We start from the raw sequence: 133,545 nt of genomic DNA on the forward strand, positions 1-133,545 counted from the left end.
TTCATTGTGTTATTTTGGGAGTATATATTTTCTTTTATAAGAGATTCGTTCATCTCTTGAAGACCAATAACAGCGTCGTCAATATGTCGCGGGACAGAGATGTAGAACTAATCATAGCAACCTGAGATGCCCCGTATCATATTTCCTTTAAAGGATATGTGAAGATCACTGAAAATAACAGAAAATAATTCATTGTACCCTCCTTTGAGTTCAACAAATACTGTTTAGCACAAACAAACAAAAATGTATATATTTGTATCAATTTTGGGAAGATCAAAATCTAAAACGTTTTAAAAATACATGTTTTAATAAGTTTTCAGGAACAATCTTTTTTAGGGGTAAAACATTTATTCTTGACCACATGTTTTGGGTGGGCGAGGAGTTCAACAAATTCTACAAAAAAAAGATTTTAACAGATTTTGGGTCAAAAAGCATTCACTTTATTACGGAAAGGTCTGTCAACATTATTACTTCGCTTTATGTCAAAATGGCCCAGACTACTTTCTCAACAATGTCTTGAGAGAAATTGATGATGTCTTGTCAAATAAGGTTTTTCAGCAAAATAATGAATTTTCGCGGATGAAATTCATTTCCGGGTTACAAAAATGCATATATCTTTTTAAAAATAGCTGCAATCAACACAAAGCCACAAGACATTGTTGATTTGGCAGTTTTGATAAATTTGACCCACACACATGTTCTTCTTGTATTAAGACATTTCCAGGAAAGCGTAAATGCTTTTTGATTGGAAATCTGATAAAATATTATTTTGTAATAAAAAGCTCAACTCCTGATTACAGATTTTCATGTTGCATAGGATATATGAGTCTACGCCTCTTGATAGAACGTCCGGTATATGTTTGAATAACATGGTACCGACCACATACAGTGTTTGGTCGAACTCTCTGTGAGATAGAAATACTACTATTACCACTTTTACGTTTACCGCTCAGTTCAACCGAACGTGAACCACAAACGCTTAGTCATTAGCAGTATTAGAACCCCGTCTTGTTTCTTTTACCCCGTCAGTAAAAAGCCACACAACCCAAAATTGTGGATGCAGGCAAATTCAACACAATCCAGTTATCACAGGCTGCGTGTCGTGCATCAGGTTTAGGTTTGCTTCCTGCCAATGCCACTGTGCCTGAGATGCCGATATTTTCAAAGTTGCCTAAAGTTCCTAAGGATTTTCCTCCGCCTACTTTCAACGGTAAAGGTTCATGGGAAACTTTCATTGGCCGAATCGAGCGGGTAGCAAATTTCTATGGGTGGAATCCTGCTGAGAAGATTGATTATCTTGTGATGTGTATGACCGATGATGCAGGTTTATTCATCGATCGATGAAGGTCATCTCAGTTGTGCAACTATGAGCAACTCAAGGCAACTTTGACATCCAGGTATGACGAACCTAAAAACACGCTGCTTAATTCTGGCCACTTTTCATAACATATTAAGACGTGTAGGCGAAACCATCAGGCAATACGCACGCGATTTGCAGGATTTAATAGACGCCGCGTTACCCGGCTAGAATAGTGACGCAAAGATGTACATACTGACCGGTCAATTTATGAGGGGGATAGGAAGTCGTGAGAGTACGGACTATCTTAATCTGAATGTTGATTACACACGTTCTGAGGTTTGGCAAAATCTAGTTGAAAAGGCGGAAATGTTTGAATCAGTCAAAGGGAGTACTCTTCACATTAACAAGAGCCGTCGTAAGACAGCGCCGCTTTGACTTAGAATACAATAACGATGTAATAATACCAAGTTTGGTCTCTTTATGTCAAACCTAACTAAAATTATTCGATACATAAGGTGACTTTGATGCTGCCCTCCCAAACAATGGCGCAAGTCATTCAAATAATTTGGTTTCCCGTTATTAAAATGTGGTTGAGAATAAACAAATATGCCTTTCAAATGTTTTGAATGAACGGTATAATAGTTTTTTTATTAAAATCCCAACTTGCCTTTAACATTAACCTAAGTCAATCAGGGGCCGTAACTTGTATTAAGGATATGGAGTTATGTAACCTCATTGAGTGATGGGCCTGAACATTTGTGTGAAGTATTAAGTCAATTCAATGAAGCGTATAGAAGTTATTAAACAATATCCCAACCTGCCCTAAAACTTTAACCCAAGTTCCATAGTCAACCAGGGGCCATAATTTGTGTAAAGAATACTATGGAGTTATCTAACCTCATCATGTGATGGCACTGAACAACTGTGTGAAGTATTAAGTCAATTGAATGTAGGGTATTGGACTTGTATATGAAAATGCCAACTTGCTCTAAAACTTTAACCGGACGCCGACGCTGGGCGAGTAGTATAGCCCACATATTCTTCGAATAGTCGAGTTAAAAATACACAAGCTAGTCAGTATAGTGTCTCTAGCTCTTCAGCCTCCCTCCCATTTACAATTCAAAACAAACTTGCACTTCCGGTCCACCTCAGCCACAGGTACAGCTCTCTATGCAAAGCAATTTTGGAAAACACACTCAACAAAGTACAAATGCATCTAGGTTTGGTTCAGGGGTGATCTGTTTCAAATGTGACGGTCAGGGTCATATTGCCCGAAACTGTCCGTCGAATCAGAATAGCTACCATTTAAACTGTCTGTTTGAAGGTGGTAAATCATCCAATTCATCAGCCAAACCTCAGCTTGATAGGGTTAAAGATCGAATGTCCACTCAAACATGTACATTAAAAAAGAGTGTTCCGCAGTCTGATAACAGAGTTAAATTGCCTAGCTCGTCTGTAAGTGCAACATGCGACAAAGATACTAAGCAAAAAGAACACAGCGGTTCCCCTTTTCAAATAATGTTATCAAAAGTTGATTATCTTTGCCGCGCCAAAAAAACTCATGAAGTTGAAGTACAGAAAAGAAATCAGGGGTCAATTTTTGACACTTCCGGCAAGAGTTCCGGTTTCTTCCATCTAAAGATTCTAGCTGTACGGACTGCGGTAGAAGCGGTGGCCTCTGTCATCGAAAAGGCCACGAATCTGGGAGGACGAACCAGACCAGCACGGCAGCCGCGTACGCAGCGAACACTAAGTTCGTTAACGTGAAACAGTTTTCCATGTATCAATTGCGCGCCGAAGTACCACCGGGCACCAATGGCCCGTCTGCCGATGCTAGTACAGATATGGTATAACCGAAAAACATAGTTCATTAATTCATTGAATAAGGGCATAGTTGAAACGCAGACATACGGTATTTGGAACACTTTAGTTCAAGATAATTTAAAAATATGTATTTGGCGCGATGCAGAGAAAAATCTAACATATCTGAAATGGGAAACTTTAAAAAAATATATATATTGTAAATCAGGTACTGGAATGTTTGCGAATTCAGATTTATCGTGAAGGGATGAGACGATATTGTGTGTATTAACATTGTAAAGTGTGTATGTGGTGTCTGCTCAAATTTTAAGTTGATTGCTGATTTCATTCGAAGTGTGTATTTCTTAAGAACCATTTCTTAAGTTGAGGGTGTTTGGTTAATGTTGTTTTATTGGATAGGAATCCAACATATTATGTATATGCTCACGTTTAAATTCTATAAATATAGTGGGGATATTTTAAGGAACAGTTTATTTGTAACCTCAGTATGCCAGATTATTAAACTTATGTTATGATGTTATCATTTGTATCTGATGGTGCCATTATTTGTAGACTACGTCCTCATATGCATTATACTCGTGCTATTTTGTATTAGGCATACCCAGTGATATATTCCTGAATTACTTAATACCTATTGATTATGTTGTGTTTGGTATAAGTATCTATATGTTTTGGTTCATAATTGGATTGTTATACATGTAAGAGCTCTATGGTCTGATGAGATTTACAGTTGAAGAGTATTTTAGACCGAGATATTCAATTGTTTGGGTCATTGTATTAGACTATGTTATTATAGAATGATTTTCAATTATATACTTATACTGTGACATTTGTGTTTCAGGGATTGCATTTTTGTCGTTGAGATTATATGGGATTATTGTTGTTCACTTTGAGATGTTTCTTTTGTTGTGTATTGCAATGTATTTAATGCTGTATTACAGTATTACGAATATATGCATAATAGGTATCGCTTATCAGACTATGTATTGAGTCAATGCCATATTTTCATGCTGTTACGTCTATTATTTACATAATGAAGTGTACTATTCGTTAACTATAATTGATTTCCATTGACACCTATGCTGTTCGATGTGACCTTCAGGATATTAAGATAAGCTATATATAGATTATGTTAATTAGAGATTAACCTGATATTCCATTGTTGTTTTTAAAAACTTACAGTGTGGGTTCATTGGTAGATCTGTCTGTGTTTGTCTTCCAAGGAAGATACACAAAGTTCCTCCGCAGAACTTCACACCAGTTGATTTAGGGGATAAATGTCATAGATAAATTAAAAATGTATAATGGATAATCTTAAATAATATGTTTTGAATTGTTAATCTGCAATTCTTTGCTTATTAAGATGCGATGAAATATGGCCACACTAGTACATAAACGTATGATATCTGAAATGTAAGTCAGAAGTTTTGTTTATACATGCGTTACGTTTAAATCACAAATTTAAGAAGGAATTTACACTTGTTACGTTTAAGTTATAATTTGTTGTTAAATATGCAATCTATTTCAATTCATTTTCATGTTTCAATTATTATTTTTTTACAAAAGTATTAACTTTTTTGGTAGGATGGATAAATATAACGGGTCCTACCAACTCACTATAACGGAAGTCTATAGTGTAGACTGTTGGATACAAGTTACTACATTTTCCCGTGCTATAAAAGTTTATTACATTAATCTGGATTATAATAAGTATGATTTACAATTTATACTACTTTCAATTTCATATGAAGTTTCAGTCACATTTTGTCATATGATTTTATATATGAGTTTTCTGTCTGCTGTTTATTAATAACTGTGTAGGCAAATTTTGTTACTTTCAGTTTGTTCGTAAATTATTCTTTGGGAAAGGTGCTTATTTTGAAATTAAATATGAAATAGATTTCTTTAATTAGCTTATTTGGAATAAATTTTATCAATAAAATGTTTAATAATTAGCAACCTATAGGCTTGTTATAAAGTTGTTTAGCTTTGTCTTTTGGTTGATTTTATAACCAAATAATACTGTGCTACTTGTATTGATATTCATATTTCACAAACAAACTTGGATTGGTTTTTCTTTTACTTAAACACCTACTGAAATTGGAACTATTAAGATATCTGTCCTCTGACGATATCTTCATCAGTTTTTCTTTCATTGGCTATGTTAAGGTAGTGCGTGGATTCCCTAAGGGCCACTCACATTGTTTTCATATAGGTTTTCCACTTTAAAAATTGCTTATTGTACCGAAATGGGAAATTTTGATAGTAAGAAATAACTTGGGAATTTATCTTTTTTTTACTGTTGTTTGTCAATTTTTGACTCTCGACAAAATTATTTCAAACTTACAGCCTAAAGTTACATTTTAGCTTTCCTGAGCAGCTAGATGTATCTAAGGCATTTATAGTTTCATAGTTATTTTGGTTTTACAATATAACATCCATTTGAATTTAATTAACGAACTTGAATTCTTGAATAGATTGTATAAAAAATACAAACATCTGTTGTTCGTCACACCAAACCTCCCTGCCTTTGCCCTGTGTCGAACCTAAAGGTTCTTGTAACCGCCCGTGCGGCTTACTACCAATCATTGAATAAGAAGGTTCAGTTACAACTGTATTGAATTATTATTATTCAGAATGGAGGAATCATTGTGGTATTGCTACAACAACTACGATAAGAACTCATTCAGATATGCTGCGCCTGTGCTATGAAACTCCCCTTACCGAAGAATATCGCTCTAGCACAAATTTTAATCAGTTTAAAAGCTTAATGTCAAATTAGAATGGTTAAGAATGTAAATGTGTTGCATGTTCATGGGCCTAAACAAAATAGCACAGGTATAGCTTTTTTCTAATCTGAAGTTCTTGTTAGCAGCCTTCATACATGTATGTTAAATGCATGATATGTTCTATTTCTGTTTGCTTGCATTATTTTGCTGTGTTGTTTGTATTGCTCTGTATTCTTGCCATACTTTGCCTAATTGTACTCTTAAAAAAAAACACACTTGTGTCATTTACACGTTTTTTTCTTTTACTAATATTATTTAAGCTCTTTTAAACCTTTTGGTATGATAAGCATGTCTCCCATGGTTTTAATGCTGTTACTATGTGACTTTTACTCTTTTGTAGCTGCTATATATGGTAACTATATACATTTGTTAAATAGTCGGTTATAAAAGCTCATCAGAGCTTATGTTGACTGTATATCTGTCTTGCCGACTTTAAATAAGTATAATCTTATCTTTATTGTTAATGCATCATCTATAAGGGATATTTCTCTAGGAAAAGAAATATCAATGCAGTATGTAAATTCCACAATGAGATAATGTGATATATACCGGAAGAGCTTACATTCGCTGAAACTATGTTTGTACCTTTTTTTAACCAGGATCCCAACGTGTGACACAGGTGCCGGGGGGGGGGGTTGCCTTCGCAGTTCGGGATAATGGAGTGGTTTTGTTGGTGTTAATCTCCCGCAGAGCCCGCTTAAATAGACAGCTAATCTCACTTTTGGCGTATTCAGACAGATAATTTCACATTCATAACAAACATTGCCGTATTCAGAAAAAGGAAAATATCATACTTAACGCCATCTTCGCTGTAATAAAGACACAAATGCAAAGATACTGACTCCATCACTGCTGTACAGAGTATTGATATCAGGCTAACCTCAACCATTGCCGTACGCGGACACATATGTCGTCATACTCACCTCAACCATTGCAGTACTCGTATACTCACCTACACCATTGCCATACTCGTACAAAGATGACGTCATACTCACCTCCACCATTTTCGTACTCGTATACTCACCTCTACCATTACCTTACTCGTACAAAGATGACGTCATACTCATCTCTATCATTACCTTACTCGTACACAGATCACGTCATACAAGATAACTCAACTCCGCCATTGCCGTTCTCCGACACAAACTTACCTTGACAATCTAAAAGCATTGCCATACTTTGCTAAGGATTATATCAAATTCACCTTAATCAAAATCGTCCTCCGACAAAACGTGCAAGTCTTACCTTCATTATAACCGTACTCCGAAACAAATCTCATATTCAGCTCCATTATTATATCAGACTTTCATCCATTTTTGGAGTACTCAAATATATTAAATCATGATCCTCGCCATCATTGCCTTTATAAGACAAGTATTCGACATCAGACTTAACTCCGCAGTTATATGCACGTACTATGACACAACTGATATACTTACCTTCATTATTTCCTCTTTTTCAACAAGATCTCATTGACACACTCATTGGTGCAGGTCACACGCCTTTTTGATACAACAAAAGGTCGACTCTAGGTCCTTCATTTATCCGATCACCATACTACGGAAAACACAAAGCACATTTAATATTTTGTTCACTCGATTAAATGTTTTCCAGCGGTTTATCAAGATGAAACAGTGATTTGTGTCAAACTGTTTTTTATATGAAATCTACTTCGTCTTTACGTCAAAATCCCACACCAGCGCTAGTAACACTAGTCACAAAACGCTCCAGTCGTTTGCGAACTCGTTGTGCAACATGCAACGTTCAACCGTTCATTACCAAAACTGCCGGTAGATATATATTGCAACGGTGACCGTTGCGTTTACTGTTGCGCTATGAGTTCGTTCAAGCATAAAGATATATTTGAAGTGATCAGTTGTTAATGCTCTTTGTAGGCGTTTACCTTGTAGTTCCCTTGAGCAGTACATATTTGTATATATGTATAATGGCATCTTTGACCAATATATCTGAAGTAAGCGGTATATTTTAGCGATTTGATTGTATTACTTATATTTCTGTATATTCATTCACTAGTTTAGCGGCTAGTGTCATTCATTCTCGTACACGTGGATTTGGGGTAGTAAATGCTTCCGAAAATAGGTGGTGATAGAAGGAAACATCGTGAAATAGTCTGCCATCTCACACAGGGACGTACTGTTTATTATTGGCGTTTCGGTTATTATTCTACTTAAAGATCCCCCTTCAACTGATAGATCTACTTTGCATTATCAACTTTATTACAACGCCATTCTAACGAAATTACGTATTTCAAGAAAACGATATATCAACACTAAATGTTATCAAATGGCATTGTTTCAGGTTTCAATGTCATAAGATATCAGTACCAAACCAATTCCGTTCAAGTGTAACGGACTCCTAAACATGATAGGGGTCAAAAGCAGGCGTATATCAGGTTGTCAACAAATTTGGAAAGTCAACAGAATATCTTTGAACTTTTCTAAAACCAATGTTAGTAGCGTGTGTGATGTCAGCTGTTGCTGAGGGAGTCGGATCCATTCCTCCTGAAGCGCTGTTCTGAGCTGAGGAACCATTGTTGGCTGGACCGGACGAGCAAAAACAGCTTTCTGAAACATGTCCCAGGCATGCTCGATCGGGGTCATGTCGGGGGAACGAGCTTTGGGCCAGTCCATTCTCTCGATGGTAGCATTTTCCAGAAATTGGTTTGTGATGTTTGTTCTGTGTGGGCGCGCATTATCATCCATGAAAATGAAATCAGGACCGATTGCACCTGCATATGGTCGAACATGAACGTCCAGGATCTCGTTACAATAACGAACAGCCGTCAACGTTACGTTTTCAATTACGTGCAAGACTGTTTTCCCGTGCATGCTTGTTCCGGCCAATACCATAACTTAAGCCCTTGCCATAACGGTCATGTTCGGCGACACAAACTGGAGCAAAACATTCATTACGTCCCCTCCACACTCTGGAACCTCGATCTGTAAAGTCAATACAAAACTTTGAATCGTCTGTAAAAAAGCACTGTGGTCCATTTGTTTAATGTCCATCCAACGTGTTGACGTGCCCAGTCCTAACGCTCCTGGATATGGTATCGGGTCAATGGGATGCGAATTGCCGGTTGTCGTCCATCAAGCCAGCACTATGCAAACGATTTCTGATGGTTTGCGTTTAAACTCTAATGTTTGTGGCGTTCTGAAAGTCATTACGTAACGATGTGGCGTTACGAAAGCTGTTTCGTCTGGCTAAAACCGCAATGTAACGATCCTGAATGTCAGATGTAGCCTTTGCACAACCACCACCATGTCAATGTTGAGCATTTCCATTCGTTTGATAACGATTCCACGTCCTGCAAACTTCACTTTGTGACCCATTCAGGTGTTCTGCCACAGTCCTCTGAGACAACCCTGCCTCCAGCATTCCAATGCCAACATGCATTTCATCAGGAGTTAAACGTCTTCTGTTTGGCATTTTGAACACAATGTGGCGAAAAACAAGAAATGACCACATGTTTAAGTTGTTACATGTTTGCCAAAACGCCTTATTTCGTGGGAATGCAGTTTTTCGTGCCGCCCGTTCACGCGCTGGTAGCAATACAATCAAAATCATCGAACATTCTAGAGGCCTACAAAGGGATAAAACTGATGCTCTGAAATTAAATAAGCATGCTTATTTGGTTATTTTTTTACAAAAAACTTATCAAGTGGTCCTTATCAAAGTTTGAGTAGTATATATTGTAAATGTAATGCAAGCAATGCACAAATCAACTTGGAAGTCAAGATTGTTCCAGATTAAGCGTTCCATCATTTTTTTTCGTATACATCTACTTTTGAGGTTTTTACTTGGACAGTTTATTTTAAGCGCATTGTGCTATTTCTAGGCCTTGCAAATTAGTACCGATATGGACTCGTATACCTCCTGCTCATAAGCCTGGAGGTTACATCGTCTAGGAGCCTCAGGGTGGCTATGAGCCTCAGGGCTACTACCTAGAGCCCTCTAAAGTATAACCTATTATGATAACATGCTGAGGCTACTAAAGGAAAAATACCAATTATCTCTGTAGAAGACATCTATTAAAAAAGATCATAAGCTTTAAAAATCAACTCTAATACTCTCATATAAGATTTGTCACGATTAATACAATTGTTTTAATATATCAAAACAGATGAATGAATGTCGAAAACAATGGTTCTAATAAAGGAAGCCTTAGGTTTCATTTAAAAGAGGTACAGAAGACATGATATTTCTATCTTATGAGTTGTTACAAGTAGATCACAGGTAATCTTAAGCACTTACAATAATGAATTATTTTTATACATTCTTTTTCAGCTATAACATACACCGTAACAATCTTGATTTAAGTAATTAATATTGTTTTTCATAAATGCATTATTCAGTTAGTATCGATATAAACACGCCTACGCCCTGCTCAACAGCCTTTGAGTGGCTACCTCAGGGCCCTTAATATCCTTATAATCCCATACACCTTGCTCCTTAACCTAGAGGGCAGCATCGTCTAGGAGCCTCAGGGTTGCTACCTAAGGGCCCTCAATGTCCTATAAATCCCATACACCTTGCTCCTTAATCCAGATGGCAGCATCGTCTAGGAGCCTCAGGATTGCTACCTATGGGCCTTCAATGTCCTTAAAAACACATACACCCTGCTCCTTAATCCAGAGGGCAGCGTCGTCTTGGAGCCTCAGTGTGGCTTTGAGCCTCAAGGTTGCTACCTCAAATCGTATGTTTTTAATTGTTATTGAATATTTTCTAAATTCATTCTGTATTACATTGTTTTGATTGAGTCTCGTAAGGGTTACTCAGATCAGTTACTCATGACCCAGGTAATTTGTGAATGTTTTCAGGTAGGTGATTTTTTCCATGAGAATCCGAAAAAAATGTGTATTTCCACCTAAAAGTGACATTTAAGGGACCAACAGAAACCCAAAACAACGAATGTCTATTAGTGTCAGACCTCAGCACCTTCTTTCAACAAATAACATTCTCTCTATAAAACCTCAAGATTTTCTAACTCAAAACTACTTTGATCTGGAATTTCTAGGTTAAAATTGCATTTTGCATTTCAAAGTTAGAGTCTTACTTGCAATATTTTTTTACGTTGCGGTTTGTGAATCAAAACCATGGCCGCTTTCAAGAGACATCACAACAAGTATGTTTTAATAACAACGGTTTATTTTACTTACAAGCATAAGTTATTTTAAGCAAAGTAAACGACACTATGACTGAATGGTACTATTTCTGGACAATTTCCATGGCCCTTAAAGGGGCTGTTTTTTTCTTATTGGCAGAAGACTAACCCCCTCAGGACACTGTAAAACAGTGCTTGGTTGCCATCTGGAGTCAAATAAACACCGTCACGACCATAGTGGCGAGGCAATATAATCTTCTTAGTGACCCGGATGAAGTCGAGGCCTAGCTGCGCTCCCAAAGTTGCATGAGCCTTCAACACAGCCTCTTCGTGATAAATCTTTTCATCTTGGGTGAATTTGGTTTTGTCTCTTTTGAAGCCAAACCTGCGGTGTGGTACCTCGGTGACCAGTACCCTCTACTAAGATTTGAATTTCTGAAAAAAAATATTGTTTAGTTATTTAGTTAATTGACCGCGAACCTCTGTTTTCACATGATTTTATTTCTTAACTATTTTATTTAAAATTAATCTTTAAATTATGACATAACATGCGTTTTTCTATAATTTTGAAAATATATTCAATCTGATTTGTCTGCCTTGGACGGCAATATCCAGAAGGTTTCTGCAGAAATTGTCCAGAAATTGCAGACATAAGTCTTGAAGACATAGAAATATATGAATGCATGATTTGTTTGATTAATGGCTAATCTTTAAATTCGGAATTTACATCTTTAAACTCTGAAATAGCATATGTTTCTCTATAATTTTGAAAAGAGATTCAATTTGGTTTGTCTGTCGAGTCGGAAATACTGGGTTTTGCACATTAATATCTCTTGAAGACATTGAAAAATTAAAAGAAAATGCATGATTTGTTTGCATTCTAGCTAAATATCTTAATCTTAAAATTCTGAAATAGCATGAATTTTCTTTAATCTTGTAAAGAGATTGAATTTGGTTTGTCTGCCAGGGAGTTCAATGCCGGGTTTTGCCGACATTATGTCTCTTGAAGATATAAATAAAAACAAAAATAAAATGCCTGATTTGCTTAAATTCTAGCTAAATATTAAAGGCTATATTTAATAAATTCTGAAATAGCATACATTTTTCTATAATTTTGAAAAGAGATTCAATTTGGTTTGTCTGTCTGGGACGGCAATGCCTGGTTTTGCAGACATAAGTGACATGAAGACATGAAATAAAAGAAAAGCATGATTTGTTTGAAATCTAGCTAAATCTTATACCCAATCTTATAAACTCTGAAATAGCATACATTTCTCTATAATTTTGAAAATAGATTTAATTTAGTTTGTTTGTCAGGGCCGGCAATAATGTGTTTTGACCGAATTACTGACCCCATTCCATAATCATTTTTCAATTATTATTATAGTAATTACGCCCAACATATATTTAGATGTTTAATGTTAAAATAGGCATTACTTATTTTTGGTATGATATGGTATGATCTGGTTATTTTTCCGAACTTGTCCTATGGATTCTGTCCATAATCATTGTGTAAGTTTGGTAATGATCGTAAAAAAATATGCAAGTAAAACTTGGAATAATAAATGTTATGCCCCCCTTCGAAGAAGAGGTGTATATTACTTTGCACATGTCGGTCGATATGTCGGTCGGTCGGTCCGTCGGTAGACCAAAGCTTGTCCGAGTGATAACTCAACAAGTAGAGAACCCCTATTGATTTTATGGCTCATCGGGTCAAAGGTCAAGGTCACAGAGATGGTAATGGTAAAATATTTTTAAAGCTTGTCCGAGTGATAACTCGACAATGCCTAGACCTTTGGTCATCACACTTCACTTGGAGGTTTGGCCCCTATTGTTTTGGGGGATCATCAGGGCAAAAGTCAAGGTCACAATGACCTGAAATGGTAAAATTTTGTCCGAGTGATATTTCGACAATGCCTGCACCCATGGCCCTCATATTTCACTTGGAGCCAACGCCTGACCAGTAGATGCCCGTTTTATTTTGGGGCGTCATCGGGCCAAATGTCACAGTGAACTTGAATGTTAAAGGTTGTCCGAGTGAAAACTCGACAATGCCTGCACCCATGGCCCTCAAACTTGACTTGGAGGATTGGCGTGACCAGGAGATGACTCCTATTGTTTTTGGAGGTCATCGGCCATATGTCAAGGTCATATTGACCTTGAATGGTAATGTGGTCCGAGTGATAACTCGATACTGCATGCACCCATAGCCCTAATTTTCACTTGGGAGGTTGGGCCTGACCAGTAGATGACCCCTTTTATTTGGGGCGTTTCGGGCCAAAGGTCGAGGTCACAGTGACCTTGAATGGTAAAATGTTGTCTGAGTAAAAACTCGACAATGCCTGCACCCATGGCCCTCATACTTCATTTGGAGGTTGGGCCTGACCAGTAGATGATCCCCTATTATTTTGGGGCGTCATCGGAGCAAAGGTCATGGTCACAGTGACCTTGTATGGTAAAGCGTTGTCCGAGTGATAAATTAGGGTTGCATCTGACTTGTAGATGACCCCTTATGATTTAAGTGGTCATCGGGTCAAAGGTCATGGTGACAGTGACCTTGAACGAAAAAAGCTGGACTGTATGATAACTTGACAACGCCTACACCCATGGCCCTCAAACTTTACATTTATGTTTCTGGTGACAATCTGATGACTCCAACGGATTTTGAGGTCATAGGGTCAAAGGTCATAACACACTATCCTCACACTTGAATGGTCATAATCTTAAAACTGCCTTAACGGCATCCAATGTCAGTGACAAATCAGCTGACATTTCTGTCCATGCATATTTCATTCAATTGTCCATATAATCCTGACAACATGGCGCTCAGGAGGGGGGGGGGGGGCATAATGTTTGACAAACATCACTTGTTATGGGTCGTTTTACACTGATAAAGGTGAATAGCTCTAATCTGGCTGTTGAAATACTAAGACTTCGAATTGAAATAATCGTTCATTGTAAATGTTAGTTTTTGTTAAAAATAATCATGTATTTGGTTTCTAAGCAAATGTTAATTGACGCCACTAGCAGACAAACAAAATTTCAAATGAATTGTTTTCATGTAATTCGGATTAATCAAATATATATATATGAAACCGGATGCAGTTGACTTAACCAGTGTTTCTGGAAAACTAAGGCCTCGCTCTGAGATCCAGCGAATCTTAAATGTTCGCTCTCTAGAGGCTGTAAAACAATGTCTACAAAATTTTATTATTAGGTTATCTATCATTGTTCTGTACTATCCAGTATGATCTATAATATGTACCTCAGATATAACTTGCAAGTCTTACCCTAATCATAATCGTACTCCGAGACAAATGATCTTATACTCACCATCATTATGCAACAGCCAATTGTAACCACGGACCAGATACTCGCCATGATTGCCTTTAACAAACAAATATAAGACATCAGACATACCTCCACAAATATATACATGAACTATGACACAACTGATGTACTTACCTTCATAATCACCTCTTTTTCGAAAAGATCACGTTGACACACATGGATGCAGGTCACACGCCTTTTTGATACAACAAAGGGTCGTCTCTAGATCCTTCAGTTTATCCGATCACCATACTATGGAAAACACAAACCACATTTTATATTTTTTCACATGGCATTGTTTATTTTATTAAAAAAGTAACACTTTATTAAGCATTTTTTTCAGCGGTTTATCAAGTTGAAAAGTGATTTATTTGTTAAAAACTGTTTTATATGAAATGTAATTCGTCCTTACGTCAAAATCCAACATAAGCGCATGCATGGCTGAGTCCTTAGTCACAAATCTAGCCAGTCATTTGCGAACACGTTGTGCAACATGCAACGGTTAATTACAACATCGGCCGGTAAATATATTGCAACGTTAACGGTTGCGTTTACCGTTGCGCTGTGAATTCGTAAACGAATCAAGATTGAAGTGATCAGTTGTCAATGCTCTGTGAAGGCGTTCAGTTCGTAGTTCTCATGAGCAGTACATGTTTGTATATATGTATAATGACGTCTTTGACAAATATATCTGAAATAAGCTGTATATTGTACCTACTTGATTATATTACCTATATTTCTGTATAATCATCTACTTGTTTAGCGGCTTCTGTCATTCATTCTCGTACACGTAGCTTGGGGGTAGAAAATGCTTTCGGAAAGAGCAGGTGAATGAAGGAAACCTCTTGAAATAGTCTGCCATCTCACGCAGTGATGTACCGTTTATTATTGGCGTTTCGGTAATTATTCTACTCAAAAGATGATTACCCTTCAACTGATGGATCTACTTTGCCTTATCAATTTTATTAAAACACCATTCTAACGAAATGTATCAGGCTGATTTTGAATACTTTGGCAAACATGTATTGAATAGTATCATAGGTCAAAACAGCTATAGAAAAGGGAAATTTATTATAAATATAATACAAGCAATGCGCATATCAATTTGGAAGTCAAAATTGTTCAGATTAAGCGTTTCATCACTTTCTGTTGTATAAATTTACTTTGAGGTTTTACTTGGACAGTTGTCCTGTCCTGTAATTACTTGAATCACATTGTGCTATTTCTAGGCCTTGTCCTTCTTTTCTCTGTAGAAAACATCTCCTAAAATACATCATAAGCTTTTAAGATCAACTCTTATATTCCCATATAAGATTTGTCACAATTAACACAGTTGTTTTGATATATCAAAAAAAAGATGAATGAATGTCGAAAACAAAGGTTCTAATAAAGGATACCTTAGGGTTCATTTGAAAGAAAGGTGCAGCGTTGATACAAGTAGATCACCGTAAATCTTAACACTTGCAAACTAATGAACTATTTTTATACTTTTTTTCAGCTATAAAATACACCGTTATAATCTTGTTTTAAGTAATTAATATTTTTTTTTATAAATGCATTATTCAGTTAGTATCGATATGAACTCGCATACATCCTGCTAAACAGCCTTGGAGAGGTTACCTAAGGGCCCTCAATGCCCTAAAAACACAAACGCCCTGCTCCTCAATCCAGAGGGTGCATCATCTAGGAGCCTCAGGGTGGCTACTTTATGGTTCCCAGTTTCCTGCAAAATGAAAAAGATCCAATAAAACATAAGCATTACCTTTAAAGATAACATGCTGATGCTACTAGGGAAAATATGTCCATTTCAATGGCCTCAATGTAAATCCTGATGGCATCCCCATACTTTTCTCTGTAGAAGACATCTCCTAAAATACATCATAAGCTTTAAAGATCGTTCAAAAACGTTTCTGCTCCTTAAACTAGAGGGCTACATCGTATAGGAGCCTAAGGGTGGCTATTTTAAGGTTCTCCGTTTCCTGCATATCCTGGTTGCTGTTCTGAATGGACAATGTCAATACTTTACTCGTTTTGCATAACATTAATGGCAAACATAATATACTACTCAAAGTTTGCTAAGCACCAAAACTATACACATGCATACCTTATACTACATTTGAAATACAGTTTTGAAAAGTATTTATACTTTTAGATAGATGATTTATTTAATGATGTCGACAGTTTTTAAAGGATTTTTTTTGTTCTCTTTGACTTTTTAGAAGTTTAGTAGGGTGACCCTTGAAAATAAAAAAAAAATGATTGAATGTGAAATTTTGTAAATTTGCTAAAAAAAGGAATATTGTAAGCTGGTATAGGATTAATATCGGGTATGTGACCCGTTGCTGTTAATAATAGCTTCACATCGCCTCCTCATGCTCCCTATAAGGTTCCTGATGGTTCTTTATGGAATATTGTTCCATTCTTGGACCAACATAACACCAAGCTCCTGGAGACTTCTTGGTTGGACCTGACGTGCTGAAAGTCTAACCTGTAGCTCATTCCACATGTGTTAGATGGGATTGAGGTCAGGGGATCGTGCTGGCCAGTCCATACGTGTTATACCCTCTATGTACATATACCTCTGTACAATATGGGCAGTATGGGGGCGGGCATTATCGTCCATTAAAATGAACTGATCACCCTCTACACCAGCATACAATCTCACCTGGGTATCCAGGATCTCATCTCGATACCGCTGGGCAGTCAGTGTACCTTGGTTAAGGACCACGAGATCCGTGCGTCCATCCCAGCTGATCCCGCCCCAGACCATAATGGAGCCGCCGCCATAGCGATCATGTTCAGCAATGTTTGCCGCATGGAATCTCTCGCCTGGTCTCCGCCACACCCTTGCACGCCGATCGGTGTAATCAAGGCAATACCTGGACTCATCTGTGAAGAGTACATGTCGCCAATCCATTCGACGCCAACCAACATGATCCAAGGCCCAATCATATCGTGTCTGGCAGTGGTTCCGAGAAAGCGGAATGCGTATACACGCTCTTCGTGACCTAAGACCACGTTCGTGCAACCTAGATCGAATGGGTTGAGTAGAAACTCTGACCCCTGATGCATTCTGGAGGTCGGCGCGAAGCTGTGTCGCTGTCGCGAAACGACTTCTGCGAGCCTGAATAACCACAAAACGGTCTTCAGCTGCAGTTGTTGCCCTTTCTCTGCCACCAGCATGTCTCCTAAGTGGTGTACCATACTGAAGAAACCTCGCCCAGGCCCTGGTGACAACTGTATGGTGCACACCAATGGCCTCCCCTACCTGGCGATGGGTAGCCCCTTGTTCCACCATCCCAACTGCCCGCCACATTTCTCCATTTGACAAATGTCTTCTAACATTTCCGTTTTCCATAATTAACTCATACAATGTCAGATTTTTAAGTTGAAGTGAAGATTAAATACCCTACACATTTCGAGTACATGTTTTCAATGCACCTAAAAACGTGAAAACCGAGGGGTACATCATTTCCATGCCATGCACGAATGATTTACCCGTTATTGACGCTTATGTGTACACTGGTAATCATGTCAATACATCACCAAACCGTATCCAATAAGCATATCGCAAATATATTAAATGCATACTTCATAGTGGTGTGGGCATTTTTTGGTGCTTAGCAAATTTTGAGTAGTATATATTCTGAAGTAGGTATTTAATTCAAGATTCACTTTATAGACCATTAAACCATTCATCGGTGTGTATTCTTTTATGTATTGACGAAGTGATGCGGGGTTTTTCGTAACAGTTTACACATTGGAGACAAACAATTGTTTCACTGTTTGACTTGTATACATGATCATAAAATAATAATAGATGATCATGGATATATATATCGAAACTAAAAACTAAGAAGCCGTAAAATGGACCAGAAATAATAAACATAATAGAAATTGACAACATTAATATCGATTTTTGTTCTGATGTACATTTTTAAAAGTGACAGTTAACAACAACATGCCCTCTTCGGTCCTCCATCATGAATCCGAACACTATAAGGTGGTAGACACAAACAACCTTTCATATACTTATCCCATGGCATTGCCGATTGTGATTTAATAATAGTTTACTGCAGGGGTCGGTTGTCTTTTGTTTAGGTTTGAGCGACATCTGTAGGGAAGATCTGTATGCTCGTAAAATTTAGGCGGATTTGTTTTTGAAATACTAATATTTTTATTTGTGTCACCGCAGTGACGCGTGATGCCTTCATCTATGTCCCATATAATCACATATACAGGGGCCCTTGTCACTGTGTGTTGCCACATGGACGATCGGGTCGTAATGTCGACCAGTTTGATACTGGCAGAATTGGCACTGGTAACTCTTGACCCCCGTCTCTCCTGGTGTGTGTCATTAAGTCTGACTTTGTCGAAAATATTTTTGAACATTAAGCACATTCAAATTTTTTTTTCGCCGTGAACTGTGAATTTTAAATAAAAAAAAAGATAAAGTAAGCATACCTAATCTATTCACTTACACGGTTTTGTTATAATCAAATCACGTGAACATTTTTACTGCCATGAATTATGCATATGAAATATGTAGGTTATGCCAGAATACATTATTTATTCACTGGCATGGGCATGCAAGTCTGTCTTTGTATCAAATAAGTTACTACAATTCAAACGAGGGAATTCTGAGGAACTCCATCGACAATGTATCTGAAAGTTAGGTGTTTATGTAATGCAAACTAAAAAGCTATTCACCAAAACGTCGAGCTCACACATCACTGGGAAAAGAAGTACCACCCAAAATAATGGTAAAGCAAAGCCAGATATGGTTAACATGGTAAAAATTGACAACATTTACATCGATTTTGTTTTCGATGAGCATTTATAAAAGTATCTGTTAACAACAACATGCCCTCTTTATGTTTTCCATCATGTATCCGAACACCAAACATTGAGAAAGTCAAACATTTTTTATGTATCATTTCAAAGGCATTGCTGAATTTGATTATAATAACCATTACCCGTGAGGTTTGGTCGTCTTTTTTTAGATCTATATGCTCCAAAAATGTAGAAAGCAAAGAAATATTCCATTTCAATTATAAACGTTTTGGCTTTTTGTGTAGCCGTAATAACGCGGGGTGCTGAAATCTATGTTCAGTTATCATAGCATGTCCGACCTTTTTGCAAACTTTTTAGTTTATTTTACATGCACAAACTCTTTCTCGTCGCCGTGACCTGTGAATTTAAAATAAAACATATACAATGCTAGCATACATAAGATAGTCGTTAAGACGGTTTTGTTACAATTAAAACACGTGGACTCTTACTGATATGAATTATGCATATCACAAAATAGGTAATGTCAGCGTACATAATTTACTAGCATGGGCATGCATTCCGTCTTTGTCTGCAGTATGTTGCCTCAATTTATACAAAGGAATTCTGTGAAACTCCATCGACACTGCATCTGACAATGACATGTTAATGTAATGTAAACTTATATAAAGCTATCCACCAAAACGGCATGATCACAATGATAAAATAATAGATGATTTATTTTGCATTTAAAGTAAAGTTTTCCAATGGAATAACAGAGTACTGACATTACATATTAGTTCTGTTCTGTTTATATATATGGAACGGATAGATATATATCAGACAGAATCTGTTTCCTATTCCTTTATGCTGTAATTCATGTTGAATGGGGGAAACAAATGCATCGATATATATGTAAATGTATTTCTTGTAAACAATAACACGTAACATTTAATTTAAAACATAACAACACGAATGAGGAAAATAGTTTCTTCCACCCTATCTCGTTTAGATCAACTAAATCTTTAGAATAATGTTTTGGAAATATTATCTTTTTCGCACACAAATATCTGCCGCTTTCTCTAAAGATTCCGTTTATCTTTTTCCTCTGGGTGTTGAAACTCCTATGCGTAAAGTCTAAGTTCCTCGGGAAGGTACCGCGTTCTGTGATACCACAGAGGTAAACTTCTTGCACTCCAGCATTCAGGATAGCATCCCTTAGATGAGGAACATCTCCGGTAATAAGGACGATAAGGTGGGCCTGCAGGAGTTTTGGATCTGGTCGCTCCGCGGTCATTCCACCCTTTCTGAAAAACCGGACAGCAGATGGTACCTAAAAAAATGGGTACTTATAGTTACTATACAAACTGTCAATAGGTAGATCAGATGTTCATTCACGACTTCAATATACAATTGAATTTTCTCATCAATTATGGGTATGACAGTTACTTAAATCTGTTAATGTATACACACATGATCCTGAAAAATAGTGCACATGTTAACGATACAGTATGTTGGTCTTGCTATGCGGTACCAGCCTTCAAATCTCCGTCGCTGAGCTTCGAGTAGAATCCTTGACACTTTCAATATAAGGACATATAATAAAAACTCTAATTTATTATATATTCAAGCTTTAAAATACTTGAAACAGTATTGGATTGAGTTACTTTATTAATTCACGTGAGATTCCGGTAGTTTGTCAATATCATTATTATCCGTAAACTATCGGAATCCTTGTCACTTCCAGATTAAATCTCTTTACTTCATTCTATAGTCAAGCTTAAAAACACTTCAAACGGTACTGAAATTAATTTATTTTAGCATTTCACAGAAGATTCCGGTAGTTTTGTCATATCATTATCATCGGCAAACTACCGGAACACTTGTCACTTTTAGTGTTAGGAAAGGAGCATTATTAGTATTTCACTGGGTATTCAGGTAGTTTGGTTATATGTTTGAAATCGGCAATACGAGAAACTACCGGAATCTTTGTCACTTTTAGTGTATGAATATATGTTTATAATTTCCTAGTTCTATTTGATTCCATATTCCTTAAATACAGACTTATACTCATTATAGTCGTTGAATACTGACAGGAAAACTACCGGAATCCCCGTCATGTTAACTTTCAGATTATATGTACGTACATACGCTCACAATGTAATTTAATGGGTAAGGTAGGTATTTAAACACTTCCAAACATTTGAATAAATATGAAGTTTTAAATTTAAAGTTATTTCACAGGGGATTCCGGTAGATTTTCTTAACATCTACTCTGTTATCATATATAAAGGTGCCCTCGGCACAGTGTGTGGCAATACGCACGCGTAGGTCATACTTTCGGTAAGTCTGGTATTGGCAAAACTTAAATATGTAACTCACAACACCAGTCTATTTCCTGGTGTGGGCCGTCAAGTCCGACTTTGTTGCAAACATTTAAGTACATTGCACGCATACAAACTCTTCCTCGTCACCGTGGACTGTGAGTTTAAAATGAACAAATATAATGCTAGCTTACATAATATTGTAAGTGTTTTGATGGGGTGGTTGGCGCACTAGCCGGTAACGACCACGCTTGGTTCGACTCTGGGTAAACGCCGGGGATTCGAGGAAGGAAATATTCACTAAGACTGCATGTTTCCTTTATCAAGTTTTTTATATATTTAATAGTTTAAGAATAATTTTGATTGTACAATGTATATCCAAATGGTACCGGAAGGCTGATACTTGGGTGATCCCCCTATTTTGCATTCAGTTCTCCAAAGGACGACGTGTGAAGGCCCTTAATAGATTTATCTGTCAAAGACAGATTTTATAACTTCATTTAGTTCTCTTTATTGAAACAACACAATCCAAGTTTTTAATATTTATTTTGTAACAATAAACATCTGCCTAAACTTAGTTCTATAAAGTGGTGAACGCCAGTGGGTCCATCTACTACAAAAGGACAAATAGCCAAAAAGTTGAAATATTCAACTTTTTATAAGTATGCAAACAAATATACCACACAAATATTTATGAGATAGATAACCCTAGTTTGCATTTAATGCAAAAAATAGGCCTTTATTATTTGACTTAGAAATTCTGGTTAACGTTTTGCGTGCAAGCACACATAGGTTAATATCTCAGCAACTACTTGAGGTATTGCATTGAGACTTTATACAATGGTACTCAACCATCCAACCTACTAAATTAATCAAGTTAGATAACTCTAGTTTGCATTTAATGCAAAATAATTGCCCTTTATTATTCGACTTAGAAATTCTGGTTAAGGTTTTGCATTTAACCACATTTAAGTCAATATCTCGGCAAATATATCATGTATTATATTGAAACTTTAGATATGTATTCCCAACTATATAACTTACTAAATTAATGAAGTAAGGTTACACTTTTTGAATATAATGCAAATTAGGGGCCTTTATTATTTGACTTAAAAAATCTGGTTAAGGTTTTGCATGTAAGCACACATAGGTTAATATCTCAGCAATTATTTGATGGATTGCATTGAGACTTTATACAATGGTACTTAACCATCCAATCTACTTAAAAAAAACAACATGTAAGATAACTTCAGTTTGCATTAAATTAAAATAATGGCCCCTTTTTTATTCGACATAGACATTCTGGTTAAGGTTTTTTATGTAACCACTTTTAAGTCAATACCTCAGCGAATACATCATGTATTGCATAGAAACTTTACATACAGGCTCCCATCTATGTAACCTTCTTATTTGATCGAGTAGGATAACCCTATCTTTTATAATATATAATTTCTGCCCCTTTATTATGCGACTTAGATATTCAGGTTAAGGTCTTGCATGTTATAGCAAACATAGCATAAGATCTCAGCAATTATTTGATTTATTGCATTGAGACTGTATACAATGGTATTCAACCACCCAACTAAATTGAATAACCAAGTGAGATAACTGTATTTTGCAAATAATTGCCCTTTATTATTAGACTTAGAAATTCTCGTTAAAATTTTGAATGGAACCACATTTATGTTAATATCTCAGTACACCATGTATTGCATTGAAATCTAATCTAACAGTGATCCATGCATGTTTCGCCTAAACTTTTCAATCCTTACATTGAAAAGCAGCGGAATAGTCGAGCGCGCTGTCTGTGACAGCTCTTGTTTGCATTACAAAAAAAACAAAATTGATGAGTTTCCGTTTGAACGCAAGATGGCAATGCAGTATACACCAGAGCTCCGAAATTAAACTTTGTTGAATCCGGTTAAATCAAAATGCTTCTACATGTTATTTCCAATTTAGTTCAACTAGAAACAAAAGGTTAATGAACATAAAGACTTCCAAAAAAATAATTACTGAGTCATTTTATTTCTTTGTATTAGACCGATGCAAGAAAATTCATATACTCTGTATAAAATGTTTTCTATGCCAATGATGTAATCGCATGGATTGTGTACAAACTCTATGATTCTACGAGGATACAGCTTACTAAATATTGAATTACCCAAACAAACAACACATCATCCAAAGAAAATATACAATTGTACAACTAACATGACTTATTCGATACCGCGAAAATGACTTCGAGCGTGGAGAAATATCGACCCTCAAGATATCGACCCATCCGATCGAATTTTATATGAACAAACAGTAAAAAAGAATCGGTCCTTTTAATGTGGTTCGAGCCAACGAGGATATCGAGCCTTCAGATAACGAGTTTCGACGGTATTAAATAACACCTGCACAACATTGAATACTTTTTGTTTGTTTTTCTTTTATTTGCTTTAAAGTATTTATCAAAAAGTATAATTGTTTAATTGTTATTGAATATTTTCTAAAAACATTCTGTATTACATTTTGATTGAGTGTTTTGGGTATAACATTTGTGTCCAGATGTTTAAATATCCTTTGTTTTTTCAGCTAAAAATGTCAAGTAACGTTGTGTATTTCAATTACTGCATGACACTTGAGTCTCGTAAGGTTTACTCAGATTAGGAGGGGCCTCATGACCCAGGTAATTTGTAAATGTTTTCAGGTAGGTGATACTTTCCATGAGAATCCGGAAATATTGTGTATTTCCACCTAAAAGTGACAAGTAAGGGACCAACAGAACCCCAAAACAACGAATGTTTATTAGTGTCAGACGTCAACACCCAAAACTACTTTGATCCGGAATTTCTAGGTTAAAATTGCATTTTGCATTTCAAAGCTCGAGTCTTACTTGTAATATTTTTACGTTTCGGTTTGATATTCAAAACCATGGCCGCATTCAAGAGAAACAAGTAAGTTTTAATAACAAAGGTTTATTTTACTTACAAGCCTAAGTTATTTTAAGCAAAGTAAACGACAATATGATCGAATGGTACTATTTCTGGACAATTGGCATGGCCCTTAAAGGGGCTGTTTTTTTCTTATTGGCAGCAGCTTAACCCCCTCAGGACATTGTAAAACAGTGCTTGGTTGCCATCTGGCGTCAAATGAACACCGTCACGACCATAGTGGCGAGGAAATCTTAAGCTTCTTAGTGACCCGGATAAAGTCGAGGCCTAGCTGCGCTCGCAAAGTTGCATTTGCCTTCACCACAGCCTCTTCGTGACAAATATTTTCGTCTTTGGTGAATTTGGTTTTGTCTCTTTTGAAGCTCAACCTGGGTGGTGGTATCTCGGTGACCAATACCCTCTTGGCGCCGTGTTGCAGAAGCTGCTATTGGATCGTACGAATATTCGCTACAACTACTCTTGGTAAATGTAGGGAAGCCAGATTATTTCCGCCGATGTGTAGAATTACAACATCCTACTTGTTGCTTCTGTAAAAAGTCGACCCGTTATCCTGGCACAAGTGAGGCCTGGTACTCCAAGCCAGATGGTCTCGTTACCATACAGTTTGCCATCAGACTGGCCTAATTTCTCATGGCGCTCTAGATGACTAACCCACGAATTTCCAATGATTGTGTACATACTTATGTTTTAATAAGAATGATCTGTAAAAAAAATGCACAACTTAATAAACCCTAAAAAGATCATCGAACCAGTATAGTATACGTTGACTTCTATTGGTTAAACCCGTGGCCAATCAAACTTCATATTTTATATTGTGTCATAATTTCACGGTCGGTAGACCAGCGCGAATCCCTGGGCTAATCTTTTAACAGAACAGAATAGAACAACATCAACTTAGACGACTCAATGTTAGACTCAACTACAACTTTAGACAACATAACTTTAGACGAAATAATTTTAGACGAAAATAACTTTAGTCACTGCTCGCCCATTTGGGATTACCCGGTGGCGAGGGTAAAGAAACGCAAACAACAACAACAACGAGTCGTTTTAAATAACTAATATTAAGGCATAAATACTGCAAGGTATTGTCTCAACATGCATTGATCTTTGACTCTTTCATTACCATACAGCATGACCTAGTACGATCCAAACGTAGCAAATGACCAGATTATCAGATAACACTTTAGTTTCAGATCGCCCAGTTCTTAAACAGGTACATATTATAGATCTTGTTTGATAATGTCGAACAAATATAATAATAAGTTTGAATTAGTACCCAGACAAAATTCTCTGCAAAAGAAACCCCCTTAGCTGATTCTGCATTTTGCTTGCTAAACGCTATTCACAAGGCGAGCAAAACCCTTTTTGCATTTTTACAAGGACAAAACCATTTACGCCGACTTTTACAAGGCGGACAATACCCCTCATTTTTATAAGTTAAAACCCGCTACAATGAAATTTACAACGCGGACAATCTCCTTTGTTCTAACATAAAAAGTAAAACACTTTGATAATTTAATTGTACAATTAACTTCAATTAAATGTCTGTTATTGTCAGTTTCTGTGAATAGAAAGGTGTTTAAACATAATTACATGTATGCATAATAACTTTGAAATAAAAAATCATTTTTTTTGTTTATATGCTATAAACATGAAATTTGTTTATATTACTTATAAAAATGCTAAGAGGGGTTTTGACCGCCTTGTAAAAGTCAGCGTAAGTTTCTTCATGTGTGAAAGCCATCCAGCTGGCTTATGGAACGTCGGTGGTTCTACCTGTGTGCTCGCTCGTGATGAAATATTGCACGGAGGGGCACGTGACGTCATTGATTAAATAAAGTATATTATGATTTATATAACTATAAAATGTGTTCATGTTTTTAGAGAAATAGAAATCTGCAAGGGGTCATTTAGCTCAAACACACTGCACTTTTTGTGTTTTGTTCCCAGCCGAGCCACGAGGAGGCAAACCAATTTCGGCCATAATTTTGAATTTATATGGTTAGTGCCAAAAACTATGTGTAACCAATCAAAAACAACCAAAAAGAACTGAATGTAACTATAAGCTTTTCTTTAAATTCCTGCTACAATTAGATCTAAATATTGACAATATATTCAACCCTTTTGATAAGAATAGATTCAAAACCACAACCACGTCATAAGTTTCAACCCATGTGTATCTCTTTCATACTCGCTTACAAACAAGATAGATACAATATCTGTACAGGTTATGCATTTTGATGTATTTTGAAAAAATCCAGCGACTTCAATTCACGAAAACAATTACCTTTATATTTATTTAAAGAAATACAACAAAGTGCATGCAGCGACTTCAACTCACGAATACAATTACCCTTATATGTATTTTAATAAAATCCTGCAAAGTGCATGCAGCGACTTCAACTCGCGAATACAATGTGTTATAACACTATAATATTATATCCATTTGGGGGCTGCTGGGCTGGATAGGGGCATTTTTAAACGCAAGCGGATTCAAAACGGTTTGAGTACTGAGTGCAGGCATATGGTAATTCTTTTACTTTAACACTGAAACTTTGTCGACATACTGTCATTTTTAAACCGTAGTTGAAATATAATTCCTCGCGTTTTTAATGTGCTTGAAGGAAATACATAATATGATAGGAGATTCATCTTCTAAATGATAGAAAACTGGCTTTATGTTTAGATTAGATTCCGAATGGTTGATGAGCCGACCTTTCAGAGTCTTGCCAGGGTGGCATTTACATTGATCTTCATTTGCATCAATATAATACACATTACCGCAAAAATCAAATTTAAACGTGTACATATTTTGGTCAGACGTATTTTCTAAATATCTTTTATGGCCTTCTTTGAATGGCAGAAGTTCTCCGTGGTAATCACAAATAGCAGTTCCCGCCTCTATATCAGCGCTTGCTTTGAAGCCAGTACCTATAAATAGAGCGCAAAATGATTTTGTTCTTAATAAGGCGTTTTGAGTCTTTTCGGGGATTCCGTTTCATTTGGGCAATATTTTCCTCATACAATTTTATACATTCGGACAGGCGTTTTTAGAAAACCAATTTCTTAACCTCAAACTTAGAATTGACATCAGTTATTTTTTCTCGACCAACTATATCAACTCGTTCGACAGCTCTTTTTTAATAACTAATCATAGAATCGCATTTTGAATTTTTTTTACTGTAATTAACCGTTGTGCCTATTCTGAATTGTGGATTTTTCTTAACAAGTTTTGAGTACTCGTCAGCACTTGGTGTTCCGTGTCTGCTTGAATATCAGGCCAAAACATTTTTATGAATTTACTTCTGTTTTCAACCAAAGTACCATGGAATGTATTCGAACACGCAGACGAGACAGACAGTGAAGGAGATTGTGACCTAGTTGTGTTGCCCGGCAATAAACCTTCGTAGCCTGATGGGATTAGGTAAGTTGTGCCTGGTGTTTGTTCGGAAGTAGAAATTACTCTGATGGCTTAGAGAACTGTGTACAGACATTAGTTTTTCCACCAGATTTCCCAGTGACTTCTTTGTACATTGAATCGAGAGCACGAATGCCGTCATACAATTCATTTCTCCAGTCGTCCACGTATATTTTATTTGCGGTTTTTAATGAATGACTTAAAACCCCTGCAATACAGCCCTGTAGACGATCTGTAAATTGATTTTTACTGTATGGTTCAAACGCGTGTCTTATTGCCGTGGAAGAATGGTGAGGCATGATTTCTTGCTCACGAAAATCGCTCGACGCGGATCAAATAGGCTTTCCTTTCGAGTTGAGAAACAATAGGCTTTTGCTCTTTTCGTCTGCAGGTTTTGTCTTATAAAGAAGAAGCAGTTGCCATGTGCCATCATTTTCTTTAAAAGGCACTCTCGCTATGAATGTTGTGCTGGTGTTGTGTTCGTCCGTTGCTATGTAGAGACTTGGCGGATTAGAGCCTAGATTTATTTATTTTTGGTATCTTTTATCACATATCTTAATCTCGTCTAATGCCAGGTTTTCGAACGCGGACGGTCACTGACCGGACCGCAGGAAATGCAAATAGAAAAATATGTTTACAGTACTGAGATCTGTAGCGTCTGGAAAGTCTGAAGTTTCGTTAAAGAATTTTTTGGGCTTTCTTTCATGATTAGACGCGTTCTGAGCTTTAGTGTTCTTATAGTCGACAGGAGGCTTTTCAAATTCCCGTCTTCTTTCTGAAGCCGTTTATCTACTTTTCAAACCTTTAGTCCCATCAATACACGACTTATGTGCCAATTGAAACACGTCCCTTAATTTGGGCTGATTTTGAATGTTTGTACTCTCGTCCTTGATCATAGACGTGAGAGCGAAACAATACTTGTTTACTGTCTCAGAAGCTACACCTACATTCTTAAGCGCATCATAAAACTCATGTCTTCGCTTCGTATCTTACAGATTGCGCGGGTCATAATTGTCAAGATTTTTATCATTCGTAAAGAATTGCATGGTTCTCAGCATATTCTTCAGACACGCATCTTGATGTTTATCTGAATAGGACCTAGTTTTCAGCGTTAAAGAGTACCTTTTCAAATGCTCATTTGAAATTAATGCGTATGAAATTGTGGTGTTTGAAATTTGCAAACCAACTTCTTTCATTTTTTGCTGAATATCACGTTTTATTTTTAGTTAAAGCCCCAGTGGGTGAATTGTTCTTTGACTTTCTGAATCCGATATACTGGTGTCAGAATCAGATATACTTGAGTTCATTTTCTTAGCTCGCTTTGTCTTCAGTTTTTCAATACGTGCCTTAAGTCCTACTTTTTTCTCTGGTTTATATGAGGGATCAATAACATCATCGTCCTCGATCAAGAAACCGTCATCTTCTATAACTTGTGTTTGTTTAATTCTGCCAGACTTGGACCGTGTGACCAAAGGAGGCGACGCATCTGGCATTCGAACCAATGACCTAGGTGATGTGTCGGATTCTGGAGATGATATTATGACGCGTATTCGTTTTTTAGTTTTGAGTTTTTGGTGAGTCAATCTCTGTTTGTTATCAGTTACCGTATGATCTATAAGTTCACCTATATCAACGGACGTTACAAGCACGTTTCCCATTTCAAGGGGTCTAGCAGTTAATACATAGTCCTGACTATCGGAATACTCGTGCGCGTTCACATTTAAAACATTTAAATCGTTAGCAGACACTTGCTGTTGAGATAAACTCGAAACGGATGCACTTTGTGACGTTTTAGTTTGCTTACTTTCCGGAGAACCGAAATTCGGATGCTCACACCGGACACGTACTGATCATTCCCTTGACATTGCTCAATGACCAGACCTCGGGAAAGCACGTTTGCGGTTTCATACAATTCTATGTCGGACACATGCTGCTGAATGTTTTGCTCACGAATCACACAGGGTGAAAGCAACGTCTCGCTGCTACCTAGCGTTTCATTTGACACTTCTTGAGCAAATGATTCAGCGTTCTACTGAAAGTTATGGATACCTTGAAGCGTACGATTAAATTTCCCTAGGTTGTTCCATTCTTCATAAGACATTAAATCTTCAATTGAAGACACAGCCTTCTTATTGTCAACTCTTACTGGGACGCCTATTTTAACACACGAGTAAAACGCGGCAAGTCCCTACCGTATTGAGACTTAAGTTCTTTCACACTAAAGCTTGTCTGTCGTAACGAATCTACCCTAGCATTCTCCTCACTCAACAGATCACTCGCACTTTCCTAACGCACTCCCCTACAAGACACAACATGGGTATGAAACTTACCCCTTACTTCACCGCAAGAGACACACATGTGTTTCCTGAAAAGAAAGGGAAAAAACTAGTGAAGGAACACTTCTGTGTACACAACATTGATAATGCATACTTGTAACTATTGATTTAGAGGTTCTGCCGATAAGCATTGCATACATTTTGGCAAAGATTAGATATAATATTGTTAATACACATTCAAACACAGACTTGAAAATAGAAAATATTACATGAGTGTCATTTCCAACTGAATTTATTAAACGAGCTGAATACAATGATAAGATGTTAGGCCTATGTCGTGCATATTATAATTTCTATTTAACTTGTTTAAGAAATCCAACAACTAAAACTCATTTAATATTCTGTATTGACCAACGTTTATTATAAATGACGTCAACGTCAAGGCTTTATTACATTTATACTGTACGTAATATCAGTTTTGTAAGAATAATTTATATACGTAGAAAATATATGTCATGAAATATATTTCGCGGAGCTCGTGGGAAAATTCTCATGAGCTCATGGCGCGAGTGGAATGTTTAAAATATTCTGACAAAAAATCTTTATATTATGAATAATACGTTGAGATATGCAACAAATGTTAGCGTTGTGCGTGAAACAGAAGCGAGTATCTATACACGACGTGAGACGTAACGTTCCATTTCATATAATTTATTTCTGTATAATATGAAATTGTAATTAATTTTAATAAGGCCAGAGTTTTTTTTTTTTTTTTTTTTTACGTTTTACGGGAAATTTTTCAAAAAATAGCGCCAGGAGGAGGGAATAAAATTAAGAAAAAGATGTCGAAAAATGAGCATCGAGAAAAATAAATAAAAATAAGATGGATTTTCCGTATATTTTTCTTTTGTTTCGCAAACTTTTATAGAATGTATGTTTTCAAGTTGTGCACACTTGTTTTGTACTCCATACTGCCTGTTGTATAATAGATCTGTATAATAAAGTCAAAACAAGATGTCATTTTCACAAGAAGCCACAATAATGCACCAGTCAATTGTAACCATGCCCGACCCAGGTCCGGCCAATTATTGGTAAAACCTGCCCTGTGGGGACAAACTACTGGTCAAATCCCAACCTTATTCCCCCCACCCCAAGGTGAGGCCCATTCCCCATTATTTTTGGCGAAAAAACAAAACCACCACATTCACTCGGCACTGTGAGGCGACCTGGAAGATAAAATCACGGCCCATTTCTCTCGTTATCCCCTATATAACCCCGGACCTGGAGGGCCGTGGTACAATTGACTGGTGCATAATCTGGTGCATAATGCATGTTTAAGGAACTTTTTTTAACATTTGGATATTTATTTACTCCTTAAACGCCACATTATAAGTCAACTGATTTACACCAATGTAAATATATTCTTCATCTATGACTCCAAAGTATTAAACACTGCACTGTTAAATAAAAATACACATAAATTAGTATATATTTTTTATTTATATATGCATGATTTTAATATGAGCATCTATCCTTTTGTAGTTCTTCTAATAGTCACTGAAACTGGCAAAACATAAGGCATCTGGCATATTGTTTGTGTCTCAAATGTTGATTAATATCATTTCTGTTACATATATTGAGATAAACAACACATCTGAAGAAATTCAATGTCTATGATGTACAAGAAAAGAAGGTATGTAACTCAAACTTACCAGATTTCAATGTAGATTCCATTTTGTTTAGTTTCTTAATCAACATACAAACACTCCATTTTAAAATGGGTACATGAAAAGAGGAGTCAATACCCATTAAAATGGTATGCAATATGTTGGTATAAGTTCATTGTCTTTAGACAAACGAGCCAAATCCAATGTCACATTCTCGTCTATTTCTGAAGTCAGAAACTGTACAGCAAATTCTAATTCTCAGTGTATTCCCATGTAAACAGGTCTACATACAAAAATATTTAAGTGATTTTATGCTTTGGTATATAGAAAATATAACTCCGTTCCGAAATATCAAAATGCCTGATTTTAATTTTTATGAACAACAGTATTAGTCTTCAAACTCAATCCCCTTTAAAATTTCGTAAAAGGCAGCCACTTTCCTTACAAGCGCTTAGATGATGATAATAAGCAAGTTTCAAGTTTTATTTTCATCATTGCATATAATATGCATGTGATATCACAAAACAATTAAACATATTTCAGTTCGGTCGGTGGAATTACCGAAATCCCGAAATCCCCGTAAATACCGAAATCCCCTTCCATTCTCTGAGGTATATAGCGTTTAATACGCCCGGATTTACTACTTTAGTGTGTTCGAATGTTGTATGCCGTAATTGTTGGAGGTTGGAGAGGGGTGGGGAAGCCTGGTGAGGGTGGGGGTGGGGGTCGTGGTGACTAAAACCCGGGACCCCCTTTCATTTTCAAAAGTTCGTACAAAAGAAGAGTATGCGAGGAGGTTCTTACGCCGTTCCTTCAAAACTGCATCGTGTTTTAGTGGGTTGTTTGCTGTATATCTTGGTGGCTGGAGAGGGGTGGGGGAGTCGGGGTAGTTGGGGTGGGGCAGGGAGTGATTAAACCCCGGGAACCCCATTCATATTTCTAAGTACATACACAAGAGTATGCAGTATGGTTTAAAACTGTATTGTGTTTAAGCGGGTTGTATGTCGTGGTTGAGGTTGGTTGGAGAGTGGTGGGGGAGTCGGAGGAGGGGGTGGTGGCTACGAAGAAGTCTCAAATACTACTTTCACATATCTCATTTCAAATTGTAGAGGTAAGGGAGGGTAGAATCGTACCTTACCGTATACAAAAGAGTATGCGAGGGTGTGTACGCCGATATTTAATGCTTCATTTTGGTCGTCCTGTATGCCAAAGTAGTTGGTGGGTGGAGGGGGGTGGTGGAATTCGGACGAGGGGGATGGCTAAATCCCGGGAAGTCCTTTTAGTTTCATATATTTTAATGTTTTAACGACTAGCTCAATATCACATTTTATTGTGTTTGATTGCTATTCGTATTTTAAGTATATCGTATAATGAATGTTTTAAAGGTGTATTATTTGTTATTGATATTTCCTGTAATAAGTTATCCGTTTATTTCGTTGTAAAGCGCCTTTAAAGGTGTGGTTAAAAATGGTGCTGTATAAGTTAATCGATAAATAATAATTGTGTATTGTGAACAAGTTGTGTGTCGAGAAAGGTGAATAATTGGTATCAAGCGGGAGTTGATTATATTCAAAGTCAAAGTCAAACACGGTTTATTCTCTCACACCATAAACATGTCAAATGAGGTCATATACCAAAACATATATACATGGCGGCAGATATAATGTAAATTTCTAACTACAATTCATATGATATCCAATACGAGTATCGGACGGTCATTCACATGAAGCCAGAAAACATTATAGTCAAATCACAATAAGGTTGTATCAATAGTAGAAATATTACCTTTGAATCACTTGTACATAAGAAAAAGAATATCTAACAATTGTGTGCCTAATTTATACAATTGTTCTTATGTGTATAATAACGATTTGTATGTGTCTCAACTGTTATGTGGAATCGCTTGGTATGTTTCATTGCACAATCTCGCGAAGAAAGAAATGCAAATTGTACAATTTCACATAAATACCATCACTGTACCTAAATAAGAATCATCAACATATTTTAACATTTGTCATGACAATGATAGGAAAGTGTATTTAATGAATAAAGGCTTAATATAAGATTTAATATCATAAAGCATACCATTTAAATTCATACATGAAATACTCGTCTCAATATCGATATGGACATGTCATTGTGAGATATTGGTCCATGCCTGATACCTATCAGTAATGACACCCCGCTGTGACAGATTCTTATCGTGCGGTCAGTACTTGGAACCATGCTGTCACTGATGACTATAATACGATGTGTATTGAACCCCAATGACGGTCAGGTTCAACACGGGATGCTCCTGTGAACCAGAAATTAAATTTATTTACACAAAGGAGTATTAGAAGATCAACTTTAAATATTGACTTATAATTATAATAGTTTTGTTCATCCTCACCTGATGTGAATATTTTTTTTAATGTTTTTATGATTCTATTTCATATTATGTATAACCTATGTCATACCATGTGTTTGTTTATTTATTATTCATTTGTGGTTAAGAAGATGATGTACGTTGTACAAGTCTTAATAAAATATCTGTTCTGTTCTATTTACACGAAGGTAACAAGTAAGAGTACGCGGTGTATGAGAGAAGTCGGAATATTTATTTCTTAAATCAATGCAGTTCAATAGTACATTGCAATATATCAATTATATTCGTTTTGTTCTTGGTATAATAAAAGTACAATATAGATTTAGTGAATACATTTTAAGAAAAACGTTGTAAGCATTTGCTTTTAAAAAGAAAGGTGAGGAATATTTGGGGAAGAGTTGAAAGCGAATATGGATTTTAAAATTGGCTAATTAGAGTCGGAACACCTTGAGAACGTGATATGTTAAATTTCACGTGTTTGGTAAAAAGGTGTGAATTCGCAGTACCTAATGAAAGCGCTTGTTGATATATCAAAGTTAGAACCGTGTAATGAGTGTTTGTAGCAGAATTAACACCTTGGCATGGCTTGAGCACAATCGTCAGAGTGTCAGTATATATAAAGGTGTGTTCAAATATGTTGCATGTACGTTGTGTTCACTCTTGTTATTAATAATGAAGAAAGTTGCAATATTCGGGGACAGTCACGTCTGGCGACTTGGCGCATTCTGCAATGAGGACCTCAAGGTGCGTTGTTTTTTCATGTTCACTCACTATGTAAAGTGAAACCTAACTTCCTATTTAGTTAGCTTACATCGGCGATTTATACGTGTTTGTTTCTAGTTGTCATATGACGACATGCCAATATACTGTACTAAAAAGTTTTAGGATGGGCAATCTGTGAGAGTGCAGCTTGTAGACTTTTTGTAAACACCTACTGTCACGATTTAATGACTCAACCTAATTAAGCGTACTAAATATTAGGTCTGAATGTACAATTATATATTATGTATTCATATGTGATGTTTAAGCACTTTGCACACTGTGGAATGTTACAGTCATAAATTGTGTAGTAATTCTATAATTGAAAGGCCGCATATATATTCTGTTTTGTATATATTATGTTTTACTTCAATTGAGTATATACTGATGACAATTATTAAAACAATGTTGCAATGAGGTGATAATTGGAAAGAATATTACAAAGGCAACCACTGTGAAGCCATTTACAATATTAAATGTATTCTTTTAGGTGCCTATTGAGGTGCGTTTCTTTGGTGCGGGCGGGATGAAAGCTTCCAAACCTAAACCAGGACTTTTGAAACAGGTGAAGATGTACGGGGCGGACTTGGTGGTAGTGAGTTTGGGCGGCAATGATATAACAACTGCATCCGTACCGAAGGACATAGTGGCGGCGTACTTGACATTGCCTAGGACTTCTTTGACAGTGGGGTATCTACCATCCTGGTGTAGGAGATTGGGGAGCGTGGAGCATTCCGGGACGGGTTGGGGTACAGGTCTTTTGCAAGCCAGCGCGCACGAATTAACCAGTTTCTGGGAAAGAGAGAGCTCGTTGAAGTTTTGCGGCTTCCCCACATACGTTTTCCAGCCGAGTTCATGCGGGACAAAGTACATTTAAATGAGAAGGGACTGAAAAAGTTGTTTTATAGAATTAGGCCGGCAGTGTGTCTGTACATGTAATTGTGCTCGTTTCATTCGTCAATAATGTTAATTTGTATCTGTTCATGTGTTCAGCATAATAAACATTGCAGTATTGCTTCTTAAAAAACTGTTATATGCCCGATTAAACACTTTTAATCTGGAATGCAGTTTGTCTTCATTTATTGTACTTTTGCCACTGACTACAGTCAAAGCAGTTGTGCGTGCGTGCTTGCGTGCGTGCGTGCTTGCGTGCGTGCGAATCCAATTTGCCGTACAGAAAGCGAAATCCCTCAGCTTGTGATTAATAACGCGATTTATTCTAGCCAAGCGTAATCACAAAGAAGTATGGTAGTAGCAGTTTACTGCCACTAAACCGATGCACATTCCCTGCAATGTGTTGTTTTCTAAGACAGTTATATGAGCTGAATTTAAATCATGATGATTAAGAATGGGCGAATTGAGTGGGTAATCCAGCTATTACTCAAAACAAGATGACGTGTCACAAGTGTACAAATAATATGAAAGCACATTGGGGAATATAGAAATGTAATTGTACAGTTCCTGAAGTATGCGACCATTAAGGTAACACTCCCCTAATAAAACCTCCACTCGATACTCAATGCTTTAGCCTGTAGTGTTAAGCACAGGGACTTAGAATATTTTTAGGGTTTCATGATAGTGGTTCGAATCCAGCCAGAAGCACATTGCAATATTTTTTTTATTTTTTTTTGGTTTCATTACCTAACATTCCTATACAAAAGTTCAAATTGTATTTTAATTAAAAGTAATGAGATAGATGTTTACACATATTAATATATAAGCTTCTGTGACGTTTTTAAACTCGCAATTACGGCTGAAATAGATGTTTGGGATTCACCAACTTAATTTGTTAAGAATGAGACGGTTAAACATTTCGATATTTTGGCATAATGTTCTCATAAGACAATTCTTAATACTAAACTACATGAGTATTTCAAGATAGTGTTGTTTTTGTCTAAATATCGATGTTCCAATTTTAGTTAAACTTGAAATGGCCATTTAAGTACAGTATCATTATATTTGTTGCTGATGTGATCAATACTCTAAACTTCTGAAATCAAATATTTCTTCGTATAATTATTATAATATTGCAAGAAATAATAAAAAGGGACTGATCTTGTCATTCGGGAGATGGTGTGCGGTAATTCAAATTGAAATAAAAGTGCTTTTTTGACGGTAAATATCTTTTAAATTCTGATTGTGAACCCAGAAAATGATATAATTAAATAATTTAACAAGCTGATCAAAGTTTTAAATGGAGCCAATTAGTGATGTGCTCCCTCAATGTGCACTTTGTATTTTACATGTTGTTGCTGTTCTAAAACTAAGCTGTTTTTGCACCAGCGCCTTCCAACCGTAACTCACAAGATGAATAACCAGGGCCGAACATTATTTGAATTTAACGTATACCAAGGTACATAGTCATATATTACGAAGTACATTTATTTAACGTTAATTGAACGTGTCGATATATGCAACGTCTATATGTCGATATGAGTAATCGTCTATTTGGGAAACTATAATATGCAAATGATACAGTACGTCATCCAGATAGGAACATGTAGTAATGTCATTAACACTTGACAGGTGTGAAAAGGGTCAAGTCGCCACTCAATGGTAGGGCCAACACGGTAGCCTTTCCTGTGTAAAAATAACATGCCAAACTTAGTTATACTTGTCACCTGGTGTCAACAGAACGGAATCATTACATAAATACCAGGTAATTTTTTAGTAGTCTCATTCCGTGATTAAACGCACACTCTTGGATTTTCTTAGTTAAATAAGGTCTTCTTTTCTCGTGCAATTAACTTTAATTCATTTCTTTTATTTCACTTGCATGAAAGGAACAAATTCGTAAAAGATTCATAATTAACTTAAGACAGTAGCTTTTAAAATGGGTAGTAAGTGTAATTGCGTGGTGTGTTCGAACAGTTGCGTGACAGGCGTTATTCAGTGCAGCAAATGCAAAAAGTGGATGCATAGTGACTGTGTCAACATCGCAGAGGCCGAACTGCCGTCGTGGTCCACCAAGCACACGCGTTTCTTTTGTCCCAAGTGTATCTTCTCCGGAGATGAGTACAACTCGGGCAGCGCTCTACTTCGGTAAGTCATATGTAGTGTAGTAAATTTTGTTTTATTTCATGATCAATACAGAAGCATATTAATTCGATTGAGTATTAATGTATACAATGCGCAACATGTCTCAAACTTAACTGTTGAAAATGTGACTGCTAAGTACTACATTAAAGCTTTCTATGCTGAATACAAGCCTTTCTATGCTGAGTACCTGCCTTTATTTCCATAATGTAATGCTTATCATGCCTACTGCAATGCTTAGTCTGCGTATATTATACTATATACTGGGCACTATATACTCCCTTGTTTTGGTTAAATTTTCATATTTAGAAACTGGTTATGAAAAAAAGTACACTTGCTGACGAAGGATTATTGCTACGTGACTGTATTTAACTTTTGCTTCACCTGGAACGGATATGATTGTTTTTATCTGATATCGGTATTATGTTAGGTTATGTGTAATAAGCACGATGACCTTTCAAACCCGTCACTGCGCTTTATGTTCTAAGCAACCTTAGCGTAAATACTATATGGTAATACCTGCGTATATGTGTCCTTCAATGGACCACCAGACATTGCGCTGTATATCCCAAATGTCATTTTAACCCAAGTGCTAACACTTTTCACACACACGCAAAAAGGCTTAAAAAGTGACCATAACTTGCAAGATTTTTCAGATTAAATCATGAGGACATTCTATTATGAATATGTAAGAATGCATATTAGCATTGTATTGTTTTATGCAATTAAGGAATGGTATGCAGGTTGCTCACTAACATATAGGCAACACGTGTAACGTGGTCGTAAAAGCGCGGGATACGGTGCTTATTAACTTAGGTTATATTAGGTGAAAGTAACCGTTAATTGAGCTAATAGCTAAGTGGGCAATAAGGCAGGCACAATTTTGGTGAAGAAATTAGACAAACATATATTATATTTTAATGTTTTGACATATGGGTTGGGAAATATTCAGTATGCCCATTGAAATATATTAGAATGTATCCCTGCTTCGAATGTAATCTAAGGACACACGCAATACCAATTTAAACTTGTTCTACAGAAAAGTAGATGCATCATGGTCCTTAGGCTGTGAACTTCTAGAAAACGGAAGGGGACGTCAGTAGGACGGGGTTTAAATTGCTATAAGCATTTTCCTTAAATTTAAAATAAACTGATACTTTTTTGCCATGTGGTTCATGAAAAATCGCTAGCAGTTAACTAATAATAACGGAAATCGATAATTTAAGCTCCTTTTTAGTCTGTATAAATGGCACCACGTATCAAATGTGTTTCTTGCTATTATTCCAATACAAATTACCTTGTAGCCTCCGGGGCGCTGTCAGAGATGCAGAAATTAAGCAATCTTGGAGTAAAGCAGAACAGGCGGCTAAAAATGAGCGCCGATTGTTACAAACGTATTGTGTGACTCTTGCCTCTCAGCGCCGTGTTCAACCCAGCACAGACATTACCTCTACTGAAATTCTTAAATTGTATCATCCACCTATGTGGAAAGAGCGCAGGCCATTGGCAGGCACATTTAAATCCAGTCAGCGGACATTTAAATATATTAAAGACCTATGTCATGTATCAGTTTGTCTAGCTGTGCTTCGAAAACGCCTTAATTGTGCTTCTCAGTTGTGTTGTAATTATGTGTGTTAATTGTTTCGATATATATATAAGATCACCGGATATGGCGCTCGGTAAGACCAGAACATTCGTTATGTACAGGAACATCTAGATTAAATGAAACTACGTAAATGCTGATGTCGTTGCCTTCATCATGTCCAGCTACTTACGAACTAACCCCAAATTTCACTGTTTTTTACCATATCTGGTAGGGCGCCTCATATGGGAAATCATGTGACGCCGACGTACCCGAAAAAAGCGTGTTGAAAATTACCAAACGAAAATTTCCCATTATATGGAGTAACATCAAATTCATGCATAGGCGCATTCAATTGTTTGTTGTGGATTTACTGTGCGCCATTGTCCGGTACAAAAAAAAAAACAACAAAAAACATTGTCATTTTAGATGTTATGTGTTTTATTGTATGTATTTTTGTTAATATAATGTGTTTTTGAATTATGTAACATTTTGTATCATTTTTGCTCGTGCCATGCTGTGTCTACTCTGGAAAACATGTCATATACCTTTTGAAGTGCTTGCGCGTGAGTTTGTTGCTGCAGAGACCCGCCATGAATCCCATTGTAGGGAAACTTCAGTCGCACTGAGGTGGCATATCTCTCAGCGCAACTCATGTCGCAAGTGCAACTACTCCAAATTGCGTTAACCTTTTGTCGTCGTCGAAAACCATGCGCCAATAATAAGCAATAATAGCGGCTAGCTGATGTCAACATGCACTTTTATGTCAAACGATATACATGGTAAATTCAATTTTGGGGTGTACCATTTATGTCAGAGCTAGACAATCGGTGAGACCCTTTTAAGCGCGTGAGTTTGTTGCTGCAGAGACCCGCCGTGAATCCCATTGTAGGGAAACTTCAGTCTCCTTGAGGTGGCATATCTCTCAGCGCAACTCACGTCGCAAATGCAATTACTCCTTTTGTAAACGGCCAGCAATAAATACGGTTAGCTGATGTCGACTACATTTACTGGGATGGATTATTCCATAATCATTGCTTTATGATAAAATATTTCTCTATATCGCATCAACAACAAATAAATAAAAATAGTTCAGGAAAAGTTCATGAAGAGTTCGAACTTGCTCGACAACATGACATGTTACAGGCATATTTTCCTCGCGTTTCGCTTTCGAGTCTTTGAGGTACGCATGAAGTAACAACTGTACTTAAAAAATGAAAAAAGGGTGCTTATGTTTTCAGTTTATGTCCCCCTTTAGGGAAAGCTGAGGCATATGCATTGACGTGACAGTCAACAGTACTGCCAACAATGTCACACCATTATACCTATCTTTCTAGCCATGGGTTCTTTGTATGCTTTGATTGATAATTGACAGTCATTATACAACTGTTTTGTCAACTCAGTTTTACATCTTGTACATATGTTTTAATTATTTTGTTTTATACACTGAATGTTCAGGCTATCATATGTTTATTTAACTTCTATTATTATACATGCTTTACATTTGCCACAACCCTTGCGCGTTAGTGCTACATTGCTGCTGAAGAGAGACATTACATAGCTCTCTTACGTGAACTTAAAACATTGCATTTCTGTATGATTACTAACCCATTTAAATGCTGGTGTGCCTTTAAGTGAATAGTTCTAAAACGGGATATTAAGGTTTATAGAAAAATGTTTGTGAGCTAGATAGGTCTATATAACAAACAAGGTACAGTTCACGAGTACTGTCATAGTGGCAAGACGGTTGTTAATTACCTTTAATTCGAACATATCACTTTACGGTCATTCCCGTGAATGTTTCGGCAACCTAACTGTTTTCGCAGAATAGGATGATTATTTCAAAATAAGTATCGATTTCTTTCGGGATTAATTGATGAATATTTTTAACATTGCATAAGCAGTCCGTCTTAAAATAATACGAAATGAAAGTCCATAAGGGAGGGAGGTTATTTTCAATTAGACCAATTTTTTATGATTTTTTGAAGATGCTGTTGCATTTCAATGTTCTCTGAAGCTGTAGTACGTAACAAATTAGGAATGTGTTGAAACTTCTTCAACTAAATGAGGTCAGGTTTTTGGTGGGGGTGGGGGATGGGCCATGACGAGAGCGCCTCCTCGTGGTGTGGCCTGGATATGGCACGGTGAACAAGCTGTTTTTCATCTAAATTAGAAAAAAATATATATATATTATACAAATCTTTGGTCCAATTCAAGTCCACCTTCATCCTGCCATAACTGAACGCTCTCATATGGTCGAACATTAGCAATATCACTTCGCTTAAGATCATCCTCTTTCATATAATATACCACTTCGGGACATATGGCATTATAATAACCGCCTACTCAGCCCCCGAAGGTGAACAGACCTCGGCTTACGCGTCGGTCCATATACACCTTCGATGGGTAAATGGCCTGTCCTTCTTATGTCATATGGCCCTCAGTGGTGTATTATATTAAATTTCTTTAATATCGTAAACAATGACGTGCAACGTACTCTTGAACTGCATTACATTAAGAAATAAATATTCAGACTTCCGATGTTTCTTTCATACACCGCGTACTCTTACTTGTTACCTCCGTGTAAATACAAGATTTAATTTCTGGTTCACAGGAGCATTCCGTTTTGAACCAGAACGCCATTGATTGGGGTTCACTACACATCGTATTATAGTCATCAGTGACAGCATGGTTCCAGGTACTGACCTCACGATAAGAACTGTCACAGCGGGGTGTCATTTCTGATAGATAACAGACGTGGACCAATATCTCACAATGACATGTCCATATCGATATTGAGACGAGTATTGCATGTAAGTATTTAAACGGTATGCTTTACGATATAAAATATTAGATTATGTCTTTATTCATTAATAACACTTTCCTATCATGACCAATGTTAATATGATGTTGATGATTCGTATTTAGGTGCAGTGATGGTATTTAAGTGAAATTGTACAATTTGCATTTCTTTCTTCGCGAGATTGTGCAATGAAACATACCAAGCGATTCCACATAACAGTTGAGACACATACAATTCGTTATGATTGTATAATCAACTCCCGCTTGATACCAGTTATTCACCTTTCTCGACAAACAACTTGTTCACAATACACAATTAATTATTATTTATCGATTAACTTATACAGCACCATTTCTATATACACGTTCAAAGGCGCTTTCAACAATATAAACTGATAACTAATTACATGCAATATCAATACAAAAGCTATTAAACAATCAATGTACGACATATTAAAAATCAGAAAATCAATAAAAAAATATAATGTGATATCAATTGAATTACTAGTTTGAAGTTAAAACATTAAATATCAATATCTACGATAACAAAATAACTCCAGCCCGTGTAAAGTACACAACTTCTGTGTATCTTTATTACCGTCTGCTGTCTTATCAGATCACACATTTAAGTGTCTTGCTGTGCGGTGTCATCCAATACAGTACAATTTTCATAAACGAAACTGAATGAATAAATCTTGTTATCATACTTCGTTGGTTTTGATTACGTTTAAGTCACCCCAACACCCCTCCACCGACTCCCCTTCCCCTCTCTACAACCAACTATGGCATACAAGCGATGACACTAATAATAAGTAATTACTCCCGGCGTACAAACCACCTCGCACACTCGATGTAAAATGAAAGGGGGTCCCGGGTTTTAGTCACCACGACCACCATCCCCACTCTCCCCAGGCTTCCCCACCCCTCTCCAACCTCCAACAATTACGGCATACAACATTCGAACACAATAAAGTAGTAAATCCGGGCGTATTAAAGAAAACGCTATATACCTCAGATTTTCGGTATTTACGGGGATTTTCGGGATTTCGCTAATTCCACCGACCCCCGGATGTTGATACTAGTGATTTAGTTTCGGATCAACAAAATCCGGATAAATCATTTGCTTTTCATCCAAAGGGTGGACGATTTATACTACTGTACAAAAGTCATAAAAATAAACGAAAAAAAACGTTGAATATGTATTTTAAACACTTACTAAGTTACCATTCTCTTTCCGTAAGAGATGAACGCCATACTGCATAATTGGACGGAGATACCCGAAAATTTCCGTTATATTCCGAAAAGTTAAATTTCTGTATACTTGAAAATTTGGATGCTGATGGTACACGAAATATCGAATTTCCTTATTTCTGTTGTTTATGGAATGAAACTTCGGGATAATATACAATAGGCTTTAAATAAAGTAAAACAAATAAAAGATGCTTAGTATATAGCTATTTTTGACCAAAATTTTTCCCTGGTCGCCTTCATAGCTATTTTTATGGATACACAAATATACCTTATAGTTTAAGAATATTTTTTTTAATATTAAAAGATAATAAGATTTAAAACAATGAAATTATCTCGTAAATAAACATTCAAGCGTATCAACTTACTGTCAATGGACATTTTTATTGACATTTGATACATCAAATCTGGACTGAAAATATTAAGGAGACCAATTTTTGTCGCCTTAATCCAGCGGTCCCCATAATGCCTAGATTAATATATATATGGTCACCTTAATATCTGTAGTAGATATATAATTGGTATGTTTATCAAGAAAGCATTGATGTTTTATGCACTTTTCTTAAACCGTTAATAACATTGATTTTCGAACGGAAATATGAAATCTGCGATCTGATCTTTTGTCAGCAATCTTTTATCATTATCATAAGTTTGCAGATAATTACGCAACCATCTGCTCATTCCAAGACAAAAAAAAGTTGTGAAAACGGTATATCTGTGGGAGTGCAGCTCTAAATGTTTAATTGCTTGATTTTACTACTGTATTAGAAATTACAGGGGGTGGGGCATATTTTTAGTGGTTTTATTGCTTTCTATGATTCATACAGTCTTACTTTAGTCCTCAAGGCACAACTTACAAACAGACAAAACTGGAAAATGGTCATATCAAAAGGTCAAAGATAATGCAAGTTGAACAATCATATTGTTCATGGCTTGTATTTTTGGTATATTTTATTGCATATGCTATAGAAAAGTTGAAAGTTAAAAATAAATTCATAGTTGAAATGGTATTGTCAGATGAGAAACAGCACTATTAAGAAATAGGTATAATGATACTTTATTTATTTTAATCAATTTTAGATATTGGATGAAAATTATTATATTATTTAGTACATGAGACTTTTTAAACAGTTATTGACAATATAACAATGTGTATATGAAGCTTTAGATCAACACTTAAAGCTGCACATTTACAGACTGTCAGTTTAGACACAAAATTGTCTCAAAATCTGCTGATTTGGTTATCATTCCTTTAATTCAGTCATTTTAGATAATTCACAATAGAACTAATCAAAAATGTTTGGTAAAACTGCCGAAAATTTCATTTACATTGAATTGTTCGTAAATGCTTTTAGCCATAAAACATCATTTTTTAACAAAAATATGATAAACTGCAATCTGATCTTTTTTCAGCAGTCTTATATCACTTAAAATTGGGTCTAGACATTTCTGCAAAAAAATAGTCCATTTATAGACAAACAATAAAAGAGTACCGGTAGTCAAAACGATCAATCGGTGAGATTGCAGCTTTAAATACACCTTTTTAGACCGCTGTAAAATTCCAATGGTTTGCCTTAATCTTTAAAGCTAGCATACTGTTTAATTGACAACCATACTTATTGTTTAAAAGTGTCATGATATCTTTGTACAATGTTTTTATATAATTCATTAAAGAAGTCAAAACAAATTTGTTTATCTTGTAATTTGTTTTCTATTATTTAAATGACCCAGACAAAAATGGGAACGTCAGTGCTAGTTCTTTTACTATTAACATCCCATTAAGTTTCTATTGGTGTAGCAGCAAGGAGGTGTTACATTAAGGATGCATCATTTCAATCAAATTATACATTCATATGCACATCATACAGGCGTGTAGCCGCCTATACGTGAATACGTGGCTGAATCCTCATGATTCTGAAAAAAAATCAACCAAAGTTGCAGTATACGTACTTGAATACATGCATCTAAAACTGGTTATTTTCCAGTACTAAATCATGCACATCGGAACGCCCAGAATGCACTAGATTGCACCATGGTTTTCAAATAATATTGAGGGGGCATGCCCCTGAACCCTCCAGCACATGTATGAATCCACATGAATAGAGGGGTAGCTACGCCCCTGACATTATTGAAACCACAGTGTTGGTAAACAACACTTGTATGTTTATCCTACGCAGTGATCTCCCATGGAAATGCAATCGTCAAATAATCTGAAGGGCTGTTTATATGGACTAGATTTGAAATGCACCAAGTGTTTAAAAAAGTTGATTTCAGTCACGAAGAGAATCAACCATACCCTACACTTGTTGGAGTAAGATGAAATGTCCACTTTACGCGAGAAAGAAAGTACATTGAAAATATTCATTTGATTCAATTGACTTTATCTTTTTATAAATATGTTGCGATACATAAAATACATAAAATACGTTATTTGTTATAATTGTTTACCCATGTTGAATTTTATTTGGCAAATTTATAAGAGATTTATATATTAAGAAACTCAGCCGCTAAAGAGGAAATAATTATGACATACTTTTTTTAAATATTTCGAACATGAGTTTTTGAGTGAATATAAGTGAAGCGTTAAGGGTTTTGAAAATGCATATTTTACTTGGATTTTATAGATTGTTATTACGAAATAAAGTATGTCGAATCAAACGAAGTGTTAAAGCTAAGCTTTTGATGGCTGAAACCCTTCAATAAATGTTGAAATGTGCTAAAATATAGTCTGAAGTCCAAAAGTTTGAAATGAGTTACTAACCCGATTCAACAAAAGGCTGTTGCACAATCAGTTATTCAACACTTTAGTATGAGTCCCAGTGGGCGAGTGGATAAGCGCTCCGTTTTTTTAATCTATGTGTTATCTGCACCCCCATGTGCTTGCTCCCAACTTAAACAAGATTATTTTTTAATACTTTAATCGTTTTTTTTTTTTAAATGCAATTGAAGTATAAAAGAAAATCAACCTGGTAACTATTATTTCTGAAAATTACAGTACCAAGGAGTAAAATAAATATACATGTTAGTGTTTTCAGATGCTTTACAAAAAAAAATATATATTTGGTGCCAAAACATGAGAGAGTCTCTTTAAACGGAAAAGTTTTGGCAGTGTCACTCAGTCAGATGATGATAAATATAATGCATAGCATCATCGCTCTGGAGTACGAAAACGTTGTAAACAGAGTATGTTTTTAGTCTTTTTACTGAACATGCTTCTGTTTATTTCGATGTCATAAAAGGTTTAAACTGTTTAAAGGAACTTTAACATTATGAAACAACAAATCTGATTACAGATATCAGTGGCAGATCCAGAATTGACTTAAGAAGTGGTACGTGAAACTCATGGGCTTAATCTTTCCACATCCGCCTCTCCCTCAGAACAGAAATTGAATGGCTTAAAATGTTGGACCAGGGTGGGAGTTAGACTCCCCTAATTTATAGTCCGAAATAGTGCAATTTTATCTTAATATTGTATTTTTTACCGATATTGACTGAGAACGTATTATAAACGGACGATTCAAAGGGGTGGGGGACGGCGCGCGCGCTGGGACCGATCCCCCCAACCCCCCCTTAATCCGCAACTGATTACATGCATTAAAACCGTCTCCGTAGCCTATTGGTTAAGGCGTTCTATACCCTTCATTCAATGGACTTAATACTTCACACAATTGTTCAGGACCATCAGCCAATGAGGTTACATAACTCCATATCCTTAATACAAGTTATGGCCCCTGATTGACTTAGGTAAAAGTTTTAGGCAAGTAAAATTTAAGGGAAAAGAAGTTGGGATTTTAATAAAAAAAACTTCCATGGGTCACAATGAACCCAATGAACAATGTTCTTTAATCATGAGCTAACTCTTCAAGCGTTAACAGACACATTCGTGTGCAGACGAAACTTTTGTTTTTACAAGCACAGAACTTGTATTTAGCATTTACAGTTTCTATATAATTCAACTGAAAGTTCTATTTAACCATAACATATCAAATATTAAGTCACCATTCACGAGCGGATTGAGAAGGGGGCGCAGTCGGCGTACGCACCCTTTAAAATCGTCCAAATTTACTTTTTGTGTCAATATATGAGAATAAAATAATAAAACACGCACATAATGCATCATTTCCGACTACAAATTGTTAAAACATGGATGGTCTTGATTGAGTAACCCTCAATCCTCCTGCAAACGCCCCTAAGTACCGCCCCCTTCTAACGACAATTCCTGGATCCGCCCCTGGCCATTATATTTTTTGTTTATCAAACGGTACACATACCAAGTGACTTAAGCTGAATTTCATTTAATGAATGAGATGGTCTGTAAAAGATTTTCGATTAATATCCAAAGAAATTTGCAGTCCTCCCGTTTCGACTGGTCATCGTTTGTGGATTTATTACACACAATTATAAAAAAAAATACTATTACAAAGTTGTCTCTTAAGGTTACGGGAGCCTTCACTGTCAAAAGTAAGATATATATAATTTGTCCCCCTAATGCCATAAAATATGGATGGTCCCCTTAATGCCTCAAAAATAATATAATATATACACTGGTCTCCATAAACCCTTCGACATATATACCTGTCCCCTTAAAACCTGCAACATACTTACAAATTATTAAGGAGACCGCAAATTACGTAAATTTTTTGTTAATTTATTTAAGAATCCTAAATCTTGTACACATAATAAATGATCATTTCAATACTAAATTATCAACAAAAAAGCAAAATAAAGTATAAAACAAAAAATATACAAATTGTCTCCTTAATGCCGTAAAATATATACGGTCTACATAATGCCCTTAGTAGATATATATATATATTTATATATATATATATATATATATATATATATATATATATATATATATATATATATATATATATATATATATATATATATATATATATATAATATATATATATGTGTATATTGTTCAAAAAGGATTGTTTACTAAACAGTGTTTATTATGTAGAATTATAAATACATTTAGATATTATTTAAAAGATTTGACCATTTATTTTCTAGTTTAACTATCGTCATCATCATCATCATCATCATCATCATCATCATCATCATCATCATCATCATCATCATCATCAGCAGCAGCAGCAGCAGCAGCAGCATCATCAGTCACTCACGTCGAAACTGATTATTGTCTATTGACACTTGTGGCAGCTTTCGACTCTATGGGACTAGCCATTAATCCATTAATTACCTTTTAAGATTTTTAAATGAAACTTGGAGCACATGTTTCTTGATACCATACACACATTTTAAGCAAGGGCCACAGCTCTGGATTAAACCATATGCATTGTCCTTGGTGCCAAAACGGTATTTCAGGTTCGTTAAAAAATTATTTTGCAATTTTAAAGAAAGTTTGTGTTTACTTTCGGATGATCTCTATTTGCTTTAACTTTTTCCTTATACCGAAGTAAAACATATTCTAAAATAGATATTTTGTTAAATTTGAACTGAGAGTTATTGAATAATAACGGAACAAATAAAGCGAAATAATCTTCAGTATGTGAAATACACAATCAATTAATTGGGTTCCGTTTAATATGAGCATCAGAAAGTTTCAAGGATAGAATACACATATCGTGATCTTATGTAAATACCATAGCTATAAAATAGGTGTCTATCCAATCGTAGACGATAGTGTGTATACAAACATACCACAATAGGTTGTGGTATCAGAGAGTCTCAGATATAAAATTTATTCCGAATATATTTCACAACTACATATACGGCATTCACACACAAAACACTTATGAGCCGCATCGCACGATTTTGAGCCTTTAGACATACAATTGCTTTTATAGTTTTCTAAGATACCTCAAAGTCATAAAACTTCAGGAAGTGATACAGTTGATATTATAATGATATCTTTAAATTTCGTAAGATAGATGTTATCAATTAAAGCCATGAACTGTGAAAGTTACACTATAAAATTAACACATGACGCCATTACGAATGTACAATGTTTGAAATGACACACATCATTAACATGTATATGATATTCAAACTAGCTTAACGTTGAGTTGTTATCTTCTTTATCTTTTCACGGAATCCTTAAGGAACATAAATAACGAAACGTTTAATGAATCATTGCTAGAGTCCAAAACATTCAGGCCAATTAATGCAAACAATATACATGTAGTCAAAGCAAATTGCGACGATATCCGAAGTCGCCATGAAATACATACGCCTACATATTTAAGAAGAATGTTTAGAAGAAGCGACTCTGAAACACAGAAAAAAAGACATTCCATGATGCTGTTAACGTATTTTAAACTTACGGTCAATTCCCAACACCCTGCAATGCGGCTCATATAATAAACTAATAGAAAATTAAAAAAAAAAAAATAAACGATGAAAAGCAGATACTAATCACAAAACAACATTTTGTTAATCAAAAGTGGTTTGACCTTTTTTATTGATTTTTATTTTTAGTAAATTAATTCATATTTAATCATTATATATTTATATATATTTAACATATTAACAAATTCATTACAAAGTAGTAATATCATGTTCAACACTGATTCAGCGCATCTGTTTTAAAGACAATACACACATTTTTTTCCCTATGACCGTTCCAAATGATTGCATGTACATCTCAATAATTAATTATTAATCCAAATACTCTCCGCTGCGATTTTTCCGGTTAAATTAAATCGAACAATATCAATTTGATTTCGTCTTAAATATCCTAATTATGTACGAACATTCATTATTATGAGAAGACATACAAATTTAATCAAATGCATTTATTTTATATTCACTCATTTAAAAGGAAACGATACTACTAATTTTCCATCAAACATCAATAACCGTAGTTTCATAACCAATACGATACTTGTTATAAGTATTATACAGCAATACGAAAAAGTAGGACTGTGTTTTGATAAAATCATTGTAATGTAAATATTCATAGTGAACTACGCGGTTCATGGGATATAAATATTCGTATTGCAATAGCTATTTGTTTGCTGGAGTATTGTGTACTGTACCGTTTCACTTTTGGTAATGATATAGCCATATGTATCAATACAGAAAACCACACAAACAAAATGTCTTGATAATGTATATCTGTTTAAAATAAAACACTGGCTAAACAATCTATATAATTTTCACATATTTTACATAAATAATCATTGCATAAATGAGATACAAATTAGACATGTTATTATATATTTTTATATTCTGCAGTAAAACAAAAGAGCAAGGCACGTATGACAGAAGCAGCTTAATAATATTTTAACATTTTTCTTTTTACTATTATAGGTGTTACACTATAAATTGTTATATATTTTGAAAATCTTATTCATTTAAATGTTGTTGTTTTTTAAAAAAACTTAATTTTCAATATTTTAGTACTAGATCGTTTCATATAAGGTGAGTACATATCCTTAGTTATCACATAGAAAACAATAAGGAAAACATGCGTATAAAACATATCATTTTAATTTAATAATCAATTCTTTATTTTTACAATATTTGTTTACAGTTTATACATTTTAAGATTTGTAATTGCCGAAATATATGAGGATCATTCAATATGTTAGACAACTGAAGTAATACTTCATGTCATTGTCGTCAAATATTAATACAAAAATTGCATTCCGAAAATGCCACAATTGAGGAGATGTTTTTAAACATTAATTCCGAATTATCAATTCCAGACCTGTCACCCCCACTTAATTTCAGAAGATATATTTGATGATTTTTCTCATGGAGTTTTAGTATTGCCATTGAGCTATGACTATAATTTTAAAAATATAAGTACTTGAAATGGAAGTGGTATGTTTGAAAACGATACTGATTTCTTAAACAAAACTCAATATTTGCAAAGACGTGATACATAGTGAAAACGGTTCTTCAATAGGGTACATATCAGAAAATCATTAGATCATTATGTTTCATTGTTCCAACCTTTGAAATAATGTCTTTATAATGCAATAACATAAATACAATTTGCCGGAAATCGTAAACCAGTTAACATCTTAAATTGTCAGAATTTGATCATTTTCGTAAGTCGTATAAATATAAGAAATAACAGACTTCAGAATATAACAATAGAAATAATGGTTTAGAATCACATAATGAATGATCCTCGTACATGCATAGACACATCATCAAAAACAAAAATGCACAACAAGTCAAAACAAGACAATATGCCAAGAAAACGAAAAAAATAACGATGCGTCAAGCCATCTGCTAAAGCGAGTAAATATTGTTTCTGTATGAGGAGTAATTAAACATCCAGATATACCAAGCTGAATCGTGTTTCGAGAAATTGGTTTTAGGATTTTACGTTCATAATCAGGTGAAGGCTTGCTATCTATACAGACATAAGCTTTGTTAAAAATATATATGTTTTCCTAACCTATGCCTTAGCATTTGCAATATGAAAAAAAGCAACTCATCTAAAATATTTATGAGGGTTCCCTTGTTATTCATACCACTAACATTATATTAGTATATCTGCACTATGTTTTTTGTGGTGTTTTGTGCTGTTGTTCCATGTTCCTTGTTTGTATTTTTTTAGTTCTATGTCTTTGGCGTTTACCCTGTGCCATTAAACGGGGCTTATGTTCAAAGTTTGGCTACTGAGCTAGTATCTGTAGCTTGTTATATAAATATAGGTAAGAAAGTGATTGCTTATAAGAAATTACATATACACAAGCCTCCTCAAATTCAAAGGCATATTCACTCGATCGGTAAGTCTTTTATTTAAAATAGGTTAAAAAAACCCTGCCCAATTGAATTTATCTTTTTCCAGCTTCCTGATCGGGCACCGTCCCTGAAAACATAAGTTTGGAATATAAATCATAATTAAGCAGACTTGTTAGTTCATTATCAAACTGAAAACAATTGTAGTTGCAAGACTGGCAACTTATCTTATTACCAGCTTAGGAATAAAAATCACTTTAATAACACTAGAACAAAGTTTGCTTTATCAAAGAGCTCTGCAGAAATTAATTTCACGGTATATAACCCAGATGGATCACGTTACTTGTTACGCTAGCCACACACACTGACTATTATAAATGCAAATATTATCCAATGAAAGGTATGGTACTCTGGTGACAAAAGTACATGTACAGTATGAACACAGCATTATCAGTTTAATTGGGTCTATTAAGTGGCATCAATGTTAGATAAACAATTGTCGGCGTGTTAAAAGAAAGTCAAAACTGCTAAGCAATCTATCGTCCACGTGGCTTTACTAAGCAACGTAAAACAAGTTATCAAAATTGTTCGCATATCTTTTGACATGTAACACAGCCGTTGATCAAACGGATCAAAGTAGCAACACAAAAATACATTCAGATGAAACCTTAACTTTTCCGTTACAGACTTTGCTGCTTGTGTATAGATTTTGGAATTTAGACTGGGCATATACTAACTTTCAACATGAGTAGCTACATATATTAGCCAAAGTTCATATAACTCATTAGTGATACAAGTAAAGACTTTGTCTCAATACAATATTGCATAACTTGGTTCACTAATGCATTTTGGATTTAACACATACCTCTCACCAATCGAATTCAATTTATATTGTGATATCAAGATTGCACCTACTTAGGGGTTGTTATATAAACATTATTAATCTCAAGTCATGATTGTTTCAGCCAAGTTTCATTGAAGTACAACTTTTGAAATAACTGAGCCAACAGAACCGCGGCAGTTTATACATAAATGAATCGGATTTACGACAACTGATAATTATTTCCTTAAGAGGATAATTTAATTGACGGATCGGCGAATCAGGTATTATAAACGACGCGTTTTGTTTTAGAACTTCACCTTTGTGAGAGGGAAACATGATTTTAACTTGTTGTTTATTACACTTAAATAGCACACATTCGTACAGAAGAAGGGAATATAAACACAAACGGCTAATAAGTTTATATATAAGTAAACTATTTAGGCAGGAATGCGGACAAAAAAATATACATATTAAATAATTATTGCATTTCAGTGGTGTATCGACCAAATGAAGTGATAACGACCCAGGGCGTTACGTATTGATATATGTTTATGATAGATAACATAGGGTTCAAAACAATTTGATTATCTCAATGTTTTATCATGTTCCACTAATATTCTAAAGTAAAACTATTTTAACAGAATTAATTAAGCATCTGTAATACAACTCTTCATCATTCTTTCATGATTCGTTCTTATACTTTTTGGACGCAATCTAACACATTTTGTTCTATCTTGAAACTGCGCAAGTCTCAAATTTTCATTTTTGTAAAAGGAAGAAATCGAGTTGTCTGGCTGGTCGGTCAGTACTGTAGAATAAGTTATCAAGTTTGACATAAATCATCATACCAGCAATGCTTTTCAATTCAATATAATTATGTAATATCGTATTAAGTCAATAATGTTTTATGCAATACACATATCGTACTATGAACGTTCATGATAGAGAAAAGTATCTCATTAAAGATAATAACGATAACATAACAGCACTCTTTGATAATGAAACGAACTACACAAGGATGATAAACATGAGGAAATTTAATAAACAATAGAATACATAAAATAAAGAAACATACGGAAGAGGAATAGCTTCTTTGTCAGCTGACTCTCTATTTCCACGCACGTCTGGCTTACGATATCGGTGTTGTTGCATATCGCCTTGTTTGCACATTCCATCATTGAGAAGAAGTCGAGGCTGTAAGATATCAACTTCATAGTATCAATTACGATATCAGCATTTTTAAGCTTTTGTTGCTCTTTTTGCTGGAACGCGAGTCATATCCCAGCTATCGGATGGACTATGTTTCATTTCTGGCTAAGGATATGTCGGGATATTTAGATTTAGTACCTGTATTATTACTGACCCGTTCAAATCAAAAGTGGTTACTTGTTCACCTTAAGTCAACACTTCCTGATTTTATATTAATTCCATTACACTGAATAATTGTTTGCTTTAAATTAAATGCATAATATATAGTGGCAAAGGTCATGGTAATGTATACGTAAAGGATGCACAAAACTTAATGACTTGTCTTCGACTATTGTTTCTTCATCATGAACAATTTACACTCTAGGTAAAAACTGTCGCAGTGTAATAAGAATGCTGTTTTTGAGTCCCATGCAAACAATTGTCCCAGTAACAAAGAAAAACAGCGTATTTACGAGGGACTTTATATACAGTGCACATTGAACATTTGAAAGAGGTTATAATTATGTCTATATATATATCACAGATACCGTTCTTAAAGAGTCTGTTGTGGAAAATAATTATGAAATGCCGTAACATTTAGAAGTGTTTACATCTCATGCTTATAGTAATAAATTGAAATGATTTGAAGAGAACGTGAAGTAACAGTATAAAATTGACCTTACATAAAAGGATTTATACAAAATATCGGCAACATATATGGTAAATGTATCAATTGCAAAGGTCTGGCGTGGAACAATAATTCAAAAGTCGTCAAAACGGCGTCAAAAGTCGCCGCCACAAATTGCAAATTAAGTTCTTTGTTATGTTTGAATATGGACATTTTCTTGAATATTATGAGGATGAATATTCACATGAGAACTATTTCGAGGATTTAAAGATAAAAAATGCTAACATCAACTTTGGTCAAATATGACATTTTTTTCAAGAATACCATGTACCTTTAAATTTGGGTAAATTTTCTAGATAAAGTTCATTCCTTACATGGGCAAAATTGATAGAATTAATTTGAGCTAACTACTTTCAGGGAATATTTGTTCAGGAAAAAAGGGTTCTATTGCTGTTGGTACATTCATGCCAAAAACATGTTAAATGTTCAGAGTGGAAAAGGTTTTAATTTTACTTAGAACAATATTCTTATAAGTTTAGGTTTAATTTATTTAATAAAATATGTGTTACAGTCAGTTGTATTTTTTTCCCAGGAACTGTTCTGGCTAATTGTTTATCTTATCGGTCACGCTGGGGTTAAATACGATATATTGTATGATAATTATCATCAAAAATGGGTCCATGTTTAGAATATGTTTGTGTTCCATACACATTATGTCGGGATGCATGATTTTAACTGGTGAACGATTATTTTTAGGTTCATGTTTGTCATAACATTAAATAACTGAAAACAATGAAGTTGTACTATAGGATTAAAATTGTTCTTTGCTTGCATTGATAGTTGATTATCTCAATGTTTTATCATGTTCCACTAACATTCTTAAGTAAAAATATTTTAACAGTATTACTTAAGCAAGTGTAATACAACTCTTCTATCTTGAAACTGCGCAAATCTCAAATTTTCATTTTTTTTGTAAATGGAAGAAATCGAGTTGTTTGGCTGGTCGGTCAGTACTGAATAATAAGTTATCAAGTTTGACATAAATCATCATACCAGCAATGGTTTTAAATTCAATATAATTATGCAATATCGTATTAAGTCAATAATGTTTTATGCAATAAACATATCGTACTATGAACGTTCTTGATAGAGAAAAGTATCTCATTAAAGATAATAACGATAACATAACAGCACTGTTTGAGAATAAAACGAACTACACAAGGATGATTAACATGAGGAAATTTAATAAACAAAATATCAGTAAAAAAATTAACTAAAAGCTAAACCCCAAGTAATTCAAACCGGGACTTTTCTCTGATGGGTATGATGTCATTAAGAAATTGATAGATTAAGAGTTGCTAGCATATTTGAAGTATTACAAAATCAATTAACAAGACAAAAGGCACACATAGGTTAAGCAATTAGCTAAACAAAGATATGGACAAGATTTTAAAACAATGTTTTGAAGATCTTGATGATATGCCATAAGCGGAATGGATCCAAAAAATTGTGACTGATAGCAACGCAGTTTGAATAAAACATTGGATAACACGACTTTTATTGAGGATCAGAATAATTCTTACTAGAGCGAGCTATCGCATTTGTCAACTGAATGAAGCTGTAAAAATGTAAATGGTTCCTGTGTCACACCAAATATTTCTGCAGAAGCTCATGTGGATCAAAGTTCTACAACCAGAGACAACGGATGGGATCGACAAGTTCTATCAATCTATATATATATATATATATATATATATATATATATATATATATATCGATATTAAATGTAATACACTTATCAATTTTGATAGTAATCTGCGTACAATGAATAACTGGACACTACAATGGAAACATATCTGAAATACTTTAAGTGTTAAAGTATACCTTATCTTTTAGTATGTATGTGATATGCATTAAACGTTTAAATTAAGATAGGACCACATGCATATATTTGTTGTTATTTGATCTAAATATATATCTTTTTGGATGTGTACTATAGTTATACGGTTTTCTAAAAAAAGAGTTAAAGGGTTTAACTCCATATTGCCCCTTTTGTTTCTAGAATTACACACAATTGATTAAATAAAATAGAGACAAAAGGTGCTATCTGCACTTGGCACCTTATATTTCTTGCATAAATTAATTTGAACAGTGCCAACTGGATATAACAACATTTATACTAACACATTTGTATCTAATTCCATTTGCATATTTTCAAAAAATGCAAAAATAATGTGTTTTACCATCTACTTTGTCTTTTACCGTTCACAACGTGAATATCGATAATAATTTTAGTTAGACTTAGCAAACTATGAACATAGTATTTACGAAAAAGGAAGGAATTTAATATTTTCGTATTTTTTTTTTTCGTTTTACTCAAATTGTGGAAATCGGAATTGGCACCTTATCCCTTTGAACCCTGGAATTTTCTGCAAGTGTATCTCAAAGTTACAAACAAAATTGTCCTCTTGATTGTCAGAGTACGAAACATCACCTCAAATAAGAAATATCAAATATACTAAATGTGGTCGCAGAACGGCTATTGCTGTTATGGCAAATTCTGCTAGTGACACTCATACTTGTATTTGAATGTAAGGCAAGTAACTATCTCATACTGTGGTTTAAGTTCACATATCTTACTGACGGCTTCAATGGCATGGTTAATATCAAATACGTTCATTGCATATTTTACTAATTAATAAATTATGTCTGCTTACAGGGGCTAACTGATTTAGAAAATGATATATGATTTGATTACATCAAGCCAAACATATTATCATTCAAACACAAAACCAGATCTACAAAAGTAACAATAGACCCCATTTAACCTTATCTTGGCCAATGCAATCCCAATCTACCTCTCACCAACTGACATTTCCACCACTGTAGGTCAAATACAACTTTTATCAGTCCACATTGTGCCACACTTACAATAAAGGATTCTATAAAGCTATAACGAGTGCATAAGAACCCCAATAGGTTTGTTTAATTTGAGACTACAAGTGAATCAATCCTATAAAGAGTTTACCCAAGTGATACCATAAAGTCAAACGTACCACGGAAGGGCTCTTCCACATCTTACCCAGTTCCTAGTCAACTCAAGGTACACTCAAAACAATAATGTATTAAGCAAACAGCAGAGCAGCATTTTGATCAGCCTTCATAACCACAGATTGTATAATGACTACAATCATAACTTATTATAGAAAAAAAACATTATTACTTAAATCATTCTAGTTCTCGATCAGTTCATTGCGACTGCAATTACGACATCCATAACCACACAAACACAAGTGCATTTCAAATTCAGGTAATTTTGTACCAATTGCACCATAGTAGGTAACCAAATTCCTATTTCCGAGCAAACCAACCCATGTTCTGCTCTAATTACGCGTACCAACTGTCAAATATACCGCCACTTTGACAACCATAAAGTCCATATAGATTAATGCGAGCGCATATGCTGCTCATATAACACCTTCACTGTGACAAATATAGCAGATGTTGGCAATTATGAAATGCAGTAATAGTCAAACCAAACAAAAGCATGTACTGTTCTAGTTCAGCCAAAAATCAAGTCTAAAACCAAACAAACTAACGTACAGCTCTAATTAGGCAAATTCAGACCCAAATACACCACATTTTGGCAATCACAAGGCACCACAGAGACAATAAAATATGTGTAATTCTACATAAACCAAATAAGTTCCAACACAAGCCAATGTAAACAACGATAAACCACATTCAGATTTAAACAAACTCATCAGCAGCTTACCTTACAACCACTCAGTGCAAATAAAAAAGCAATTATTATACCCTTTAAGAACCATGCAAACACATGCAATATTCTAATTAATTCTACTCAGTGATAACAATACCTCATTTAGGCAACCAACATAATCCTTCAAAACTAAACATAAACTAGCTATATGTGGATCTATAATTCAGCCCAATCAGTCGCAAATTCACCAAATCAAAGAACTATATTGACCGTTCGCTCTGTGCAGCCCTACTTAACTCTATTAGACCACATTTGTGCAACTATTAAAAAAACAAAGTCAGTGCAGAGCAAACCAAACAGCTCTGAACAGGCTCATACAGTTACAAATTGGCCACATCTCATGCATTATAACGGAAATTTAAAGCTAAACAAGCCCATGGACAGCTTTAATTATCATTTGCAAATAAACTCAATTTAGGCAAAAATTAAGCGTCATCAGAGCCAAATTAGCACATGCACAGCTCTAATTTAGCCTACTCATAGCCAAAAAGACCACCATAAAGCCAGTCCAAAGCCAAAGAAAACATATGAAGCTCTTATAAAGCCTTCACAGCTCAAGACATACCATTTTGCGTCATCCATGGTGCCAAGTCAGCGACAAAAAAATCACATGATTTCTCGAATTGGGCCTACTAAGAGCAAACCTACCGATGTGCAGCTTATCCAATAACAAGTGGCGACTATACTGAATTTGGTGTCCAAATTTAATTTATCATGAGTTATTCCTTACCCCAACCTACACGCTAACAGTTTACCAAATTATGTTGATGATTACAAAACAAATCAGCTGATGGAAATAGATATTCAACTTGTAATAATTTTCATTTGCAAATCGCATCACATACACGAATCATTTTTATAGCAAAGCCCATCTTTTGTTCTTTTTTCTTGAAATGGCCCTAGTCAATGTAGAATGATCGTCTAAGGTACAAATGGAACGTTAGAATTATACATTAAAATGTTCACCTCTATCTATTCAATTGGTATGCCATATTTAGAGATAAAATTATCAATTATATTATGGCTGCCATCTTAAAAGTCATATCTACATAAAGTTTAAACAATTTAACAATTCTGCAAACACATTAAACGGATGTAATTTCTAAATATTTATTTCCTAAGAAGCAAAAATGTTTTGATATATAGGTTCTTTGCCGGTAGCCGTTAAATTAATTTCTGAAAGGAAATGATGGTTGCCAAGTCAATAAAAAACCTTTTTTAGGAAACACTTTTAACAACTTAAGAGTTATAAAACATCAATAAACAATGCATTCCTCAATGTCACAGTCAGAGTTATGTTATTTTTTTTAATTCGTAAGTTTGCTTGTTAAGCACATCACGCTGAAATTGCGTCGTTATTTCGTATTTTTGAAATTAACAATTACGGGTGTTTTTCTGACGTAAAATCAGAGAGTCTTTTATGATAAGTACGCAGCATATTTTAGAAGTTTAAGTCCAATTGGAAGAGTAAACTTTACAGAAATAAGAGTTTTATGTAGAAAAACAACAACACTGTATATTGGTCCGTGCATAATTTTACGGCATCAATTTCTACCACTCATTTTAGTAGCAATATCTTTATTTTCAGAATATTTTATATTTTACCAATAATACAAATGTGCATTTGCTCACAAGTTTAGCGGCATTAAAAGAATAGATGCATGTGTATTCATATTCAATTATATATATAACCACATATAATGCCGTATGCCTCGTAAAATCACAAAATTACTCAAAAGGAAACGCATTTTGTCTCGCCGTTTCTTTAAAAGAATACGTTAATTTAACTGTAATGAGAATACGTCAACACATCATACGTTATTACACATTTTTTTGATGTATTTTCGAAGTCCTACAAACATTTTAAAGATATACGATAATTTATTTAGTTATTGTTTTGAATGGCTTGTTTCTGGCAAACACCTAACAGCCAAAAGCTCTTGGTTGGCAAGCGAATTGGTTTGTATTTACCAATGAAGAAACAAAAACAGGTTGCAATATGCTTTACTGTAATTATCTGAGACAGATTTATTCTTGATAAATGTATCAATAAGTGTATTGAATAAAAATGAGATTGGTCTATTTGAATCGTCTAAGAGATTGTCCAACAGTAAAGAAAAAGAAAAAAAAAGCATAAAACTTGACACACGTTGTTTGAATGGCGGCAATCATAAAACCTGTTTCTTAATATACCCTTTCATTTGTTTTGCTTAAGTTTAATTGCATTTAAATCATTTTCATTTACAACTTTTAAATAACGTCTTATCTAATTGTATATAAAAAAAAGTTGTCGCATTATGTCAAATGTATACTATGGCGTCATTGCAATCAGTTTACGTCATTCAAACGATAGAGATAGAAATAAACAACATAAACTGTTGAACAACAGTTCGTTTCGTTTAAATTTGCACAACATGTGACGTGAACAATATATTCCTTTTTATTTTCAGAGAAGTTCGAATCTGTTGAACAATATGATAAATTGCATTTTGTGAGATACACACTAGTTTATGTACTAAGTTATATCACTGAGACGAATGCCTAGTTTTCCTCGCACACACCAATTTTGCATGAAAGCTGTTGACATAACAATTAGTGTTCATACATGATAAAATCAAACCGGTGTAACATAACTAAGTTGAACATTTAAAAATATAGAAGCCTACTTCAGTCGATGATTCCTGAAGACTTTGCACATTTCTTGAATAAAATAGGATCCTCTTTGCCTGTCCATTGACGATTTATAACCATGAATAGCTGCATACACAACTATGATGTTGCTCATCTGCAGTGCTTTTTCCTCAACACTCTGGAACAATGCAAGCCATAACAATATTGGTTTTACATATCCTATTTGAAAAATTGTGAATAATTGCATGCAACATATTAAAACAAAATGCTTTAACTTCATATTATTTGTATCATGGGTCATCTTTGCGAGGAAAGATAACAAAGGGTCATTCGCCGGATTGCCTTTTAACAAATTAGACAGTCGTAACTACATATTACATGAACTATTTACGAGGCCTATCACTCGAGCTTGCCAGAGAAGACCGAGCAGTTATGATTGGCAGATAGATGTAGGTAGCAAAGCTTATTATTATTTTTAAAAATAGTTCATTTATATGCTTTTATGTCAATAATATAAGTTTATCAAGCGTAGGTTCCTAATCTTAACATGCAGTTATTTGTTCATGAAACATTATTGGTAAAATAATGTTATTCAGTTAAACGGGGCCGATATGTTATTTGCTCTAAAAAAACAATGTTTAGATTACACAAAGTGGAATGATCACGAATTGTATTCGATGTTAGCATGATACAAAGTAGTACGTGTTACAAATATTGCTATGCGTGGGACAGTTTACGGCTTTAAGGTTAGCAACTGCAGATTATTTATTGAAACTGTCAAAACATAAAATAAATCTGGGTTTTTTTTACTGAGCATAAGAATATGTTTCTGAATCTCACACTGTAATTTTGAAAACTATTGATATCTTTTCTGCCGTTAAAAAACAACAACACAAAATTCAAGCAATGGAGATTATGTAAAATAGCAGAACATGTTTTGATTGAAATGTGTATGTATTAGTTTGATACACATAGGCTTTGAACAATGATACTTGAGGTTAAGACTCTTTGGCAAGGTAAAACACACTTGAACAACAAAAGTCTTTGAGAAAGGTCAGTTGAAATTAACCTGGATTGACTGCTCTATCATTAAATGTCCATTACTGTGTTGACAAAATTGTGGGGTAATGGCCTAAAGCTCCCTTATTGATCATCATCTGGTAATAAGTAACACATGATTCTATTAAACTAACTCTCTATCACTCTTAAATGAACACTTTCTGGCCTTATTTTTGAAGCAAACAAGACTGACTAGGGTTTTGATTTGACAATTCGAGTGTCTGTGTTTGATTTGGCTCTGGCTTAAAAATCAAGTTAAGCAAATAGCATATTTTTATTTACGAATACAAACACTTTTTAATACAAGTATTGATGTATAAATATACTTATAACGTATGCTATATCTTAGCAAGTATGGAAGTGTGCTTACCACAAGCTCTCCATATTGCTGTTCTCTGGTGTTCGCATCCCCTCGATTTTCCTCATATCGACAGCAATCAAATACGAGAACAACCGGAATATTCGTCGGACGTTTTGCTATTTCTTTAATGAACTCGGTGAATCGCACTATTTCGTTGTTTTTTGTTATAATTCCATCTGGCGTGCCATGCGACGAAAACACGAATATATGGCAACCACATTCATTGTTCAACTGATTCCGAAAGACGTTCATCGTTTCATGTTCAGATTTAAGTTCGTGTGAAGAAAAAAGGAACTCGTCATTCATTTTAAAGACGTTTTCTAAAACAAGAAAAATAGAAAGAAAAATAATCAAAAACATACAAATATAATATATTATAGTTGTCAAAAACAGAAGACAGATTCAATGGACAATTTAATAGTAATTTAAATAAAAAACGACAAATATTTTATATTACGTTTGTTTCAAATAGTAAAATAAAATACAATAGCAAACCTTTTCAATTATTTTCACATTGAGAAATAAATATGAATTAAGAAATCTGCAAATATTGTTTTGCATCATATTATTTGACAGATATTCTATATGGGATCACGGCTTGAGTTGATAAAGCCTAGTAACATATTCAAAAGCATCAGTGTTTGAATGAAATAAATTAACATTTTCCAACAGAATAAGTAAATTCAAAACAAAATTCAGCAAAGCACATTTTTGTAACTGCTTATGATTTTCACCGGGAAAAATGAAAGGACATATTCTGATTACACTCATTTTTATACATTGCACTTTTTTCTCGATAATACTGATTTCAAAATATTAACAAACAACAACACACTATATTTTAATTGCTTGCTTGTGTTAATTTTGCCCGTGCATCGAACATTTTTTATGTTTTGTATAAAAATTCGGTTAGAAGTGCACGTGCTCGCTGGCGTGTGTTGTTTGTGCAATAATGGATTATCACTTGTCTATAAAGTTTTACGGGTGAATTTGCCTAATTGAATCTTTTTCTTCTTCTAAATTTAAGACTGATAAATTTAAAATTGAAAATGTAAGCGTTCAAAATGAAACATAACAAATATGCTAGCCAAAAGAAGAAGAGGAAAAAAAGTTAATTCACGGAAATATAACACACAATATATATTTGAAATAGGCTAACATGACCCGTGATCAAATAAATCGAATACAATGGCTTACGTATACAAGTTCAAATAACAAACAAGTAAACTATAAACAAGAAAAATTGTATCAAATAAATAGCAGCTTTACCCTCGAGTTTGATATACATATCATAAAAACATACATAGACGTACCTATTACATACTATACTCTATCATATTATTGACAACTGTATATATAGGATTTGATAAGCATATCATAAAAGACGCCTAACTTATGCACTATATACTGATGCACTGGAATAACTAAACGGAAAAATACAATAAACATCTTTGCACAAGAATCAAATAATTCATAGTTTCGTAATGATGTTTGAAAAATTGGGTCTTCACTATAATGTCTACATAATACAATAATACAAAATGCATATGTATTAAATGTGAAATTTAATTATTTCACCAAATGTACTACTAATGCATTATATTCTTATCAGTAAAAACGTGTCAAACTTTAATGATAATGTCCCATTCCCACCCCACTAAAACGGCGAAATCGAAGTATTAGAAAGGTTTATAGGGTAAAGCAATGTTGATCTTAGTATTGTTTTGCTTACCAAATACAATTCATGGCTGTATTAAAAAAAAAAAAACACACATTTTATATTTTCAGGTAGTCCATTACGTCCTGCTAGTTGCCACTGTTTGCTCTCCAACCCGAACAAATCTTCATTTTCCATTTCATGTTGTGTTTAACTTTCACTGTTTTCAGCCATATCAAAAAAATATTTGATATTCCAAACGATTTGTTCAATATTTGAAACTAGTAGTCCATAAAAGTACAGAAATCAAGTCTAATATCAATTTTTTAACCACTACCTGTAGATTCCGTGTTACCTGTCCGCCATTTTTAATCCCAATTTAAGAATATTGAGTGATATACAATTAAATTTAATCAAGAAAATGCCAGTGTAATTTGTCAATCGGCTAGATTTTGGATGGTTTTATGAAAGTGGTTATGTGGTTGGAAAAATAATTTAAATAAGGAATTATGACATTTGCAAAATAAAGTACTGGACAATTTAGTCAATGCAATTTTAAATGTTTTATTGGAAATAACGTGGGTGCCCTTTTCAAGTCAAATTAATTATTGTATAATTGACACAGTTTTGAAAAAAGATGTAGTATTGTAAGAACAATACATATATTGTCAGTGGATATAAAATTGAGAAAAAAAGATTTTTTTTTCAATGTATTGTAATACGTCAACAGGTAGCTGTATCCTCAATTATACTTCCAAAGTATACAGTTTTTTATTATTATCATATTTGGAAAGTGTCAACTGATTGTCCGCGTCCAAGTGTCTAAAGCCGAAATCTTATTTACACATTTCTCTAAAGCAGAATTTAATTCATATAACGTATTGAATCATTTTGAATAGTGATTTGTAACGTTTAGGATATGAAGAAATACAGTAGTCAAAATATAATTATTTTATAGAAGTGCACAATGTTTACTTTGGCGTAATAGCAATTGGTGTCTTATGGCGAAATGTTTGGGTGGATATGCAAAACGCACATTTTCTATGTTTCAAAGGATTACAATTCCGTTATGGTTATGAAATGTCTTAAAATATATTCAATAACAATGCCAAACTTGGATCTACATCAATAAATAGAATAGAAGTTCGCCATATTACATTTACGTCCAATAAGCGCAATAAGCACGTATATTACCTCTGTCTACTTCAATCGATTCTAACTGCGTTTGTTTGTCAAACACGTCATTGCCGAAGAAACTACAACGAACATATCCTGCAATATAAGCGGACATGTCATTTTATTATATATTTATAAAGTGGAGAAGAATCGTTATGATAACTTTTGTTCATCACTCCAAACAAGCCAATCAGCATGCACTGTATTTAAACTAAGGATGCAAACGAATATTCGAATATTCGACCAAACGTTTGGTATTCGAATGTCAAAATCGGTATTCGAATATTCGATGTTTTGTTGTTGAATATATATAATAAAAAACATATTGCCTACAACTCTGTTGTTGTGTTTAAAGTTCGTTTGTCTTGTTCTTACAACGATTGGTCTATACTGCGGAGGTGGGAATATGATGACAATACACGAAACAAGTGTCTTATGTCAATTAGTGATACATCGTCGGGTACTGTAAAAGTCCCTGTAATATATACAATAACTGGCAATAACATAAGTGACACAAAAAAATAATTATTTTCGGTAACTTGAAATGCCTTTGCCAATTAATCAATAAAATAGCTCCCGAGTTGGTTTGGTTTTTCCATAGTTTTATTTTAATTGTACAGGTCAATCTCAGAACGAGGCTGCTCGTCCTACGGAAAGACCCTTCACTGGCGTATTAACGTCATTTGACCAGATATCCATCTAAGTTCACGTTGCTTACAATATGAAGTCACAGGAATATAAATGAAATGATTTTGCTTTTTTCTTTGTTCCTAATTTGTTACTTTGTGTCTTTCTGAAATGAGGAATTTCAGAGGCTCATTTCGTGAAATTCAGGGTCCGCCGTGCGTAGTGGTTACGACAAAGAAGGGTTTAAATTAAGCGAATAATATAATAGTTAACTACAAGTTTTAAAATGTGTAATTTGGAAATCGAATATTCGTTTGAAAGTATTACCGAACATTCGAATATCAACTTTGGCATTCGTTTGCATCCCTAATTTAAACTATTGAATAAACGACTCATTAATAGGACCTTGGCGTAATACGAAACGATCTACTTACCCCGAGTTAGCCTCGGTTAAAGTTAATGCATTACAAAATAAACAGACTTATTCGAGCGGTCGCTTTTCCCCCAAAGGAATAAGTTTGCTGAATTTCGATATTAAACAAAGGCACCACCGTTGAAATTAACAGTATTTCTTCCACGTTGATAAATATGATAAAATCCTAATTATTGTTTCCACATATTGCGTTTGATTGCTTAATCATAACGGAACTCACTCGATTAATACAGAATCATGCATTGACACTACGAAATGATCAGGCTTAACATCATTGTTTTTTAACATTTTACGAAGCAGTAGCACCGTTTGACCTCTCACTTGCAGGGAACAGGATAATAGTTAAACATACTTTAGACTTTAAGCTGCAAAACCCCACTACCGACGCAAATAACAGTTATACAACGTCTTACCGACTGGGCTTGCCGATCTAACCCAGATGTATTGCCTAATTATACATTGTTAGGATGATTTCGTTCCAATACGATAAAAGTGATAACATGAAGGATTTGAACCCACAACACTTTCCTCCTTTAATGTCACGTTAAAATAATTAAATATTACGCTGAACATGAATTTCTAGCCAATCTTTTAACAACTGCTAGCTCTGCAGCATAAATATAAGGTGAATACCTTCAGCTAGTGTTTTACTAAGAATGTTCAAAAAGTGGTCCTATCTTCAGAGTTTACCTGACCATAACATTTATATGTTTGTGATATTGTTAAAAATGCTAGCCAAAAAGATGCAATATGGGGTTGAAGCATCCGCTGGAGGTCATTTCCAGGTATAATTGCTTTTGTATGTTTTAAATATGTAACAGGTGACCTATTCAATATTGGTTTGAAATTGATCGAAGAATTATGTTGCTCATCTGAACACGTGCTGTTGATAACGAACCTATACAATTTTGTATGAACATAAGACGAACTTAAAGGGGTTGTATTCCGTACGATAAAATAGCAAAAAAAAGAAAATTGTCGAAATAAATGACATAAACTTAGCATCGATGTGTACAATGTATTGAAACTTACTGATCGAAGTACTACGTAGATTACACTTTATTTTAGTATAGTCATTTCGTATGTTTCCATTAAAACATATTACTGGATATGTCTACCAGGTAGAATTCATTCCTTAAGCGTGATTGGCTAGTCGGTGTTATCACGTAATATTATCGAAGTAGGTGTTTAGCTTAATTATTTCATCTAATTAGAGTAAGCTTTCTTAGCTCAGTGGTTCGACACCAGGTCTCCGACACATTTTTTTCTTTTACATTCTGGTACTCTTTTACAATTATGATATCAAAGCGTAACACTATCTATTAGATAATAAGATTCATTATAGAAAAAAAAACGTTGTTGGTGCCAATCTGGTATACAGTCTCTTTAAATTGTATTATAATTAACGTCCATAACTCCCAATATTTGTTCAGGCGTAAAATATACAAATAGTTCTGATATTTTCCAACGTTGGTACTCAATTCTTAAGGAAATGTCAACGGAGCGTTAGGTGAACATTATTTTAACACAAACATATATGGCAATAAACCCCTGATCCAAGTACAATTAACACGAGTTGAACACACTTCATTGAATATATCTACTAATTGTTCACATCCAAAAATAAGGCTTGCAAGTTCTTTTGAATATTTTGAAGATGTTATTTAAAAACAACTGCTTCAGCTCGAACACTAATGTTGTCGAATGAGCCAGTGCAGCAGAACCAACACATTTAGCATCTAAACCAAATTATCAAATGGGTGAAGGTATGAGTGAAGATGACTGACGACATTCAAATTAATATATAATTTCATATTAGCAAGTATATGTGCAAGTGCGAGCTTCGAATAAATTATTGAAATGAAAACGCACACACTCACAAAAACTGATGATGTCTTTGAAAACATTGGTATGCAGCTTTTTTTTTATTTTCGAATATAAGAAAACATGCGCAAACCGGGTTATAATATATTCAACGTTTGTTCTTGTTATTGTTTATTTAAATTATTTAGTTTTGCGTTTTAATAATTTTAGTTAAAGAAGTATTTCGAAAATATTGTTTCTGCATTAGCTAAATAAATAAGATATTTAAAAAAAAAAACATTTTCAAATTAAACTTTTTCTCCAATTGATCTTTTCCTTTTTATCATATTTCCAATGTTCATAATTGTCCACCTTAAATAAAGGAAAAGAAGCACTTGCGGGAAAGATTCGCACAAACATGTCTTAATAAATATATCGGTTCTTCACTTTAAGTGAATTCATTATCTCACATAAGGTTAGTGTAAAATATTTCTCAAAAGACAGACTATTTCCATTTAATAATAAGGTTAAATAAATTATTTTCTGCCACAATTTAAATGGGGCCAATTTTATTGGAAACACCATGAGAAAGCCATTTTCGAATGGGAAGGCCATTTTCCAATGGGAAAATTTGACTTTAAATATTAAAATACATAATTCTGAATCAAATATTTGGAAACAAAAATTATATCTGATTTGTAATACCGAACCCATTTTAGAAATACAAACATTAAAATACTTTGGTTGGAAAACAAAGGAATTAATTTTGCACAAATTCCGGATTTGCAAACTTGATCCGGATGCTGTTTATAAAGGAATAATATTGTTTACGTCATTAGGCTAAAATTTATTTTTGTTTTTAAATACAATCATTCAATTTATATCTGAACGAAGTGTGCTTTTCAAACAATCCGTTATGCTGTTAATAGTTGGCTTTAAATATACCACACTAGAAGTAATGTTACATTTTTGTGAAAACAATATTTGCTGGTAGAACATCCCTTTCATTATATGTTTGGCATATAAAAACATGAGTAGATAGCGGTGGTACTACTGTCGATGAAATAAACAATATCGTTACACTACAACGTCTTATATAATTAATACTAGGACAATAAACGTATAGTTCATTGAATACGGAATAAACTAATTCAGAAATATGGAGATATATTTCAGCATATAAAATGTGAAATAAGTGTGTCTGAACTTTCCAAATGTGAATGGAAAACATGTACTTACCTTTGATGTTGTAATGTGACCTGAAACAACAGTATATTTCAATATATATATCATCGTGTAAGTTGCCGATTGTTTAGAATTTTGACAAAGTGACTAACTTTGACAAAGTGGAGTGGGTTACATCTGAACAGTGATTTGTATTTATAGACTGTATTATGTATTGACATATACTGATATAAAAAAACATCGTACACTTTAGCAATACCAAAAACTTACATATGTTCTATCTGCATCGAATCCAATGCAGCTGAAATGTTAATATTTAAGAAATGTTATCTGTTTCCGATAAACAACTTAGATAACTAGAGAATATTTGTTGATTTCAGTGTAACATCGCATTTTATCTCACGAGTGTCATAGAAAAACATATTTTCACGAGTGGCGAAGCCACGATTAAAAAAATGTAGTTTTTCTATGATCACGATCTAAATTAACCCCCTTTTTAAAAGGGTTGTCTTTAAGCCGACACCCGTGGGGCACCCCTCATGCATAATAATAGCTATCAATTTGTCTACTTTCGCTTTGCTGAGAAATAGTTATCTGCAATTTTTTATTATAGCTTAATACTCGTTCGTTTTTTAGTGCAAAGCTTTTATGAACAGTACACAGTGAAGTTTTATAAGTGCACATATGTAGCAAAAATAATGAAAACACTTTTATTTTAAGTTGGGCATGAATACATAACCAAATTGCTACGCCGCTATTTAATGAATGAAAATTTGGAAGGTCAAATTTGTCAGCAAAAAAATGCGGATACTCATTGGATTTTTAACATTCTTCTTAGTTTAAAACTGCATGTGTTTCATGGTAAATTAATATTCAGTCATCTTACTGTCAGAGGCCAGTCTGTTTCGCTTGAAATCAGATTTGACTTTCAAAAAAAATGAATGCCAAACTAGTTTGTTGAACACTTTTGAGGTGTGGGTGGGGTGAAAAATATCGAATTATCTGTTAATTAATGTGTCTATTTTCCAGAAATCTCATTTTATGTACTTCAACGGCAAACAGTTCAAGAGACATTTGAACGATGATATAAAATTATATTTATGTTCAAATAGTTGTTATTGTCTGTAATTTGTTCTGTATGAAAGCAAATGTTCCAACATTCAGCTTTAAAGATCAGAAAAATGTTTGAAAAACGGGATAACCGGTAATAAACGGTAAGTTGTTAATTTCCAAATATATATTTATCTAAATTTATAAAACATTTCTTTTAACAACATTTACTGTTTCAGTGTTCTGTTTTGATCAAGGCAAGTAACTACAAAGGTTTTTTTTAGCACTGAAAGTTGATATTTCACTCCTTATTTTGCAGTGAAAATCTCGAATTGATATTTTCACTGTTGTCTTTTCACTTTTTAAACCCAATATTTAATCCTTAATCATGAAAGAAATTCGCTACATTCACGTTATTTCACGCACTGCATAACTGCAACAGCTGACTCATATAAACCAGAGTCTTTACGGGGCCAAAAATGATAGCATAACTTTCCAAGGAGCACTTTGATGGTATGTTAAAAATGCTGATTTAACGCTGTTTATTTATGTATACTTGCATTCTTCAAAATAAAAGATAAACAGAACCTATGTGTTTAAATGTTCTCAATTGAATGCATTATAAATTAAAGTATAAAATATTATATTAAATCTAAATGTTCGCCTGGATCGATTGAATTTCCTCAAGTTGTCTGTCATACTATCACCCAGTAAACCATCTGATATTTCGATTATATTAAAACTAATTAAAGTGATAATTGCTTATACTATTCCTGATATCCTAAACAATTGTGTGTATCATTAAATGATGTGATGAATTATGTATGATGCATATTATAAATATTTCACGTAAGATTATCTCAATAACTTCATATTATATGTATAAGATATTATTATAAGAGATTATATATGTACATTATAATGAGAACTTTTTTTTTGTGAGTCATTACGGTGATATGCTTAATAAAATTACCGTTTAAAAAAAACTTCCCTGGCATCCGATGAACTATTTTCATGTTCACATTTCTACCTTTGACGCGCTCTAGCATTGTAACAAAATCGAGCCTGAAATATAGAATGTTAACAAATAGATGTTAATTGTAAGTAAGAATCATTGAAATGTTCATCAGTTTATTGTTTTTGTCATATTTCGTTAGTTAAACTGTTTAAATACCTGACATGAAAATAACTTTACCAAGAAAAAGGTAACAACAATTTATTAACATATGTTGTTGATGAGATAAACATTGGCAATAGTCATAGTGTATGATATCCTTTATCAACACCCAGTTAGATAATAAAAGCACAGACGGACACACTCATACACCAATGGATTTCTTGGACGATAAGATACATCCTTTATTCTAATTCTTAATTATGTGTTTTCCGAATAAGGAACCAGTGCATTTTTTCGTCATTTTAAATGCATTATTGCATACCTGCATAAAAGCATGTCTGTCAAATGTGTTTTGTCTTTTCGTTTCAATTAAATAACTTTGTGAATAAAAAAACGTATGAAAATAGAAAAGCTTGAATAAGTTATAGGGAAATTGTTCCTTATGTTGTACTGAGTTACCTTGCAATATGCTTTTTTTATTTCCTTTTTACCCTTTGCATCCATTTAAGGCAACGAAGTATCAAATATCAATAAAAATCATCATATGTGTGTGTCAATAGCTGCGCCAATTATGAAATGCCATCAGGTGCATAAAAGAACTATATGGAAATGGAACATGGAGCTTGATCCCTTTTTTACTCGAATACGGAACATTTGTCTTACTTAGGGCTGAATAAGGAACTAGGAGCTAGTTTCCTGTACGAGTTTGAATAAGGAAAAATAGTAATAGCTAGTATATATACATTAACTTCGTCTGATGGAATTTTGTGCTTAGTATGTTTAAATGAGTCCTTTGCGTTAAAACATTACAGGCTGGACATTCAAATGGGGCTTCAAAAGTGTCGTTTGAAAAAGTCTAGAGCGTTTTTGCTCGGTACTTTTTCGTTCTGGATTGCTGGTAAAATTCAGAATATATGCAACCTTTTAGTTCAAGTAAATATCAAGCATCCAATGTGAGTACCACATGAATGAAAGGACTAAACATGCTATCATGAAAATAATACTGACAAGCTGTGAATAATGCTGATTGGAGAAAGATTAATCGTTAAACTACATTCGTAACTGTCCTCGAGCACCAATCAAACATAATCTGATATCTTTAGAGAATTAGACTTCATGTATTTCATGGAAAAATCTTTAATCGACCATAACGATCTGAACTTATATAAAATATCATCTGAATAAATGAGTGAACGAGCGAGCGTCAAGACGTTTAAATGATGATTTCAATATAAAGGGGTTATAAGTACTGCGTTTTGATCTGGTAGGTTGTAATCGACTCGATTGGATTTTTGCAGATTCGGATTTCACGAGGCGTAAGCCAATAAAACAATTCACATATCGGTCGACTGAAGGTCAACACAGGTGCTAGTATTTTCCTGTACTCTCTGATGGTGTCAAAAGATGACCGAGGCCCAAAATTGCACGGCGCGGCACAAAGAACAATACTATCAAATGAAGCAACTTACTTGTCATGCATTTTCACCATTTCCTCTCTCAGGTGCGTTAGGAAACTCGTCTTTCCCGCATTTCGAACAAACACTAATAGCCAGTCTCTGTGAATTGCTACTTGCGAAGTTGACTCCTCCTACAAAAATCCAGAAAAAAAATCATTTAAAGATAATTTCTAAATTAGGGAAACACAAAATGAGATACAATATTGTTCAGAGAACTAAGTCGACTCATTTTATGACATAAAATGACCTTGTCATTATTACCACAAACACTGCCATCAAATATACAATAAACAATACAGGAACATGCCTAATAGTCAGAAAATCATACACTAAACCTTGTTTAGAGGTGTCAAGTTTCATAATGAGTGTATAATGTTATCATGTTATTACACAGGAAATACGCCCACCTTGAATGTTACAAAGTTTTTTTTTATCATTGGATATTTACTTCTCCGAACAATGTGATAGTTTAAGACGCCGTGAGCCCAAAATTTTCGGTTTTTTTTTTCAAATGACACAAACATTACCGAGCTTCTGGTATCGAACCCTGTATCAATATATGTTATATGTGTTTTGTAGTATTATATAGTTAATTATATATTTAGTATATAATTATTATTCAGCAATATAACACACTGTTAATGTATATTTTACAATCCTATGCATTCAAAATGTATACCATACTAGATTAATTTAAACATTATATTAACCAAAATGAATAGTTTCATTTTTAAACACAATCTTCTATTCAGAACTAAAGAGTTTTCAACTTTTCTAGTCCAATCTGAAACAACAAATGATTGTTTTAAATAATTATATTATCATAACTGCCACAATTGTCTTTCTCGATTGGTGAAAGGCTTGTTCGCGATATGATGACACAATACAGAGTCTCTGCTACATCGGCGAAAACAGATAATTTGCATATCTTTTAGAAACGCAACAATTTTCAAAAAGCATTTGGTAGTGCATACACAAGTATGTAAATTAACATATTAAGTTCAATGAATTAAGTAGTCGTTTACCCTTCATTGTTTCAATCACTCTTTCCAGCCCTCCAGTATTTCCACTGAAGCCTAGGTCTGCCTTTTAATGTTAACTATTAATAATGTTATTTATAACTGCTTTTCCGCAGGTGGTCCACCCCCTGTAACTTTCAAGTATTTCCTCTCTTGGATTGCAGCTGACTTTGCAACCCTGTTCAAGTTATGAAATTTGTTCCTTACATCTTTGCCAGTGCTAAGCCCAACGCCAACAAATGATACAGCTTTACCAAAACAACCCGCATTTTGTGTTAAGAGTGCAGATGCACCTTAGCATTATTCAATTGGTTCTATACCTTTTCATAATGATTTATGATTTTTTTTCTTTCAGATGCTGTTAACTCTCTTTTCTTATTTGTTCTGCTAAAAACAAAATGTTGTCTGATAGGATAACCATTGTGTTTTATTCATTGTGGGTATTACTTGTTGCATTCAAATGTATTGGAGGAAAAAGCAAATGCATTATGGATCAACCTCATTGTAAATTTGTTTCATAGCGATATCGTTAAATAGTTTTACGATTATAAGTTAGCGATAGCGATAACAATAGTCTGAACAATCGGATTTTTAACAATCGGGCCAATACCTGTTGATAACAGTGGCATGATCGTATGTTTTATCATAGAAAAAATCGATACACGAGTGAACATTATTATCAGTTTTCTATGATCAGGAGTGAAATGAACGAACATTCACGGGATCGATTTTTAGTGTGTTTCATTTATGCGTATGTTCGGAAGTTAAGTATATTCTTTTTTTACAAACCCTTGTGCCGACCCCATTCCTTACATACAGCAAACTTAACCGCACTTGACAAAATAGTTTTTGAACGATAGCACCTGCTTAACACTGAATCCCGATTAATTGTTAATCAGTAAACTTGTTTTTATAATTAACAAATGAAACTATCGTATCTGCGCATGCCGTAGTCATAAAGGAACAGATGTGTATTTAAAATGTGTGCGTTTGAATTTCTTTGTCGGCATTTCCCCAACGCTGTCAGGACAGCAACCTGATGCAGGTTTTCCTGAACTCATGTGCCATATATGCATATAGATTTTCCTTTCGCATTTGTCGGAAATCTCATTTTACAATCAGACGGTTTTAGAAGATATTTAATTAAGGATAAAGCAAATTGTTTATAATTCAGCATTTAGGTTTCGTTTTTGATGTACAATTACAAACAGATGTTTGCGCACATTTAACGTTAAAAATGTTAAATCAGTTTTATTTTGTGTCAAAAAGTGGTCATAGCGGTCAACAGCACGTGTTTTCTTCACCAAGCATTTTATCTTGTACGCACAAATTTATTTTTCTTCAAAAACAATTATTGTTACTTACATTGGTATTGCCTTTGTTTATACTATCCGGCTTATACAAATCGAATATCAAAACCTTCGGTTTGCCGACCAGATTCTCAGAAATTATGTTGTTGTCGAGACTTGCCAGATGGCCGATACTTTCTTCCTTATATCCATCAGTAATAACGGTGGCGTTGGGTTTGGCTCTCGAGGATATTATACAGATGAAGCAATCGGTGTTGTCATCAGTTTTTAGTTCTTTTTCTATGACGCTTTTGCAGGTCTTGGCATTTATTTTCCACATCAGGTATGGACGAGGAACTGATGCTAGTTTACTTTGTTCATTGAAGGAGAATAAATCTGAAGAAAAACAACGCTTGCATTAAATGTGTATTGTAATTATGTATGGAAACGCAATTTTGATTATTGTGTCTGTAACGTGAATAACGAGAAATTGCGATCATAATAAAATTGCGCATTTTTGTCCAAATGGATGTTTCATGTCATTTTCGAGCTAACGACAATATTGTCAACTTTCAAAACCATGTTGAAATTTGGTTGACCAACACCTGTTTACGTGTGGTTAATGTACCAAAAGTGTTGGTGGCATTTGGAATTGGTCAATAAGATACTTAACTTTCCAACAATTCGGTCGAATAGTGTGAGGTGCTATGCACTATTTTTCTTTTGTTACGAAAAAGGATTATTCATTAAATGCTGTATCCTTAAATGGTTGTTTAATACCGATATTTGTCCATATTATCACAAACAACGCAGTTAAAAATACACCGTTTCCCAGTTTATCACGAGGCAAAGGTTTTTGTTTTTTAAATTTGGCTTGAAACTTCAGATTTTGTTTCTTGAATTGGTTGGTATCATAGAAATGTCTATAACGAAAAAAAACATCTTAATGAATAACATTTTTATGGGAAATCGCAGAAAATAAATGAAAATGACATTTTGGACGTAACGTCGAAAGTTGGGGGTCACGTTAGAGTTCCCCGAGCGTCAACACTGTCTTTATAATGAGAATCATGTGGTATATACTATTGTAACGGAAATAAACTGGCCTTTATTTCGTTATATTTTTCTTATAAATTATTTGAGAAAAACACGAATATTAATAAACAGTTTAATAGATAAAAAGTCCCAAAATGACGCTGTAAGATGTAACAAGGCGGTCTTATGCAAGATATAAAAAGTCGCATAAAATGTAAAGTGTTAGCGAAAATGGCGGGATACATATTGTAATGACGTAAATGACGTCAATAAAGACGTCACGTTAATTTCACGTGAATTGAACAACAAAAAAACAAGATGGATGCAGTCACACAAAAAGGTACGCTTTGTAAGATTTCTTAAAATGTGCTATTTTTACGGCACGATTTTTTTTCAAAATGCAATAGTTATTTTATCTTATTATGAAATCGTTAAATATTTTAAATTTGACATACGTCTAGATTGTTAATTATATTGTATAAATTTGAACACTTGCCGATGTCTTTAAAGCGGTTATATTATGGACATTTTACTGTCTTAAAAATGTCCCACTTTTTCAAAAAAACTTCAAAAGTATCATCAGTGTAAAATTATAAATGTAAAAAGCTTAAAGATGCTTTAAAATAATTCAAATTTTATTGTAGTTTTGACATACGTCTAGAGCATAATTGGCACATCTCGGCTGCTCTCCAGATTGTACTTACTGTATTTAAATTGTCATGGTGGGTATAATGTCTTAAATTTGTCCCTCTTTTGCTTTTTAGACGCAACGTATTTTTTTTTCAATTATATAGGACCGCCATCTAAAGGTACATTTGAATACTATCGGTGGTTAAAGGCTACAAAAAGGAAAAAAAAATGAAAAGTATTATAAATCTAGCAAAGGCCAAAACAACCAAAAGTCGCAAAGTAAAGATGCTATCAGAAAAAGAAACCAGAGACTTACAGTACAAAAAGCCGAACAAAGTAAAACACGTCAAAGGGAGTATACAAAGAAATGACGTGATAAACAAAACAATAAAGAAGAGGTAGCACTAACACAAGGCCAGCCGTTTCAAAACAGAATCAGAAAGAACAATGAAAGAGCAATCAGAAAGCTAAAATCATCAATGCCACAAACCCCAGTGCGCAGAGTGTCAATTTTAAAAACATATTTAGAAAGTACGAAGTCACCATCGGTAGCTACACTGCAAAGTTTGAACAAAGTACGATCATCAGAGGAACTTGAAAATGGCCGTGTTACAGACAGTATTCTTAAAGATGTCAAGTCAATGGTGCATTCAACAAAAACACAAAGATCTAAAGACTCAGTCCTTACAATACAATTATTTTTTTCGGCAGTCAGTGGAGAACACATAAAACAAAATAGACAAAAGAACAATTTGGCAAAAAGGCTTGGGGTGAAGAGGAGTAATACTACTACCGGAAACAAAACAAGAACGCGTAAATTAACGAGTGAAACGTCTTGCTGGAATTTCAAAATAAAGAAAAATAGAAAAAAATATATACCCGATGATCACAAAAAACGCCTATATGTTTTGGTTAAGAAGTGGCATATCTAGACAAACAGGAAAAAGACGTAAAGCGCGAGCGTCTTGCCCCGCGCGTGTTTGTCAGCTACATGATACTTGTCCTTGGAAGTAGCCAAACTGATGTATATTGTGAGATTGAACAACACACCCACATATAAAGATGTCGCAAAGATCGTTTGAGCGTCTCAAGCCGTTTTATGTTCACCCAGTGAGATCCGGGGATCGAAACACCTGTCTCTGCAGATACAATGTTGAGCTGAAAGCCGTCTTCGATTGCTGTATGAAGCATCGAAAGAAAATATTACAAGTCAGAAACGGCCCTTCATTGACATCACATTATCAAATTTACCATAATGTAAACGAAGCTGTGTCGGCTACTTTGTGTGAGAAGTTAGCCGGAAGACCACCAGAATATTTTTTGTTTAAAGAGAGAATGTCAAAAGTGCGGTGTAGATAATTTTAAATGTTAGAACAAGAGACAGGCGATGAAACGACTGAATTGGAACAATTTGAATACGTAACTGTCTCCAGTAAAGGAAGTCAAGTCCGTAAAAAAACTGATGCTGATAAAAAAGATGACAAATGTGAAAGAGATGTGTTTATATTTCATGCAACTTCTTGCGTCATTTCCTTCACATCAGTTTAGGGCTACATGGCAGAGGGACCAGCTTAAACACCTTACAACAAATCTTCACCAGAATGATTGTGCGCTCGTTCATGACTTCTCTGAGAATTATAGGCAAGTGAGTACTAATACTTTGAATTATATTGCTGTTAAATGATTAGCACGATAACGTAAAAGTGTTTAATATTAAATTGTAACTGACACTTCAATCCAGGTAAATGGTTGAGCGAACAATACAATGCAAATCCACGATGGCACAGAGATGACATGTGTATGGTTTTTTTTTTCCAAGTCGTGCGCACGAGATTATAAGTCATGCGCACGAGTTACTAAGTCATGCACACGATATTATCAAGGTGTTGTTGGAAATAATATATAAAAACAATTTCTGATATTTCCAAAATATACATTATTGAACCATGTTGTTGTTTTAGAATTGCCGGGAACGACGAGCTGCAATCATCTTATTTCCAACGAACGGAAGTAACTATACACGTCAGCATCTTGTACCGCTTTGCTTTACTGGGAATTGATGGGGTTGACAGCACTGAGGAAAGTCCAAATATAGTAACAGAGCAGTTTATAGTATTCAGCAAACAAAACCACGAGTATGTTTTATTGCATTATGTTTAATACCGATGCATTTCAAGCACTAATGATATTCACCAGATACTAGTTTATTAGAGCTATATATCAACCTACTCTAGAAAAAAACCCATATACTTTCAATCGTTTGTACATGTATCTATTGGCGGGCTTTTATACATGGTTTTCCGTATTGATATAGTTTTTCCAGTGTGAACTATTAAAATTAATTTTAATAATTGCAGGATCCAGGAGATGATTCACCAATACCTTACGTCAATATCGTATCCGGTTGATACAATGCACGAGTTTACAGATGGTTGTCAGGCATAATACAAATCTCGGCACTGTATGGGGGATGTTGACTACAGTTGCGGAGATTTTGGGTATCGTCAAGTCATTCGAAATTACGTCACACGCTAAGGGTAAATGTATATTTTTTAAATATAAATTTTGCAACACGTGACTGTACAATATATAACAGTATTGAATGCACGTGCGCACAAACAACTTCACAAACATTATTCGTATTTCGATGAAACAAAAGTCCCGAATCATTCCCATGTTAAAGATTCGATAACACCCGAAACACGTGAACATATTACGAATGCAAATTTGATGAATTAGGCGTTCTTATAATGATCACTTCCATCGATATTAATTTGATATAGTATATTATCAGTAATTAACATGTATATTAAAATACGTTATAGTACATGTCAAATTGAATAGTAGATCAGGGCTATATCATATGTAGTTTAGGTCCCCAGGACGCCGCCGGTGGATATATAAAGAGGCAGATTGATTTGGCGATACTACGCGGAAACGTCGTTATCAACACGGCCAAGGATGTGTATCAATATGCATGCGATAATCTTGAGGTCACAAGCAACCTATTAACATCGGCACGACGGATATTCCGGTTTGTTGAAACATCCCAAGCAAGGATGGTATACTAACACAACGGAGCCTTTCTTGTTACACATTTGGAAATTGTGCAAATAGTTCATTTGAAGAATGTCAGAACAAGGAAGTGTCTTCGCCAAGAAACATCCGTTTAGAACAAACCCGATCTGTGTTTGAGAACGATTCTGTGATTGTAATTCCATATTTGGTGGCAGAATAGGTAAAAAGGGAGATTTAGTTGTAGTGTACACTGATGAAAACGACTAAGACTATTATCTACTTAAAGCTACAACTCAACTGTGCAAATTACAGCACCGTGAACGTGATAACTATAACAATATTTTCCCAAAGGACGCTGGGGTAATACGCAGTCATTACTATGCTAAAAGTGGACCGGCCAGCTTTAAATTGATTCCAAAGAAAACTGCACTTATCAGTTCAAACTCAGTAATGTGTTTTCTACAAGATGTTAAAGCTAAAAAGACATTATAATACCTGAAACAATCCATAATAATTTACTTGCTTGGGCTGAAGAATGTTCAAACTAATTAAAGTGTTCAATAGAATTGGCACAAAAATGCGAGTAACAATAAAAGTAGCTCTATATAAATTATTATACATGTAGATATATAAAGTTGTCGATACAATTGGATTATAGATATTTAAAATATCATCCTCTCTGTCAGAATTCATACATGTATGATTAAGATTAAGTTTGCAATTTACGCAAATTGAAATACAAAAAAAATGCAGTTGAAATATCATGTTTTTTGTTTGTTTGTTTGTTTGTGGTTCAACAGTATTTCAGTTATATTACGGGGGACAGTTAACTATTAATAATCGTAAAAATAGCAACAAAAGTTCTTGCAATACGGGTTTTATGAAACAATTATTTGCTTAACATTTAAAGTTTTCATATCAATAAATAATGAATGACGCGATCAAAATTAAGAAAAACGACGTCAAAAATACGACGTTAATATGTTACAAACGTGACCCCCAACTTTTGACGTTTAAACTAAGTAAGTCAATTGAGTTCTACACCTGTGTTATGAAAGGCACTACATCTTTGATGTTATTTGAATTTAAACTCGGATTTTTTTTTTAAATCTTTGGCATTACAAAGGTTACAATAACTCAAAATGTCACTTTTGGCCAGAATGATAATATTCCCATTCCCATGTACAATTATCTGCATAAATATACTCTCAGTTAGTATGGGTTCATAACACGTGTAAATTATTGCTATTTAAGAAATGAATTGCGGGGTCGATGTCATTATCGGGGTATGAACGCTGGGCTGGTCTAAGTGTGTGGAGTCCGAAGGACTCCACGCGTACTTTGACCAGCCCAATTGCGTTCATATCTGCGATAATGACATCAACCCAACAATTCATTCCTCATATTTACACCAATAGTTCATTATTTCATTTAAGAAACGTTAAAAAGATATTTGGTTTCATTTCGGATTACCTTTCAGTAATCCTTTTTTACCCATTCTGTAAATAGGAGTACCCGACGGAAAAAAAATAAAAAAAATGACATTACAATAACGCGGGAAAAGATCAATCACTTCAAATTACTTTTAACCGTAAAATTGAAACACCTTGGCAACAATACGTTTAAAATATAATAACTAAGCACTTTCTAAAATGCTGATTTACATTTGACGGGACCTGCTGACACAATACAAACAAAAACAAGATCAATATTTTTCATTTATATTGTTATGCGATGAATTGCGATCCAAACATATCCGAAAATGTTGCGTTCATCGATTGATTAACGCAATTGCCGAAAGACAGTTTATTTTACGAATGGAAGTCGAGGTGTAAATATTAGCAAATGCAAATTGCTGGTTATAATCTGCTTCTTTCTACGTCTTATGAAAAAATTGTTACGCCAACATTAATGAAATTCAATGCCCGTCCTAATTCGTGCATTGTTATGCAAGAATACTATAATTCAAATCACATCTTTATATCTACATACAATTAACTGTCGTGACTAAGTTTTGAAACAAATGTTTAAATTAAAATCAATATAAAAAAACAATTAGTTTTGTAAAAATGCAGATAACAACAGTGTCAAAACTCGTTTTGTCCATTTCCTTGTCATGTCGAACCTTTTTACAGTCCCGGTTTTGTTCCATTTTATTATGTATAAAAACAATTCCATTTATGTTGATGTGTGTTTATTGATGTGATATATCAGTGTCCACAGTCGATTTTCAACTTTTGAGTCGAAATTTCCCGCGGAAGTTTGATATGATCAACTACAATTGTTGCAAGGCACTCAATTTGCTCGCGAGTCAAAATTAAAGACTGTTACAAATTGGAGTATGCTTGATAACTGATAAAATAGCACACAATTTAGAACAAAGGAAAAGGCATTTCTTGATAACAGCTTCAAATATTTGATCATCTACATTTATATATACACATATTTACACAGTACAATGTATTATATTTCAGATTGTTTCTATATATCATGCAAGTTTGAGCAGTTCATTAGCATTTTGAATGTTAAGCAATGATAATTGTGTGTATGCGCTTCCAAATTAACTAACAGTGTCTAATAAATAGTCTTTTCCGTAACTTGCAGTTTGTTTTCATTTCAAAAGCAAGGATAAACACATACTCTATTTCTGTGTTCCACCAACTGTACCTTAATGTAAATTTACATATTGTAGAGTATACGCTTTCTCATGTGTTTTACTTAATAGTTTTCTATGCTTCAATAAAAAAATAAGCATCAACAATTCAACATATACTTCAGGTGTTAATTCAAAAAGTGTAAGATTTACTTAACTACATTTCGAAACCTTACTTCCTAAGGTTTTATGATTATTTTTTTTTCAAATGAATATTGTACCTAAAACTGTAGTTAAATTAGGCGACATATTTTGGGTTCCAGTGTAAACGTTCGTTTTAAACGGTTTGACATTTTTATAAAAAACATTCAAATAAGTGTAACTTGTTGATATCTTGTTGCTGCTATTCAGCAGTGTTGGCAACCAACGGCATAGTTACCATACCCTTACCATTGAAATTCTGTCATTGAGTTATAGGCCATTGTCATTGTCATACATTGTCTCATTGTCATTCACGTCAACTCACATTGAGCGCGGCGTAGTTACAAAAAACCTGACGATACCTTGTGCATATCGATAGAAGCACAGTTCAACCCTTTATGCGTTTAAACAATGTTCAATTACCCCGTTTAGGCACAAACTAGCATCTTTTGCTGATATCCGTTTGGAAAGCTGAATGGTCACCCATAACACTCAAAAGTGAAACGTGAGACTCCGACAACATCATGGAAACGTTCGACCGAGTGGAAAATATGTCACGAAACTATTTTCTACAACGTATATTAAAACCAATAGGCATTACAGCTTAATGTTGAACCTTTGTAAATGAAGTAATGCATTTTGTTTAAATGAGTACTGAGTTCGCAAACAAAACGGTGATCTACTTGCGGAAAGTAATCAATCACTTATTTTAATCATCCTCGGTCAAACTATTTTACATATGTTTGTGGATAGTTTTTAAGATAGTGACCGTGACTCTACATCTACTGACATAATATACAATATGAGTAATCAACTGGTCAATAGCAGCTAACTGCCGAAGCTTCATTGTTCTATGTTCAACCGCTTAATATCAATATCTACGGACTATTTTAAAGAAGCTCTTAAGTAATGCAATTTGAAATAATGTTTTCGCCTGTATAAGTTATTATTTGCTGTATTCATGATTGAAACTGTTCTTATTGTGTTATTAAAGCTGCAGTTTCACAGATTGAACGTTTTGACATTTTTTGTCGTGGAACTAGCCAAGTGTTGTAAAAATCGATTTAAACCAGTTATATAAGACTGCTGACAAAAATAAGATAGCATATTTTTAAATTTAAGTAAAAAGAAATATGTTTTGTGCATTTTTCTTAAACCGTTACTAACATTATTTTCGAACGAAAATATGAAAATCTAAGATCTGATATTTTGTCAGTAATCTTATATCATTGGTTTTCAGATATTTACGCAAAAGATATCCCTTTCCATGTTGCAAAATAAAAATCAAATGTTGTACAAATGGTATATCTGTGAGATACAGCTTTAAGTACTCGTATAATTTATTCTTCAAAATATTGTTGGACTGAAATAAATAATTTCTTTCATACTAAATTCCAGTTTACTTACGTAAATAACTAGCATCATACTACTGTGCTTCCGTTGTTATTTTTTTATTATTTCACATTTATTGAAGTTCTAAACATAATAATCTGTGTCGCCTATGTACAAATAGATTTGATCAACACATTTCAAATAGCAGGTACACTATGTTGCTGGCTGCCTTGCTTAAGCGCTTTGTCATCCATAAGAAAGACCATTTGATAATGTAAGAATTTAAATTTATGCAAGTTCTGTGGTAGAAATTACTTTTTATATTGGTTTTATATCTATGTTTATCAAAATCTAGATTAGGAATTTAAAAAGGATTTTGATGTTTAAAAGAAACGGTTATTTCGATATAGGACATGCGTCTTAACTGGCAGTTAAGAACAGAGAGTGAATACATGTTGTATTCCTGCATAGCTCTATTCCATTTCGTATGTACTAATTTAAAGTGTACAACATACCTGAAATCTTTTCGTTCTTCAATTGTTTTACGATGTCTACGTCTTCTTTCTTGAAATTCCATATCCATACGTATTTGCCTACAATTTAAGAGATTAATTAAAAACAATTTTATCAAATTTACTTGTGATTTTGTGAACTTGTTGACGTTATTCATTTTTACGGATTATACCAAACATTTCAACCACTCCATTCTCGATTAAAACAATAACGATCTACTCATTCATTTACACAAATGATTTAAAACCAACGAATAGTCCACAAATACATTCGATATATTTTTCCAACTAATGATTCGTAAAGCGTGTTCGAATGAATGACAACTACAACATGAATATAAAATAAAATGGGATGTGTTTTTCTAGTATATTTTATCAGCGGTAAATTCAACAAATCAATGTCAAAAAATCACTTTAAGAATCAACTTCAAATTTATTTTCTTAGTAATTTGGAAATTTTATTTATTCCACCGTTCGAACATTAAAACCCATAGACAAACTAAATCATATAATGGACCTGAATAGGCAAAATTTTTCGAGCGCTCATACAAAATTATGTGCAGCAATTTGCTTGTTGTGACAGTTTGTTTAAGCGCTCAAACATCTGCCGAGACTCCATTCTCAATATCGATGTCTTAGATCATTGTAAAACCTTTTTGACAAACAAAATGCTGTGAAAATACAGCTAGATTGTTACGGCGCCATAACACTTTCATATAAAGCATTTTGATGAGTGCTCGAACCATTTCCAGTAAAAGCAATTTGTTTGGCCAAATTAACACTTTTCAGTAAAGGCATTTTGATTGAGCATTGGTAAATTTTACCTGTGAATACAATCTGTTTGGTTACAAAACCACTTTTTTTAGCTAAATCACTCAATTTACCAGTTTAAATGAATAGCCATGCATAGGATTAAGAAAGCCTCTAATGAAAATAATCGCCCGTAAGTTTATGTATTGGTTATTTACAGTATCTTATCTAGCGGTATTTAATGTGCGCTGGCTAGTAGGGAGATTTTTCAAAAACTAAGAAAGTGTTGATATTTTACGGTTGTATTCGGTTAATTCACTAGTTTATATGAATTACATGTTGCCAAAGACAATATGATTGTTCATAATCGGCTAAAGACTAATTAAAGGAATAGGGACAAGACTCATAGATATTCAAACACAATTTCACATGATTCACTACCCTGTTGAGAATAACACTAACTGTTCATACATTGTTCATGAATCTTTACTAAACTTGATGCAAATGACTCAGCAAAGGTTGATTACCAGCCAAATCGACCGATGCAATAATGGGTTATTGCCCTTGAATTATCCAAACTGGCCTTTTAAGTGAAACAGTTTTTTATGAATTGTTGATAAACAGTTTATAAAAAAATCAACAACATCTGAGCGTTTATGAACAGTTCATCGATTGATGAACATATTCTCGGTAGGCTCTGACTTGAAGTGGTTTGGTTGTTATCGCAGTTATATTATGTACAATTGTTGTGCTTTAAAGGGACTGTCTCAAAGATGATGAAATAGCGAAAAAGAAATTTTCGAAAAATGACATAAACTTTGCATCAATGTGTACAATGCATTGAAACTTACTAATTGAAGTACCACATAGTTTACAATTTATTTAAGTTTAGCAGTTATTTCGTATTTTTCCATTAAAAAAGATTACTGGGTATGTCTACCAGGTAGAATATATCCCTTATGCGTGATTGGCAAGTCAGTATTATCACGTGGTATTACCGAGATAGTTTTATAGCTTAATAATGTCACCTGTTTAGTGTTAGCCTTGATAGCTCAGTAAGGAAGACGCTGGACTACAGTTTAGGCGACGTGAGTTCGAACCCGGTCTCCCATACATTTTTTTTTTACATTTTGGTACTTTTTTACAATTATTACATCAAAGCGTAACACATTCTATTAGATAATCGTCCTGAGATTCGTTACATAAAAAAATAATTGTTTGTGCAAATCTGTGACACAGTCCCTTTAAACCTCTGATTTGTTCTGTATGGTAGAACTATATAGATAGTAGGCTCAATCATAAATACTCATAAAGATTTTGCTTTAACATAAACACAAGGTTTGAAGTTCAGAGTTTGCTTTAAAACTTGCATCAGAGTAAAGGTATGAATAGGTTTTTCCTATTATGTCCAAATGTTGTTCTTGCTTTCAATAATGATAATAATAATATTTGTTCATTCGACTGAGAAAAAAAAAAATCTTAATATGTATATTTTTTTCTGCAAAATCATGCTAATTTAATGTATTTTTTCTCTGATTTCAACCATTTTTTGTTAGTTCTTAATAAAAATAAATAGTTTCAGTTCACAATTTAATCTTGTATAAACATCTGATAACAATTATATGAAAGGTATTTTGAAACCAGCGAAGAGGACAGTAACTTTTATTTTAAATTGGCTTAAGTTCATATTCAACTATATTAAAGGGACTACACACCAGATTGGCACCAAAAAAGTGTTTTTCTGTAACGAGGTCTCACAATAATTATTTGATAAAATGTCTTACTCGTTGATATCATAATTGTAAATAAACACTAAATTAAAAATCAAATTGTGTCGAAGACCGGGTTCAAACTTGTGTCGCTAAAATTGTATTCCAGCATTGTATCCACTAAGCTACGAAGGTTTACTCCAAACACTAAAATGTTGAAATGGTATATTAATATGTAACATTTTTAATCATTTAAATCTAAAAATACTACAGAGTGCAAGAAATCGCTTCTTGCAAAAAAAATTCTCCGGGCGGAGGGGGGACCCTGGATCTACCTCGACACGACAATTTAAGCTTCCTTATTATGAACAGTGCAATCTGCTTAATTCATTTGTCTAAACATTGTTTTTTTTTTAAGGAATGCATGTCAAAATCGGCAAAGTCCAGTCTTGAAAAGCATAATCCATGAATTAAAAGAGGATATAAGCTTCAATATTAACTTAAATTATAGTATCAGAATGTTTTTTATCAAAATGACGTAACATGGGTAATAGTGAAAAAATAGAATAATAATATTCGGTATTTCAGACCTTGATTAACACTTATCATTTTATAGAATTTTAAAATCTCCAGAAATGACAAACGTTATTTGAGCAGTATTGGAAGCCGCTAAATAAGTAGAGCAACATTTGTTTACAGATATATCGTAACCTGAAACTACTTTATTATAATGTAAGTCAAATGTTTGCCAATCTGAATTAAGTTCTTCATATCTGAAATATATATTTATATGAATGCTTAAAAAATACGTGAAGCCGAAACAATCACACGTGTTTACAGTTGATATGGTAGCTAACGAAAGTTTACTTTCAGAAATGATAGTTTGACATACACGTTATTCTGTAAATGTCCATGCGATAAAGTATTAGACAATGTAATTTATTTCGCAATGCAGATGGTTAAAATTTCAGTTATCTCACGATAATTATAAAACACCAAATGTCGTTCGATGATACTGAATCATTTTGTCTGATAATTTGGTCAACATTCTGTTAGAATTTGGTTTTAAATGCGAACGGAATGTTAAGGCAAAGGTTGATTGTTGTTAATTTGGTTCCAAACACTTATTTCCCTTCAAATATTTTTGTCACACACTAAGGCGGAGAAGTGTATTTAACAATTATGTCCTCAAAATAAATAAATTCAACAAAACTATAAACGGTTCAACGGATTGATGTAGAAAATTAGTTGATACTGATATTGTATTTAACAAAATCTGTATATTACATATCGGTACAAACTGATAAGAACTTGCTATGAATATGCCTACTCTGAATTTGTTTCAATATTGAAACACACGTCCATTGGTAAGAACTTTTCATAAGACACCGGCAATAAGCGGGCAAAAAAAACAAAGACACAAGTCGCAGTGAAGCGAAAAATGCTTCTCAACAATAGTCACATTACCACGGTCAAACCGTAATGGTTGTAAATATGCGAAGTGAAAGTAGGTCTGTAATCATTTATACTTCCTTGTACAACACATTGTGCGTACAAAAAGTATAATTTTAAAAGTTTAAAATCATTTGAAAGAAAATAATACACTGACCGTTCTGTACAGTGCTGTATTTCGCACTGAAAAAAAGTAAAATTATTTGTTTTGTTAACAATACCATTAAAACCCTTTTTTTAAATGTGTTTTATCTCATACGCGATGCTTACTAATAAAACGCAAAAAAACGTCTGTTTTATTTAAGAAATCGACAAAAAGTTAAACTACTTACTAGCCATTTAGGTCCGGAGGAATATTAGGCAGCTCTACAATACAAATACTTTTGGCGGTATACATTAGATATTAAAGTAGTATATGAAGCAAAATTTAGTATCAATTATCAATAACATTTGTTTAAAGATAACAGATTTCACGTTACATACTATGCAATTGTCTTATTGTAAATCAAACTACGTACATCCTTCCATAATAGCAAAAATCATAGGGATCACAAGAAGCACATTTAACCAAGGCTTTAACGATATTCAAAATGATGAAAAATACTTGCGAATTTGGACCAACACTTTACCTTAAGCTTTAGCACAGTTGAAATAATAAACATGCGCCTGACAATAAATTCAGACACATGAGCAATCATCAATAACCTAAACCGATAATGTTATTTCATATAAATATATTGAACGGGTAATGTTTTACCCGACACAGACGAGGGAAAAACTAAATAGGTATCTTCAATTATGGCATGTATATTGCTTAACAATTGATAGTTGCTTGACAACTATTTGCTCTATTTTTTATGAACAAACCTTTATACATTGGCCTCTTTTACTCCAAAGATTTGTTTTTCTTCAAATCTCAAAAAAGAGGAATAATGAAACACAATACTTAAATGTTGATGGAACTGAGGTTAGAGGAAAAAACATTTTAAGTAATTTTATAAAACAGTATTTAATATTTCAATGAGCATAATTACAGTTAACACATTCATCAATAATAATACGTGACGAAGAAATGACATAATCTTGTTTACCGTAGAGCTTACAATCTGGCCATTTTTGATTGCCTGATGCTTGTTTTCAGTATGCAAAAACGAAATTATGTAAGCTGCTCTCATTATTGTGAAATATCAATTTTAAAGCCTGCTGAAGTATGTATAGACATTCGGGAAATGATTGCCTCTATGTTTGCATGCATTTTACCTTAAAACTAAATACATAGTCAGGTCAGTCTTAAATATCATAACGCCTAAAACTTGTATATATATTTGACTACACCGGCCATTATCGTCAGCATGTGACTTAAGATGTTTTCAGAACATGGCTGAACGATCCGGTGTAAGGCGGTGTCCAATAAGCGTGCATAAGGATAAACAATAGAGTTTCATTGGCTTGAAATCGTCATGGTTAACAAGAGACGGATATAAATAAAGACGCTTTTTTCTTACAGTCAACATTGAATGAGTGTGAAAGCATTTCAAGTATGTACCGGTTTGGCTATTTTTCTTTTTATAAATGATTTGAAAATTGTCCATATTGTAATACAGTATGAAAAGTTGTATTACTTGTTAGCAGTTATTGAAAATGGTAATGCATACGAAAGTTTTGCGACTGTACTGTATTATGAATATTACTGCTATTCAAAGGGCCCATTGGGCGTGTCATATAGCAGCCATATTATTTATAACAAAAATTGTTGATTATTCAATTAAAAGAGTTCTAGCTATTGCATATTACTTCTTTTATTCATCCTTTAAAGAGAGAAAAAAAAACAAAAAAACAATTTAACCTATTTTTGAAGAGGTCAAAGCTTATTAACAATGATATTCATTTTTAGGAATGATATTATTGCAATTTCTGAAATTTACTTATTCGAGGCATCAGTAAGCAAATGCGCTAAACTTTCAAACAAACATATTAAGGTAAGTCAGGTATATCAGAAGTCTTTTTTTAATGGTTCATATTACTGTATGAAAGTAAAAAAAAAAAACAATGTTGGAAGATATGCTGTTAAAATGTTAATGAATTTGGGCGAAGAATATACACCGATTTTAGCATGACGGTTCAATTTTTGAATCTTATTATATGTATCTCATTTGAATATGTTCTTAAATACTGAAGCTGTCAATCTGTCAAAAGTTTTTAAAAGACATCCGCCATAACAGGCAACTGTGGAAAGACGCTTCTTGCAGTCAAGCGAATCAAATGTTACCGTAATCGTAAACGCGGCGACTTTCGATACAAAATGTAGTCAATCTGTGTTATGTTTGCAGTTGACATTTAAGTCATTGTATGACACAGACAACAACTAATTTTTTTTCGTATGTTATATATGTTTTAACAAAATAAAAAAAAAAACTTAATGTACACTGAATATTCAAATATGGCAGATAGGCTGATTGTTTATTTGTGTGTGTTTTTTTCTGAGCTATTACATTCATTTTCGATGCTGTGATAAAATATTATCATATATATAAAGTGCAAGTTTACACATGTAGAAAGTACAAGTTAAATAGGTGAATCCATACGACAAGTAAAATACATTTTGAAGGGATAATTAAACGTTCTAAGGAATAATTGTTTAAAACTCCATTGCTATCAAGTGAACTTTTAATCATACGAGACAATGTCTAATTGAAATTGGATTGCAAATGTAAACTGAGTGTCCGCCTTGGTTTTCATGAACAATTTGGTATAGCATATTCAATAAGAACGTTTTCATCGCTGTCTATTCACAGTTCATGGACAGGCGAAAAACATTTTAACTTCTATTAAAGCCATATTGTACTTACTAAATGTAATAAGGTTCACACTCACCGTTCTGTTGATTGATGTTTTCCGATCTGAAATAAGATCAAACGATGAACTGTTTTTTTTATTCACACACAAACAATTATTAGTTGGATGCACATTACCTATACAACAAGTTAAATCATTGCATCATTGCGATATAACAGAACAGTTTTTTTTCTTTGCTATTTTTATTTATATGTGTGTTGCACCAGCAGCAGGTGTCGAACCTCTGTTGTATTTCCTGTCTTGATCAGTATTGCCTATAGTTAACACTTAAAAGCTCGTTTTATTATTTTGATAAAATGGTTAACAGTTTATTGAGATTTGTAAACATTCATAACTAAGACAAACTATTGAACAAAGTAATACGGGCTCTAAACCGAGCGAAGCTCGGCAGAGCCCTATTACGGTCACACAAAGCACTACTTTCGTTCAAAAGTTGCACATACTATCAGCCTGAAAAAAAGACGTAAAGGTGATGGAACCAGTATTTTTTTTCTGTTCATAAACTATAATGAGCGCGTGCATGCCGGACACCAACGTCATCAGAGCGTGACGATACGGAAGAATGAAATTTAAGCTATGAGATGCGGCGAAATAGCGCCCTACTTGTTATTAAAATAATTCAAAATATGCTTATAAGCAATTACTATGAATATTTTTGGTAAACTCAAAAACACAAATAAAACATATTTCTATAGATTGTCTGAGATATGTACTTTGTTTTCACTTGTTTATTAAAGATATTCATACGCATTGTTTACCATTCTATACGAAGGTCACACTTGACAGTTAGAAGATGTCATTTTAGGCTTTACAATATCAATACTATTTAGATGTTTGACAGTTGTTGATCGGATAGAAATTGCGAAAAATTAATTCCTGTTGTATTACCGTTTTAATTACGACCATGGCTTATACCGGTACACATAGCAGAGCTTGTCACGTCAGCCAGGTACAGTATGATTATTTTGTAAAAATGTAAAACCACTTTTCAATAAATCATACAATGAAGATGTCAATTTCATAAACTTATGACATGCGGTTGACCAGTTCAGAAATCGCTATGGCTGAGCGAGATATTGTCACTGAAAAGATGGATGGGGTGTACCGTCTGTGAACCTCAACAACGGATGAGTGGGATGTTTTGACTGAGATCAAAGGATGGGAACACCTTTCAATTACCAACACGCTGTTTGAGAGATTGAAACTAAAAAGACACACAGGAATTGTGTGACAGGTGAACTCTTGTGCCATGCAACACCACTTTTTTAAATTAAGAAGTTGGGCGGGGAGGGTGCGGGAGGAGTATCCCCTCCTGCAAAGGGAAACCATGGCGGAGCGCAAGATTATGACTGAAAAGATCAATGGACGGTTGCGGTCCGACGCCATGTGAATGATAAAGATTGTATGTAACATTAAAATATTTAATATGTAAAAATATACGACAAAAGTGGATTATTTGTTTATTATATGTATCATAGAGTACACAGTGACAAACACATTTTTTATAATTCTCAGACCAAGAGATCACCCAAGGGACCAAATCGCCCCAATCAGATAGCTTGACTGGCCACAACTGCAGTTCAAATACCAGGTAACTGAAATGCAACACCACTTTTTTGTGACAGATGTTATTATGTTAAGAAGTTGGAAGGGGAGGGTGCGGGAGGGGTTTCCCCTCCTGCCAAAAATAACCATGGCGGAGCGAAAGATTATGACTGAAAAGATAAATGGACGGTTGCGGTCCAACACCATGGTTTTGTGAGCTATTATGACTGTAAAGATGAATGGTTTTGCCAAGCAAAACTATGGGAGATTAGAGATTTTGACTGAATATGTTGAGAGGAAGGCTGACACCATAAGAGTGCAAGATTGTGATTGAAAGACAAATCGGCAAATGCGGGTTGATGGTTTTGCTGAGGGCCACAGATCGTGTGAAATATATTGTAACTAAATAGTCAGTCCAGGGTGTGGAGAAGGCGAACCATCCTGCCAAACAACCTCCTTGACTGAGTGAGAGTTGCCATACCCTTACAATGAAACAACATGGCTTTGTGAGAGAATCATCAATGTTACTAAAATACACTTACTTTACAGGTGCACCTGTATGTTATCAAGCTGTGCAATTCTTTATTCATACGTTCTTTTCTATATATATTTTAAAACTTTAAAATGGAGGTGCTCCTCTAACATACAACTGCACCTCTATATTTGAGATGGAGGTGCACATCTTTAATATACAACTGCACCTCAATATTTAGACCGTCATGCCTATTCTTAGACCTGCACCTTAGAAAAATTAGGTGCAACTCCATTTTTTTTTTTCAATTTACATCGCCGTTTAGTAATTCTTCACCCAAATGGAAAGTCAAACTGTACTGGCTTGCTCACACTCAATTTCATGGTCAAGTGAGTTATAAATTGCTATTGTGTCAAAATTCCTGCTTGTAAATAAGTTAACAAGTCTAAATGAGATGCCTAAAGAAGTTCGTGTTGTTGACAATAAATACTGTAAACACTTACTGCGATTCACTCAAATCTGCATGCTATAATGCACCAGTCAATTGTAACCCTCCCCCCCCAGGTCTGGGGAATAGTGGGGACTTTGACATTTGGTCCAGCCAACCCTGGCTAAAATCCCCGCCCTGTGGGGACGAACAGATGGTAAAATCCCTGCCAAATGCCCCTGCACCCCAGGGACCCTAGGTAAGGCCCATTACCCGTTATATTTAAAGCGAAGACAACACCACCGCATTCACCCGGCACTGAGGGCCACCTGAAAGGTAAACACACGGCCTATTTCCCCGTCTATCCCCTGTATACCCCCGGACCTGGGGGGGGGCGTGTTTACAATTGACTGGTGCATAAGACCCCAGCTTCTCGATAAATCTTAAGCGTAACGGACTTAAAAAGCTTTAACCTGTTATAGAATATTTCCATAAATTGGGGCAAAGAAACATGACATACAAAATAAAAAAGTCATGTACATACAGTGTACTAATGCTCAATAGCAATATGTTTGGTCATAAAGAAGTTGTGTTACTATAGTTTAGATTTCAGTGTAAATCACTTGTAAATGGGATATGTAAGATTAGCACAAATTACATACTTTTTTAGTATTTCAGAATTCATCCATGCCACCTGGTTTTTGACATTACTGCTGTGGACAGATTTTCAACAATGCAGGTATTGCCATGTTATGTATTACTGGAGGCATTAAGTTTGGAAATAAACCAGACTTTTGTCAAGGTTTCCCTGAAATAAATTACCAGTATGTTTCTTACTCTTTGATATTAACATTCGCTTGTTATGACATCATGATCAGTGTTTATTTCAATAGCTCATTGATGAACTGTTTCTTTCCGAATTGAATTTCTTTCAGGCCGTTTTTGTTGCGGCTTTGAGATAATATCATTTTCTAATAAAACTGCTGACCTTCATTAGTCTTTGGACTGTATTGTGCATCTAATCGCACATTTTGTTCGCTCTTTCAAGCAAACATTGCAATAATTGCTAACAAATATCACAACTTACTACACATGATGCAGAATTATGTTTCATTTAGTGTGCATATGATTTTTAGCTTATGAACATGAAAAACATCTACTTAAACAATCACAGCAACACAATGAGATCCCTATCTAAAGAAATATTGCTAATTTTCATTCATTCATACTGTCAATCATTCATGAATATATTCATTTACTTGAAGTTAAGTTTGAACAAAATTGCATCTCAACTCTGATGACAAAAGCAATAAAAAAGAGCAGGGGGATTGAGATAAGTACCTTTTCCCTTTTTGCAATAAAAAAAAACTAAATACACTCAAAATGCCTTAAAGGGTACACCAAATTGGCACCAAAAATATTATTTTCTGTAGCGAATCTCGGTACAATTGTTTCATAAAATTTGATCAAAACGTTCAATCTGTGAGAGTGCAGCTTTAATAAATTAAAGCACTAATTTATTGTTTATTTGATATAGCCATCCTGGTTGCTGAAGCCACAGAGGTATTTTCAAGAACAAGAACCAATGCTGATCAAAACATGGTCTAGTGATAGAATTCCATACCCGTTCTTGGCAAGGAGTTTTTAGAAAGGAATATTGTCTGCAAGTAAAAAAGATTTCTATAAAGAAAGTCTGGTTTAAAGGCTTTCAAAATGCATATGGGTACTCGATTAGTAAAGATTAACCTTTGAGTTGATAAAAAAAGTTATTGCAAAACGTCCAAAAGACTATATATTTAACATTTCTTGTTATAATATTTTTGGACACATTTTCTGCACATTTATCGCATCAATGCACCAGTCAGTTGTAACCTTGGACGCTCCAGGTCCAGTGGTAAACCGGGGATAGCCGGGGAAAAGGGCTATGTTTTTGCCATTCAGGTGTCACTGCAGTGCCGGGTGAATACGGCGGTTTTGTCTTGGTGCAAAATATAGCAGTGCGGGGGGCATTTGGTGGGTATTTTAACATCATTTCTTCCCTGCAGGGCGGGGATTTTACCCTGGGTTTGCTGGACCGAAAGTCAAAGTCCTTGCTATTCCCCGGGTCTGAGTGGTGTTTACAATTGACTGGAGCATCATTCCTACATAAAAGGTTTTGTAGGTCTAAAATGAGTTTTTACAGGCATTTTTCATACTTTTACAGCAGAAGAAGATACACATGTAGTCTTATTTTATGTCAAACATTGATTTTGTGTCTTGCTTGCAGAATATGATGTGCCAATAAGCTCCAGTTTGCTGCGGCTTTTCGCCCATGGCAGTGGTCCTGCAATCTAGATCCAGGAGTTGCAGCTCTGGATCTAATATTTCAGAATGAAGATGTAAGTTAACTTTGTAGTACTTGTTTGTGTGTAAATGATTCCAAAGAGTGAGATTTATACTAATCAGGGGTAAATAAGCAACTTATAGACACTGGTTATGAGCTGTAATCTTAATTTTTAGGCAAATCTAGCCTTCAAAACAGATACTTAAAGCATTTTTTTTTAAACTTAGCATAATTATGCTCTCACTGCATTTTCTACATCATGTAGCCATCTCATACATGAAAACATTAGCAGTTGTCATGAATCTTTTAGTTTTGGTGTTTTTTTTACCATTTCCTTTGCTGCGCCATTTGTCCCTGGAAGCATTTCAGTTTGGCTCTATGTCATTTTTTATATAAACACTAAGCTGATAAAGTGGAAAAAAATCTTATTTTGCTTTGAAAAAATCTTAATAGAGTAGGCAGGCCATTTTTATGGTGCTGTCTTATATATATATATATATATATATATATATATATAAACTTTACTTGGTCAGATTAATCCAATGCCTGAGGAAATAATGGCTCTTTAAAAGTTTGCGGCTTACCGATTGATAGAAATGGCTATTTCTGCTTTTTATGAAAACACCACTGGTGCTTATACTCATTCTAAAAGTGTTTAATATATCATTGCCAAACTTTCAGTATGTGTTGCATACAGCCTGAAATTGAACTATAGGAGTTTTGAAGTCTGTTTTTGCAAAACTATTATATGAAAATACTGTTTTGAAGAGATACATTGTAAGCTTGGTTAGTGTCTATATGAAACATATAGTTAGCATAACTGTGGTCTTAGGTCATATTTACATATTTTTAACAACGGTGACTTCATTTGTTAGTGTGATAGTCTCCTCATCTGCGTCAATGTAAACAAACTGACCCTTGTTTATTATATTTTGAGTTTAAAATAGGTGTTAATCTGTTTCAGATCGGAATTCACCACTATTGTGACGTATTCACCAGTAAGGTTTTATCCAGGATACCAGAGTGGCATCTGGGATTGATCTCTTCAGTAAGTTGGATTCACCAGTAACGTTTTATCCAGGATACCAGAGTGGCATCAGGATTTGATCACTTCAGTACTGTATTCACCAGTAACATTTCTTCCAGGATACCAGAGTTGGCATATGGGACGATCACTTCATTACCCTATACCAAAGTGCATTATGTATCTTGGATCAATGACATCAGTACTGTTATCATCATGAACAATTGAAATAAGAGACAATAATTGCATGTGTATCAAATGCAGAGAAATGTGTCAATTATCTTGGAGAGTATTCCCCTATCAATAGATCAATACATCATAGTTTATTACAGTCATCATGTCAGTAGGCTGCTAAACTTTTGCTTGGGGGGGGGGCAATTTACTATGTTTCAAATACAGTGACATTGTTAAAATTAAAACAAAGCCTAATATGTTCTGAACAATTAAGTGTATTGTATTGTGTGATTTGAATTGTAATCTGAATCATGTTTTATTGTTTTATCCATGTTTATGTTAACTGGCCACTAGACACATAAATACATTATTATGAGAATATTGAATATAAGGATGTGTAATAACTGTTATCATATAATAACAGTAAGATATATCAAGTTTTATAGTTTCAGTGTGTTGACTATTCGACTACGACTATTTTGAGTAATTGACTATTTGAGTGTTTGATTACTGTTATAACATGCACACATTGATTGGACATTAAAGATATGTGAACTCTCGACACCTTGTGTGACTTTTCCTCTTATAATTAATTATATATATATGTGTGGCGGGTAACCAAAGGTTAAAATAGTGATAAGATTCAACCACTAAGAACCATTTAGTCGTGCTGACGTTTAATACTTGAAGTTCCTACAAACCTTTTGAATTACCGTGTTGACAGAACATGTTGGCACGACTGCTGGCCTGCGTGTACTTTAATTTACATGTAACCAGTAAAAACGAACAAATGCATTATTTTTTTTAAAAAAAAAGATACAAATGCGGCTAAATTACTTAGTTCTGCCCGACCAAATCACGTTGAAGGCAGTGCCTGATTTCATATTAATTAAGACATGAACAATTACTTCCAGTACTTACTTTGTGTCGTTCCTCTGTCCACCTGAAATGAAAATAAGTATAGCATCACGATGAGTTTGTATATCAACAGAAAACTGTCAAATGTAAATACTATTAATAATTGTGTGTAAAACGACATATTTCTATAAAAATGCTTTCAAATTCCGATCAACACTTTGCCTTACGTGAGTTACTTTTATATAAATATCTCCTATTTTACATAAAATAACATGAACCATTCTCAATAATTGTATAGAAAAGTGAACGCGTAATAATATGATCGGTGTGATAGGTATGTAACTCTTCTTTACAATAAATAACTCCCTCACTCCAAAGGCGGATTAAGTACAAAGGATCGATCGGGAGGGTATAAGGCTGTACAAAAGTATGCATAGTGCTGTTTGCTACATGTGCATCAAGTGTTTTTTTGTGATTATCTAAAACGGGTGATGAGTTGTGTCCGAATACAGTGCAAAGGCAATGAAAACAGACGGGGTAAAAACGGCATAGGTTTCTTAAAAAGAACATGTAATCTACTCGACATTTCTAGTTGCTTGCGTAATACCATAAAACCCTCAGACCTAAGAGTAGCATAACTTGTTATATTATTCATTGTAATTAATTTCAGCCCTTGAGCGTGGCAAATCCAGACTAGCACTATTCGAACAAGACGACAAGATAAGTTTGTATTGCAATTTCATTTTAATAAAATATTAATAAGGGCATACACACCTTGTTCATTAGCAGCTGTGACAGAGGGTTTGTTTATATCCAACTGCTCGCTCGGACTAAAAACAAATATAGAAATAAATATTATTTCTATCAAACTATATATTTTTTATATAAATGATTTCACATATACTGTTCGAGTTGGATGGTAGGATCGTTAAATATTTGCGTACAATAGCCTTAAATTGATAAACGTATGAAAAACGTACTCGCGCCGAAACACAAAGTAAAACTGCTTTTATACACGAACGAGCGCACACGAACGCACACCGACACTAACACCTACATACACGCGCGCACACACGCACATCCCTCCACATGCGAACCCCAATTCATTTTAACTCACATGAACGCGCACCCACACCCATACAAACGCGTGTACGCTTTCCCATACGCGACCACCCCATCCTCCCTACTCGCGCAGCCCCCCCCCCCCCTCCACACACACACCCAAACTTAATCATTTACTTACGTATCCGGTGTTGCAGATTCTTTATTCTGAAAATAATAAATATGATATAGTAATATAACAAACTGTATTTTCTTATTCAACGGTTCGATAAATTCCTTGAGGTCAGGAATGCCGCATAAGTCTCAAATCATGTATATTCCTGCAAGAACATCCCGACACCGGGTAGAGCAAAACATTGCTAACATTTCTATAAGTCTAGCAATTGTATGATGCTTGTCAACTTGACAACTGTTTCAGCTGTTTTTACGTAACGGTATGGTTTACTACGCGGTTGTAACTCCCTTTCGTAAATTTGGTGAGTTGTTTTATATAAGCTTATGATGTATAGTTTTTCTTATGACAGGCGATGACAGTCATACTGGAAATAGAGCCCCAAGATAGTTAAAGTCAATATGTGACGGCAGCCGCTAACATTGTTTTGTTTTGCTTTAACTGGGTTTACATACATTGGGCATTTGCAGGTTTAAGCTTGGTTGCGGTTTATAGTTTCATGTGCTAACAGAACATTTCAATTTGTTCTGTGGGAAGAAACGTAGATTTTCTAACACTAGAAACTAGAACTTTACATCCTAAACAATATCCAACCGCTGGAAAGTTGAATTTTAAAGTGCATTTATCGTGCTATTTTTCGTTTAATATCATACTTGATTTTTGCTAGGTTTTCCCCGTAAACTATGCGTTAAATTTATGGAACTTGCAAATAAAAGATATGACTCTAAAATAGTCCATCAAAATAGTTATTTACTAAAAAGTTATGTATATAAGCTCAAAAACATAAAGCTTGAGTTGATTGCGGTTTTTTTTTTTTTTTTTTTTTTGGCTAAACCTCGGAATTTTATACCACAGGAGAAAAAAACCCGTACCGAAAAGCTGTTTTTTTTTTGTTTCGCGTTATTTCACTTCCGGTGTCGAAACATAATGCTCCTTTGATATAAGATGTTGTTTTGAGCTAAAGTAACTTAAATCTTATATTTTTGAAACCCCGCGGAATTTTCCCCCAGGTTTTCAAAAGCTGGAGAAACATCACGCGGGAGTTTGAAAAAAAACAACGTGTTTTTCTGCAAAAATCCGGCTGGGGACCGGAATGTGCGGGTCAATATGACAAACTTCCAAGAACACCTAAAGCATACCTAAATGAAGCCTTCTAATTAAATTATAGGCCAGTATTCAATTACATCGTTATTAAAGGGTACTTGTGTTAACAAAATCTGGGATTGGCAAACGCAAATTAGATGTCGTTTGTATTGTTATTGATTATTGGTTAGCGTCAATAGTATTTTTTGTTATTCATGAATATATATATCTTAAATATTAGTGTGATAGAGGTAAATCAGGTACTGGTAACTATTATTAATATTATTATTTAAAAATACATGTATTCTCCCTGTGTCTTCAGGCAACATGCAGAAGTCCACACGCACACAACACAACCAGAGCAGGGAACACAAGGACGCTGAGGAGGCACACCGCCTCCGACTCCAGATCTAATCCAGATCTACAATGTCGAAGACATCACTGAAAGCAAAGATAAGTTAGCACCACCAGCATCCGAGGTAGATATCCTGCTGTTCAGAACAGTTTTCTTCACAGTAAAGAAAATGGATCACAACACTGACGTCAACCACCAACTCGACTTTCTACGCTTGAGCGGAAAAGATGTAAAACACCGAGACTTTCACTCAGACACTATACATGGCATTCAGAATAGCCCCCTACATGTGATTGATGAACAAATGAAAAGTGAACTTAAGGACACCAAATACGATTGAAGTATTATCGATGAAAACACTGACTTGTCTGTTCATAAGAATCAAGTGATATGCATCAGATATGTTAGACCATCGGATATGACTGTGAAATCTGAACTTGTCTGGAATATAGGAATCAGCGCTGGAACTGCAGGGACAATCACAATAGAAGTGCAAAATAAGATAAAAACTCTGGGACAATCAACTGCGAATCTTGTAGGTCTTGGGAGTGATGGTGCATCAGGGTTGTTTGAAAGTACAAGCGGTGTAGGTGTGAGGTTGCCGTAGGACTTGCCATATATGACGCATGTTCACTGTATAGCCCACAGACTTGCCCTCGCCTGCTCCGATGCATCAAAGGCACTTCCATATGTATAGACATACAAACAGATTCTGAAGAATCTGTACATCCATTTGAGTGGCTCAGGCATTCGAACATTCAAGCTTGAAGAAATGTTGAAGGTGATGGAAGAACAAAAACTCAAACTCAAGGATCCGACTAACATCCACAGGCTTGCTATGGAGGATGCCGTGACCACTGTACACCGATGCTATGGCTCCAATGTGATATACCTTATATCCAATGACGGCGATAATACTGTGGGTGACTGTATTGCCAATGGACATGCTGCATTACAAATTTCCTGCCTTTACAGCAATGCTCAGCGACATTTCTCAGACAATCGGCACACTCTCCAAGAAACGTTAAGCAGATGACCTGAGCTTGAGTCAACTTGCTCCCGAGGTTGAAAGTACTCTAGGGACACTCGAGGGACTTAAAGATGTAAATGGTGAAAAAATGAAGGAATTCTCAGACATTGAATGTGTTATGAATGGTAGTAAAGCATTTTATTAGAGCATTCCGCTGACACATGCAAATGAAAGTAAACAGGTAGAAAATTGTATTATATTATATAGACACTGTGACTAAGTGCATGACTGAAAGACTAGGAAAACAGCCTCCTGTTCTTAAGGCATGCCAGTTGTATGAGCCACTGAGCATTGAAACTTTCAGTGATGTCAACACAGACAAACTTGTATGTATTATGTCAGAAAAGTACAATGTCAGTAAGAACACACTGAAGCTGGAGTACTCTGGTGTACAAAATTGTCTGGATCTTACAAAAGTCTCAGCTAATGGGATATGTTCAAAATGATGATTTTAAATTTCTCCGAAAACTAACCAGAGACATGTACACTGTTGCGGATCTCACTGTGTATTCCTGTCAACAGTGTGCCATGTGCAATTGGGCTCAGTCTCCAAAATAATATTAAAGTAAAAGACCGAATATCTCTCACTCCAGACGCTCTACAGATCCTCACGAGACTCATCATGGGACCCAGTGTTGAGGGATTTCCATACAACAAAGCTGTTCAATTCAGGCTGTGAAGAAACGTAGGCTTGGCAGTCTGTATGCTGCTGTGAAGGCAAACTGTAAAAGCATTACAATGTGTCATGTGGCATTTATCTTGTGTGTTGTTTGCTCATTTTAATTTTATTTAGTGATATAAAATGACATTTCAGTGATGTAAAGTGACTGTATTTGCTTTGTCAATTGTGGCAATTATAGTGCTGATTTAAATGTTACTAAAATAAAATGTGATCATATTTAGAAATGTACAAGTAAAAATATGTATTATAATTTATCTAGTGTTTTTGCATAATTATGTGACATACTTGGCCAAGCTTCTTTGTTGTTGCGGATGCCATGTAATGAAATTCATGTCTTATGCATTTAATGATGTTCATATATCTTAGTATGCATATAATATTTCTATAAATAAATGAGAGTTGAAATTTAGATGGTGTTCATTTGCTGTTCAAAACTTTTTTATGAATAACACAAAGTAAAGTGTATACTAACGTAATTAACTATACTGTCAGATACTGACAGTCTAATGGAACCAAGCGCAAAGTTAAACTTCGTAAAAAATGAGTAAGACTTCCAAATTTCAATGTCAGGAAGATCCGACTTCCACATTACAAAACTTAACGGAACCCCTGTGCTTAAAAATCGTAGTAAGCCTAATGAGTTTTGGAAAATACTTAAAGAATCTACTCAATGTAATATAAACGATATGGTGTCACCTTGCGCTTCGTTTGAGCACTTTTCTAAATTCTTGGGCGATGTTAATTTCAATGCTCACGTTAGAGGAGTAGAAAATAGTTGGTAAATCGGGGGGAAGTTGTAGATGATACATTAAATACACTGTTTACCAAAGAAGAGCTATTAATGCCCTCGCTGTAGTCAAAGCTTTAGGGCCAGATGGTATACTTGCCCAGTTTATCAAAACTACTAAGGATTTGACATTACCGTTTATAACTCGATTATTCACCCGTGTAATTGAGTCGGGTCAATTTTCTGATAAATGATCTGAGCGTATTATTTGTCCTATTCATAAGTCTGGCTCAATGTATGAGTATAATAACTACCGAGGTATATCATTGCTAAATTCAATTTGTAAAATATATTCTTTCTTACTCTTCAGGAGGTTATACAGTTGGGCAGAAAACAATGGTAAAATCGATGAGTCCCGGTAAGTTATTTAAATCTGATTATGCAACGATTGATCATATCTTTACTCTTAATGCAATAATACAAACACATCTTTCTAAAAGAAGGGGTAGGGTATATGTCCAACACGTTGACTTCGCAAAAGCTTTTGATAATATCCATCATCCTGATCTATTTTCATGTTTATCTCGCAAAGGCATTACTGGAATTTTTGTTAACATTAAAAGCGATGTATGGAACCTTGTCCTGCAAGTCAGAACAAGTGGCCTTACACAAAGATTCAGATGTTTAAAGGGAACGCGCCAGGGTGACATTTGTAGTCCTCTGATTTTTGTTTTGTATATATATTGGATATATATTCTTTACATTTTTAAGAGATCACTGGAAACTCGGGAATCTTTGTATCAAACGAAATATCTGACATACTAACGCTAATGTTCGCTGACGACGCATGTTAATGAAATTAAAACATTATGTGAAGACACCGGGATGACAGTCAATGCAAATAAAACAGAGATTATAATATTCCGTAACGTTGGACCTCTGCGAGGCATGAAAAAGTGGTCATTTGGTGGTCATTTGGTGTTACGCCAATTAAGGCTGCTTCATTTTATAAATACATGGGCTTGATATATATTCCAAAGCTGTCACGGTCCAACGCCTTAAGTAAGTTAGCTATGCTAAACTGCATCCAAGGTTTTCAACGTAAATTTGGATATCATACATATGCTGAAAGCTTTAAGATATTTGATTCTATGGTCAAACTTGTATTGCTTTATGGATCCGAAATATGGGGTACAAAATATTATCCTGTAGTAGAACGTGTTCAAATGCAAAAGTGTAAAAGGTTTTTAGGAGTGACTAAGTCTGTCAATAATGATGTTGCTCCTGGGGAAAGTGGTCGTTTACCTCTTTTTTTACTATACATGCAGATTTATATTTGGTGCAAATTACTAATTATGCCGAACTATCGTTATAACAACATTAATGTATGTTAAAACGGCTAGATGACATAGACATTTTGATAACAGCACACACACACACACACACACACACACACACACACACATACAAACTAACACACACACACACACACACACACAGGCTTCTGTACAGGCTTGTCACTCGTAAGCAGTCACTCAGGAAAAGGAGAAGGATTGCAGATCTCAGACAATAATATTGTTTTGTTCATATTAAGTATTTTAGCACTATTTCACCAGCATTTACAAATTCGAAGTGTATACACTCGTTATTGGAAAACCACTATACTAGCAGTTGATTAATGTCGATATGTATCATGCAGTCTGATCTTATATCCTGATTAATCGCCCTTGATTTGAAAATGTCGCTCGCCGCCATTTTGATGAAAACATGTCGAAATCCAGAACAAAGATATGACGGTTTCGTCAGTTTAACTATACGGCTTTTATATGTTTTTCGGAATAATTGCATAAACAAATTCATTTGGAAGGTAATGTTTTCATATAGTTGTGTTGTTATTCTTTATTTAAGTAGTTGTTAATGTTTTTTTTTAAATAACCTCTCGTAATTTTGACACGGAAATATGTTGTTCTTTTTTGTAACAACAGATGGTCTATAAATAGCAGCGTTTATGATGGAGGAAAGTTTGATAACTCTTTATTGTCCGAATTTAGCCCACCTAGCACCGTTCCTTCGGACTATGTCAAGATAAGATATTTCGAGAAAAGTAATTAGTTGATATTGTCATGAACATTTGTGTCGATAGATCTCTGCTGGAAGTATTACTGAATTTAATTGGTCTGACTCAGAAAATGATTTTAGTCATGAAATTGTTTCAGTAAATGATGAATCAGAGAATGTTATCACTGGTATAGAGCATGCTCAGTGTAGAACTTTTGAACATGCTATCAACTTTAGCAGATGAGTTACAAAGAATGAAAACTAACATTTTGTTTTGCTTAGACCTGTAAGTGCACGAAATTTTACGGCAAACCATGCCTTCATGTTATTAATGGTCATGCCATTATAGACCTTTAAATGTATTCTAGTTGGTCTGCAGATAAATGGGTTTATTCCTGTTATCGAACTGGCCATGTTGTGCCTCAGACAGAACGGCAAACTTACAAACAGTATAGTTACTAAACATAAACGGCAGGAGATGGTTGCCCAGTTTGAAATTTGAAGCGAGTTGGTTAATATGTTTGTATAAACTATAGTTATAACTCACTAATGTCATGCTTAGAGATTTGCTACACTAATATCTAAAATACAAATGTTTTAAGCTTTTTTACTTATATTAATAAACAACATGGAACATATTTTCATTGTTTGAATGTCAGTCTGCATCAATGGAATTTTTGTTTTCACATTTTAGCTAAGCTTTTTTCATGACAGTATCATTTGTAATAACTAAGCAATTTAAATGTAAATATATTTATAGCAGTGACTTTTGTCATAACAAAGCAATTTAAATGTAAACATATTTATAGCTTTGATAGTATGCTGAAACATTTTAAGAAGAAACCCAACATACTTTTCCTTCTATTGAAATAAAAAAAAATGTTTAATTAAAGGTTCAGATCCATGTTCTTTAGATGCAATTGTCCACTTAAGCTTGGAAATTGTGCAGCAGGTCCATTGACCAAACCATAGTCAACAGTTAAGTTACTTTTTATCTATTGTACAAGAAAATGAGTAACTTGAATAACATGTACTGAAATTATCAAATTATTTTTAAGGGATAAGAATTTCTTTAAAGGATTAAACATGCAGACATTTGTGCGCTCTACCATAATCGTTGTTAGTAATTAGAATAGCATATTTGTTTGTTTTCTAAATAAGACCATATTAGTGGAACAGATGTCTAGTTGTTTACACTTTTGATTTGCTGAGGTATAGAAATCAACATGATATTCAATTAAGATTAAATTAGAATTTGTCATCAAAAAAGATAACTTACAAAATATCGATCATATAATATTTGATAAAACATTCATAATCCCTTCTGATGTTATAATGTGAATTATTACTAAATAAGTTTATTTGATATATTGTATATTATGGTATCATTGAAAATTAATAATTTCACCGATGCTATTTATTTCAAAAACATGTATGCAGGTATTTTATAGTACAAGAGTACCTATTAGTATATATCATGTCTTATTGGATTGTTGGGTCTTTACACTTTCACCATATAATGATTAATACAGGAGATGGATTACACAGTAGCCATTTTAACCCGTAATGGTCCCAACATCCCACATATTTTTGAAGGCAGTTGTAGACAAGTATCATTCTTTAACTGGAGCTCCTTCTTCAACGGATGTTCAAGCCACTGAAGAAAAATTCTTAGTAACATCAATTTGAAGTACATTCTTACAAGCAAGGGGTTGTAAAAGTCAGAAAAGGGCTTGGTGTGGTTTGTTATGTAAAATGGCCTAAACTAACATAAATTCTGAGCTTCAAATAATGAAAAAAAAATGTTTTTTTAAATATGTAATTAGTTTGTTTTAAATAATTGCCAATTATGTTGCGAAAATAAACTCGTGCATTTTTTTTGCTTTACGACCGTGCATGACGTCATATTTGTGACGTCATCAATCGCAAAGTGCACGAAAGTCGCGAAAATCGGTTACATCGACAGTAATTCAAGAAATAAAAGGTATGCGCAAGCCATAAACTTTTACTTGTCTATATATTACAAATATATATTTTATTACCTGTGCAGAAATATATAATATGTAAAGTTTACTGCATGCGGATTGTATTAATTTTGCAAAAGTTGTCTGCGTGGTGACTGTCAAATGCCATTGTTTACATAAGGTGTCATGGAAAAGTTACGTCAAGGGGGAGTAATAAAGTATTAACTATGTGTTGTTTATTGAAGGTTAGAATGTACTCAACTTATATGTTTGTTATTATTGATTTTAGCTACCCACGTTTATGGCTGAGCCGTACAATATAGCTGTTCAACATTCAACTGTTACTGTTCCATCTCCATCAAAAACCTGTACTGTATAATTGGCGAAACGGGTAAAACTGGTTTATTTTCAAGCATTAAGTTTTTAAATGTTCAACTAGTCGCTATTAAAGAAAATACTTAGGACTGTCTGTTTATTTTATAATTAGAGATCGAAGTGTATAATTCTTTAAAAAGATATTAACAATACGTTAAATAATAAATACATCGATAATACACAAGATTTGCTGTGTCTATTTAGTAGGTTATGCCCGCAACAATTACAATTCAATTAATTACAGTATATCTACTGCAACGACCGTTATGGTTGAAACGGCTCCCAATACCAAATCAGTTATGTACATATCTGATCGTCGTACATTTTATAAAATGTTTAATGAAGTTTTATATGCATTATTAAACTAGTACTCATGTACGTTCGCACAGGCAGGCTGTTTGTGTGTTAGGGGGGGGGGGGTGCACCCGCAAATGAATACACGTTATATTCCTATGTACTCCTAGCGAAACGAGAAGTGGTTGGTGGTAGGGTTGGGGGTGGGGGTGTACGCCCTCATTGTTTACAATCGTAAAGCTTCAAGTTTTCATTATAATAAGAATGTCGTCAATAACGTTGAATTTCGGATAAAGACTAATTTTTATAATAGGAATTTGTAAGAATAGTATGCGCGTTATGCAATAAGTATAAAGGCCAACTATCACATACAGAAGACCCAGTCTCGGACAATGCTGGGTAGAACACGACCATAGAAACGTAACGGCATGATATTGCTTGTGTAAGGCAGGTGCACGCGTGGTTGGGACGTGTTCTCACGTTGCCAGCGTGATTTGGTACTTGGGTGTTGGTCGTCATGAGAACGTTGTATGGCCAACAGGTTTCAGCTCTAAATAAAGGATGCTGCGACAAGGGGCGAAGAATAAAGATTCTTACGTCGATTAAATTGTTCTTGAACTCTATCTTCCTAAAACGACTACGCAAGAAATGTTGTTGTTTTTCATTTGATTTGATCAACTGTTTCATGGAATGATTTGTTAATATAATGAACTAGTAATTGCTTATCTGATGGCTTTGCTATATATATATATTCATACTTATGGATTACGCAAATTAACTTATGTTTCATTGTGTTATAACTGATATGATTTGATTCGTGTGTATTGTTTATAAATGCTGAAATGTGTTAACGCATTACTGTATATATATGCATGTATGCACTAATTAGATGCTATAAATATAATGAATATGCACTTATTTGTACTTTAAGGGGTTTTTTTACCCAAAAAGTCGAATGAAATACCACATTTAAATGACCTGCTGTTGTTGCTTTTTTACATAAAAGCTCCCTCAATTGTTTTTCCCTTCTCTCGTTTGAACGTGGGAAAGTATTACGATTCATTTAAACAATCATACACATCAATGACCTTCATTTTCCTATACATTCTTATTTTTGCAAAACTATGTGTAACACAATCTGTTAAACAGAACTGAGTGGCGCCACCTTTGTTCTTGTAAAACTAATGACAAAGTAAAAGTTAGATCACTTAATGATAAACTTTAAAGATATTAAAAACTAACATATTACTATTAGTAATAATACACAGTACTCTTGTATATCGCTCGGAAATAACCTTCAGACCGCGGTATAAACATTTTAATCGTGTTACCCGGAACATTATCGAATTTGGAGAGAACTTCTTCATGTCACGGAAATGACCGAGTAGTTACGTTCAGGTACGGAACGCGCATAAAGCACGTGGAAATGTCTACGCGCCATAAATAAAATGTCGCTTGGTGGATCGCGATATAAACTTATGCGATCAAATTATAATAACAATAATGGTTGAATTAAACACCTTTGTAGTAATCTAAGTAAAAACCATAAAGTTTTTTTTCAAAAGTTTGCCTTTTATACGAACACATGTAGTATTATCTCTTTTATATTATAAGCGATTGAGCGCACTCAGTTATAATTACGCACGTACTGCAACGAGTACGTGCGTGTTGATATTTTATTAATTTCATTAACAGCAGTTTATGCACAAGCCGATGGTTGATGGTAAAATATTATATTAATCAATTATTAACTCTAGTTTTGACATGCATTTAGTACGACGTTACAACGTCAACGATAAAACCATACGCGAAAAGACGTCGACGTCGGCTTTTTATTTGACATTTGATTGGTCTTGTAATTTAATCATATCTTAATTAATAATAGTCCGATTCATTAAACAAACACATGCCCATTATGTGAAGGGAATGCACTTTCATCATGGTAAATATCGTGAAAATCTATGATAGGCCATTTTTTCAAGCTAACCGCACCAAGCCCTTTGTTGATGAACCAGAAGAGAAAATAAACATCATGGGAAACTGCCAATCAGACCTTGGTAATTTGCAGAGTAGATTTTTTGCTGAAGGAATTAGTGCTGAAAGGCAGAGGATCTTGCATGGTGTTATTAGGGATCTTTTGCAGATCGGAAACAAACAAAAAAAATACAATATGCCTATTACCATTTGTTGAAAAAATATACACTAATAAGGCCAATAAGCAAAATTAAAGTAGTTTAATGTAATTAAGAACACTTCCTGTGTGTGTGGGTTTTTTTTACGAAAGTTGGGAAATGTTTCCTTCTAAAATTGATTGACATGTCTCTGGCGTTAATCAATGTACTGCTAGTTGTATAAATTGTCAATGGGAACATTATAATCAATTTCTGAAAATGATTTTACTTAATACTTAACTAGTAACTGAAACAAACTTTTGCATGACTATTATAACTTGACACTGTTTTATGTTTTGCATTATGGCACCATTTCTTGTAATTGGTCCTTTGTGGTGAAAGAAAAACTAAGGATTTTTTAATCAATTATTCTGGCAGTATTTTTTGCCTATTTAATAACAAATACATTGATAACGAGAGTCATAAGATTTCTTCAAACATTTGTCTTGTGTGCTGCAAGGATTTAAACATCTATATATTAGTGTAAATTTGATGTTTTTATTATCTTTCAAAGAACTCATTTCTTAGGCTAACAGCTATATAATAATCATGATTATATGAATGGTATGGTTTACATAGCAACCAATAGTAACACACTTTATTGATCATTGAATACTACAGGATACATATATCATATAACAGTTGGTCATGGCTGTTCCCTAAAAAAAAATGCACATAGTATACATGTTAATTCTTATTTATGTACATAGTGAAATGATACCTTATCTGCAAACATATGTTGCCCGTCTCATCAAATGAAGTACTTGTCTTTGAATTTTATGTTAATACATTCCATTTAAGATTATTGGATTCACTGTACGATTTAACAACTAAAAACAACAACAAGTGTTCATGAAATGAAAAAAGGAACTATTTTAGGTATTTGTTAGTTTCTATGGCAACCAAATATATAACTAGCCTTTTTATTGATTTTAATAATAAAGAGATACAACCTATGTCAAGTTACATATACTCTTTTCAATAATTGCGAAAGCAAAAAATATGTATTTGTTTCAGTTTATAAAACAACAGCTTATTACTATTGAAGGTTCAACTTGATCGAGAAAAGTGGCATTTTTTATTCTAAGGGAACATGAAAAGCTGTTAACGTTCCATTCTACTAAAACGCAGGCTTAAAAAGTAATGACATACTAAAAATAAATTGACATGTAGTCAAAATATATAAATGTCAACTGTAATTTGGTACATTTGAGCTGTTTTTTGCAGGTTTTTTTTTATCATTTCGTTTCATCCAATTGTAGCCATTGCATGCAATTCTATGAACTTTAAATGTGGTGTTGTATTTACCCAATTTGATGTTATTGATGTTATGATAATTTTTCAAACGAAATAAAGGCAGTATATTCAATTTTAATGGAATACAGACTCTAAAAATCAAATTGTATTTACTTAACTTATCATTTCCTTCATTTGTTCACCATTTAATACCAAATAGTGGTATTCCGAAATTTGTTCTCAATCGGTCAATTTTAAAGATATCATGTTTATAGCTGAAGCATAAAGCTGAAAATGTCATTTTTCCTCATAAGGGCCCATTTTCGCAGACTTGGTAACAATTGAAACATTTTTTTCGAGATGCATGTAAATTATAGAGAACTCAGTTCATAAAGTTTTTTTTAAACCCCAGTAAATTTACATTTTACTTACCTAACAATCCTTGATCAACATATCTAGTTTATTATGTATAATATATATGCACTGTGGTGTTTGTGGAGTTTTGTGCTGTTCTTCAATGTTTCTTGTTTTTATGTTCTATGTCTTTGGCGTTTGCCCGGTGCCATTACACCGGGTTTATGTTTAAACTTTTTGTTACTGACCTTGTTTCTGTAGCGTTTTACAAAAATATTGAAAGACATTGTGTGTGATAAAACGTTTCACAACTTGTAAAATTTGACTGCGTCAAGATATCACTAGCCACTTTATAAAGTTGTTCTTGATTTCTGAATATTATATCATTTGTAATTTGTTTCTTTTTACTTCTTTTACTTCCAGTTCACTGTCGTCTGGACTGCATATTATTCTAGAAATCAAAATGTATCCTTCTTGTATGTTATTGTCTATTCGCGAGTATGTTATTTCATTTGTTTACATTTTGAATAAGTTGAAAAGGGGAAGGAAGTTCTAAATAAGTCAGAAAAATATTCAATAAAACGGCTAGACAAAAAACCTCCCACTTCTCTTTGTACATATGTGAACGCAATATGCATTGTAAATGGTTGAAATAAAGTCAGACAGGATATTATGCAAACGCATGTTACTTCTAGATATCGTAAAATTTAACGTTATGTTTCCACATTTTAAATACTCTCGTGAATCATTTCATCACTGTTCGTATTAATAATATATGTATTTTGTAAAATCTATTGAATGCATTAGGTTGATGGTCTGTACATATGTGTATTGAAATCAAAGCATTGCTCTACTATATGTCAAGGCTGATGGTGGTTTCTCCGAATACCATAGGCCATAGAGTAACATAGATCCTTACAAGTTCAGCTTGATTTAATTGAACGATATCCTTTACAAGTAAACAGTGTCTCTGTTCTGCAGCATAAATTTAAGAGTCTCACAAATTCGTCGTAAAATCCTGCAATACTCCGTAGCAAATATGAAATAATTTTCATGCAATTAGCCAAGTCAATAAATTATCAAACTCAGAACAAACAGTTTCTGCAAGGAGATTTGTAGTGAGTATTATATGCGAATAAGTCTCAGAATTAAAATACATTTTACTTGCTTGTACGTTAATGTGTTAAATAGCAATTGTAATTGAATATTACTTGTAGCCGTAGTTTGATTTGAATACTCAAACACATTAGTTTTTATAGCAATGTCGTATTGGTTTAAAAGTCATACATAAATTGTATGGTGATTCAGAATTACGGTTTAAAGGTTTAACAGTACATGTTTTTGTTGTATTTTGTATAGGTACCATGTCAAGTCGAATTGTAAATCCTTTTTCAAAGTCGGCATTGTAACCAATGTCTAGATATCCTAAGAAACTGTCCTTGTGTTATATACTTCCGGAGGAGCGTGTCGGCTTTAAACAAGAATGTTTCGTTATGTTAAAAAATACACCTTGTAATGTTAATACAACGAAATATTTCTGTTGAAATAATAAGAATTCTGTTGCAGTAAATAGCTAACCTTTTGAAAACAGTAACCTAAAATATGTGAGAAATGCTTGACACGTGTTTAAATTATTTATATACTAATCATACATCGCAAGGATGCACTTAAAATATTGCAGTGTTCAGAAATCGACCGTCCTCTGTTAAAACAAGTATATAATTATACTTTTGAAAAGAAAACCTTTCAATTGGTTATTGAAAAAAAATGTTTCTTTATATGTAAATTTTGAACATTTGGCGACAGTTCTACATTATGAGGACTTCCTACCCGATATTTATATGAAAAACTACAGAAGCCAAAAGTTTAAACATAAACGCCGTTTAGTTGCACATGGATAAAGACATAGAACACACAAAAAATCACAAACAAGAAACTTGGAACAACAGCACATAACTCCACGGATAACAGAGTACATATATACTATATACAAATGCTAGTTGTGTTTATCAACGACTGTTAGGTACCTTGGATCAGTCAGTAAAATGTAAATTTACTGGGGGTTTAAACCAGTTTGCGTGAAAAACCTCACTGTTTTCTGAACAATTCAGAATAAAGTAAAAACGTAAAAGGTAAATCTTTTCAAAGTATGCATTAATTTTAGTTAAAAAATTAAGATACAAATGTTGTGTTTTGGATATATCAACACTAGGCCGTTCTCGCCTGCGCTTGGTCATCTGGAGGTAGATGTGGCCATAGGAATACCATAGAGGTACACGAGCATTCGATCAGTTCATGCTTTTGACATTGAGGAGTAATTTCAGAAAAATAGAAACTAGACCAGTAAACACATGAAACGCTTTTGATGTGTATAAGCATGCTTGTCTATATAGGCAAAGTACCGCGTCATATGATATTACTTTGCATTGAGTTAATACCTAATTATTCACCTAAAATACTGTGTTAAAGTGACATTGAAGCACATACCTTATATGATTTGTTCTTTCGTTTCTTCCTTCTCCGAAAAACAAATGTCAACATACCTGTATAAGAAAAGGATCAGTGTTACTACATATTGACATTTTTCGAACACTTTTGTTTCGAAAATACTCTTGCACTCTTCCACGGATTCTATGTTGATATTGTACAATGTTATACATCAAATAATATTGACTTAACAGTGCATTGACGTAAGTAATAGTTTATCATTTTCCATCTTATTTAATAATTGTTAGCTTTTAAACGTGAAAAGGTGGTTGAAAGTAAACTATGTATGTTTCCTAATTGTCTTTTGTGTAAATCGCCTAAATACTGCATCTGAATGAATTCGTCAAACGAGTTATACTTACATATTGCACAGAAGGCCATCAGTAACAATGTGATGCCGACGATTGTTCCAGTCGAAATTCGCGATGGATGTGTATCGTCTCCACCTTTTGCTTCTGTTTAAATTATAAAAATAAAACTCGTTGAAATTTGGCTGAATGTGAGTTCTGAGCCAGAATATGATATTTTAGTTCGAACCCGTACATATGTTTCATAATAAATAGTTTCTCAAAGATAAATTTTCTTAAAAGCTTCATATGGAAGAACTTGTGTCTTCGATGTAAGAATGGAACATCGATGCTTTTAAAACTAGTAGCCAGTGAATCAGCCGAATGCCCATGTCTTGTTCCATACAATGATTATTTATTGTTGAACGACCCTTAATAACAGACGAGCACTTTTAACATAGAAAACTAACTCTTAAATTATAGAAATGCATATTAATTGGTATACTCAGTTACCGGTACTAGTTTAGAATATTATTTTAGGCCAGTCATTATCGGACCCACATGCGGTTTAACGTTATTAAATAAAACAATTGGATGCTGGGAATGCAATATCGATCTTGGTTCCCTGCCGTCGGTGATTTATCTCCAATGTCTACGAACATTTAAGGCCAGTATTTAAATATGCACGATAGTATGCTATTGACATAGCGTGTTGTTAGTTGTTTTTTTTTACCCATAATAAACTAGTCATTGTACTGATTTCTTAAATGTATTCATATTCGCTTAACATTAAGAAGTTAAATATTGTTCGGGTAATTTTCTATCGATAGTTATAATTGTTCAGTTTACTACTTTATTCAGTTAGATCATCGTAAATGTTTTGGGTTCGATCACGGGCAAAGTCAATTTAACTTTCTTATTGGGAATGTGTATTTTTTGCTGTATTTATACAATCACGATCAAACTTAATCATGTCATAAAACTACAGAACAAAATGTTTGCCATGTTTGAGCATCTGTTGGACGTAGCTTTGTATACCTTTCGATCAACGTTGCCATATTGAAATTTTCAACACAATTAAGTAGCATATGTAAATGCAATCTCACGAACGCAATGTGAAAACATTCAACACAAACAATATCAAACATGTTGAATCTACCAGGATTCGAACCAACAACAAAACAACTCTTTTTATTGAAAACGCATACTATTATCACTTATCCCCGGTATTACTATTGAGGCGGTATATAGTAACAATACAAATGCAATATTTGTTTGTGGTCTATATGACTGTTTGGAAAAAAATATATTAATGTTTTTCAACAAAAACATTATCTTTCAACAAAAACATTATCTCAGGCGGATTGTTATTCGATATAATTGTGCACAAACCCTATGTAGTCTCATATTGTATATTTCCATGTATATAAATGCATCATAATTACAAAAGGATAATCAAACAAACAAAACATCGTTGGGTATGTATAGGATTGTTCTTCAGGGATTAAGTTGCATTTTTCACATCTTTCTCCACTTTTCAAATGATAGATAAAGTTTGAAGAAAATAATGATTACTTCGTTTGCATCAGTCCATTTTATCATTGCGTTTTCTTACTTCGAAGTGCCAATATGAGACTGAATATCGTTGGATTACACTAAATGTCGTTGGGGCAAACAATCTATCGTTGGGGCACACTTATTATCTTTGGGGCATACTTAATCTCGTTGGGGGCACACTTACTATCTTTGGGGCATTCTAAATATCATTGGGGCACACTTATTATCTTTGGGGCATACTTAATGTCGTTGAGGCACACTTATTATCGTTGGGCATACTAATTATCGATGGGGGCACATTAAATATTGTTGGGGCACACTTATGATCTTCTGGCACACTTACTATCGTTGGGGCACACTTATCATCGTTTGGGCACACTTACTATTGTTGGGGCACACTTGTTATCGATGGGGCACACTTACTATCGTTGGGGCACACTTACTTTCGTTTGGACACAATAAAGACAGCCCATGATGATTTGTTGTTTAGAAATACTCATTAAATTAGTGAAATGCAGCAAGAAAGGAGATCATTAGGACGAGACAGTTAGAAAAAATATGCATGGTCCGTCATATATTGCAGATCTTTCAATTCTATAATTTTTTGGGAGGACTGTTCTTCATACTTATACGAATAATGTGTATAACTCCAGAATATTCTTGGTCAGTCTTAGAAAATCTGTTTAACAAAACCGCAAATAGGATTAATATCCGCCAAGAAAACACGATTTAATAAAGTAAACACTTTTTCGTTAAAAGCATTATAACTTAGATACCTTTAACTGGATACTTTTTCGAAGATCGCCATGAAAGTGGTCTAAATGGAAAAAGAGGATGGACAATTTCTACTCTGACGAATGAACTTGCAAAGTATTCATCTTGATTGGTAAAATTCAAGCCGACAGTAAACCTTTGTCCTGGAGAACCATCACATGTTGCGTTGACACAATTGTCTGTCTTGTTGAATCCAACATTCCTCAAACTGATTGATGTCTAAGAAGAAAGCTAAGCAAATGAAGTTCGATATAAAGGGAAATTACTTAAAGGAATTAAACACGTGTGAAAAACACATTCATTCTAAACACTTTTTTTATTCAATAAAAATGTTCACTCTAAATCAGAGATATTAAAATTGTCATAGTCTAAGGTATTGTATCCAAATTAGGTAATAACACTATTATTAAGGTTACCCTTCAAGTGTAATTGTATCATTAAAGGCACCGTGTGAGTAGCTTAAGAATATTTCATCGAGCTTATTGTACAACTAACAACACGTACAGGAATAATAATAGTCATTTATAATATTTGATGCACTTCCAAATCAAACATCACATTAAATACGTTAATATTTTGATCTTGGTTGCATTTTGTCATTTAAAAGTTTTTTTGATACCAATAATGAATGGGTCACCAGTAATAACGATAAAACAATGTGCTAAACAATATTGTACATTAACCAGCCTATTTCAGAGAGATACCTTCATTAAATATCGATGTCTTTCACATCGGTCGAATTATGTTAATACCTGCAGTCAGAATCTTTCTGGTGCGTATCATCATAAAAAAAGTTTAAATGGTTGTAAGTCTGCATATCGAACGGTTAAAAAGAAATGAACTTACATTTGAATCGCCAATGAACCATGAACTTTGCATCTCTGACAAAGTTGCAGCGAAACTGCAAGAGGTTGTTATAAAAACTACCTCGTCTCCTTCGTAAATGTTAAATGTTTCATTGGCAAAATCTAAAATTTAAGTATGATAACAATTTTCATACAATAATAAGCTGCACTTGTATCATATATTGGTAAAAGTACGCTTGAAAACTATTATTTCACCAAATTGTACGTATGCAAACATCTAATACACATACACACTGTCCTTGAATATATATTTGTAGGCTTCAGTATTTCTTTAATTACTGGTTTTCATTTATTATTTTTTTAATGTTCTTTTTACCTTTAAAGGAAACTTTGATGGAGTCTTGGAGACGTGTGTCCAAATCAATGCACGTGTAACTTCCACACAGTGTTTGGTCAAAGGTATTGAATGATTCCAGTCGAAAGTAGGTCGGAATAAGTGTATTGTTGAAAGACATCAGGAATCTACCATCGTTAGCAACGGAAATAGACAGTACATTACACGTTTCGATCAGATCTAAACGAAACTCTATATTTGCCAAGCTTTTATTGGTGAAACACTGAATTGAAAGGGGTTTCGATCTGTCCAAGATGAGGTCATCCTCAAGGATATATACGGATGCCACATTACCTGTAAAATAATTTGTTTTAATGTAACATGCACATATGCTATGTATACACGAGGACACTCGAAAGTAATTATGTGTGTGTGCGTGTGTGTGCGTCTGTGCATGTGGAGGGGGGTAATAATTTATTTCCTAGAACCGGCCATAAGTTTGAAAATATTTTATTTTTTGATGTTAAATGAGTACATATTAATTCATTATTTGTTTGGACATGTTGACATTTCTTTTGGTGATGATAGTACGATGATGTTTATGTACTTCTTTAGAAAAAAAGATAATGTTATACAGTCAATAAATCAATCAATGTCGACTGCATTTAAGAAATAAACATACAGAAAAGCAGTCTGTGATGAATAAAGAAGTAAATGTCTTACCTATCAAATATAACAACAGGCACCACAACTTCATGTTTATCCTTCTTATATTACAAGTAGGGCTTGAATATGGCTGGGCGGCTTTCTACATTCCATTTAGGTCTTTGTGTTCTGAAGTTTAGAATGAAGAAATGCTTTCGGTTCCAATTTAATAGTTTTCACATTTATCGCGTTTACGGTACATTACTTAATAAGTTACACTAGAGGATAACAGCACCAAAAGTAAAACATCCGCACTGGAATATTCAATATTGTCTCGTTAGAGTTGTGTGAGGTGTGTGTGTTGTTTTGTGTGGGATAGGTATCTGCTGTATTGTGTGGGTTATATCTGTGTTCTTTTGTATGAGGTGTATGTGTTGTTTTGTGTGGGAAATGTCTGTGCCTCTTTGGTGTGGGGTATGTCTGTGCTTTATAGTGACGGGTATGTCTGTGTTGTTTGGCTTGGAGTACATCTGTCTTGTCTTTTGTTGGGTATTCCTGCGTTGTTTTGTGTAGGGTTGTGTGTGTTGTTTTGAGTTGGATGTGTCTGTTATGTTTTGTATGGGATACGTCCGTGCTGTATTTGTGTTGGGTATTTCTCGTTTGTTTTGTGTGGGATTTGACTTTGTTGTTCTTCATGGGGTGTGTCTCTCTTGTTCTTTTTGGGATATGTCTGTGCTGTTTTGTGTGGTAAATATCTGTCCTGTTTTGAGTGGAATTTGTCTATGTTTATTTCTGTGGTGTAACTATGTGTTGTTTTGTGTTGGACATGTCAGGCCGTTTTGTTTTTATTTGTGTTTTAGGATGGGGGATATGTCAGTATTATTTTGTGTGGTGGTAGGTATGTGGGGGGTTTTCGGGGGTAGGTATGTGGTGTATTTTTGTGGGGTATGAATGCGTAGTTTTAAATGGGGATACTCTGGGTTGTTTTGTGTTGGGTGTGTCCATCTTGTTGTGTGTGTCAGATATATATTTGCTGATTTTTTGTGGGACAATTCTGTGTAGCATTGTGTGGGTTATGATTGTGTAGTTTTGTGTGGTGTATATCTGTGATGTTTTTTGTGCGATATGTCAGTGCTGTATTCTGTAGGTTATGTCTGTGCTGTTTTGTATGGGGTATATCTGCGTTGTTTTATGTGGAAAATATCCGTGCTGTTTTGTGTGGGATATGCATATGCTAATGTTTGTGGGGTATGTCTGTGTTATTTTGTGAATGGTATGTCTGTGTTGTTTTCTGTGGGGTATACCTGTCTTGTTTTGAGTGCCAGATATGTATGTGCTGATTTTTGTGGGATAAATCTGTGTAACTTTGTAAATGTAAATTTTTTGTGATTTTGTGTGGGATATGCAGTAGTTATAAGTATGGAATGTGTGCTGTTTTGCGTGGTGTGTGTCTGTGGAGTCTTGCGGGGTGGTATGTCTTAGTTAGTCTTTGTAGTTTTGTGTGGGGCATGTTTTTGTTGTTTTGGACTGATTATGTCTGAGTTGTTGTTTTTGGGTGTGTCTGTATTGTTTTGTGTAGGATATGTCAGTGTTGGTTTGTGTGGAGTAAGTAAGTATGTTTAGAGTGGGGGTGTCTGCCTTGTTTTGTGCTAAGTATATCTGTGTTGTTTTGTGTGAGAAATGTCCGCGTTGTTTTGTGTGGGTATGTCTGTGTTGTTTTGTTTGTGATATGTGTGTGCTGTTTTATATGGTATATGTTTGTATTGTTTTGTGTTAGATATGTCAGTGTTGTTCAGTGTAGGGTTCATCTGTGTTGTTTTGTGTGGGGAATGTCTGCCTTGTTTTGTCTGGAATATGTATGTGCTGTTTTGTATTCAATATATATGTGCTTTTGTAAGTTGGATATGTCTGTGTTGTATTATATGGTATACGTCTGTGTGAAGTTTTTGTTTTGTTGTTGTTGTTGTGTTTGGCACATTCATTTACTTTATTCAATTAGAAGGTCGACAACATACACAAAACATTCAATGTAACATTCATACATGATACATGATTTCAAAGTAAGACAAAAAAAAATAAAAAATAGACAAACCATTATATCACGTGTTGTCAACGTATGCTTTATATTGAACTGGTATTCTAGTACAATTCTATTGGAAATGTAGCTAAAATAGAAAACGTTCTAGAAAACGTTCTACAACTGTCTATTCACTTTTTGTCTTATCTGATAATTTTGTGTTATTATAAATATCCAGAGCCAGTCTTAGGCTTTTCATAAACCCTGGCAATGTTGATATTTTTTTTCTTTTACAAAGAAATATGATTTTTGTTATGACAAGATTTGAATCAATGGACTACACTTTTTGTAAAATATGCTGTAGCAAAGGCTGTATTGTATTACAATCCATAAACATATGTAAGCAAGTTTCTTCACAGCGATCACAAAAAGAACATAGCTTCTTATCAACTATTTTTATTTGATATAGCAACGATTTTGTTGGTATTGTTCTGTGAATTATTTTTGTCAGTAGCCATTGAATATATGAGTCTCTTGTGCATAAGAATGCATAGCTATAAGCAGCTATCCATTTAATATTGATATTTTTATATATTTTTAACAACACCCACTGCTGTTGACAAGTTGGTATATCATTGATCTTAAAAACGTGTTGTAAAGAAATTAATTTAGGTACTGTTTTACCAAAATAGGGTATCAATAACAAATTATACATTAGTTACTACAAAGAGCAATGTCAATGTCTCTTAACAAAATGTTCTTTTGTTTCATATATGAATCTATTGCATATGTAATACCATTGTTATGTAAAAAGTGGATTTGTTTTTGCTAACAATCGATTTTAAAGCACTTTACATTTACCATATAAATCGAATAAGTATTTTACATAGGGTAACCGTTTATTATATAAGGCATGCATAAATACATAGTTTCCCTTATATATGCTTCTTTCTTTATGTACTATATCATTTTTAAGCATTTTTATTTTTAAACTATTCATATAACTCTCAACATTCTTATACCACCTTCTGTAAAATATTTCACAAACACTATACTTTGTATTTGAGGTTTTCAATTCCATACGAACTCAGAGAATAGCACATTGAGTTGTTTCATAAAATCATTTGATGGATTAGGTAAGCGGATAAATAAGTGTGTAAACAGTGGTACAAAATTGACTTTACGACAGTAAGTATCCCTATAGGTGTCAATTTCCTTCTTTTCCAATATCGAATGCTATTATTCCCTTTCAACAGTTTATCATCAAAGTTTACACATTTTATTAAGATCGACATTAAATGTACAAGAACTAATTTAAAGCTAGTATCACCCCATAATAATTTTAATTTTGTTTTAATGGATCTGGCAGAATATTTTAGTGTTCCAATTCAAACTAACATCGTCTTATCAAAATTTACTTTTACACCTTTAGATAATTGAGAAAACTTATATAACTGCTTTATGACAGTTTTCATTTTTTTTTTGTACCATCTAATAAAAAGCTGTGTCGCCTGCAAATTGTGAATATTTCTCCCCATCGATATATTGATATTGCTTTTATATTTTACAATGCCTTATCTTAATAGAAAGGATTTCTGCACATACAATAAATAAATATGGTTAAATCGGATCCCCATGGATACATCCTCTTTATATCTTAAATAAAATCTGACAATCATCCATTAAATTGAACAGCCACCTCAGTAGTATATGAAAACATTCTAATCTAACTTTTAAACGTATCACCAAACGTAAATAATTCTAAAGTTTTCTCAATACAATTAAATGATGTTGAACCACACACTTTTACAAAATCAATCCGCATAATGACCAGGATTTTTCTTATCATCACATAAGTTCATTACATCATACAATAATCTAGTGTTTTCACTATTATTCCGACCTTTGACAAATCCAGTTTGTTTTTGAAATAAAAAATCTCATATACTTTTCAATCTATTTATTATGCTTCCTGAAGATATCTTGTTAATGACATTAAGCAAAGTAATAGATCTCCAATTTTTTTTCGGTTTATTTTCCTTTGGTATACACACAGTCTTACCTAATGTTATATTTCTTGAAAACAAACTACACTTGAAGGGTTGGTTTAACAAAATTGCCAATATTTTTCCAAAAAAATCTTATCTTATGTTTGTTTTATACATAATAAACACAATTATCTTGTTATTTTTGCAGATCGAGATTAACAGATTCCCATTCACTGTAAAGATTGTCATAACATTTGTCAGACTCTTTCAAAGTTGTATCTTGTTCATATATAAAAGAGCCAACGTCTTTTAATAAATGGTATATGTCAATAGGAAATAGTTTTCTTTTCTTTTCTAAGTTGCAAAATATGAGGCAGTCATCTCGCCATTTTCTATCCAGTCTGCTCGAGATCTAGTTACAAAGCCCTTAAGCTTTTTACTTCTTTATTCTCCTTCTCTAAAATGGTTAACTGTTCTTGATATGATGTTTTGTCAATTTTAAAGTATCATTTCTTAATATTTCTTTCTGTTTATTTATTTTTTTAGACTGTTAACTGGCAAAACATGTTGAGTTTGTCTGTGTTGGTTTGTGTTGAGTTTGTCTGTGTTGTTTTGTGTTGAGTTTGTCTGTGTTGTTTAGTGTTGAGTTTGTCTGTGTTGTTTTGTGTTGAGTTTTTCTGTGTTGTTTTGTGTTGAGTTTGTCTGTGTTGTTTTGTGTTGAGTTTGTCTGTGTTGTTTAGTGTTGAGTTTGTCTGTGTTGTTTTGTGTTGAGTTTTTCTGTGTTGTTTTGTGTTGAGTTTGTCTGTGTTGTTTTGTGTTGAGTTTGTCTGTGTTGGTTTGTGTTGAGTTTGTCTGTGTTGTTTTGTGTTGAGTTTGTCTGTGTTGTTTGTGTTGAGTTTGTCTGTGTTGTTTTGTGTTGAGTTTGTCTGTGTTGTTTAGTGTTGAGTTGTCTGTGTTGTTTTGTGTTGAGTTTGTCTGTGTTGTTTTGTGTTGAGTTTGTCTGTGTTGTTTTGTGTTGAGTTTGTCTGTGTTGGTTTGTGTTGAGTTTGTCTGTGTTGTTTTGTGTTGAGTTTGTCTGTGTTGTTTAGTTTTGAGTTTGTCTGTGTTGTTTTGTGTTGAGTTTTTCTGTGTTGTTTTGTGTTGAGTTTGTCTGTGTTGTTTTGTGTTGAGTTTGTCTGTGTTGGTTTGTGTTGAGTTTGTCTGTGTTGTTTTGTGTTGAGTTTGTCTGTGTGTTTTGTGTTGAGTTTGTCTGTGTTGTTTTGTGTTGAGTTTGTCTGTGTTGTTTAGTGTTGAGTTTTTCTGTGTTGTTTTGTGTTGAGTTTTTCTGTGTTGTTTTGTGTTGAGTTTGTCTGTGTTGGTTTGTGTTGAGTTTGTCTGTGTTGGTTTGTGTTGAGTTTGTCTGTGTTGTTTTGTGTTGAGTTTGTCTGTGTTGTTTAGTGTTGAGTTTTTCTGTGTTGTTTTGTGTTGAGTTTGTCTGTGTTGTTCTGTATTGAGTTTGTCTGTGTTGTTTTGTTGAGTTTGTCTGTGTTGGTTTGTGTTGAGTTTGTCTGTGTTGTTTTGTGTTGAGTTTGTCTGTGTTGTTCTGTTTTGAGATTCTCTGTGTTGTTTTGTGTTGAGTTTGTCTGTGATGTTTTGTGTTGAGTTTGTCTGTGTTGTTTTGTGTTGAGTTTGTCTGTGTTGTTTAGTGTTGAGTTTGTCTGTGTTGGTTTGTGTTGAGTTTGTCTGTGTTGTTTTGTGTTGAGTTTGTCTGTGTTGTTTTGTGTTGAGTTTGTCTGTGTTGTTTAGTGTTGAGTTTGTCTGTGTTGTTTTGTGTTGAGTTTGTCTGTGTTGGTTTGTGTTGAGTTTGTCTGTGTTGTTTAGTGTTGAGTTTGTCTGTGTTGGTTTGTGTTGAGTTTGTCTGTGATTTTTTGTGTTGAGTTTGTCTGTGTTGGTGTGTTGAGTTTGTCTGTGTTGGTTTGTGTTGAGTTTGTGTTGAGTTTGTCTGTGTTGGTTTGTGTTGAGTTTGTCTGTGTTGGTTTGTGTTGAGTTTGTCTGTGTTGGTTTGTGTTGAGTTTGTCTGTGTTGGTTTGTGTTGAGTTTGTCTGTGATGTTTTGTGTTGAGTTTGTCTGTGTTGGTTTGTGTTGAGTTTGTCTGTGTTGGTTTGTGTTGAGTTTGTCTGTGTTGGTTTGTGTTGAGTTTGTCTGTGTTGTTTAGTGTTGAGTTTGTCTGTGTTGGTTTGTGTTAAGTTTGTCTGTGTTGGTTTGTGTTGAATTTGTCTGTGTTGGTTTGTGTTGAGTTTGTCTGTGTTGGTTTGTGTTGAGTTTGTCTGTGTTGTTTAGTGTTGAGTTTGTCTGTGTTGTTTTGTGTTGAGTTTGTCTGTGTTTTTAGTGTTGAGTTTGTCTGTGTTGGTTTGTGTTGAGTTTGTCTGTGTTGGTTTGTGTTGAGTTTGTCTGTGCTGTTTTGTGTTGAGTTTGTCTGTGTTGTTTTGTGTTGAGTTTGTCTGTTGGTTTGTGTTGAGTTTGTCTGTGTTGTTTAGTGTTGAGTTTGTCTGTGTTGGTTTGTGTTGAGTTTGTCTGTGTTGGTTTGTGTTGAGTTTGTCTGTGTTGGTTTGTGTTGAGTTTGTCTGTGTTGTTTTGTGTTGAGTTTGTCTGTGTTGTTTTGTGTTGAGTTTGTCTGTGTTGTTTAGTGTTGAGTTTGTCTGTGTTGTTTTGTGTTGAGTTTGTCTGTGTTGGTTTGTGTTGAGTTTGTCTGTGTTGTTTAGTGTTGAGTTTGTCTGTGTTGGTTTGTGTTGAGTTTGTCTGTGATTTTTTGTGTTGAGTTTGTCTGTGTTGGTTTGTGTTGAGTTTGTCTGTGTTGGTTTGTGTTGAGTTTGTCTGTGATGTTTTGTGTTGAGTTTGTCTGTGTTGGTTTGTGTTGAGTTTGTCTGTGTTGGTTTGTGTTGAGTTTGTCTGTGTTGGTTTGTGTTGAGTTTGTCTGTGATGTTTTGTGTTGAGTTTGTCTGTGTTGGTTTGTGTTGAGTTTGTCTGTGTTGGTTTGTGTTGAGTTTGTCTGTGTTGGTTTGTGTTGAGTTTGTCTGTGATGTTTTGTGTTGAGTTTGTCTGTGTTGGTTTGTGTTGAGTTTGTCTGTGTTGGTTTGTGTTGAGTTTGTCTGTGTTGGTTTGTGTTGAGTTTGTCTGTGTTGTTTAGTGTTGAGTTTGTCTGTGTTGGTTTGTGTTAAGTTTGTCTGTGTTGGTTTGTGTTGAATTTGTCTGTGTTGGTTTGTGTTGAGTTTGTCTGTGTTGGTTTGTGTTGAGTTTGTCTGTGTTGTTTTGTGTTGAGTTTGTCTGTGTTGGTTTGTGTTGAGTTTGTCTGTGTTGTTTTGTGTTGAGTTTGTCTGTGTTGGTTTGTGTTGAGTTTGTCTGTGATTTTTTGTGTTGAGTTTGTCTGTGTTGGTTTGTGTTGAGTTTGTCTGTGTTGGTTTGTGTTGAGTTTGTCTGTGATGTTTTGTGTTGAGTTTGTCTGTGTTGGTTTGTGTTGAGTTTGTCTGTGTTGGTTTGTGTTGAGTTTGTCTGTGTTGGTTTGTGTTGAGTTTGTCTGTGTTGGTTTGTGTTGAGTTTGTCTGTGATGTTTTGTGTTGAGTTTGTCTGTGTTGGTTTGTGTTAAGTTTGTCTGTGTTGGTTTGTGTTGAGTTTGTCTGTGTTGGTTTGTGTTGAGTTTGTCTGTGTTGTTTAGTGTTGAGTTTGTCTGTGTTGGTTTGTGTTAAGTTTGTCTGTGTTGGTTTGTGTTGAATTTTTCTGTGTTGGTTTGTGTTGAGTTTGTCTGTGTTGGTTTGTGTTGAGTTTGTCTGTGTTGTTTAGTGTTGAGTTTGTCTGTGTTGTTTTGTGTTGAGTTTGTCTGTGTTGTTTAGTGTTGAGTTTGTCTGTGTTGGTTTGTGTTGAGTTTGTCTGTGTTGGTTGTGTTGAGTTTGTCTGTGCTGTTTTGTGTTGAGTTTGTCTGTGTTGTTTTGTGTTGAGTTTGTCTCTGTTGGTTTGTGTTGAGTTTGTCTGTGTTGTTTAGTGTTGAGTTTGTCTGTGTTGGTTTGTGTTGAGTTTGTCTGTGTTGGTTTGTGTTGAGTTTGTCTGTGTTGGTTTGTGTTGAGTTTGTCTGTGTTGTTTTGTGTTGAGTTTGTCTGTGTTTTTTGTGTTGAGTTTGTCTGTGTTGTTTAGTGTTGAGTTTGTCTGTGTTGGTTTGTGTTGAGTTTGTCTGTGTTGGTTTGTGTTGAGTTTGTCTGTGTTGTTTAGTGTTGAGTTTGTCTGTGTTGGTTTGTGTTGAGTTTGTCTGTGATTTTTTGTGTTGAGTTTGTCTGTGTTGGTTTGTGTTGAGTTTGTCTGTGTTGGTTTGTGTTGAGTTTGTCTGTGATGTTTTGTGTTGAGTTTGTCTGTGTTGGTTTGTGTTGAGTTTGTCTGTGTTGGTTTGTGTTGAGTTTGTCTGTGTTGGTTTGTGTTGAGTTTGTCTGTGATGTTTTGTGTTGAGTTTGTCTGTGTTGGTTTGTGTTGAGTTTGTCTGTGTTGGTTTGTGTTGAGTTTGTCTGTGTTGTTTGTGTTGAGTTTGTCTGTGATGTTTTGTGTTGAGTTTGTCTGTGTTGGTTTGTGTGAGTTTGTCTGTGTTGGTTTGTGTTGAGTTGTCTGTGTTGGTTTGTGTTGAGTTTGTCTGTGTTGTTTAGTGTTGAGTTTGTCTGTGTTGGTTTGTGTTGAGTTTGTCTGTGTTGGTTTGTGTTGAGTTTGTCTGTGTTGGTTTGTGTTGAGTTTGTCTGTGTTGGTTTGTGTTGAGTTTGTCTGTGTTGTTTTGTGTTGAGTTTGTCTGTGTTGGTTTGTGTTGAGTTTGTCTGTGTTTTTTTGTGTTGAGTTTGTCTGTGTTGTTTTGTGTTGAGTTTGTCTGTGTTGGTTTGTGTTGAGTTTGTCTGTGTTGTTTAGTGTTGAGTTTGTCTCTGTTGGTTTGTGTTGAGTTTGTCTGTGTTGGTTTGTGTTGAGTTTGTCTGTGATTTTTTGTGTTGAGTTTGTCTTTGTTGGTTTGTGTTGAGTTTGTCTGTGTTGGTTTGTGTTGAGTTTGTCTGTGATGTTTTGTGTTGAGTTTGTCTGTGTTGGTTTGTGTTGAGTTTGTCTGTGTTGGTTTGTGTTGAGTTTGTCTGTGTTGGTTTGTGTTGAGTTTGTCTGTGTTGGTTTGTGTTGAGTTTGTCTGTGATTTTTTGTGTTGAGTTTGTCTGTGTTGGTTTGTGTTGAGTTTGTCTGTGTTGGTTTGTGTTGAGTTTGTCTGTGTTGGTTTGTGTTGAGTTTGTCTGTGTTGTTTAGTGTTGAGTTTGTCTGTGTTGTTTAGTGTTGAGTTTGTCTGTGTTGGTTTGTGTTGAGTTTGTCTGTGTTGTTTTGTGTTGAGTTTGTCTGTGCTGTTTTGTGTTGAGTTTGTCTGTGTTGTTTTGTGTTGAGTTTGTCTCTGTTGGTTTGTGTTGAGTTTGTCTGTGTTGTTTAGTGTTGAGTTTGTCTGTGTTGTTTAGTATTGAGTTTGTCTGTGTTGTTTAGTGTTGAGTTTGTCTGTGTTGGTTTGTGTTGAGTTTGTCTGTGTTGGTTTGTGTTGAGTTTGTCTGTGTTGTTTAGTGTTGAGTTTGTCTCTGTTGGTTTGTGTTGAGTTTTTCTGTGTTGTTTTGTGTTGAGTTTGTCTGTGATGTTTTGTGTTGAGTTTGTCTGTGTTGTTTTGTGTTGAGTTTGTCTGTGTTGTTTTGTGTTGAGTTTGTCTGTGTTGTTTTGTGTTGAGTTTGTCTGTGTCGTTTGTGTTGAGTTTGTCTGTGTTGTTTAGTGTTGAGTTTGTCTGTGTTGGTTTGTGTTGAGTTTGTCTGTGTCGTTTTGTGTGAGTTTGTCTGTGTTGGTTTTTGTTGAGTTTGTCTGTGTTGTTTTGTGTTGAGTTTGTCTGTGTTGTTTTGTGTTGAGTTTGTCTGTGTCGTTTTGTGTAGAGTTTGTCTGTGTTGGTTTGTGTTGAGTTTGTCTTTGTTGGTTTGTGTTGAGTTTGTCTGTGTTGTTTAGTGTTGAGTTTGTCTGTGATGTTTTGTGTTGAGTTTGTCTGTGTTGGTTTGTGTTGAGTTTGTCTGTGTTGTTTTGTGTTGAGTTTTTCTGTGTTGTTTTGTGTTGAGTTTGTCTGTGATGTTTAGTGTTGAGTTTGTCTGTGTTGGTTTGTGTTGAGTTTGTCTGTGTTGTTTTGTGTTGAGTTTGTCTGTGATGTTTTGTGTTGAGTTTGTCTGTGTCGTTTTGTGTAGAGTTTGTCTGTGTTGGTTTGTGTTGAGTTTGTCTGTGTTGGTTTGTGTTGAGTTTTGTCTGTGTTGGTTTGTGTTGAGTTTGTCTGTGTTGTTTTGTGTTGAGTTTGTCTGTGTTGTTTAGTGTTGAGTTTGTCTGTGTTGTTCTGTTTTGAGTTTGTCTGTGTTGTTCTGTTTTTGAGTTTCTCTGTGTTGTTCTGTTTTGAGTTTGTCTGTGTTGTTTTGTGTAGAGTTTGTCTGTGTTGTTTTGTGTTGAGTTTATCTGTGTTGGTTTGTGTTGAGTTTGTCTGTCTGTGTTGTTTAGTGTTGAGTTTGTCTGTGTTGGTTTGTGTTGAGTTTGTCTGTGCTGTTTTGTGTTGAGTTTGTCTGTGCTGTTTTGTGTTGAGTTTGTCTGTGCTGTTTTGTATCGAGTTTGTCTGTGTTGTTTAGTGTTGAGTTTGTCTGTGTTGGTTTGTGTTGAGTTTGTCTGTGTTGTTTAGTGTTGAGTTTGTCTGTGCTGTTTTGTGTTGAGTTTGTCTGTGCTGTTTTGTATCGAGTTTGTCTGTGTTGTTTAGTGTTGAGTTTGTCTGTGTTGGTTTGTGTTGAGTTTGTCTGTGTTGTTTAGTGTTGAGTTTGTCTGTGTTGGTTTGTGTTGAGTTTGTCTGTGCTGTTTAGTGTTGAGTTTGTTTGTGTTGGTTTGTGTTGAGTTTGTCTGTGCTGTTTTGTGTTGAGTATGTCTGTGTTGGTTTGTGTTGAGTTTGTCTGTGTTGGTTGTGTTGAGTTTGTCTGTGTTGTTTTGTGTTGAGTTTGTCTGTGTTGGTTTGTGTTGAGTTTGTCTGTGTTGTTTTGTGTTGAGTTTGTCTGTGTTGTTTAGTGTTGAATTTGTCTGTGTTGGTTTGTGTTGAGTTTGTCTGTGTTGTTTTGTGTTGACTTTGTCTGTGATGTTTTGTGTTGAGTTTGTCTGTGTTGTTTTGTGTTGAGTTTGTCTCTGTTGGTTTGTGTTGAGTTTATCTGTGTTGTTTTGTGTTGAGTTTGTCTGTGTTGTTTTGTGTTGAGTTTGTCTGTGTTGTTTTGTGTTGAGTTTGTCTGTGTTGTTTTGTGTTGACTTTGTATGTGATGTTTTGTGTTGAGTTTGTCTGTGTTGTTTAGTGTTGAGTTTGTCTGTGTTGTTTTGTGTTGAGTTTGTCTGTGTTGTTCTGTTTTGAGATTCTCTGTGTTGTTTTGTGTTGAGTTTGTCTGTGATTTTTTGTGTTGAGTTTGTCTGTGTTGTTTTGTGTTGAGTTTGTCTGTGTTGTTTAGTGTTGAGTTTGTCTGTGTTGGTTTGTGTTGAGTTTGTCTGTGTTGGTTTGTGTTGAGTTTGTCTGTGTTGGTTTGTGTTGAGTTTGTCTGTGTTGTTTAGTGTTGAGTTTGTCTGTGCTGTTTGTGTTGAGTTTGTCTGTGTTGTTTAGTGTTGAGTTTGTCTGTGTTCGTTTGTGTTGAGTTTATCTGTGTTGGTTTGTGTTGAGTTTGTCTGTGCTGTTTTGTGTTGAGTTTGTCTGTGTTGTTTTGTGTTGAGTTTGTCTGTGTTGTTTAGTGTTGAGTTTTTCTGTGTTGTTTTGTGTTGAGTTTGTCTGTGTTGTTTTGTGTTGAGTTTGTCTGTGTTGTTTAGTGTTGGGTTTGTCTATGTTGGTTTGTGTTGAGTTTGTCTGTGATTTTTTGTGTTGAGTTTGTCTTTGTTGGTTTGTGTTGAGTTTGTCTGTGTTGGTTTGTGTTGAGTTTGTCTGTGATGTTTTGCGTTGAGTTTGTCTGTGTTGGTTTGTGTTGAGTTTGTCTGTGTTGGTTTGTGTTGAGTTTGTCTGTGTTGGTTTGTGTTGAGTTTGTCTGTGTTGGTTTGTGTTGAGTTTGTCTGTGATGTTTTGTGTTGAGTTTGTCTGTGTTGGTTTGTGTTGAGTTTGTCTGTGTTGGTTTGTGTTGAGTTTGTCTGTGTTGTTTTGTGTTGACTTTGTCTGTGATGTTTTGTGTTGAGTTTGTCTGTGTTGTTTTGTGTTGAGTTTGTCTCTGTTGGTTTGTGTTGAGTTTATCTGTGTTGTTTTGTGTTGAGTTTGTCTGTGTTGTTTTGTTTTGAGTTTGTCTGTGTTGTGTTGTGTTGAGTTTGTCTGTGTTGTTTTGTGTTGACTTTGTATGTGATGTTTTGTGTTGAGTTTGTCTGTGTTGTTTTGTGTTGAGTTTGTCTGTGTTGTTTAGTGTTGAATTTGTCCTTGTTGTTTTGTGTTGAGTTTGTCTCTGTTGGTTTGTGTTGAGTTTTTCTGTGTTGTTTTGTGTAGAGTTTGTCTGTGTTGTTTTGTGTTGAGTTTGTCTGTGTTGGTTTGTGTTGAGTTTGTCTGTGTTGGTTTGTGTTGAGTTTTTCTGTGTTGTTTTGTGTTGAGTTTGTCTGTGTTGTTTAGTGTTGAGTTTGTCTGTGTTGTTTTGTGTTGAGTTTGTCTGTGTTGTTTTGTGTTGACTTTGTCTGTGATGTTTTGTGTTGAGTTTGTCTGTGTTTTTTTTGTGTTGAGTTTGTCTGTGTTGTTTTGTATTGAGTTTCTCTGTGTTGTTCTTTGTTGAGTTTGTCTGTGTTGTTCTGTGTTGAGTTTGTCTGTGTTGTTCTGTTTTGAGTTTGTCTGTGTTGTTCTGTTTTGAGTTTGTCTGTGTTGTTTTGTGTAGAGTTTGTCTGTGTTGTTTTGTTGAGTTTGTCTGTGTTGGTTTGTGTTGAGTTTGTCTGTGTTGTTTAGTGTTGAGTTTGTCTGTGTTGGTTTGTGTTGAGTTTGTCTGTGTTGGTTTGTGTTGAGTTTGTCTGTGTTGTTTAGTGTTGAGTTTGTCTGTGATGTTTTGTGTTGAGTTTGTCTGTGCTGTTTTGTGTTGAGTTTGTCTGTGCTGTTCTGTATCGAGTTTGTCTGTGTTGTTTAGTGTTGAGTTTGTCTGTGTTGATTTGTGTTGAGTTTGTCTGTGTTGTTTTGTGTTGAGTTTGTCTGTGTTGTTTTGTATTGAGTTTCTCTGTGTTGTTCTGTGTTGATTTTGTCTGTGTTGTTCTGTTTTGAGTTTCTCTGTGTTGTTCTGTTTTGAGTTTGTCTGTGTTGTTTTGTGTAGAGTTTGTCTGTGTTGTTTTGTGTAGAGTTTGTCTGTGTTGGTTTGTGTTGAGTTTGTCTGTGCTGTTTAGTGTTGAGTTTGTCTGTGCTGTTTTGTGTTGAGTTTGTCTGTGCTGTTTTTTATTGAGTTTGTCTGTGTTGTTTAGTGTTGAGTTTGTCTGTGTTGGTTTGTGTTGAGTTTGTCTGTTTTGTTTAGTGATGTGTTTGTCTGTGCTGTTTTGTGTTGAGTTTGTCTGTGCTGTTTTGTATTGAGTTTGTCTGTGCTGTTTAGTGTTGAGTTTGTCTGTGTTGGTTTGTGTTGAGTTTGTCTGTGCTGTTTTGTGTTGAGTTTGTCTGTGCTGTTTTGTATTGAGTATGTCTGTGCTGTTTAGTGTTGAGTTTGTCTGTGTTGGTTTGTGTTGAGTTTGTCTGTGTTGTTTAGTGTTGAGTTTGTCTGTGTTGGTTTGTGTTGAGTTTGTCTGTGTCGTTTTGTGTTGAGTTTGTCTGTGTTGGTTTGTGTAGAGTTTGTCTGTGTTGTTTTGTGTTGAGTTTGTCTGTGTTGGTTTGTGTTGAGTTTGTCTGTGTTGTTTAGTGTTAAGTTTGTCTGTGTTGGTGTGTGTAGAGTTTGTGTGTGCTGTTTAGTGTTGAGTTTGTCTGTGTTGGTTTGTGTAGAGTTTGTCTGTGTTATTTAGTGTTGAGTTTGTCTGTGTTGGTTTGTTTTGAGTTTGTCTGTGTTGGTTTGTGTTGAATTTGTCTGTGTTGTTTTGTGTTGAGTTTGTCTGTGCTGTTTTGTGTTGAGTTTGTCTGTGTTGGTTTGTGTTGAGTTTGTCTGTGTTGTTTAGTGTTGAGTTTGTCTGTGTTGGTTTGTGTTGAGTTTGTGTCTGTGTTGTTTTGTGTTTGAGTTTGTCTGTGCTGTTTTTGTTGAGTTTGTCTGTGTTGTTGTGTTGAGTTTGTCTTTTTGTTGGTTTGTGTTGAGTTTGTCTGTGTTGTTTAGTGTTGAGTTTGTCTGTGTTGTTTAGTATTGAGTTTGTCTGTGTTGTTTTGTGTTGAGTTTGTCTGTGTTGGTTTGTGTTGAGTTTGTCTGTGTTAGTTTGTGTTGAGTTTGTCTGTGTTGTTTAGTGTTGAGTTTGTCTCTGTTGGTTTGTGTTGAGTTTTTCTGTGTTGTTTTGTGTTGAGTTTGTCTGTGATGTTTTGTGTTGAGTTTGTCTGTGTTGGTTTGTGTTGAGTTTTGTCTGTGTTGTTTTTGTGTTGAGTTTGTCTGTGTTGTTTTGTGTTGAGTTTGTTGTGTCGTTTTGTGTTTTGTTTGTCTGTGTTGGTTGTGTTGAGTTTGTCTGTGTTGTTTTGTGTTGAGTTTGTCTGTGTTGTTTTGT

General features: G+C 34.4%; 1 protein-coding gene across 1 annotated transcript; it reads right to left on the minus strand.

Moving 5' to 3' along the window:
- Positions 1-52,322: 52,322 nt before the first annotated feature.
- On the minus strand, positions 52,323-118,411 carry LOC128224416 (uncharacterized). Its single transcript, XM_052934252.1, has 17 exons — positions 118,273-118,411; positions 117,937-118,058; positions 117,093-117,309; positions 114,835-114,927; positions 114,473-114,528; positions 99,666-99,691; positions 99,197-99,252; positions 75,588-75,907; positions 73,216-73,334; positions 71,603-71,694; positions 69,850-69,880; positions 69,634-69,653; positions 65,550-65,627; positions 62,708-63,018; positions 61,314-61,456; positions 54,126-54,244; positions 52,323-52,357 (listed from the first exon to the last, which is right to left on the minus strand). The coding sequence occupies exons 1-17, from the start codon at positions 118,409-118,411 to the stop codon at positions 52,323-52,325; spliced, it is 1,977 nt and encodes a 658-aa protein (XP_052790212.1).
- Positions 118,412-133,545: the final 15,134 nt, after the last annotated feature.

This window comes from Mya arenaria, chromosome 17, assembly GCF_026914265.1.
Source record: "Mya arenaria isolate MELC-2E11 chromosome 17, ASM2691426v1".
NCBI classification, from domain to species: Eukaryota; Metazoa; Mollusca; class Bivalvia; order Myida; family Myidae; genus Mya; species Mya arenaria.

What these genes read in the sequence shown, in the direction of transcription:
- LOC128224416 (XM_052934252.1), bottom strand. Translation starts at nt 118,411, where the DNA reads ATGTCTTTCAACAATACACTTATTCCGACCTACTTTCGACTGGAATCA. An exon ending in GGTTCATTGGCGATTCAAAT is followed by an intron (nt 117,310 to 117,936) that starts GTAAGTTCATTT and finishes CTTTCTTCTTAG; the next exon opens with ACATCAATCAGTTTGAGGAA. An exon ending in GTCACATTACAACATCAAAG is followed by an intron (nt 65,628 to 69,633) that starts GTAAGTACATGT and finishes CTTATATTGCAG; the next exon opens with GATATGTTCGTTGTAGTTTC.